Source organism: Pollicipes pollicipes, unplaced genomic scaffold (assembly GCF_011947565.3).
Source record: "Pollicipes pollicipes isolate AB1234 unplaced genomic scaffold, Ppol_2.1 Scaffold_7231;HRSCAF=8579_pilon_pilon_pilon, whole genome shotgun sequence".
In the NCBI taxonomy this organism is placed as follows: Eukaryota; Metazoa; Arthropoda; class Thecostraca; order Pollicipedomorpha; family Pollicipedidae; genus Pollicipes; species Pollicipes pollicipes.
In genome coordinates, this window is record NW_023597034.1 from 36268029 (window position 1) to 36412207 (window position 144179).

At 48.1% G+C, this 144179-nt stretch overlaps 4 protein-coding genes across 4 annotated transcripts in view; 2 read left to right on the plus strand and 2 right to left on the minus strand.

Annotated features, from left to right (window-relative positions):
- Positions 1-20286: 20286 nt before the first annotated feature.
- On the minus strand, positions 20287-31346 carry LOC119110065 (dynactin subunit 2-A). The gene is made up of 11 exons (XM_037233807.1): positions 31300-31346; positions 29473-29546; positions 28466-28537; positions 27800-27922; positions 27219-27339; positions 26670-26838; positions 26194-26398; positions 25422-25610; positions 22887-22989; positions 21337-21488; positions 20287-20334 (listed from the first exon to the last, which is right to left on the minus strand). The coding sequence occupies exons 2-11, from the start codon at positions 29506-29508 to the stop codon at positions 20287-20289; spliced, it is 1218 nt and encodes a 405-aa protein (XP_037089702.1). The 5' UTR covers positions 29509-29546; positions 31300-31346.
- Positions 31347-51312: 19966 nt separating this feature from the next.
- LOC119110217 (uncharacterized) lies at positions 51313-61535 on the minus strand. Its single transcript, XM_037233953.1, has 2 exons — positions 61380-61535; positions 51313-52465 (listed from the first exon to the last, which is right to left on the minus strand). The coding sequence occupies exons 1-2, from the start codon at positions 61516-61518 to the stop codon at positions 52155-52157; spliced, it is 450 nt and encodes a 149-aa protein (XP_037089848.1). The 5' UTR covers positions 61519-61535; the 3' UTR covers positions 51313-52154.
- A 12415-nt stretch (positions 61536-73950) lies between these two features.
- On the plus strand, positions 73951-109480 carry mnd (L-type amino acid transporter minidiscs). Its single transcript, XM_037232941.1, has 10 exons — positions 73951-74303; positions 92300-92518; positions 94410-94514; positions 96941-97061; positions 100871-100915; positions 101236-101359; positions 102511-102711; positions 104583-104732; positions 106981-107158; positions 107699-109480. Exons 1-10 carry the CDS (start codon positions 74051-74053, stop codon positions 107761-107763), a joined length of 1461 nt encoding a protein of 486 aa, XP_037088836.1. The 5' UTR covers positions 73951-74050; the 3' UTR covers positions 107764-109480.
- A 24678-nt stretch (positions 109481-134158) lies between these two features.
- Positions 134159-144179, plus strand: part of LOC119109443 (large neutral amino acids transporter small subunit 1) — a 17755-nt gene continuing 7734 nt past the window's right edge. The window contains exons 1-4 of the mRNA XM_037233062.1: positions 134159-134647; positions 135184-135309; positions 138718-138865; positions 143911-144034. Coding sequence (XP_037088957.1) covers positions 134206-134647; positions 135184-135309; positions 138718-138865; positions 143911-144034 — 840 coding nt within the window. The 5' untranslated portion in view covers positions 134159-134205. The remainder of the gene's footprint in view (positions 134648-135183; positions 135310-138717; positions 138866-143910; positions 144035-144179) is intronic.

Sequence of the window (144179 nt, forward strand, 5' to 3'; positions counted from 1 at the left end):
ATCACTATGGGCTGAACAATCCGCATCAAGTTCCAGGACGTTGACTTTATCGCGAACTACAATGGTTTGACTCGAATGGTTTGTGGCGCAAACCGCAGTTAGTTTAAAAGGTTTGGTGGAGACCAGTAGCCACTGACCATGTCCAAGATGATAACCTTTTGGATCATGGCTGCTGGAGTGTACCATTGGGGAGCACAATTTACGGATAAAAACCTCTTCTTTCCGAAACAGGGCGACCAGGCATGACATGAAAAAGCTCAAAAAGGAAAGACGCCCATTGCAAGAAATGCCAATGCCCAGTGCTCCAATGACTGACCTCGGCATTGATTTGACAGGACCCCACCCGATCTCGTCCAAAGGAAACGTGTACATATGTACGGTAGTAGACTTATCCTCTGGATGGCCGGAAGCTTATCCCATTCCCAACAAAAAGGCGGATACCATAGCTTAAATACTCTTGGATTAAATCATACCTCGTCATGGATGCCCTCGATTAATCCTGAGCGATCAGGGAACTGAACTTTGCAACGCAATTATCGATGCTGTCAACAAAGAGTTAGGAATAGCGAGGATGCGCACGAGTTGCTACCATGCTTAGGCACATGGAAAGACAGAAAGATTCCGTGATATCTTGAATGAGATGATCGCCAAAAAGATTAGTGAGGATCACACGATGTGGGAACAAATACCTCAACCATGTTTAGCCGCTTACAGGGTTAGCAAAAACGAAACAACCAAATACTCACCATGCTTTTTCATGTACGGTCGAGATCCAATTCTACCTGCAGATATCTTGATACAACCCCGTTACAAATACCCTGGCAACGAGTATGTTCCCCAAATGTTCGAAAACTCCATCACGCATTCAAGCATGTCACAGAAAATACTCAACAAACACGGGATCACAACAAAAGGTTAGTTGACAAAAGTGCTCAAGCATCCTCACTCTAAATTGGCGATCCGGTTTATTACTACGATCCTACGATCAAAACGGGGAATTCTTCGAAGTTTACCCTGCATTGGAAGCCTTAATTTCGCATTGTAGCAAAAATCGGAGAAGAAAACCATGTCATCAAAAACATGGCAGCCCATAAAACCAAGCTAGTCCATTCCGAAAATATCCGAATTAAGGGTATCGATGACGTTTGGAGTGGAAATTACTTCACCGCGAAACGTCCCATTGAAATTGGCATGAGTCCTGAATCAGAATCGCTTCGTGCCCAACCTCCCAGATTAGCAAAATAAGCTTTTCGCAATGATGGTCCTGTTAGTAGTCGCTCACGAACAGGACACCCTGTTGCAGACGTACCACCAGTGGATGACGATGGTGCTGTCGATTCAGTCGATATAGACCAGGAAGTGATCAATGACGGAGAACCACCCTATGAGGAACAGATTTCTGAACAGACGGCTACGCTGCTATCGGACAGAGTAGACAGTACTCCTGTACCCTCACGAGGCTACGCATTGCGATCGCAAATCCCCGCGCGACGACATGAGGATGGTTTCTGGACCCGGCTAGCTGTCACAAACGACGAGATATGAGCAGTCCTTTACCGGATGATGATCCACATGAGGACAAAAAGCCGCGAATTTATGCCGTTCAGTCGAAAGACGACCCAGACATTAGTCATGCTGGGACCAATGCTCCGGCACAAATTCTTAGCTGACGTAGACTGCAAAATGCTGTGTTAACCACCATATCTCTGATGATGATGTTCATCGCAATATCCTAAGAAAGTTCTGACTTTTGCAGGATGTTCTGGCAGCCAGCAGTCATCCTGATGCTATGCATCACTTCATCCTACCCCTAAACACTTACCTCAGGCAATCCCGTAATGCATTTATTCCAATGGGCAAAATTAACTCGAGCTACAACTCGTGGCCAATCACTCTTTCGAAAAACACCTCGTTCAAAAAAATAAAAATGATACATTCAGTAGAAAAGGCAGCGTAAAATCTTAAGGGCTCCGCAGACCACCTTTATCGACAACTGTGTAGCAAGGCCACACTGCAGGTAAATCAAACGACAGCACGCCTTGCAGATGTTATTCAAGGACTACCTGACGAAACTCTATCTATATGATGCTTTTTTCGGATCTTACAGAGACCATTTACCCGACGACCCCGTCGAGGATTGATAAACGGCATAGGAAACGCCATGTCCTACCCCTTTGGTACTGCCACCGAACAGGAGATAAATCATCTCCAAACTCAGGCCTCCGTCTCAGGTAAAGAAGACAAAATTCTGGCCCACTGTTTCAACGGAACCCTTGCTGTTCTAAATTCAACACAAATCGCTGTCAGAACGAACCGCAAACAGCTGAATGAAACAACGCATGCTTTACGGAAAATTGCGAAGACTCGCGATAACGTAATCTACCATCTGGATCAGGCAATGGACGTCATAACCACCGCCACGTATATCGAATACGTGTCAGATCTCATTCTTGGACTATCTCAAGTTTTGCGTAGGCTTCATTATCGACTCAACAGTTTGGATAATAAGCTGGCTCTTGCAAAAGTTGGAATTCTACATACTAGCTTGGTGAGAACAAAAAATTTCCAAACAATCCTGCGGGCAATCGAAAAAGAACTTCCCACCACTCTCGCTCTACCGTTTCCATGACAGGAGCTCAGTCAGTACGTCCGTTTTATTCGACCTAAAGTGGTGCAGAAATACTCGGTCTTTCATGTGCTTTTCTATACCCCGTTGCTACATATTACACATGCATTTTACGTTTACAGATTCTTTAATTATCGCGTCCCACACGATGTACATAATATCTCCCTGGAATATACCGTGGGAATGTCTTCATTCCTCATGTGTCTGAAAATCGTCAACAATACATAATTCCTGAGCACGGCGAGACCCAAACATATTTGCTTGCTAAATCGCTATTCTGTCAATTACATGAGCCTGTGTACTCCATGACATCTTCTGCGTCATGCCTGGTCGCCCTGTTTCGGAAAGAAGAGGTTTTTATCCATAAATTGTGCTCCCCAATGGTACACCCTAGCAGCCACGATCCAAAAGGTTATTATCTTGGATATGGTCAGTGGCTACTGGTCTCTACCAAACCTTTTAAACTAACTACGGTTTGCGCCACAAACCAATGAGTCAAACCCCTGTAAATTTCATTGCCGTGGTGGGTATGGTCTACCTTGTCCAGAAGGGTTGTGCGGCATGGAACGTTTTTGGTACTGCTTTTGAGGCATCTGTCTGTACTGGTTCGCTTGTTGCGGTTGCACTCCTTGGGGTGCTTTCGTTTGGTTTGCTCGCTCCATTTTAACGGCCAGCACATTGACTGTATCCGTAAGTTGCTCGATTGTTTTCTGTAAGGGGTCTGTGGCTAGTTTACCCAAATCGATTTCCATGGGCTCGCTCCTCTCTGTCCCGCATTTCTATTCGCCTGTAAAATTTGTCCTCCATGAGTGCAACATCTAAGACAGCGTTCAGAGTCGAAGGCTGTTGGCGAAGCAGTTTGTTGGCAATCCGTGTATCCACAAGTCCGTTCATGAACAATCTGGCCAAGGCTTTTTGTTTGTCCGGGGTGTTTACACCGTTCACGCACACTTCGGCAACTAGTTGGTTTAAGCGCTCATAAAAGGACCGCACAGGTTCGCTCGATTTTTGAGTGGTGTGGTTCAGTTCTTCTTCCAAAACGTCGTGTTCACGCAGGTTTGAATAAAAACGTTTGAACAAGTCTTTCATTTGGGACCGCGTGCAGTTGTGCTCTCGGTTGCGCCAAAAAAAATTTTGCCGTCCCGGTTACGAGGCGTCCTGCAGCGGTGAGCGTGATTTCGTCGTTACCGTTGCAATCCTGGTGGATGCGGTCTACACCGGCCATCCATTGGTGCAAATTTCCAGCATTTCAGCCGTCAAAATGTGCACAACCGGCAATGATGGAATTTATGTTCAAAAGGTCGTACAAACTTTCCAAGCCTTTTGACACATTGTGTGACAGTTCTGTCGAATGTAAAAGTTCCTCCGGTAAGGGGATTTCTTGAGGTGCATGCGCCATGGTCTTCGAGAGGATTGCGAAATGGAACAAACAGGATAGTCAGCGCCGAACCTTATTGATGGAGTAGCCTGATGTAACACCGGAGATCACCAGTCCTGGGCCTCGTGCTCGTAGATGGGAGAGATGGGAGACTGCACGTCGAGCTCGAGTTCTGCGTCTTCGAACTGCGTTGTTTCCTCGGTCGTGGGCTCAGGAGTTGCAGGGCTTGCCTCGTTGACAGAGGCCATTGCAGCGCTTGCCTGATCGGCAGAGGCGGAGATGCTGGCGGTCTTCCGCGTTTCGTAGGTAGCGAGGAGTCGGCGGCTGCGCTCGCTTCTCGTTTCGTGTACGGACGGGTACATTGTACGGTACGAGGACGGTCCCGCTCCCGTTTCGACGAGGATGGATGTTCCTCTTCCTATAGCAATTCTTCTGCGTTCTGCTGGAAATTTCTCCGTACTGTCTTCACCAAGTAACTAAACTTCAGGAGCTTGATAGTGTGGATGAAAAAGGGTAGGATTTTGGAGCTGTCGGAGATATGTCGTGTGGCGACGTTGGGCTTTTTGGTAATGCTTTTCAATCAGCTTATCAAGGTCTGCTGCGGAGGATTTGCCGAGGAGAAACCAGAACAGCGTTCGAAACAAGGAAGGCAGGAGCAACGGTGTTAGGCGTAACAGGAGGTAGTGATAAGGCCACAATGGCAAGTATGACAAATGCCACACAGTAGGCAAAACTCCAGCTTGCTGAGGTTGTGCCAAGCGCATAAATGTTTGCGTTCCTTCCGACGGCTTTCTAAATATGTGCAGAGGTAGGCACACAGCTTGTCCTAAATATCGGTCTGATCAGTTGCGAAGCTGTCTTACAATAGCTCCAGCAAGTACAGGTACCATAAGCCAGATAATCCAATTCTTTTCCAGTGATCCAGCGACTCGTATGACTCGCGTGAATTGGAACCTGAACTTCGATAGCCGTACCTTGTTGTGAGACGAGGGGACGATTCGGCGTTGAACACTCGCTGGTCCTTGATTCGGGTCGAAGGCACCAACGTAGCGCTTCATTCTTGTGACTTGCGTTCTTCTTTTCGCAATCGTCCATCAGGGAACCGGCGTGTAAAGGTAACCATATCAGGTCGTGGTCCTCTCGCGTAGTACAGCGTCGCGACCCTGGTCGTCGGGCCGCGTCTGCCTCTCTCTCACGCTAAGCAGTATGCGTCAGTTTATAAACCGCGGAGCCGCTGGGCGGCGCCGACGGGCGGCCTCCAAACAAAGGGGATGGGGCGTTCTTAAACCTTCGACGTCCTGCAATTCTAAGTACGCATGTGAGCTCCAATGAAGCAGCAGAGGTGCGCTATGCCATAGTCACTACATAAATCAACTACGGCTACGAATACCCACATCCGGCTTATGGAATAATTAGCACAAAAAAGGAGTAAACGAAGTAACGCATCACCCAAGCATGCCATCTTCGAAGGTGCTTTGTTTTCGTTAGCCAGCGTCCCGCTGACGCGTCACGCGTTACAATCACGCGTTACATGTGCCCTGAGAGATGAAGCCATCCCAGGAGCTGGGCCGGCACCACCACCACGACATCAGGCGAAGGCGACGCTGCCGTTAAGACTCGCCGCGCGCGAAACCGGCTCTCTAGCCATCTGCACAGCGGTTGTTACGCCATTCATGTGCTAGACACGCTCTGAATCCCGACCAACGTAAATACATGGTACGTCCGACTCCAAGAACATGATTTCCACTTGAAAGCAAACGGTGCATTATGTGCAAGCCCCTGCTCGGGGATTTTTTTCCAAGAGCTGGGAGAACTCCCCCGCTGAAGGGGTAGTTGGGCACGACTACTTATAATTGCAGACCAGTTCACTCTGAATGACTCTGTCATTCCACATGTGTTGAAGCTCATACCTTCTATGATGAACATTCTTCTCGAGGGCGACCGGCCACGCTGCTCCGTGGTGCCGCATGCCGCGGTCACCACCAGCCATTTCTCGCTGGGTACCGCCGCGGCCACCACCAGCCATGTCTCGCCGGGTACAGCCGCGTCCAGCACCTGCCATGGCTCGCTGGGTACAGCCGCGTCTAGCACCTGCCATGGCTCGCTGGGTACAGCCGCGTCTAGCACCTGCCATGGCTCGCTGGGTACAGCCGCGGCCACCACTTGCCATGGCTCGCTGGGTACAGCCGCGGCTACCACCAGCCATGTCTCGCTGAGTACAGCCGCGGCCAGCACCAGCCATGTCTCGCCGGGTACAGCCGCGTCCAGCACCTGCCATGGCTCGCTGGGTACAGCCGCGGCCACCACCTGCCATGGCTCGCTGGGTACAGCCACGGTCACCACCTGCCATGGCTCGCTGGGTACAGCCGCGGCCACCACCAGCCATGTCTCGCTGGGTATAGCCGCGCCCACCACCTGCCATGGCTAGCTGGGTATAGACGCGGCCATTACCAGCCATGGCCCGCTGGGTACAGCTGCGGCCACCACCAGCCATGGCTCGCTGGGTATAGCCGTGACCATTACCAGCCATGGCTTGCTGGGCATACCGGATTGAACAAGACTGTCACCAACCCCCAAAGGCCGGGCCCACCTGACATACGGACTCGTCCTGTCCCTCTAAAAAGTGGTCTGGCTCTGTTCGAGGCCGGATGTCGCCGGGCACCGCTGGTCGCCGTGCTCAGTTGGCGGTGCGAGCCTGCCGCGCGCCGACCGCCGCCGCCTGCCATGCTGCCCGAGCTGGAGGCCCTGCTGGGCCCCGCCGCCGCCGCCGTCGCCACCAGCGGCACGCCGGCCGCACCGTCCGAGGAGCAGGCCCGCTTCGCCTACGTCACGGCCGTCGAAAACGGGCTGCAGTTCACGGTCAACGGCACGACCATCGCGTACGGCGCGACCGTCCTGTTCGTTGTGGTGTGCATATGTCTTCTGGCCATCCCGCTATTCGACCTGCTGGCGCACGGCTTCGTCAACCTTGACTATCACTACGGCCCGGGTTACGGCTATGGCGATCACGCCTACGGACACGAAGGAGGACCGTATCACAGTTTTAAGAGGTGAGAGGCGACGGCGTGAGTGGAGCTCGAGTGTGACGAAGACTCCGTCGCAGTGTCCTAGAATTGTCGACTTTTGGTGTAACGCAACACCTTGTGAGGATAATTTTTCACTCATTTTCCCCATATCTTACGTGAATTTCTTATTCCTGCCTGATATTGTCTAGTCGTAAACGTCAAACACATATTTCCCCTTCAGAGGCTTTAAGATGTCATCCAAACCGAGCTTACTTGAAACCACCAAGCATACACAAGGCTCCATAGAACCTGGACACCTATGGCTATGTCCTGTCTCACCTACATCTGAATCGTGGTATGCACAGAGCAAGGGCGCCAGGCACCTTTAACCCCGATAGCTCAAGCGACTCCAGCAGCTTGCATGCATGAAGTTCCGTTTGTTTACAAAATGCATCACAATCGGCAGTAGTCTGCCAAATGCAAGGTTTTCACGCGTACCCATTCCTTTTTTTGTTTCACCACCACACCAACAAAGCGGGACCTGGTTCAAACACTAGCAAAGCTTGGTAGATAATTTTGCTCTACGTATTTCTTTCACTTGAAGAGACTTGACCGCTAAATTGCATCACTCCCGAAATACAGGAGTGAAAAACTCAAGAAATGTCCTCTAAATGAAATTCACGAGCTGAATACCACCGTTTGAGCACTCATTTCACAGATTTAAAGTGAAGTTAGCGGAGTACAAAATTTTGCCAGAAAGTATCAGTCCATACATCTTTTTAATTATTTTGGTTTTTCCTGGTATCACAAGAGTGTGATGCAACTTTAGTCTTCCTTCCTTTCCAATCGCTTTTAAAAGTACCTTCTGTTGCTTAAAATGTTGACCAATTTCTTTGCAAAATGCTAAAACTGCAAACTTGCTCGTATTTTATACATAGATTGGATGAATTCGCCAGCCGCCCAAGCATGTTTGATATGCACCGAATAGTGAACAATTCACAAGGAATGAAGGAGACAATCTGAAGCACGAGGCTTATTTTTACCGCCATTTTTGCCCTGTCAAGCCCTCAGTTAGCTGCTTTTCAGGTTCATGGCGGTGTTCGATAATTATGAATTTATGCCTTTCCAGTTTTGCTACCTTACCAGGCTACATCGTCCTGCCATGCATAGCTTCGGGACAGACCTAACACAGCTAATACAGAAGTGTTTGATGGCGAAATTCTGCCCTCTGGAGCTGTTTATCATGCACACCTCTTATTTTTTTCGCATTTAATCCCGTAGGTTGGTGAACATGATTGAGATTTGTATTTGGGGTGTGAGTGGGATGACCCTGTCTGCCAGCAAACCATGCGAAAGGTACCGACCTTTTGTTTGGGGGAGCAGAAAGAAGCATGCCTTTAAAAAGCCAGTAAGTCTCCCGCGCAGCAGGTAATTGCTTACCTTACCTGCTTTCGACTCATGACTTGTGACCTGAGTTTGCTATTTCCTGTTTTAGTCCATGGGGTGTTTGATACGACAAATTATGATGCTATAAGACATGTAATTGACTTCTTTTGTTCCATATTCATGATTATTTGCCCCAATTTTCTAAAAGTGGTCCTTCATGGCTGCTTTCACCAGATGTTGTCCATAGTTGCCACGGTTTGCTGACTGGCAAATGACTACTGCATATATACACTATATTTTTAACACAGGGATACTTTAGGCTACATAGCAGATATAGTATGAGGTAAACATCAGTATGTAGCAAGCAGTCAGACTGTCCCATTAGAAATGTAAAGCCAACATCTCAAACTTTCTCATTAAATATAGACATATAATGAACAGAACTGGATGCCTTTGCTGTATCTGAAAAGACAAGCAGCAAAAATGGTGTGGCAATCTAAAAGTTATGTCACTTTTGGAGAACAGAGATTGTTTTGTGGAGCATGCCCTTGACAGAGGTTAACCATGACAATCAGAATAAGTTGTTCAAAGACATTTTAAGTATTTTGAGTTAAGTGTTGTCAACTTTGTACGCTGTCAACAAGCTGACACAAATGAACTGAATGAAAAGGCAACTTAAAACCAGCCAAAAATGAGCTTTATCATGTTTTTGGTCACAAGTGCTGCTGTCAACAAATAGGTGAGGTGAGTTGAGATGATGTTCTAAGCTAGGTTTAGGTGGTTAATTACATGGCAAGTGTCAAAAGGAGTTGTGTAAGAATCAGTGCCTCACATCTGCTGCTGTGAGGCAAGGCAGGATGAGATGAGTTAAAGCCTCTTCAGGTTAGGCATAGTAAGGCTACTTTCGTGGAGATAAGCATTGGTGTTTTGTAAGAAACAGTGACATATCGTTTGCTTTCCCTGCGCCCATCTCAACAGAGGCCAGAGGCATGTCTATTGTGTTTGACTCGGTGATGGGCTTATGTGGAGGACTGCAAGGTTTTTTTGCTTGAATGCTTTATGCTTGTTGAAATTTCTGTTCTTGTTTTGTTGTTGAATTCCTTTGCTTTGTTTTGTGTTAAAAAATGCGGTGGAAGGGAAATGCAAAGTGCAGCATCAAATTATTGGTGTTGAATAGCTTTTGACGCTCATGACACTTTTATGAAAATACTATGCTTTAATTTATTCCGTTTCTTTTTCATGGCCTAAGATGTTAAAAAAGCAGTTTTGTTAGGTTCATGATATTATGTCCACGCCTACTTGAATTGTATGTCTTTGTTTGCTGAAGCATATCTCACTGGCCCATAAGTTCCATCTTTTGTGACTTGAATTTCTTCACTCTCGTACTGCCTTTATTCGATAACATTTTTCACCCCTACCCTAGTTCAAAGGCGATTCTAGCTCACTGCTCCGTTGCCTTTGTTTCCAAGCGTGGGCAATGTTTTCTTGCGTAGGATACACGGTCAGCAAGTTACTGCTCTCCTGTGTTCGCAATTGGAGTCGGGAAGACTCAGTCCAATGAGTTGCGAGTCGGAGTCGGAGCCCGAGTCTGCGGACCACAGTGCAGCTATCCGTGTTGAACGAACGTTGTCATCTCGCTCTCTCAATGGTGACGGGTTAGAACCTAGGTTAGAGAATCTAACGCACGGCCATCTGAAAGACCAAGCCCACCCCGATTTTCTTATCTTTGTTGTTGTCTATCCTAGGCAAGCCATCTGGTTTTGAATGGCTGTAAAGTGATAGACTATATGATTTCTGATCAGACTTCATCGCATACTAGCTCATGTCCCTGAGATATAACGCCGCCGGTAACGGCATGCACAATAGCCTGTGCTTCTGACCGCAGAAATTCCAGCTGCTTTTTATGTGCTGTATTGTTCTGAGGTAAAACTGGACTGTTTTGCCTTTGTGACAGTCAGTCACTCTTTTCAGTGCGAGGTGTACCAGTTCATGAGAAAGGTCTTGTTAGTTCATATGCTGCATGACAACGCTTGGTGTTCCACATGCTTCATAAAGAGATCAGCAAACCAGCGTATTTCTAAAAACAATGAGTACAAATAGTGGCTGCTGCTATCAAAGAGAACAATCTACCATGCGGCTCAGGGGAGTAAAAGATTCATGCAAGATGACCGGATCAAAATCCTGAGCTTGCCACTCATACAGAAACGTTCCGTCTTACGCAGAATACCATTTTGAGTGCGAATGCCGATTTATCGATAACGTGCTCTTGAGGTTTTTGATCAGTGTACCTAATCTAAATGTTTTACTTCTCTGAGTCGCCTTAAGTTTATAATATATTGACCTGGCGCTCTACCTGGCGCTATCAGTCACGCTTAAGAGAACTAGTTTAGTATAAGAGTCAGCGTTAGACTGACCGGGCCCACTGATTGCTCTTTTTTTAGTTTCCGGATCCGGCAAATAGAATACCAGAGGTGGAAATGAGTTCCAAAAATAAATTTTCGTGATTTAAGTCTTCCATGTCCGTGCAATCTACCATTTGGTGTCAATACAATGCACTAGTTTTAAATATCATCCAGCCACCAAAGCACCTTGAGCGAATCCAAATTCTGGCATGGTTCATTTCGTCACAGCAAAAATGTTTCGAGCGTAATCCTAATCAAACCATAGTATTACTACCCTGTTAGACATATATCAAATGCGGCGTATTTAAACGGACTGTTTCACATTTGCCATGAGGATCTGAAATGAGAGAGGCATTTTCAAGATCATTTCTTGCAGGTCTCGGTTTTTTTTTGTTTTTTTTCTACGCCTTTACCCAAGAACAGGTAACCAGGAGTGCCCCTCCCTCAATCCCAGCGACGCAGTAAACCGTACGTTAACACCAGAAAACATAAAATCAAGTCGCGGCACTCCCAGCTAGGAAGATGAAACAAACGTTAAAAAAAAAACAGGCGAAGAGGTGGGGCAGACCCGAAGGAATTGTGTTATGTGATAGGTAGGGAAAAATCATAGATGAAAAGGCTTAAAATAGTCATTTGCCAAAGTCAGCTAATGACAGCCCGCTACAACCGCCCAATAATCTACAACCACTCAATTCCCCGTGTTAGTAAGGACTATACAGTCACAAGTCGGAGGGGGCAATTACCTGGTCATTTTTGTGCTGGGTTTTGAGCTGGATGTCCAGGGAGTCCACCCAGCTAAGCAGAGCTTGTTGCTGGGAGAACTACCGGAGCCAGCGCCGTGAATTTGGGTATATGTGCATGACTTTATATCAGAAATTGATTATGAAACATGAAGGAGGTCAAATATGAAGTGCGTTGGATATGTACAGCACAAGGATGGCAATGTCTTCAAATATGTTGGTTACGTTAATATGTGTTCACGAAATGCTTGCGGATGATGTTCTTAACAATGGTTTTTGATACAGGGATATCGGCTATTGGAAAATATGAAACCATAATGTCGTTCCACAGCTTAGGGCCAAGGCGAGATGCTGTAAATAATATATAATTACGATAAGAGAAAAGTTGCTCTAAATGTTTTGCTCGCCTCATATCCATGTCATTGGATTCGTAGAGATTGTAAATTAAATCGAATGATGCAGGGAGCTGTGAAGCTAAAAATTTGTGCATCACAATAAACATTTGAGATTTAGCAATATCCGATAGTTTCAAAATTTTGTGTCGTTTAAAAATTGGCTCTGAGCCTTGTGGAGGATACACATTTTCTATAAGACGCACAGCCCTTTTTTGCAAAATTACCAACCGATCTAGTTGAGAAGCATAATTTATGCCCCAAACCCAGCAGCAGTAATTTAGATAAGGAAGAATCAAAGTGTTATAGAGTAAATGTGACGTTGTTTTATCAATGAAGTACCTAACCCTACTTATTATTCCAATAGTTCTACTTACTATGCTTGCAACAAAATTAGTGTGGCTTGTAAACTTAAGGGATTTGTCAATGATTACACCAAGGTATTTAATTTATTTTTTTCTCTTCAATAGATGAATTATTAATTTGCACATTTAGTCGGAAATGCGAAGAAAGGGTTGTGTAATGCTGCGTGAATGTTTTTGATACCTAAAGAAAGAGAAAATTAGCAGCAAACCAAGAAGTCATTAGAAGCAAAAGCGTATTGACATTGTTTTGAAGTTCGACAATACTTTTATTTTTGAAAGCAATCGCAATATCATCAGCATAAGACGGACAAATCATGTTACTGCTTAATCCAGGTAAGTCATTTATGTACATTAAAAAGAGGATTGGGCCGAGAATGGATCCTTGGGGTACCCCCATTGTTACGTTTTTGATTGTTGATAGATAATTCCTGATTTTTACACATTGAGTTCTGCCAGACAAATATGAAGAAACGATTTCATGAGATTTTCGTCGAATACCATATTTAGTAAGTTTGCGTAGAAGAAGGCTAATTTTTACAGTATCAAAGGCTTTTTTCAAATCTAAATACAAACCTAACACATATTCCCCGTTTTCAAAAGCCTTAGTGATAGTTTCGTGCAGAAGAAGAATTGGCATGTCAGTACTTTTGTTGTTCTGAAATCCGAACTGATTTTGGTGAATTAGCTGGTTTTGGTTTAGATGAAGGACGCGTCTATTATATATAAGGTTTTTTCGAGAATTTTGGACATAAACGGCAAAATACTGATAGGTCTGTAATTATTTACAAGTTGCGAGTCCCCACTTTTAAAAATGGGTTTAATCACGGCTTTTTTGAAAATGCCTGGAAATATCCCCGAGGACAAACAGCTGTTGAAAAGATGGAGAATTGCTTCGAGTATAACCTTATAAGATAACTTGAATATTTTTGAATTAATATTGTCGACTCCAGCTCCGACGTTGCTTAGCCCATCGATGAGAAGAATTAATTCCTGTTCATTAGTGGGGGGGGGGGGGGGGCAGATCCATTTCATTTTCTACATTTGTGATGAGCTGGAGGGGGTCGAAAGATGATTTAGGAATCCTGTCTTTTAACTGTTGTCCAATCTCACTGAAGAAGAGGTTAAATGATTCTGCAATATCCGGATCGTCTGTGATAATTTTATCATTAGTACCAATAATCCTGGTTGGGTCTGCATCCTTTTTTGTTTTGAATTGATGAGTGTGTAATGTTTTCCATGTTTCCTTGGAGTTCATAGAATGTTTACTGAAGTAATTACTGTAGTATTTCTTTTTAGCTAGCCTAAGAGATGTAGTCAGAATGTTACGGTAGCAAGTGTGTGTTGCATTATTTTGGGGACTGGGGTTCTTCAATTTCCGTTCAAATAACTTGCTTTTACCTGTAATTGACAGAAGAAATGCAGGTGACACCCATGGTTTGCGTGAGCTGGTCTTTCTAGAAATGTGCCTTGTGTGAGAAAACCTGGTGATCCCGGCATTGTAAATATACACAATTTGATTTGCGATTGCATCAGGTTCTGGCTCATTTTCAATATCAACAAGATGGTCAACAAGGAATTGTTTAAATTCTTCCAGCCCGCTGTAATCAAATGTAATGGGTGTTCGAACATCAGGGGAGTGTGGGTGTGAGGCATAGTTCATGGAAGAAAAAATAGGGAAATGATCAGACAAATCATGAAGGAGAGTGCCTGTATGCATTACTTTTAATAAGTCAGTGCAAACTATGTTATCTAGAAGAGTACATGATGGATAGCAAGATCGAGTAGTCCTGGATATTGTAGGAAAGAAGCCATTGGAACACGTGTTAGTGAAAAATGCTTGCACATTAGGATTGATTTCAAAATATAAATATCGGTTGCCCTTCGTCAGACATTAAACCCTCTCGCTTCTGAGGTAGGCGGAAACGAACTTGCTCTGACAATTTTGAATCGCCTAACTTGAGATAATCCAGATATTTTTGACGTCATAGGAACGTCACACAAATACGGCCTCCTCATGGCCAAGATGTGGCAAAGGTCAAGTCAACTATGAGCATTCACGTATGCTTTTCTGAAGTAAGCATGTGCGCATCGCGGCATCAGCAGGCACCAGGTGGCTTTTGCCAGCTCCATGCGTTCAATGCGAGCCTCGATCACGAACTACGTTTTCGACCCGTCATACAAAAATTTGAGCAATTCATCTCGTTATGACGTACACGAGACTTGAAATAGAATAATCTCGGAATATCGCCGCAACCGAGAGTGCAAATGCAAATAGAATGCATTCCATCATGGAAAAATATGTAATAACACGAAGGCCAAAACACGCGACAGCACCACGAGAAAGAGCAATATTACGCGCACATAACGATCGTATATTTTTCACACGATAAATTAACGAGCCACCTTGTGGCGAGTGGAGGTACTACATGTGAGTTCAGCGTTCACCACTGTAGCAATTTTGGAACAGCCAGTATGGAAGCTACCCTGGCGTCATGCAATTTCTGTGACCTGGGCCCCGTTCGATCCGTCGTCAGGACTGTCAACTGGAGTGCGTGACGTCATGCGTGCTGAGGGTGCGTTAGGGGTGTGGGCTGACGAGAAAGTTTTTTGACTTCACTTTCCCTTCTTCTTGACCTTTAAATCGGACTGCAGACTAACTCTGACTTACCGCCGGCACACTACGTACAAAGTAGTGTTTCGAAGTGTAGTCTCTGCTCCAGCATTACCATCATCTATTCCAACCGGATGTTGTGTGCTTTTTCCCATTTCAAATTCATTTTAATTTCTGCCCTCTTATTTCAAGTGTTCATTTATAGCGCCATTAGCATACTGGTAAACGCAAGCACACACCACAGTTATCACTGTCACTCACTCATGGCTACTCTTGGCATTTCAATTCCTTCCCCATCTATCTCACGTCGCATTTCCCGCAGAGTTAGAGACGAGTGCCCCCATCCCACCTAACGTACTCGCCAACGCAAGGCGAGGCAAGAGCTGTCAAAGCACACTCCTGGCTCAGTCGGAGTGATTTTTATTCCGGCAGTGTTTCTCTCCGTGCTAACGGGCTGAAAAAACCCTGGGATCATCGTCAGCCGACGCGTGACGTAACGGGCCACGTGACTTTCTGGTCACGTGACGTGACGTAGGGCGAATACTGGGCCGTGACTGGTGCTGACAAACGTGCTGACGACAGACCGAACGCGGCCTTTATCAAACGATGACATATCACGAATAACATTTGCTAGGCTTTTTCGTCATATCTGATGCTTACTTCAATATGTTCAAATGTGGAACATTGTATTAAGGCATCATTACAGTTTTTAAGTTCGCATGAAAGTCCTCAATCCGTTCCAGTTCATGGCAATCATATCTACCCACTTTTAACGTCAAATGTTAAACGTAGCAAATTCAGGGACATGCATTTTTTAAAACGACGCTTGCTCCTTCATTGGTTTCAACTAATTTGTGTTGGCGGAATGACAGTACCTGTAATGTAGTACGTGTGCCACTATGCATATATATATATATATATATATATATATATATATATATATATATAACCCATTACGTTCATGCAGAGCTCCATTTGCAAATGATGCCTGGCGTTCACGAACGGCATGGTGCTTCAGGTGATGTCAGTCTGGCGACATCAGCGTGGGTGTCGAAACCCGTGCTCACCCAGTGTTTTCAAACTTGTTTTCCCCCACGCATTCGGCGAGAAGGCATTGATGAAGCTTTGAACCATCTAACACATCATTCGGCGCCTTGAGCTTCCTATTGTGCACCCGATCACCCGGCTACGATCCTCATCGTTGGGGCTTTACAGCACATTCACCTGCCTATCACTCACCCAGACAGCAAAGGAAGGAAATCAGGCTCCGTACCTCTGAATTTCTGTACGTGCAGTTAAACCCATACGCAGTCGGTACCAATCCGGCCACGATCAAGGACGCTAACACAGGTGCACGCAAGGGTGAAAAAGTGCCTTTCTGTTCCCGACGAAATTTGGAACCGTCTAGATTGTCACCTGGAGCCAAATATTTCAGAAACCGTTGCAAAATAACTCTGAATGCGATGCACCACAAAAACAAGGACGGGTGAAATGCAGTGCGGCATGATCATGAAACATTTTCGTTTTGAGAGTTTCGTTTGCGCTGAAGTATCATTTGCTGGCCATCGATCACTAAATAATGGTTGAGACTAAACTGATAAAACTATCAGATAAAGGCATTCTTAACCTAATTAGCCTAGCGGCGTATGGTTTATTATTGGGTTGAGCGGTCGTTCTTCCTAACCAGGGATGCAGCCCTCTAGTTTTGCTCATCATTTTTCTGCATAATTTTTTATTTCACCTAATTTTTAGGTTCAGCCCGCCAAAACTAGTGTTGAGAAACTACACCCATGCTCCCAATATACACCCCTGTTCCCCTACACTCCTGCTGAAAGGCCAGCGGGTCAAGTCCGGGAACAGAACTGTTTAAGTGCATTTCGGGGGCAGGCTCAGACATTTTTTCTTCCCGCACCTCCCGCCGCCCCCAGCCCTAAGCATTTTGCAACACTGCATCCCTGTACCCCTGCATTTACCGATAACATGGCTCAACAAGCACCTAAAAACAATATCACTTGGTTTCTTGACGTCATCCTGCAACCAGCTAGGAGCGTTGACGACCTTCACCGTCTTCGCATGATCATAACCGATGCAGAGCTCGCACTTCCTAAATGATCCGAATGATTTAGAGCAAAACCCATGCAATATTGGTATTAATTGATACAAACTACATTGTTGAACACCTTTTGCACCTACAGCACTCCTGTCATACTTAACGTGAAATAGTATGAAAATCAAAAGCGTTTTATAGCACGCTTGTCCATCAATAAGCACGCTAAGTGTGAGGTGTATAGGGCGGTGTGTGAGGCCCATACCAGCGATATCCGGCCTCTTACCTCAAAGCCGCTGTCCTTCTCAGCAGCAGGAAGCCTCGGAGGAACCCTTGACATGTGTCGCTCCAAAGCCCTCCGTTTGCCTTTTGAAGCTACAGCTCAGGTTTCCACAAACAGAATCCTCCTAGATCAGTAAAGCTTTTAACACTATTACTAGGGACCTCCTCTATGGTAGATCCTCAGAAAAGCCACACAGCGCCTTGAAAATATCGCGATTAGCTACGCTCTTCTAGTCAGCCAAATTATCATGACATGAACACATCCAACAGCAGTCCACAAACCTGCACTGAGCCCAATTTAATACCGCGTGGCGAGCATTTGACCCCATCTGTCTCAAAGGTGCACGACGCTTTTAAGCGTCGCGTATTAAACTGATCCCGCTCGTCGCAAGATACTATGACCGGTCACGATTCTTGCGACTAGTAATAAACCCAGCTAATTGACGTTTTGTGCTGTGAATTACGTGCCGTGAATCTCGGCTCAAAAATATTTGAGAAACTGATCTGAGGGGTATTTGAAAAGCAGTGTGTCCCCACGGACCTTTGACGTCAACATTGGCATAGTGTAGTTTGTAGTATATTTCTGTCACCTGCTATAGGTATCCTGACCAAAGGTTCTATGCCTGACAGCGTCTTATTGCTCAGCCTGCTCCAACAGCGAAACTCCAACGTTTCGGCATGTGTTCCACACGTACTCACATGCTCATGTGCTCACACACGTGCATGTGTTAGCGGGTGCAGCCCAACGCCACGCTTTGGGTATCGTCTAGTTTGGATGGTCTGCTGTAATACGGCCTAGCCTGTTGTAATTTGTTGTCATTGTCGCAGTTTTGTCACCAATTGGCTCGCGTAAGTGTCCATTTTTGTCACCGATCAAATCCAGTACACCCGAAGTTTCTCACCCCTGCGTGACCGCCTGAATAGGGAACATAGGTAGGTATTCCACCATGCTCCCCGATACAGTGGCGGCAGTCAGTGCTGCGGCTTGTCCTCTCTATTTGCTTCCATTGTTTCTGACGCGTGTCACTTCAAACTTCATTGCAGGTTCATGTCACACCAAATCTGGTGATGCAACTGGCACCACATTGGCCCAAAGTGACAATGCGATACCCATATTTGGCACTGACGAGCCTGCGTGTCAATGCCACCATTCAATGCCGCCCTTTTGGATGTCATGTGAGCTTCTTTGTACAACACGAGACAATCCAAGATATGCGGGTGAGTCATTCAGCGCAAAACATCGTCAGTCGTTACTTATATATATATATATATATATATATATATATATATATATATATATATATATATATATATATATACGCACGCACGCACACACGCCATCCCCCCCCCCCACACACACTTACGCACACACTTACGCACCTATATGCATATATACTAGACGCGGGCATGCTCGACTGCCAGACGTGGGCTGGTATGGCCGGGTGTTGTTCAAGTTATTCTTCCACTTAGTACATTCGCCCGAATTGGTAAAATAATTGATCGTATTTGACAGCAAACTAATTCTACTTCAACGCATCTAACAGTGGTACGATAACACAGCAGACTGACTTGATTCCTAACTAAGCCATTCAGGTCAAATGACAGTACAAGGGCGAAACAAGGGTGCCTCCGGCGCCCTTGTTTGCACAGTAGTGGCGAATAGTGACATTGTCCGGCTAACAAGCTCCTCTTTACGTACATAGGCTGGTTACACAGCTGTTATGCGGAAACATCTGATCCCAGTCGGGCACGACCGGGTTCCATGGGAGTTTTAGAAACTAGACAAATCGCAGTTTTCTTGACAAGCAGAAGGCGATCAATCAGTGGTGTTACATAGTCACTTGATGCTGAATGCATTCCAATAAGTTGGAGTTCGCACTGACTGACGCAAGACAGGGAGGCACTGACCACCAAGGCAGGGAGCGTAAGCTGTTAGTGAGTCGGAACAACCTTCAATTGCGTGCAGGCAAGTGGCGTGCAGGCAAGTTTAAAAGGCACCATCTCCCATTCGCTGCATGCTGTCTGGTTGACGCGCGGGCTCGTGTGCTTTCAGATCTCTGGATTCTGCTTTGCCGGTACTGTACCAGATCGATCACGCCGGGTTGAAGTTCACGTAGCCGATTATGCATCACCAGGAACGCTGAAGCGCGACCGACACAGCTGCGTCCTTCACAGTGTCGCTGCGTTACCTTGGTGTTGCAGGGTACAGCTCGCTTAGTGACGCAGCGTTACCTTAGTGTCGCAGCGTACAGCTCGCTTAGCGACGCAGCGTTACCTTAGTGTCGCAGGGTACGGCTCGCTTAGTGCCGCAGCGTTACCTTAGTGTCGCAGCGTACAGCTCCACGTGCTAAGCGATCGCTTCCAACACTCGGTTTCCACCCTTTGAATGCGTGGGCGACAGCGATGACAGAGCGCCGGGCTAGACACACAGCCGCTTCAGACCAGTCTGGGTCATCACAGTGAGAACACTTCGTGAGCCCGTGGCGGCAGCAAAACATGACGTTCGCCAGCACTCCCTACGTCACGAGTGGCACCATGGGAACACCTCGCGGCAACACCAAGTGAGAGGACGAAGCCAGACACGCTGGCTCGTCTGTCTCGACGCCGCGCCGCTCGTCAAGAACCGGACATGTGATGTATTCCTGCATGGCCGCCTTCGATCCGCAGGTGTTATCGTTGAATATCCGTGGCACTGGTCTGAACGGGAGCTTGTAATGGTTTTCCGCCGCGGCCGCTTCCGATTTAAAGATGTCGCCCATGGTCGTTTGTTGCCTGTTACGACGATATGGAGTTGTTTTTTGTGTCGATGCTGGTTACTTATTTGTTGAACTCTGCTACCTATTGAACTATACGTCATAGTCGTTGTTTGTGCTTCGTTTTAAGTTGTTGCCAAACATATGAATACACAAAACGTGTCAGTACATTCCCATGGCGACATTTAATGTTGTGCTCAGGCGGGCGTTCTGAAGGAATGTCATAACTGACTTCCGCCGGTCGCGGGCCGGGCATCTTTTGAGCCATCCAGAGTATGAGAGCGTCACTTCACGTTACGTTACGTTCGCATGGTAACGTCCGCCTGTACGCCCAGCTCATATTCAGCCTACGGGGCGGGAGCGCTGCGAAGAAGTCGCCTACCACAGCTATACTTTTCTGCTCAGTGAGGGGGAGGGCTCAACCCAACTTGATGTCTCCTTCCTCCCCCCCCCCCCCGCAACCCGATTTTGAGAAGAAAGTTGGGCACATCCGGAGAGAGGCCAATTGGTTGGCGTATTGCGGGGGTGCGTTGTCATTATTCACATCCCAGCTCGACCCCCCCCCCCCCCCCCACCCACTGATTTTACGAACATACGCCCCTGTCGTCTATTGTGGGTCAATAATGACCGGCATAAAAGGCACAGCTACGAGTATCCGCCGCTGGCCTTGTTTTTCGAAACAATCGCATGGAATTTAGGAACGAAGTCTGCGACTGAGAAGATACAATACAGCCTTGCTGTCAGTTGCTGTTTTATTTGCTTCTAATACTCACCTTAATAAATATTCACTTGCCTTCTTAGCGACAACTAAAGCGTGCAGTTTCATGGACAAGCAGTTAAATAGGGGACACATCAAGACTGTACGCGTATCCAAAAAAAGCCCAAAACATCCGGTTACAAATGCAGCCCCAGGCTATCGTACCCCACACTCAAGAGTTACTCAGTTCTAGTGACTTCACAATGGTGGTTAAGTGTGGGGTGAATAATACCAGGAAGACTCGCCGCCACGCAAGAAGACCATCACACTCCAGGTTCGAGTTTCATAATTCAAACACAAACTGAAATGAATTGAAACAAGCCCTGGAGGCCACAGTACCAAACCGTGCAACAGACCACCGCTCTTCTCTCAAAAGTATTCCAGTCGCATCTGGGTATCACTTCTCAAGCCTCCAGCCCCACACGAGAGCTGCCCGCACAACTTTGGGACCAAACGCCGGCAACGACACCGAAGGCAGAGCACATAAGCGGCGCTGTAAATGCGGTGCAGTAGGCCCAGCCGGCCGGCGCCGGCGCCGGCCGTCGCGCTTCAGGCGGCGGCGGCGCTACTTCTTGACGGCGGCGAGGCGAGCGGCGAGCGAGTCGAGTCCCTGCTTGATGGTGTCCAGCGAGGCGGCGCAGTCGGCCTGCACCTGACCGAGGCGCGCCTCGCCCTGGCTCAGGCCCGCCTCGATCTTCTGCTGCGCCGACTCCAGCTGGGTCAGCGAGCGCGAGAAGTTGAGCGCTGCGGCGGACAGAGGCCGGTGCGCCGGTGAGCGGGGGCGCGCGTGGGCACGCCAGTCCGGTCACCGCCGACAGACGGAGACAACGCACGGCAGCCGGACGACACAGGCAGGGCGGAGCCGAGGCCAGGCTGCGGACCGCGCCGGGTGAAGGCCCTCGATGGTGAGAGTGCGTCAGCCACTATCAGCAATAAGGCACGCTAGCCATCAGCTTGAAACGTAACGTGTTACTTGAGCCCCGGCGCCTCACCCCGAGATAATATGGCAGTTGCGGCGATTGAAATTATGGAAGCAGTCAACACATTAATGGCTTCAAATGTGTGCGAGCCCTAGCATGGCTCAATAGGAAATGGAGAACAGGCTGAAATACAGAAATATGACCGCTATGCCCCCATTTAGAGCTCAAAGTCATCTACAGAGCACAGAACCGCCCAAACCGAAAAAAATAAGTCAAACTATTCTTATAAATAGTCGGCGACCAAACCTTAACGTACAGGCTCATCATGGCCGATTACTGAAACGTGATGTGCCTTGCTGTGTAATGCGTGCTAGCTTAAGATCGTTTACATGTATGAGTGATGCCTGACGCGTGATGCGCGATACCTGTTTACTTGAATGCGTTTGCAGGTGCACGCATTTTTTTCACGCATTCTAATTCTTAATGAGACATGCACTGCATCATAGTAATGGCTGGCAACAGCTCCACGTTTAATCTCAGGAATGTTGGTGGCCTGTAAAAGCCGTGGTTCGCCGTTAAAAAAAAGAAGAAAAATCGAGTACGATCATCGGCAGGCAATTTTGAATCGACTTCTGCTATTTGTTTCGATAAAGCCATGTTGCCGAAATATCAACGCATCAATATCTCAATCCTCCGGGTTTTTCTACGGGGAATAAGGCCATTATTACTGGCTTACCTAGAACAGAGAACAACAAACTTATGGGCCAAGCCATTCCGTTACACAAGAGTCCACAAAAGTATGCATTCAGCACGCTACGCAACAAATGACGGCTGGACGCAAGACTACCATCTTTTTACACTTACCGTGCCAAGAATGACACATATGCATACATTTCATAACCAAATGCAACACTGCATTGCCTACAGCTGCGCGCGTCACCCAATAACTGTTCTGGTCATCAGCTGCGCGCGTCACCTAATAACTGTCCTGGTCATCGGCTACGTGCGTCACCCGGTAGCTGCTCTGATCATCGGCTGCGCGCGTCACCCAGTAACTGCCCTGGTCATCAGCTGCGCGCGTCACCCGGTAGCTGCTCTGATCATCAGATGCGCGTCACCCAGTAACTGCCCTGGTCATCAGCTGCGCGCGTCACCCAGTAACTGCTCTGGTCATCAGCTGCACGCGTCACTTAGTAACTGCCCTGGCCATCCCGAGCCGCACCGTGATCATGCAGCGTCTGCAGAGAGTTGAGACGCTCCAGGATGGCCGGCAGCTCGCCCTGGACGCCGGCCGTCTTCTGCATCAGGTCGTGTAGCTCCGTGATCTGACGGCGAGCACGAGCTTAGGCGGATTGCAGTACCACACGATACCTGCTGAGACACGCGGTCCGTACCACATCACTACATAAGGAAAGGCTGGAGAAACCAGAGAGTCGGCTTCCGCATACTTTACCATGGGAAGCATTGGCACCACGCGGTCCCCACCACATGACTAATGCACAAGGAAATTTTGAAGAGTCCAGGAAGGGGGTCGACTTCCGCTTACTTTATCATGAGAAGCATTGGCACCACACGGCCGAAGTCACGGTAACATCACATCATCGCGCCGGACACTAGGGCTGGGCACTGGGGCTGTGCGCTGGAGCTGGAGCTGGACACTGGGGTTGGGAGCTAGGGCTAGTAGCTAGGGCTAGGCACTGGGGCTAGGCACTGGGGCTGGGAGTTAGGGTTAGGCGCTGGGGCTGGGCGCTGGGGCTGGGCGCTGGGGCTGGGCGCTGGGGCTGGGCGCTGGGGCTGGGAACTAGGGCTAGGCCCCGGGGCTGGGCACTGGGGCTGGGCGCTGGGGCTGGGAGCTGGGGCTAGGCGCTGGGGCTGGGCGCTGGGACTGTGCGCTGGAGCTGGGCACTGGGGCTGGGATCTACGGCTAGGCGCTGGGGCTAGGCGCTGGGGCTGGGCGCTGGGGCTGAGCACTGGGGCTGGGCACTGGGGCTAGGAGCTAGGACTGGGCGCTGGGACTGGGCGCTAGGGTTGGGCTGGCGCGTCATCGAGCATGGAACAAGTTCTCTGGGCAAAAACTGCGTCCCGTCAATACAGGAAACGCACACCATCCGTAGATCGCCGTGCAGTGCTCCTAAAAAATTGCCGCTGCCCCAAAAGCCATAACAGCTAGGAACACGTATTTGGTGTCAAAACACGCACAATTGGTGCCCCATACGCTGTTGAAAATTTGGGCGCGACTGCACGGTATACCGGAGATGTGTTCTCGAAAAACCTTGAGGGGGGCGTCACCCTTCTCCCCTTTCAGTCAACACAACTGTCAAAAACAGCCGCAGTGAGACTTACTGACAACTCACAAGCCATGCAGAGGACATGTCGGTAATGTGGACGGAACCGTCAAGAAACTCAAGTATCGGTATCTAGCACCCACGATCTGCGCGGTACGCATTCCAGCTATCTTGAGCTCAACAAGAGGCGGCAGATCCAAAAACGGAGAAACCTGTGTAATCACGGCGACTGTAATCACAACAAAGAGAACAGAACCTGTCCGTTCGACGCGACGTGAAGATATAGCTAACGATTCGATAGTTCAGACATGCTTCCTGGCAAATAAGCAGCCGTGCAAAAAAGGACTACGATGACGTTTATCACACGGAGGAGCAAAAGACTGACGAAACCTGATCTCTCACAAATCTGATGCAACAGGCCGTCAGATGTGACCGAAAAACGTCAACAACGGAATGACATTATCAGGCATCTGATGGCATCTTAAGACGACCGCAGCTTGAGAACTGGAGGGTCGTGCCCAGTTTAAGTGCCACTACACGGAAGCGGATCTATCTCCGCCATTCTTTGCGTCATTTCGCCGTATTACCTGTTTACCCCACTCTCACCACACTTGTTAGGGAACAGACTATGATCATAATAGGCCTGTGGTGAATGTCCGGAGCATGTGAGTCACTCCCAGGTGCTGACCACGCCAAGTGATGATATCGTATGCTGCTATTTCACTTCTATTTGGCGGTACCGAACGCCGCAGCACCACACCGCGTCCCGAGATCCTTTCTGTCTTTCCCTCACAAGGATGCAATGCTGCAAGGATACTTCTGAATAATTTCGAGTAGGTCTATATGCCAAGGGACATGCATCTGCATCGAATCGGACAGCCTCCTGAGCTAATTTTGCACATGAACATCACAAAGTCCTGCTAGATGGCAGGCAAACTGATTCATGATCGGTATTTTTCGGCTGCGCTAGATTTGCAAATATTTTTAACGCACTTCTTCGTCGCTATCTTTATCTTTCAGCCCAATCAAACAAAGGTATCACCGCGGTAACTTGTCCAGAGAAAAACGCACCCGCCTGGCACGCCCTGCAAGGCGGGTGATTCATGATACAGCCAGCTGGGAGCGGCCACTCAAGATCAAGATCATATCGTGTGAGCCTCACACTCCCCTGGCGCCCGGCTGAGAGCGTATCCACGTGGCACTGCACCGGCCTGATACAGCTGGGAACCAGGACATCTCCCTCTGACATCATGCCAATGCTCGGAAGCCTCGCCACCGGGTGAAGGGCAGCGCGGGGGGGGGGAGATAAAATTGTGCTGTTCTGTGCTGTTCATTTCCCTTTGAGCAACGGCCTGGTCACAGCACCTCACTCCGCAAGAACTGGATAGCCTTATCCTCCGTCTTCCTTCGCACCCCAGTACGGAGCCCATGTCACCGCCGGTCGCCGCCGTCACCACGACGCGGCGACTCACAGTGGACAGTTTGTCGGCGTCGACGCCGGCGGCGCGCTGCTCGGCCAGCTGGTTCATGCGCTGGTGGAGCGCCTGAAGGCGCGCCTCGGCCGCCTCCAGCGTGGCCGGGTCCAGCAGGGCCACCTTCGAGCTGAGAGTGGCCACGGCCGACAGCAGCGAGCGCTGCCGCGTCTCGGCCGACAGCCGGCTCTGCAACGACGGGTGGTGGGGTCCGGTACAGACGTACCCGCACGACCACACGGGGAGACTGAGGCGGCGGAGCAGACGGCGCGATCTAAGCACGCAGGAGTATGACACAGACACTGTGTTTTCACAATATTACTGCATACTTATAAGACCATCGTCACGCGTACAAAGCAAAGATCACAACAATAGAAAACTAGACGTCCAACAACGTCCCAAATATATAGCGGCTTAATATCATGTGTCTGCGCTGAAGAACCAATGTTGTGAACCTCAATACCTGTGCAGTCCCCAGAAATATTAACACATACAAACTAGCTAGGTCTGTGCTGATGAAGCGATCGGCATCATAATAAAATACCTGGAATTGCAACGTTTATTTAACTATTTCGTGACTTTTCCAGTTCTAAATCAATTCAATAATATCACGTTGAGATCAAAGAAAGCACCTTTACATCAGACTATGTATTTCAGAGGATATCTAGCATATCTATAGAGCGCATAGATATAGCATATCTATAGAGCATATACAGGTCATCTTCTACTGCCGATGGCCCGACCCAGCGTCCGCGGACCGCCCGCAACTGACCATTTTCTCTGGCGTGGCGCCCACGGCCCGCTCCATGCGCTCGAGCCGCTTCTCCAGCTCGCCGAGCGCCGACGCCTGCTGAGCGCGCACCTTCTCCGGGCGCACGTGCAGCTCGTAGGTGGCCCCCTCGCCGCCGGCCGGGGCGGCCGACTTGGCGGCTGGCGCGGCCCCGCTTGCTAGCTGGGACAGCTGCAGCTCCAGCTTACTGAGGGGGGGGAGCTAAGACTGATACGCCAGGCTGCAGCACGACACAGGTGGAGAGCATGATAGGCGATACGTGCATGAAAAGCAAGCATGAAACACGATTTCAGAGCTGCAATGAGCAGACCATCGCACTTATAATACGATACCATTATACGATCATACGGCAACAAATGCAAAACCGTTACAGCCACGAGGCCCATCACGATGAACACGACACGCACGCCGGCCCCCGCTCCCGGGAGCGCCCGACGGGAGCGTCTCGCTCTGCTGACCTGCGCAGCGCGCCCTGCGGGTCGCCCAGGGCGTTGAGCACCTGAGCGCCGAGGAGCTGCTCGAGGTTGACCTCGGCCAGGTGCCGGTGCAGCCGCTCCACCTCGGCGCCGATCTGGGCCGACGAGCGATCCGCCTCCGACGAGTCCGGCTGCAGGCCCGACTGCACGCCTTTGGGGCAGGGGAGGGGGAGGGAGGTCAACGGCGGCGGCGAAAGGCCAGGGCGACGCCGGACGGCGAGAGAGCGCGGCGCCGTGATGCACGTTTCCAGTAGTACCGGAGGCGCTGGACGATAACAGGCCACGCATATCAAGTACAGAAGTAAGCGGCGCATCACCTCACCGTTCCAATAAAACGTTGTCAACGATGGGCGGCAAGTTAACACGCACGCCTGATAGCAATTATCGCCGATGAAGTGCTGGGCGCATTTTCAGCGCTACTTCTGTACGTGTGTGACGTCTGCGCGGCAGCCACCAGTGCACACACGTGGTCGCACTATACTGCAGCAAACCGTACCGATCCTGGCAGCTGTCGAACCTACGCCCACTCACTAGCGATCTCCTCGTCCAGCTGCTGCACCTCCAGCTTCAGCCGCTGGTACTTCTGCACGACGGTCTCTGGCTCGCCCTCGCCGGCCAGCTCCCACTGGCCGGTGCGTGCCGCGTAGCCCGTCTGCCGCGCGTGCAGGGCACAGGCTCAGGCCGGCGGGCTCGGCAGCCCACATGCGCCACGGCGACATGACTCCGAAGGTGACTACGCTACACACGCATCAGCTCCAGGAGAATGACTGAGCCGCGCACGTAACAAAGTCAAGGTTCGCCTCTGAACAGCACTTGGCTTCAGAAAATATATACTGCCCTTGTCATTGGGCTTTTCGTCGAGCTGCCCCACGCCCTACATCCTGGCGGGAAGAGCGGCCACCGCGGGAAATGAAACCCACACCTCTGGTTTCAGACACGCAGCCTAACCACTTCTCTATCGGTACCCAACGAAATATATAATGGCAACGATATCTCATCACAGCTACCGGGATTACAATACGACCGAGCGTTCATACACGTGGGATCACCGTTGGAAAACAGCACCACCGGTTGGATAAAAATGACTGGCAAACGAGCCTGCCCGTGCTCACGTTCAGTCCTCTTCGGAGGCGATCTGAGAAGTCCGCCTTCTGGCCATCCAGGCTCTTGTCTTTGAACTTGTTGAAGGCCTCCGTGGCGGATACATGCAGCTTTTCCACGTTCTCGCTTTCGTCCTGTAAAAAATCGCATGACGTGTTAGTTTAATCCACTGCGGATGTACGCAGGCTTTTGTATCTCATTATATAAGTTACCCCCAAACGGTCATTCAACTTATCGCAGTCCCTCAGTCCCTGTCGACAAAATCAGCTTACATGAAGGACAAAACAATCCCCAAAGCTCCATCTGTCGACTTAACCCTAACTCCTGTCGGGCACTCAAACCAAAAGATAGCCCGGCGCCCAAATAAGCACGTATGAAGAAAAAACACTTCCTGGAGCATAATATGTCGACTTTCCCACCAGTTTTAGCGAACACTCGATCCAGAAAGCTCTCCAAGTACCGTGTTCACTGAAATCTTGCCGCAAGTCGTGTTAAGGATATGCGATAAAATGATGTCGTCACGCTTACACGAAACTCGCAGATGTATTTGACCACCACGAATCAGCTGAAATCACGAACAAATGTTCTGACCACGCTGAACATCAGCCACCCACAGGGCTGAGGAATGTGAACGGATAGCGCAAGACTAGCTGCCACAAACATCTTGTAGGACGTACGTCATAATCGGCATCCTGGTCGGCCTCCGGTCGCTCATCCGTCTCAAACGTATCTGGCTCGTCATCAGGAGCCTGCAGTGGTAGAATGCGACAGTGAGCGGCGTGGTGGCAAAGTCTTCGGATTAGCATCGCAATGTCCCGGGCTTCCCTATGTGGTTATAAGTGACTTGTGACACGCTGACAGCATGGGCCATCTCGGGCCTGCCGGGCCATTTTGGGCCCGGGGTTTGCCTCACAAGCGTTGAATTTATAAGGGCATTTTTGGCATTATTCCCGTGATGAGTCACCCCCTACACCGCCTGAAGCCACGGGGACCATTTCTGAATCCGACTAACATTGCACGGCGAGGTAAAAGTGGTATATTAAAGACACCTATGCATCACAAACCAAGATACGCCTTCGCATCGTCAAAACAAACCAAAAAGTCAGAACATGCCATCAAGAGCGGTGGGGCGTCATGACGTCTACTGAGTGTCAACACCTGATGGATGCTTTAGATGTCGAGATGCGTCACTGATTGATGCCGCATATATGCAACGTCATAGTCGAGACCATCCCCATAACTCAATGGGTTAGAGCGTCCCCACGCCCACTCCCCGCTCCATCCGTGGCAGGATGGGTGGATTTGAGTTACTTCGGTGCTCCTGATTTCCTCCTCACCGGATGGGTCCGCTGCCGCTGACAGCAGTCGCCCAAGGCCGCTTAAAGTCAGAGGGCGGGGCGGACCACACTGAGCATTGTGATACACTCAAATCTTGTCGAAAAGCTACGCTGTTCAGCTGGAATCTCACAATCGAACCATGGAATCATGTGGTCATGTGGAGTTACACAAGAAGCATTGCTTATAGTGAGCACTCATTGCAGAAATCCAACAAAAAGGTCAAACTGAGTTTATAACATACAAAAAAGCATTAATTTAAAGACTGGCAACAAATAAGACATCTCTTATCACTTCACTGTCCAATCAATTTCAGCTTTGTCAAGCACATGAGAACCAATGCACTTACCAGACCTGGAAGGTTTGCATACTTTGGGTCAGCCATTACGTAATTCCACAAGTGTCTGTCACTTGCACAACAGCCTGCAAAAAAGCAAGTTATTAGATCTAAGGAAGTGTTCCACATCTGCAAGGGTTTTGAGCTAACATAGCCATTTTGAAGGCAATTCAGTGCAGTGTACAACCCTGCCCTTCTTGAGACCTAAAACCCACTTGTTTCTGAGCTGCAAGCCCGCGAACGTGCGCGGCCTATTTCGTGCAGTCTATTTCACGGTCATTAAGGCATGAGCAACACCATAGCAGGGTCCTTCAAACCCTGCCACCCCATAGAGCGGGCGGCGTTTGAGGCCGAGAAACACATTGTCGTCCAGCCGTTCGGATCCGACGGCCGTCAGTGCTATTCCCAAATATCCTAGACATGGATTGGCTGTCAAACTACACTGAGCAAGCTGTTAAAGCTTTGATCACGAATCACGTTTTGTGCTACATAAGATAAGAAGTTGGATGTAGTTTATTCTCTTGCTAGTTATTACAGAAATAGGACTTAGAATCAAGCAATTCAAGAATAAACAAGAAACAGTAGGAATAGCCTTATCCCTCATATAAAAACAAAGAGAATAAAGATATAGATGTTTTCCTATTTTGAGAGCACGCTTTCATCAAAACAAACAGCGCAAGTAAATTCTGCTATTTGAATGCATCTTTATTCAATTTCCCCATAACATTGAGGAACATATTTAATTAATACAGAAATTGTGTTGTCTAGAGCAGTCTTTCCACTTAAAAGTGTACCAATAGTTGTAAGTGGTCTTATCTCCTCATATGTGATGCTTGCTTAACACCATCAAATGTGGAACATTCCCTTTAAGCCATATAGCATGCACTATTGCACCCCTGCATCCTTGGATATCAAAGTGGAAGGAAGGTTGGATGGGTTCCATGCATATCTTAGTTTGTGAGTCACATAGGACAGGCCTCAGGGGCCGGAAAAAAAATTAAAGGGGGTTAACCCATTTGCTTGAGGATGGCTCTTCCATTTCAGAGCAAAAAATTTACTGTAAAAATGTTGAGCAAAAAGGCAAAAAGTCACCAGATTTAATGGTTGAATTAGAAAAGCCACTGAAAAGACCTGAGCCTAAAATGCAACAGGAATTAATAAAGTCAACAAGGATAACACAAAATGGAATAGTCAGAGGATGAAAAGTCCAAAGAGGCAAAGTTAATGAAAAGTCCAAAGAGGCAAAGTTAGACAGTTTCCTGTTAAGTTGAGAGGGGCCTGGAGCCCCCCAGCACCTTTGAGAAGAAAGTGTGTTGAATCCTGGCAGAATTCCATTTCCGGGCGCTTTGAAGGCAGGTTGCCCTTTTTCCCGCCTATACCAACCCCTCTCACCTACACATTATATCACTAAATGAAAATTATGTTACATCACACTGAAGTATCTGCCACCCTGTACTACTAAAATGCATTTATCTTGCAACCTTTAAAGATCCAAAACATGGCAAACGTGACAGCATGGCACCCACCACCACTACCTCAAATAACATGCAATTAGAGTGTCAGTCCCAGTATGTAAGATGTATGATGTGTAAGATGTATTATTTAAGGTACATGCAAGAAATGTGCGATGGGTATCTACCCAAAAGTTGAGCCCCGTCCAGTTGATCACAGACAAGCAAATGGGCGCGGCACACCTCAACCACCCGTGGTCCACAATTAACGCACCTCACCATCAGGTCATGTGCAAAGAGTAAAAAAGCTTCAAGAAAGCGCTCTCTGTTGTACTCTGGACAAAAATAGCCAGATATAACTTTCAATTCTTAGAAATGCAGGACTTACCCTGCCCTCACACCCAAGAATGCAGCGTACAAGGTGCTGTATTTGGCGGAACTCAATACTTCATTTTCTGGCTTTGACCAAAGGTCCAAATGACGTCACTAGAATGATCACCTCTTAGCGTTTTTGGTTTCTACCTTTTTGGGGGGGGGGGCGAGCGTCCTAGGTTTAGCGCTAGGGGGGTAGTTTAGTCCTATAGCGTTTATGAGCGTATGAGCGTTTAGTCCTATAGGGGGGTAGGGGCGAGCGAACCCACGAACTTTATCCATCCTATTTCCGAAATTTATTTCTTCACAAATTTTATCTATTTTACTCTGCAGCCATAATTTAGCCATAGTATAGAAAAGAAAATCCTCTCATTTCCGTTTTTTAATATGAACTCAAAGTTTCTGCGTTGAGCCAACGACTTTCGCTATCTCAAAAGATACTGGTTGAACGGCATTGTAGTGCTTAACAACGAGTATATTGTAGGTACTAAAAATTTCGATCTGTGCCCATCCTCAAGGGGTCAGCTCTTGAGAATGGGCAAGAGACAGCAGATGGAGCTTGTGAAAGTTTCTTCATAGACGCCCCATAGCTTCCGAAAATTTGCTACACCGATCTTGCGCCCCGCTTTGGTTCCAAGACGTGTCATTTACAGAAGAGCCAGCCACTATCTGGCCACAACATCTGCCTGCCATAGTGTACAAGGCACATACCCTTAAATGGTACTGCTTCGAGGCCGCTCCATGAGGTTGCGGGAAGGCAACGATTTTAAGTGGCTGTTGGGCTTCTCTCGGAAGTGACAGCCACTACGGTTCAAGAAGATTTCATAGAATGGCGTGATGGCAATGCTCCAGGACTGCCTTAAGCTGATGGCCTCATTCTGCTTGTAATCGAACAGTATAGACAGGGTTGTATCTTGAGAGTGAGTGGGAGAGGGCGTGAGACCATGTCACTCTCCCTCTTTGGCCAATTATGAGGTTTTACACTCATGGTGAAAGAATACCAAATTATAATTACAAAACTATACAGCCTTTGTTTCCAAGAGGTACCAAACTTCATCGAGACTGCAAAGAGTCATCAACTTTCATGTTCAGGAGGCACCGAATTCAACACGCGCTCAGGTGGGAATTCAATTTGATCCTCGCGAAGATTTTTCCAGAAAGGTTTCCGAATGACGCGACGTAGCTGAGCCAAATTTTACATAGCTAAAGACACTTGAATAGCGGATCGCTCGGTATCAAAACTTAAGATGCACATCGTAAGTTTGCTGACCTACGACAGGTCAAAATCGTGCCATGTATTCGTGCCGGAGTGAGAAACGAAGCCATACATCTCTGAGATGCTTTCTTAGACAACACAACAATTGAACGAACAATTCCATTAACCTGGGACCAGGTAAGAAAGCCAGACCGAGGTCAAAACAAATCTGCTTTACAACTTTAGGACCTGCTTTATGCGGTAGTTTCTGGTGCTCATTTCGTGTTTATTGATAACAGGAACCGCATCATGCATCTTTCGTGAGCTTCTCAAATGTCAAAACAGGTAAGCGACCTGAAATGACCCAGGTCAACACTTTAATTTTAGAGGTATGCAGCATAGCGTTAACTTTTTCGTTTATTCAAATGCAAAACTCAAAGCAGTCTTGCATGATTTTGGTCACCACTTCCTTAGAAAGGTCAAACAAGGTCAATGACCTTAAATGAGCATGTAACTTTTTGCTTAGAGCATGTATCTAGGTTTTGGAAGGCTTTGGAGATCCACCTGAGTTTGACCTTATCTGAACTTATTTAACCCGAAAGTCGATATTTTGGAACCTCAAACGTTGACCTAAGTAAGTTGACGTACCGACCAGCACACCCTGTGGACTTGGTATCTTTTGAGCTCTTTTAGTTCCTGAGATCTCAGCGGTGTCAAATTGATCTCTCCCCCACCCGAGCGAAGGGTATCCAACTGGCCGCCTGTGCGCGTTTCAAGGGTCACTGCAATAGGTGTGCTCTGTCCGCTTGACAACATCTTGGATCGGCCCATTCGGCAAAGGAGTACTTGACCCATTATTTCCGACACCATAACCTTGATTTTCAATGCGCGCCTATCTCCAGAGTGCATCAAGCTTTCATTTGCATGTTCTGCCCCCCCCACGCAGAACGAAATCCTGGAACAGCTCGGGCCACCATGACGGGCCACCATACGGGTCATTTGAAGGAACCCGATATCTCAATTTTCTAAGGGTACCAAAATCAGGGGCACCAATCACCACCAATCAAAACACAACTTCTTTGCCTTCCACCCGAACGAAATCCTAAGTCTGGCCTCTCGGAGAAGAGATACCTAGTGGCTTCATTTCGGGCATCACGACTTGCATTTTGAAAAGGCACCCACTTCTAGGGAGGCAACACGACGGCCTCCAAACCCTTTTATTTCAAATGACCTCAAGCCGCAGAGGGCACAACAATTGCTCCATTTTCTTCACGAGAAACCGAGGGCCCCGATGTTGACTTGAGGACTGACCCAGAGGTCCCGGTCCCGAGGGTCCCGAGAACCCCTTTGAGTCCCAAGGGAACGGCTATCAAGGGTCCGATCGAAGGATCCGAAGAGCAGGCCCATGATGAAGGGTCCGAAGGGCCTCTTTGAGGAGGTACCCGTTATAAGCTATGCTGCCCTGTCCTGCCGTTAGGAGGTACCCTCTATATTTAGGAGACTGCATTTCTGGAAAAGGAGGCCTTTTCAAATATCAGATGGCCGCAGTTCCGAATAAGGATGTGCTGTTTTGCGAAAAAGAGGCCTCTTTTCTAGATCTGGAGGCCCCTTCATGAATCGGAGGTATCCTATTCTGAGTAAGAAGGCCCCTCTTTGCATCAGGAGAGAAGGTCCCCATCTTGCTGTTTTAAATGCCGACTCTAATGTACTTGGATATGATGCATGCAGCAGTTTGCTAAAGGAGTACATGCCCTCGCCCCCCCCCCCCCCCTCATTGAATACAACTGCGCTGTCTCTGGCGAGCATCAACATCTCTGCAATCCAACCGTCGGGACTGTGCACGCTGCTCCGACGCACATCTGCGGACCAGAGCACCGCCACGACTCAACCGTCGAAGACGCACTTCTCGCGGGCACATCTGCGGACCAGAGCACCGCCACGACTCAACCGTCGGAGACACACTTCTCGCGGGCACATCTGTGGACCAGAGCACCGCCACGGCTCAACCGCCGAAGACACACTTTTCGCGGGCACATCTGTGGACCAGAGCACCGCCACGGCTCAACCGTCGGAGACACGCTTCTCGTGGGCACATCTGCGGACCAGAACACCGCCACGGCTCAACCGTCGAAGACGCACTTCTCGCGGGCACATCTGCGGACCAGAGCACCGCCACGACTCAACCGTCGAAGACACACTTTTCGCGGGCACATCTGTGGACCAGAGCACCGCCACGGCTCAACCGTCGGAGACACGCTTCTCGTGGGCACATCTGCGGACCAGAACACCGCCACGGCTCAACCGTCGGAGACACACTTCTCGCGGGCACATCTGTGGACCAGAGCACCGCCACGGCTCAACCGCCGAAGACACACTTTTCGCGGGCACATCTGTGGACCAGAGCACCGCCACGGCTCAACCGTCGGAGACACGCTTCTCGTGGGCACATCTGCGGACCAGAACACCGCCACGGATCAACCGTCGAAGACGCACTTCTCGCGGGCACATCTGCGGACCAGAGCACCGCCACGACTCAACCGTCGAAGACACACTTTTCGCGGGCACATCTGTGGACCAGAGCACCGCCACGGCTCAACCGTCGGAGACACGCTTCTCGTGGGCACATCTGCGGACCAGAACACCGCCACGGATCAACCGTCGAAGACGCACTTCTCGCGGGCACATCTGCGGACCAGAGCACCGCCACGACTCAACCGTCGAAGACACACTTTTCGCGGGCACATCTGTGGACCAGAGCACCGCCACGGCTCAACCGTCGGAGACACGCTTCTCGTGGGCACATCTGCGGACCAGAACACCGCCACGGCTCAACCGTCGGAGACACACTTCTCGCGGGCACATCTGCGGACCAGAGCACCGCCACGACTCAGCCGTCGAAGACACACTTCTCGCGGGCACATCTGCGGACCAGAGCACCGCCACGGCTCAACCGTCGAAAACACGCTTCTCGCGGGCACATCTGCGGACCAGAACACCGCCACGGCTCAACCGTCGAAAACACGCTTCTCGTGGGCACATGCGCGGCCGAGCCGGGTTGACCAGAACACCACTGTAGCGTCACTGCGATACCACAGCCACTGGTAAAAACGAACGATGGTAAAGTGATGACAATCGGTAAACGAATTTAGATGTCAACATAGATAAATTTTACGACTACATCAATAAGAAGTCAATACAAGACTCAGCGTGAGAACTGAGCAGTCACATGTGAGCTTGACGCGTCAACACTCTTTCAAGCCGTGCGGTATACTCTAGGTCGACATGGTCATTAAGCTCAAGGCTTGAAATAACGTAGCGAATAAGGTACTAGCTCATGTTGGTGGTTCCATGCACAATTGTGCAGCACGAATGTTGTCTCTCCTTTGTACATTTGTGTGGCATAAGTGCTTCTGTCCTATACAAAATTGTGCAGCTCGAGTATTTTGGTGTCAAGGTCATACTATAAGAGTATCTCTATTCCGTGAGGTGAAAGATAATGCTGCACCGATATGGTATAGGAAGGGTAGACCCGCTCGATCCTGACGCCCCACTGTGACCCTGCACGAGACTTTGTAATCCGCGGGCGTGTATGTGCGAAGAGTAGCCCTTCACCAGGCACCATGCGAGTAGAGCTGCGGCTCTGTTGCACTGCCTGGTCGGGTGGCTCCTGCGTTGGCTGCTTGTTCGTCACCTGATCACTGCCCCCCCCCCCCCCCTCTCCCGTCTCGGTCGTGGTATTTCTAGAAGTCCTGGTGATAACTATATCCCGTTCTTTTTGCCGCATTCTTTAGTTGTCGTTTTTTGTACCTGGGATTATTGTTTTGACCGACTCTTTATTCGCTTCCTTGTGTTTTGTCAATATTTTCTGAAATACACCCATCGTGTTCCATCATGCAGACGCTTCCGTCGAAACGCTCCGACAGGGATGTAGGTGTCCCCGGAAAAAGAACTGAAGCACCTTTGGAAAAATGATCTTGGTAGATGTATTTCGATAGTCTGAAACCGAAAATAGTTAGTACCTATTTTTCGACACTTACAAGCCCAAAACCGGTTCTGGGAACTAGCACGAGTCATAAACCATCAGTTTGTCACAAAAGCGGCTAGCTGGCCAGCCGCCGAATCGAAGACCTGCAAGCCACAACGAGCCTTGCACTTTAATGAGAGGACAAGTGTGCCCATGAGCCATAAAAATAACTATGCATCAGATGTGCGACAGATCAAATGAAGGTAGCATCACTCCAAGAAGATATAAGGTATTTATCTACAATATGATAAAAACAGAAACAATGTATTAATCTACAATATGATAAAACAAATTATATGCGCGATACCCGCTCTTGAAAAAAAACATCTTGATGAACATAGGCTTTGCACTGGAGTCTTAGTACATGAACAATATGCAAATTTTGAGCACTAACAGCCATTCCCAGAAAACCACAACCTTGCCTCAATTTGCCAACTTTATCAGCTTGCATAATCGTAATGCACATTACAGATGGCCAAGTTGAACTTCTTAACTACAATTCAAATGTAAAGTTCCAGCTATAAGAGTGCACAATTCCGCGATTACAGCTGGAGATCCTCAATCTGTAGGTCTTTCGACGAATCATATGTCACCAGGGCTTGGGAAGCAATTTAAAAAAAGACAGTATGAATGCCCTCCATCCTTCCCGCATCCACGATTGCAGCTTTATGCCTGGATTCTGAGAGATATGTCGGATCCTACAGCGGTTTAACCAACCGATAAAAAAGAGGTTGGATGTTAGGAAGTGATAAATTTAGGCCTCATGGATCCGATGCAGACATCCTCTTCTGGTAGCTGTATATAGATGCATTTAAGATAACACAGATAATGGAGCCATTTGGTCCAGTGTTTACCTTAGCCGGACATTCCAATGCTGTGCCAAATGTGCAGCATTTGTACGAACTATCTGAAGCTGCTTTATTGACCTGTTAAATTGAAATACAGGTCCTGGCTGGAAATCGTCAGTGATTATGCATCGCCTGCCGAACTAAAGCGCACCGATTTCCGCTCTCATGTGGAAGAGCATCACATGGGTACACGTCGTTAACATTTACCAGCTGTCGTGCCATGTGCTGCAAGCTAGCTAATACACCGTTCCGGCTTCAAGAGATTACTGAAGTATTACAGCCATGAGCCATTCTTAAACAAATGGGCTATCCAGCAACTGCCGGCCAGAAAACTCGCTCGCCGTAACCGACGCTGCAGTGTGTAAACGAGTTCGCTTGGTTGTCGAATTCACACACATTCCAGCAATTATTATACTGTCATTTTGGTGCCTTTAACATTTCAAAGTACGTCATCATTGCTCACATTTTCTTTTTGTACCAAAGGTCCTTAGCAGGTTTCGTCTATTTACTTATTCAAATGTAGTTAGTCAGCGAATCAAGCAAACGAATTCAGAAAGGCGAGATCGAACCCAAGTCCATCTTGTCTACTTACTTGTTTGCCTTAAATTCGCGAATTTCTCTTGATCACAAAACTGTACGGCATCGAACAAAAGCCTAACGCAATCGATATTGCATTATACGGCGTTTACTGCTCAGGTATGTGAAAACTCACAAAACTGCTCATTTATTTAAGTATGTTTACCACCTTGTGAATAAAAATACAAAGCCAGTTATTCTTCACCTGTCGTGCAGCTGCACATGTGAGTTTGATCACATAACTGACGAGGACTTGGATTATTTCTTCAGTGAGGCATACTTTTGAATCAGGAAGATGTATTTACTCTGCGCCCCGACTCGACACACGCATCCTTGTCGGAAAGCGCAAAAGATCGCTAGAAATAAAAGAGTGAAGCCTCTTTGCGTGTATGCATGCTTTTACCAGCCATGCGCAGTCTTAGTGCACCCGATGCTCGAGTCAGTGTGACCGGATGAGCAGGGTGGCCATCCGTCTACCATACTATCAAACGTGGTAGGCGAGCACACCGTTCTGCCCGCCCTGAACTATTGCAGGATGCCCCTCGAAAGCCAGGGTAGCTCTAGTGTGCATAGTCAGCAGCAATGATGCGCCCGGGAGGTCCGATCGCAACCAACAACGCGATTGCGGAATGATCAAGAGGATATCCCTGACATAAAAGAATGAGGCGTGGTAGGGGGTGATCGTGCTAGAGGCCACTATATCATGGGTGAGAGCAATCCTTACAATGTCAGGCTCAGGGTTGTTTGAGTGTATGAGCACCCAGGCCTAAGTGTCTGAGACCTGACAGGCGGCAGACGGCTGGTGTCCGGGGTCTCGATTAAGGATGGGCCGGGGTCTCTGCACAAGACCAGGCCCCATTTCGACCAAGAGGAGGTCTCGCGTAGATCTTGCAACGACAGTTGTGTATGATGGTGAGGCAAATCACAGCAGGAGGCATCTGCCATGCCTGAGTTGAGGGCCGTACACTGAGCAGAAGGCACCTTTGATTTGGCTGAGGCCTGTGTCACGGTAGCTAGCCCTCGTTATGGCGGATGGCATCATAGTGCGGTGCGGTGGAAGGTCCTCTTCAACTTGAGAATAGGCCGCTTCATAGCTGGCTTAGACCCTATTGCGGCTATCGTGATTAAGGGAAGGTCCGTTGCACTTCAGCTGCGGCTGTATGCTTGGTAGCGGCAGTGGCATTACGCGATGGTCGAAACATGCGATTTGCTACAATAATGGTAATTATAACACACTCTAGGTTAGTTTGCGCAATTTCTGCGAGCTGAAAACAAGTTTTCATGCCTGAGGCATCTTTCTCACCATTCAAAACCGTCCAACCGTGGGATTTGCGACCTAATTTGGCGTTTAAACAAAAGGAGATAGACAACATAATTGCTGCAACTCACAAACATGTGAGGGTAATGAAAAACGCACATTATGCGCTTATGCATCTCCGCAGATGCAGATGCGCCGGTATGCGCTTTTTTAGATACCTCACTCCTTTGGGACGTCACTTAGGGTATATATCCCGTTGCATATCCCAAAGGATGCATTCATATAACTCTGAGAGCTGCAGGGTGTGACCTTAGTGTTAGGCATGAATTGGAAAGCTCACGCCTTCTTCGTACAAGGAAGACCTGTGGAGGCAACACAACTTTCCTTCCTCCTCTGCTGCATTCAAAAACAGGCGCGTCGTGCTACATTTATACAAGAAGCGTACCAGACAAATACAGTTATTGGGAACACCAAACGCTTGTATGCCAGCTCGAGCATGAAGAGTAGCGTAACGCTTAGCACGCAATAATGCAGGGTCAGGAATGCAGCTGTATTGGATGGCTTTATGGAACTCTATGTGTATTGGTACTGCACTGACACCAGAGACTCTGCCGCGTGCTCGTACGTGTTTCACTGTCCATTCCCCAGAAACTTGATATGTGCTTCAGAGCAGGAACAGATCATTTTGCATTTCAGAGAACATAACTGTAATGAGATGCACCCATTAATACTGTCGAACCCACCCTTCAACAAGCTTGTTGGGCCATCCTGCTCAATTTTACCTCGCTTTCCTACATTTCTTTAGGTTGTATCATCTATTCTTCATATGCCGAGCCCTTTGATGGCCCATTCTTTTTAATCTGATTAAGTATGCCTTTTTCCTCCGTGATGCCTTTCATGTCTGATAAGTATTGTACCCAACGTAGCCGGGCAAATACTCAAGTCAGTCGTGTAGCAGTGGGAACACTGGTGGGAAAGGAAAAACGTTCGGTGTCACCCAGTTCTTGAGGGCAAAATAACTGACTTCCTTTCAGTTATGGAGCTGCAATTGATCGATTATTGCTCGTTTGTTATATCTTGGGAAAGTACCCAGGTTCCAGTCACCAACCTGGCAACGACCTATAGCTCATGAGCCAGTGTCCATACTGCGGTGGGTTTTAACGAGGAGAGAGTCACGCTGGGACAGATAGTGGTCAGATATTTGGCGCACGAAGAACTGTGACGCAGACCACAGCAGGCGTCTGCCTGTACGTAATATCCCGGGGCCCAAAATATTCCTCGACCATCTTAGAAACAGAAATAGATAGTCCGGAAAAGCAAAGTAAAAATTAAAGGTCTATTTTCAACCCTAGAAGATCCTTTGACAACGTTTTAAAATAAGACCTCTGCCGAAGTGACTCTGCACTCAGAACTCGGGAATCCGATCTGGTGATCCAGTTCAGCGGTCTAGGCACCTATCTCCATGATTGCTATCAAATTTCCATCCTTGTGATGGGATTGACCGCAATCCTTCGTGCAAAGCATTCTACACTCCCCTTTAAACCGCGAAAAATCTCACGTTTTAATGAACAGGTTGATGCAGCTGCTGCCTTATCTTCATGACTTGTGACAGTAAAAAACAAGTCTTTGCCGCGTTGTATTCAGAAATAGCAGCCTTGCAAAGTGTTGCTTCTTTTGAAGACCCTGTCCACTCAACTTCAATCGAGCAATGCCATTGTAACAGGTAGCTTTTGCCCGAAATATTCTAACCTACCTTGTGACGTCAGGACAGTTTAACGGGCTTCCTCTTCTTTTGCCAGGTACTTCTCGGCCGTATCAGACGAGCCAATGAATAGTCCGTGCTTTCTGGGACTCAATCGTGCGCAGTTGCTGGGACTTTCTGGTTCAGTGTTCTGCTGACCGTTAAAGGCAATTCTGCTGACGGCTCGTGTTCGTGACTAGTTGATCTGGTATGGCGTCTAAAAAATGCTACGCTCAGAGCAGCCTCCCGCCTTTTAGTTCTTTCACCGTTGCATCTTCATGCTACAGGATAGCATACAGCCAAAACTGCTATCTAACAAGAAACGCTGCACCTGTAAGAAAGAAGTACGCCTCCGGTATCGTTCTGGGACAGCGTCGATGTGTTTGAGCTCCACAACAACGTGCGCGTGTACCTGCTCGGCGACGTGGAGACAGGGACATTTGCCGCCTTTCTTCTACATTTGGGGTCCGAACATCTTCCAATCCTCCAGCACTTGAGGAGAACTGCGTGGCCGTGCCAAGATCGATGCGCAGTCAAACCCGCTCATTGGCATTGCTGGTGACACGAGTGCACCCAAATATCGAAGATGTTTGGATGAGACTTAGAAGCCTCTCTCCCCTCTTACTCACAGGGGGTGCGCAATTTGAGTCCTGTTGCTTGCTTTATTTGAGTCCTGTTGTCCGAGATGCTTTATGTCTTTTTCTATGATCTAGCTCAGTCCTCGCCTGATGAGCGGACAATTGACAGGCGCCCTGAGGTCTTCTTTGACAAGTTGGTTACCCAGTAAGTCAGCATGCTGATGCCGCTGAGTCAACGACATTTTAACTTTCTGACAGGTTTTCAGTATTTTCGCTCGAATAGGCCGTGACCTATGGCCATTTGTAAAGGCCGTGTCAGTAAGGTGTATTGGAAGTCAACAATGCAAGCTACATGTTGTCAATTGAAGCATGCTACTTCTTTGAAATTTTAGAGTTAACCGATATTCACATCAGTGATGTTATTCCTCGTTGTATTTCAGTTATCAGGAAGAGGGTTCAGGTCATTTGAGGTAAAGATGGGTAAAAATGCTCAATTGGTCATTGATTGTTATTTGGGCGTTTTGTTGCGCTTTGCATTGTTGGCGGTTACATTGAGAGGATGTTTTACTATAATCCACAAAACCAACATCGTTTGGAAAAACGCAGTGCGCCCAGTTGTAGTGAATTCTTATGGTCGAGGTCACCCTGGGCCAGAGAAATACAAACAGGTAACTAACGTTACAAAAATAATGCTGGTTAAGGTAAGGCATTTGGCAATTGTTGATAAGACATAGGAGATTTAAAAAAATAGAAACAGGTCAGTACCGATAGACACACATTGCGCAGTGGCTGTTACAGACGTACCGTGCTGGTGGTTGTTCATTTTTCAACCTGCTCTGCTTATGGGTATTTGGGAGCAAGCGCCACTGATATTCCGAAGGTCGAGCAAGGTCATGACATTGAACTGTAAGTGTCTGCATTCAGCATCTGAGCTGCCCCGCTGCTGCCTGTGGCCGCAGTCGCAATATGTACTGAGCACAGCTTGAGTGTACTTGTTCAACCGTACCTTTCATTGCATTATCGGGTATATGCGTTATGGTTATTACTGCGATTTACTACAAGAATCTGTGACTTACTTCGTTTGACACACACAGCTCTTCCACGTGTTTTCAGACATGAATCATGTGCAGGGATTTGTCATAATGCGTAGAATGTTCTTCATTGCGTCGCCATAACTGACCGGCTATCGTATAGTAGATGAAGAAATACTTGGTCCCGAGTGGAAGCTTGACCTTGGTTTGGAAAAATCCATTGTTTAAAATCAAAATGATTCGCAACTGAAATAGTATCAACGAATACAAATTAGGTTCATTCGGGGATCATAACACAAACTGCCAAAAAATGCGCATCTCCAACGGGCTAGCTGGACCTAAGAGTCCACAAAATAACAAAAAAGTATGAATGTGAGCTCAGATTTCTTATCACTGTTTTGATCTTTCTCATGACCCAACCACTTTCAACGTGGTAGCTGGTGGTGCTGAAGCACCATGTCATGCACCCCACGGAGCATTGCGACAGTGTTGAGATTCCCGTGAACTAAGAGGCCACCCAGCCGCCCCAGATAAAACGAATTTCAAAAATGGAGAAACCAAGAAGCATACCAAGCAAGAGAAACCAAGCGCATAGACTTCGAACAATTCGCTGTGTTTGATTATGACGCTCTCTCAGTCTTAGTTAAAAAGCTGGTTGGGAGAAGTGATCCTGTTGGCCTCGTGGTCGGGCGAGGGCGTAAAAATGGCTGCGTTGGACGAGGGTTAAGTTCACATACAATATATTATTAGTTCGAGTCGAGCCTGTCTCGACTCCAACCGGTAATACCTTCAACCCTCCTGCTTACTTATATTCACAGCACGCTATCTGGGTTTCTGGCACCGAATTCAGCCAGGCACCTCATATCTTAAGCCATCTAACACGCCATTCTACTGCAGTTCATGAAGGTTTTACGAAGTTTTTCGAGAGGCACCAATAATATTGGTGTTCGGCATAGATTCCATGCACCGATAACTGCAGGGCGAAGCTTACTTTAAACAGCTCTTACCTGAACTCATGCACTACCCTCAGAAACCGCAGCACGTTCGTGAAACGTTTTCCGGTTACCCGTTCGTTGCCCGTGTCATCCGTTTCTAACGGATGTGAGGAAGTTTTGTATTACCTTGACACGCGCCTGGTTGGCCGGTGGATGACCTTCGCTCGGGAGGTGGGTCAATTTGACCCCCTCCTGAGTTCTAAGGAACTAACAGAGCTAAAGACAACAAAGTCACAGGGTATGTTAACTTGTGCAAGTTAAGTCCAAGTTAGGTCAAGTTGAGGTTCCTAGATCATGGCCTTCTGGTCAAACAGTCCGACAAGATCAAACTCCAGGTTGGTCACCTCCAAGTGCCACCAAAAACCAGATACCTGTTCTAAACAAAACGTCCATGCTCATTTCAGGTCTTGTTTAACCTTTGAAGGCCATGGCGACCAAAATCAAACGAGACTGCTTTGAGTTTTGCATCTGAATACACGAAAAAGATTACACTAGGCAGTAGGTTACTAGAAATAAAATGCTTAAGGCCTTTTTTGACCCTTCGAAGGTCATGGCGACCAAAATCCAACGAGATTGCTTTGAGTTTTACATTTGAATACACGGAAAAGATTGCACTAGGCAGTAGGTTACTAGAAACAAAATCTTCACCCGGGGGCATTTCAGGTCCGTGACCTTTAAGCAGTCCATGGAAGATGTGTAGAGTTGTTACCGTCATCAATAAATTGGAAATAAAGACCGGAAGCTACCCAATACAGCAGGCCCTAAATAAAAAAACAGGTTAATATTGACCTTGGTCTGGCTTTCATATCTGACTGTAAGTCAATGAAATTTGCTCATTCAATTATTGTGTTGCCTAAGAAAGTACTTCAGAGATGTATGGCTTCGTCTAACACTTCGTTGATGCACCAGATTGAACGCTTCCCTAGAAAATGACTTCGCGGAATCTATGGCCTCACTTCGACCTGCCAAAGGTCAGCGACCTTACAAGGTACATCTAAATTTTTGCTACCAAGCAATCTGATACCACTGTCTCTAGCTTCCTAAAATATCGCGTGGCTGCCTTGCGCCGTTCTGAAACCACTCTGGAAAAACCTTCGGGGTTTAATTTGATCCCCACTCGAGCGTGTGTTTACGTTGGCTGCAGGCATTCCGAGCATATTGCACTGTCATCACAACCAAGGAATCCATAGGATGACATTACATTTGGAGTTTTGCCATTCCAGCAGGGTATAACTGTTCCCACTTCAACCGCTGCTCTCAGACAACAGCGCAATACGCTGGCCGGTCCTCGCAGACATTGACTTTCATGAGCTTTACAGCTTATAAGTTTTTCATGAATACCATGTCCAACGGATGCTGAATCGAACGGCTGCAATGCTTAACGAACAGCCATAAAACGTGTACTACCATTTAAGGCAACAGCCGCTTGGCTGCTTCCCAAATTACGTTGCATTTGCCGGGCAGATTTTTGTCGGTCAACGATCGGAACAACCGTGGGGCTCATTGGTTTCCTCATAATATTAGCAACAATGCCCTTAAGCTCCCGATTTTTGACACCATATACTGGGAGATCTCGTGTTGACAATAACTGGCCTTCAACGTAGCAGGACGTAAAGGTTAAACCACGCTATTAAACAAGCAATGCTTGTAATACCAAAGTTTTTAATTTGAAAGTGCACTTACGGTCACGAGCAAGGTCTTTAATACTACCAGGTATTCATCCGCTGTTGTCACTACGGCACGTGCACGGCCTGTTGACATCATGATGTTGCAAGTCGGGAGCGGTTACATCGGAGACAAAGTCAATTCGACAACCAGAATGGGGACTTTCATCACCAAAATACGCTCCCTGATTACTACCTCAATCAGCAAGCTAAAACGGCCAGTTATCACCAGAAAGGCTAAGGCATCGCCAATGGTGCCAGTTAAGACTTGTCATTCTGAACTTAACTGAACAGACATGAGGGCTACACCGTCCGATTACAGGTTGAAGAGCAGTAAAAGAAGTGTTCCACATTTGCACGGATTTTGAATTGAGATAGCCATCTTGAAGATCATTTGGTACAATTCGCAGCAATGCTGTTCTTGAGACCTAAACCCCTGTAGCTTCGGAACTACACGCCCGCAAAAATGGGAATACTTTTTTCAAAGAGAGTCACCCTGGCATTCATGACGTTATGATAGCATCATTCAAATCCTGTCATTCCACAAGGCATGCGGTGATCAAGGCCAAGAAAAATATATGACGCCAAGTCGGTCATATCTGTCGTTCGTGAGCCCGATTTCCAGGTGGAACGGCGGCCAATTACTTCTTAACCAACGTTGTGCAATATATGATGACGCAATCGAACAATGACGCATCCCATGACATATTTACAAAAGATAGGGGTCATGCTGTCTAGAACATCTGTTTCCACGTAAAAGAATACCAAAAGTTATAAGTGAGCTGACTTCATCAAATATGATGCGTGCTTCAATGTTTTCTTCTGTAGAACATTTCCTTTAACAATCACCAAAACGAACAAAACGTAACCAAAAGCACAGCTTGCTGCTCTCCATAGTTCAATTGGTATCATCTCATGGTGACCCCAACCCAACCGTGGTGGTATGGGGGACGCGCTCGTAGGTGCAAAGCCGTGATACTCAAAATAGGTGGGTAGAGCTCAGTGGGAACACTTCACGTTTCTTTTTTTGTCAGGAGCCATCAATGGTGCTAAAGGAAAGATGCGACCCCGAGGGCTGTTAATGGGGTGAGGGCCTCGGCATCCACCCATGGCAGCAGCAATGTGCACTTATTATTTACCCCCGACTTAGATAATCCGCGACCGGTGACAGCAAGGGTAATGTACAAGGCGGAACGAAGTTCATTATAAAATCTGCAGCATTAAACTAGAAATAACCAGGTGTGCGATGCAAGCTAGATTTTTAGTGTGTACTTAGTATTGTGCAGCAGTTTTCTCAAGGCAGCATGGTGCAGGTGCCACAAGAGTGAATATGCTCAAAATTTGACTTAATGTTGTGCCCAGGCTTTTTGCAAGCAACTCTTAAGGAATTATATATTAAATGACACTGACGGCATGTGCTGACCCAAAACAAAGAAGTTAGCATATGCCATGGTGACCTGGAAAAAAGTTCTACAACGTCCAAGCTTCGGACGCACAATCTTTCTAATGCGAATCGTGCACGTTACCGATTGAGCTACTGACACAATCATACGTATTGCGAAAGTCGGAAACTTCACAGCGTACCGCGCACGAAAACTTTTACCCGGTACACTGTGAGAGTTTGGCTTCTGTAGACCAAAAATGGTCAATGGGAGGACTCAAGACAATTAAATAGTCTTTTGGTTGGTGCTGGGTTCATCGAAATTGACCAGGTAGACTTCGATTCACAGCTTTGTGAAGAACAGGCCTTTAAATCGTGAATCCTGTGGGCTAGTGATAAAATTACGCCGCGGAGGGGTTGTGCTTCTAACGCACTGCGGTAGGGTCTGGGAGGCAGCGACCGTTCCATGTCAGGGAGGTCAAATGGCGGGGAAGACCATTTCGAGCACCACGGATAACGCTATAAAATTGCCCCAAAGTTCTGCCACAGAACTGGAATTCCTTGATAAGAAAGTGAAGTCATGGCACACACAGCGAAACGGCTTTGCGTAAACCCTGATCTTGAATTAATTCAATCAAAATGGTTGGGAAGAAAATTATGAAAACAAAATAGAACAGGCCACCCAGGCACTTTTATGTCATGTGTGTAGCACACAATCACAATTAAATTTATTGGACCCCTGCTGAAACGGGTCCAGGCCATTTCAGGGCCCAGGAACGGGGAACATGGATAACCCCCTGCTCAGTACTGGGGCTCGTGACTGGCAGGGTCCTTTCATTGGCTCATTGTGCATAATTCCGTTGTCATTTATCGCATTTCCATTCAATGTCAGAGCCAGAGGAATCCGACCAACGTCAGTGACCCTCCGATATTCAGGGTTCGGTCCTGTTCCTCTTCAGGAAATGTGCCTCTAGTCGAGTCGGAGCTCCCATACCGACACAGGCTCCTCTGATGAGCACTCTGAACCTCTGACCGGTACACGGACACCTTGCTTCTGAGGCCCCGACCAGCGCAGGAGGCCAGCAACTTGATCGCGGAACCCGGCTTTGTCTCAGCTTCGTAAATGGGCCCCCACAGTCGGTGGTCACTGACGTACATGGAGGCCTCTATCGTTCCGCCGACTCCCGACAGGCGATATACTCTCTTGAACTTAGCTTATAGCTTCTTTACGGTGTCTGCGTTTCAAAGCATTCTCGAGTTGACGCTAGTTTGGCTAAAAACGCGACCGGTTTCGCTGACAAGTTGGATATCTTGGATTCTAATAGAAATTCTCTATTTCATACTATGTTTTGGTGATTTGTTGGAAATCTTTGATGTGAAATAGCCAACCTGGTCATAAATGTTCTTTCTTGACATTCCCTTCGTGCCTTTGGTTCCTAAGTTAACATTACGGTCAAACAATTATTCAACTTGTGGTGTAAACGTCCATATTGGCGACCATAAGATTGATACTGACATTCATTTCGATTGTTATCCACTTAAGATGGTTGTTGGAGTCTATTTCAGCCATTTTAAGCTCATTTTGGTGACCGGTTAAACTTTGCCCTGATTTGCAGTCATTCATAAACGTGGACTCACGAGAGAAGGGTCGATACGACTCCCCTGGTGCTTCCAAATTAATATAGGGCTTAGTGGGAAACACTAGTGGATTGGTCTTAATGAGACCTCGTAATTGGCTCTAGATTTTACGTTGTTAGGCTAAACGTCTCTGGCGTTTCCGAATGAATGAATGACGACATTATACCGGATCAACAAAAACCCTTTCCAGAAAATCGCACTTTTTCAGCTTTACACATACGAGACCATGCCTCAAGACGACGCGAACCCTAACCAGACGTATGTCTTGTTTGATTCTGACTACATGGGTGCATCTTTTTCTTTTTTTTGAGAAAGTTTTATGATATATGGCGTTGTTAAAGACAGTGTCCCACCTTTGTAGCATATTTCCAAACATAACTTCTCTTGTGAGACTTCAGGGCTGGTAACGTCTAATAATAGCACTGAGTGGTGTCACTGTAGCATCCTCACGACATACTCAGGGTATTAATTTGGATCATTTTGGAGTCCAAATTACACTGTCAACATTTTGTCATAGCACCACGATTCTTCCTTGCAGTTGCGACCACCATCGCCATGGCAACAACCGCGCGCACCCCTACTGGTGCGATTAACAGAACGATTATACCAGAACGATATAACGGAACGATTGTGATTGGCCCAGCAGGTAGTGCTTCCCAAGCTTAAGGCCTGATAGCAGAAAGCAGAACATCAACGTTCAGATTGGGGAGGGCCCGTAACTCAGTTAGATAGCAATCAACCGGGCTAAAAAAAACTATGTTTCATCAACACACCCGTTTTGTGGATCATGAGGCCGCCTTGATGAATCAAAGAGGCGATGCTCTAGATCAGAAGGCCCAATGTTGTGTTAGGGAGGCCATTCTGCTGGCTGGAGAGACCTCCTTGACAAACATGGAGGCCGCTGTTCTGGGCTAAGAGGCACCCCCGTATCCAGGAGGCGCCATTTCTGGGGTAGAAGGCCCCATTAATGCATTACATGACCGCGCCTTCGCATCAGAATCTCTTATTTTGTGATAGCGAGGTCCCTCGGGTAGCTTGGAGTCTCCTTTGGGAATTGGAAACATATTTTTCTGTCTCTACCCCTGTATGCATAGATGCATAGGGGGACCTTTTCTTGAATAGGAGGCTCTCTCTTAGGTTAGCGAGATACTTTGAACACGAGACACACTGAATAATTGGAAGGCGCCCACTCTGGATTGTTCATCTGGCTATATTTTTCTACTTGGATGTGATGCATGTAACAGTTTGATGATAAGGAACACGTGCCCTCAGTGGCCCTGCCCCTCAGATAGGGCACTGTGCAGGGGCCTTCCTTTGAGTAGGTTCCATTTCATTCAGGAAGTCCCCTGGAGAATCCCGCCCCCTCTCCATTCCCGACTCTAGATTCGTGGCGCCGCCTCTGACCGTTGCTGTTTCTTGCAGCGTCAAATTGCACGACCAACAACACATGTGTTTGATAAAGTCTTAGGCCTGGTCACGACTGAACAAGTATAAGCAAAAAACGTTTGAAAACATTTGAAGGCCAAGACAAGTCAGTATACAGTACGCTCCGGATCTATGGAGATACTACCATCAACATAATGTCAATATAAATAATTATAGAATCAGCCATGAGGAGCCCGCATGAATGCCGTCTTGAGATAAGATGACTGATCTTATTGAGTTCCCTCGTCAGATCCATCTAAGGTGAGCGCTTGCACGGTTAATCGTTTCGTTATATATTTGGCGGTAGTTTGTACAAATTCAAATAATTATATGCAGTGTTTCCTTACCTTGCTTACTCGGAACCACAGCATGCTGTCAAATGTTTTTTGTAACGTGCCCTGGACGATTGACACAGTTTGAAACGTAACTCTTCCTTCATACGACCGTCATTTGACAAATGACGTTGATGCACCAATACTTCCCGGCATTTTTTAAGATTGCCTGTTATCAGCATGAGTGCTCCCAGCTCATAATTTTTGCTTTCCCAACTATTCTCACCCGTTAAACTTGTTCTTCTAGGTTATTTGCTGCTAGGCGGTGTGGTGCGTATCAGCACGGCAAACCTGTAACTTATCCAATAAGCTCGTGCGGTCACGGACATCGAAATATTGCGATAAAATGACGACAGATGCATCATTAACTCTGCATTTATGTTGCATACTCGTCCGGGAAAGAACGATAGATATAGATAATAGAGAGACAAAGAAACAAAGAATTACCGAATTACCGAGATAAATTACAAGCCATTAAATGAGTATAGAAATAACGAAATACATTATCTTATGCATACATACAAAATTAATATGTAGGTATACGCTCATTTTTATTTATCTGATTGCCAATGTTGTATTCGTATTGTTTTACACTTTTGTATTGTATATTGTTTGCTATGTACACATGTATATATATATATATATATATATATATATATATATATATATATACCTAGATAGGTATATATGTATTGTATCATTATCTAATGTTATTTATTTCTTATTCTAATTACCTCATCCTTTGCACGATAGACGCAGCCAGCTGTCAAAGAGATGACGATTTCACCTGAGTAGCCCTTGAGATATCCGTGCGGGCACTGTGTGACCAGTAATGACGAGTGAAGCGTGGTTATTGATCCGCCTACATGCTGAACGCTCCAGAAGTTTTGCTAGTGCTGTAACTATGGAGCCGAGTCGCCAGCGAGCTGGATGAGATGAGTCACCTGAGCACATTCTTTGGTTGTTTGGCAGATACGGGGCCAGTGAACGCCACGCCATCACCCTTTTGGGGGAAGTTGGGACAATCCTGTTCTTCCTTTTTTACTTATATCTTTAGATGAAAAGCTGCCGCGATGAAATGTTGCACGACGAGTGCTCGCGATCGATCTGTTCGCTTGCAAGGTCCTTGCAAGCGCAACGGTACAAATGTGATTTAATCGTGTTTGATTTGTGAGAGTCGGCTGCGAAGGAAAAACTTTCGATATCGTCCCGGTGCGGCCGGGAGAGGCTGGCGGCTCGGGTTCTTTCTACATGTCTACAGGGAGGGGGTTGTACGCGCGACAGAGAGCACGGGCTTTGCCAGTCGCCACCAGCATCCGCGCAACTAATGGCAGCAGATATAGAGAAAAATATATTTGCAATGACACAGCCATCTTCGTTCACAACATCACAGTTTCGCGAACCCAAAGGTAGACACCAAAGCAACCTTAAGTTACCATAACCTATGTGTTGGATATTTATTGGTTGCTGACGCATGTCGTGCCCAGAGACTCTCACTAATGTCTTGCCTCCTTAGTTTTGCGTCTACCTAGAAAACTCCATCTTCAACGACTGCACAAAATGTTTTTTTAACACCCGTTGCCCAGGGATAAGGCTTCTTACTGGCGCCACTGCAAGGCTACGAGACATAGAACGATGTGATTTGGTCTTGATTTAAAGGTGGCTTCAACATTTCGGGTCACTTGGTGCCACCATCCTTGCGCGCATTCCTACGACAAAGGACAAAACCCTAGGTTGATAGTCTGGCTCAGTCCCACGCCTTCCCGCACACGTTCGTGGCGAGCACGTTGCCAACTGAGTCGCGCCGTTCCCCGAAGATTACACATCTAAATAATAGGCTAGATGTCATCGAACAGGATTACAGTAATTTGACAGCAGCAGGTGGAGAGTCGGTGACGTCTGGCCCGACTTCATCCTCAGCCGTTCACACCTTCGCAACATTCATTACCCGAGGGTGCACAGCAGCATCCTGCTCCCCGAGTCCGATCACAATCCCGAACACCACATCCGGACGGGCTCTGCTGTGCCGCGCCTACACTCTAGACGACCGCAGAAGCCTGCTCTCGGCGAGACGAGAGCAGCGGCTCATCCCGGCCCCAGATCGCCGAACAGATCGCGAACAGATCGCGAACAGATCGTGCCGCGGATACAGCGGGCCGCAGTCAGCGCGCGTGCGGCGACCAGGTCACGGCAGCAGCACCAGCACGTGCCGTTCGCTGCTGAGCGCCTGCAGGTCCATGTCGTCGCCCATGCCGAGCTCCAGGATCGATCCGTCGCTGCCCTGTTCGGGAATGAAGGTGCAGTCCTCGCCAGCGCAGCGCGCTTCGCCCGTGGGCGAGCACATGCAGACACCGCACTCGGTGGTCCAGCGGGTGCCCGGCTGGCAGCTGGGATGCGACTCCTCGCTGCCGCCGATACCGCGCAGCAGGGCCGCCAGCCGACCCACCCGTTCAGCCGGCGTCCCCTTCTGCTGTGCCGCAAACTCACGCGGCGCAGCTGTGGAGCAGACGGGGTGCGGTTAGCGCCGGGGGCAAAATTGGCGCCGGGGGAGCGCCGTTGGCACTGTGAGAGCACGACTTTGCACCGGGATGGTGAACAACTGGGAAAACTTGCTTATCTGTGTGCTGTTTGATTGTGAAGTGACATGATGCAGCATGACATGAAATATGAGTGACTTGGAGCGAAAGAGAAGCGGAACGCTTGCATTTCAACATCTCTCCCCACAATCACAGAACATGAATAATCTGTCATCCTCCTCAGGCCGTCAGCGAACTTGCGACACACGGCCTACCCAGCTGGCCGTCAGCTGAGCCGAGCCACGTGTCACTAGTCAGCAGAACTTCTGGGCTCTGCCTGGTTGCAGCTCAGGGCTTTAATACGGTCGAGGTATCACATATTCAAAGTTGTACCTGAACTGAACGTTTACACTTGTTATGACGTAATGGCTGAAATTTTCGTAGTGGTGCTGGCCACCGCAGATTTTTACTCGTGTGCGCTCTGAACATATCACTCTACAAAGGCAGCCACTCAGCAACACTGGTAGGGGAGAGATAGTCGAAATAACTCTGAATAACTGTCACTGGCGATGAATGCCATCAAACGTTGCGACGAGCGTTGACGGAAGGGCTGGGGCCCGGTGTACATTGTGGATCGCAGCGCAATTCCTGAGAAAACATATTTCAGGCTTGAGAAAGCCGCAGACAGTGTTATGGCTTTTGGTAATAGCACCGGTATTTCATATCACGAGCGTGCATCTCGTTTGGAGCCACGAGCTGACGGCGGCTCGACCCCACATCACCGCTGCCTACTCGTTCTCAGTATCACAGGAGAAAGGCCGCATCAGATATGATAAGCCTGGGAGGGCTTACGCCTGAAGATGCCTTACTGGTTTGCGGGTGCAGCCAAGCATCCTTCCTTGTGCTAGATTAATTGTTGCATGCTCCATTCATCAAGAGTGCCCCGCGGTACAAGTGACATCATACTTACAATCACACAAAGTTGATTGCACACGGAAACCTGTAATAAAAAATAGTAGACTGGGAGGGAAGTCGAAATCAAAATTCATATAAGGAGGACCGGGGCGTAAGACCTAAAAAAACAAAAACTGTTTCCGCGCTCAGCGGCCTTCAGTTGAGCATTTTTGGAGTCAAATTAGGCTAACCGTTGAATCCGTGCCTTCACGATAGGACCTGTCTCATTGATTCAAAACATCTCATCGTTGCCACTCCACGCGATCTCCAAAGAAATGAAAACACTTCAATAAGCAAAGTTCATAGCGCCGGAAGACCCGGATAGTGGACGTGCATATCACTTAAGTGAAAACATGGTGATACCACCGTGGGTCGAGGTTTTTCTGACAAAGCTGGTGTAAGCCGGATTTCGTCGCATGATCATTTGAGCCTCTTTCCACCTCCGACAAGGACTGCAAGCGGGTGCTTCAGAAAGAAGAGGCAGACAAGCATCATAGAGGAAGGTTGGAAACGTCTGAATGAAATGGGAATGGTTTAAGTCTCTGTAGCCTTTCAGCCCCGGCCTAAGAGAGGGATGGGGGGGGGGGAGGGGCTCAGATGCCCCTGAGGTTTGCCGTGAATAGCGTCAGAACGATTTTAAACATGGTGCTAACATTTTGGGTACCTGAAATTACAACCTTCTTTAGTATATCACGCGCAGTTAACGCCTATAGCTCTGATCAACGGTGGCAAAATGGCCGAGTGGTTAGCCCTGCGTGCGGGTCCGGGTTTGAATCCCGACGACATCATGGCTCCTAAGCGCTAGCGTTGCCAATGCAGTTGATGACACTCCATAAACGGCCCCGACGACGCACGTCGCGTTCCCCTAGGAGCACAGTAGAAATAACTGATCATCCATGGTCTTTTGATCCAGTTCTCCAGATCATGTCGGCAGCTTTTTGCTCAGAAGTAATGAATAACGTTTGTTTTGTGCAAACAAAATCCAACGAGGTTTTCTACGCTGCCTCTCTTAACTGTATTATTCAGCAGTGCCTTTTTGTAATTTTCGATGTTTTTATGTTTCTATATGTTGAGTTTCTATACGGGTCGTATCTGCCAACATTGTTTTACACATTGACGTAGAATGCATAGTTCCTGAGATAACAGGAGAGGCATATTGCTAATTTGACCCATATTACCTGATTTGTCTTGACGAAGGTAACATTCACCATTGCCCAGCTACATCGGTCTGATGCAGTCTGATGAGAGCTTTCCAATGCCATTTTCCTGCAATTCTTGCTCACTTATTTTTTTAGATTTTAAGATCGCATGAGGTCTCTAAGATCGCTATATATCTAGATTTCCAAGATCTCTAGCTCTCTATATTTCTAGATCCGTAAGATCTATTAGTCTCTGACGCTCTCACACTCTTAGGTCCCCTGTCCTCCTGGAGAAAAGGTGAATAAAATACCACAGGACGTGGGCACCAGGGAGCTAGCTGTGAGCTTCTTGTGTCGTAGATCTCATTATGCTTTCTCAGGTTTGAATAGTAATTTTTAATTTTTTTCAGATATGGATGTGATGCACAGAGATGGGCGGAGGCTGCGTTGTAGTTGACATGCAACCTGAGTTACTAGACGTTGATTATGCATCGATCTCCTCAATACATCTGTCAGCCTGTAGCATTAGCTATATTTTCAAGGATTGGTGCCAAGCACACGTCTGCGAACACCCTCTGGCTTCTTTTGAAAAAAGGCGAAGCTGTCTCTTAGACAGGAAAACACGATATTCTCCTTAACGTCATCTGGCCTCTTTCTTTAATCGTTAATCCGCCCGGGCTAGTCGGCACTCCCATTTATACAGGTGTGCCGCTCAGTGAATAATCCTGCCAGAGCTGGCACCGGCCACCTACACAACCACCGATGTGGCGCGGCGCAGCCCAATCTGGCAACCAAATGACAACTGGCAAAAACAAAAAGCGCTAACGTTCATCTTATGCCGCAGTGCGCACGACAGGATTTTTTGAAGCCAGAGCAGAATCCTCATTGGTTTGTGGCGCATTTTGACGGCATTCGTCACTTATCATTCCCAGCTTGTTTCAGCAGGGAACAATGGTCTTTATGCAGTATACAGCATGCTGTGGTGACAAACAGCAATTGTTTTTGGATATAGTTCGGCACAAACACCCACGGTCTCAAAGGCTTATAAACTGTCCCTCTGCCTCGTCTTGACCGGCCGCTGGTGCCTTCTCCGCATCGCACATGACTAAACTCGCGTTATACTCCTGGGGTAAAAATTCTTCTCGCAGGCAAGGCCTTAGAAACAAGATAAACCAGCCGGTCTGGAGAAATGGCACCTCAGTCGGTAATCTCATGGACCGGTTTCTGTTCATCATCTTTCAGCTGTCACTCCGCGATAAAAACAAAGTGGCCGGATTTGCCTAGCAACAGACCAGTAGGTCCCTGCTCTTATTGCTTTGCGATTGGTGATTCATCACGTGTGCATCTTGGGGGTGCTAAGGGAAATGAGACAAAAGTTGCCATACAATTTGGCTTCACTCTCTCCTCCTGCTAGCATATAAATGATCTCATATTATCCTTGATGCTTCCTTTTGATGTTACAGGCAGCCCAAGGCTTTTACCGGGGCGTTTTAAAATGCCCCAGGCTATTACATGGTGCCTGTCACTGTGATCGGGCTGATATACTGGAGCGTTACATTTCCAGCATCAGCTAACTCCCTGCAGTTCCTCTGAAGTGTAAAATGGGCGGTCATCAGGTTCTGCCATCTCGCGCGCGTGCACCTTTACGCGCAGTCTACCCACACTGCGCTGGAAAGTTCCATGCTGGTGGAATTAATGAATACAAACCAGAACAAATAAGCAAATGAAGGTGAAGCAACTAGATAGCATTTTGGCTGGGATTATTTAAACGCGCCTGCACTGCAGGCGCAAGTAGCGCTGCTACTTCCTGACGGACAGCGACGAATCAAAAGTTCCTGGAGCGGGACGTCGGGAGTTAGACCTTTCGTTCAAGCCCCGAAACGACAAATAACCTGGCCCAACGGTCTTGTCACGTTCCTCTTGTTACTGTAAAAGTTCTGCGAAGAACGGGCCATGCAGTGCAGTGCATCTGTCACTAGTTTGACGCTGTTCTTTTTGCACCGGATGGACCCTGAGCTATCTGATTCCTAGAGTCTTCACCGTCGCTTCATTCGTCACCGCATCGTCTGGAATAAGTGGCGGACCCCACGTCCGCTGCCTAAGTCTGTAACTGCGCACCTACGGGCTCTGGAGAGCCGCAAGGTGTCCTCTTGGACCGGAGCCCCAGAACAAGCTGTGCACGTTCTAGTACTGTGAAAAGTACTGGGGATTTGGAGATGAAAATACCGTGAATGTGTTGAAGTGCAACTGCTCAGCATCAAGCTAAGACAGGTAGTAAAGGGCTAGCCAGGGAATTAGCATGCTGTGAGTTTTGAGATCGCAACAGATACATTTCGCTTTGAGGCTGGCTTGGTGCCTGATGCCTGTAACGACTGTCGCCGCATGCAAAACATTGATGTGCCCGCTATTTCCGTTCGCTTTCCCCCTAAAAGAACATTTTTTCGGAGGGTAAATACGCTTCGGACATTGACAGTCACGCAGAAACTGGAAGGTGTTGAAGTCGTAACTGATAAAAACACTCATTCTAATACTTTGCGGATTCTTTCGTCATGTCTTAATAGTTTTAAGGAGTCAAAAATGGCCAGCTTTCTATCGGCATGATTTATTATGTAGATCAGTCGTGTACTGTTTGATTTCCATACTTATCTGACAGACCCGCAGGCACAGATAATAACTACTTCTTTAAAATCTGCGTAAGACAGGCATCTGCTGTAAGGTTTACCAGACACCTGCCCGAAACGTGCGACGACTCTGGAATGTGCCAGGGATGGTGTGGCGTCACAAAACCACAAAACTCCATACCGGCCGCCCGACCTCACGAATGGCAACCTTGAAGCCCAACAACAAGACGCGACTGAAGCAGGCGGGTAATCCGGCGGTCCTCCAGCACTGGCAGGCTGTGAGCCGACTCAACTTCTCGGTTCGCTCGCAAGCTTTGTTGTGCACCGGGGACTTCGAACGGTGGCCCTTCGCCACCAGACCAAAAGACAGACTACACGGTAGACACGGGAATCACGTCAGACGGTAGACGCGAGGCGGCAGACGCGACTGTTTGCCATGAACCAGGACTCAACGTCAGTTGTCTGCGGGCGGGTATGCGCGCGGATGGAGGTCGTCACCCCCCCAGTCCGGACGATGCGTGGCGAGGACAAGAAGCGAGTAGCCCGCCGATGAGAAGGAATATGACACCCGCCCCCGAGCAGATATTTTTCAGAAGTAAAATGGCGGCCTGTGTGAGGTCCTGGGCATCCACACGGCTGGCAGGCCAGTCGACTGATGGCTGAAAATAGCCTCTATCGCAGGGCGAAGGCAGTGCATTGTAGCGCGGCGGCGCATTCTCCCCTTGGCCCCTCTAGAACCGCTAACTATTGCAGTGAAATCTTCTGTTTTTGTAAGCATTTGTCAGAAGCTTCATGGACATGTCCATGTGTAACATGTTTTTAACAGTGTACACGTTTCAAGAACTGATCTGAAACGGTTCGTTAAGTGTAAGCCGAAACCGTCAGGTTAGTTTCTGCCGTGGTAACGCCACATCGAGGCAGCGCCGGCCGGCCGCTATAAGCTTTTTACGTCGATTCAGTTATAAGGATAGACAAATAGATCCTGATGCAGAGCATAAACATCCTGCTCCATCATGTGAATTGTGGGTTGTTGTGCAGCTGCAAACATGTACGGTCGATTTCGGTCGACGTTTGATGTGCATTGATGCGTATGTGCGCGGATTTTACGAATGCATTGCAATCTAGCAACACGAATTGTGTTTAGTAGGTCTCTGTATGTTGCAAGAAGTAGACTTGCTACCTAACGCTTTCTCATTCAATGTAATGTGATTTCATATATGTGCATATCATGTGTGCATTTGAAAACCAACTGTAACGGTTGAAAATACACTCATTCTTCGCCTTGACAACACGTTATGCAGGAAATATCGGCACATTTACAGCCCTTTCCAAAAGTCTTTTACGTTCTTCGAAAAAATATCGTAGTTTACAAAGGGCGTTGCATGGGACACTCTGTCTTTCATAACCTTATTTCAAATGCACTTGAAATGACAATTTTAAAAGCACAAATAGCGGTGCGAGGAGTATGCCAGGCACGTGCTATGTAGCAAGCATTGTTGAAAATTGACGGACATCGGCATCTTTCACAAAATCAATGTGGTCTGCGAGCCAGAGATGCAGGCCTCCTCTACCCACGCTCAGATACTGAAAACGCCGCTGACAAGGCACGGGCTGAGGTGGGCCACTCTGGAATTTGGAAAAGTGAGCGCGTGTTCAGGGGCCTGTCGTAAAGGCGTCCTGCTAGGCAGTTGAACACTGACTACAAATATACGAATTACAAATGTCCATATATCGGTGATGTAAGAAAGCATGTCTATACATGTTGTGTTTGCGCATATTCAGACCCTTTTCAAGTCAACAGTTGGAATGAAGCACCCTTTTATGTGCCATGCTCAAGGCAATCTTATGATTGAATATATATGAATTCCAAATGTCCACATATCTGTGATGTAAGAAAGCATATTTATGCTTGTTCTGTTTACGCATATTCAGACCCTTTTCAAGTCAACAGTTGAAATGAAGCACCCTTTTACGTGCCATGCTCAAGGCAATCTTGAGTAATGTACATGTACATTATGTATATGTACATTCAATCATGAACACTGAAAATTGTCATTCTAGAGCATTACTTCATAAAGTGTTTCAAGCGCATCATGCAAGAAATTCCAGTCTTCTGGGAAGTAGCAAACTTCCGGATACAATTACTCGTTATACATGGCAAATCAAGCAACGAAGAACACGTAGACAAGAGAGCAGCCTTATGCTACTTTTTTGCACCACATATGTATATCTATGTTATAAAGATGTGTTCATTTAAACCGGGACATTGACGAGCCTGCTTAAAGCACGTCCATTCGTCGACGCGTATGCGCTTCGAAGGCTGGTGGCATACCCTGATGAAAATGGGGCAATGGCTGATTGCTTTACAAACCATGTTCTTTGCGTGAGGTTTTCATACCCATTATAATGTGATAAGTACTGAAAATCGCATTAGCGCTAGGCGGATGACAGCGAGATGGTAGCACGCGCTGATGGTTATAACTCCTAAGTCAATCCTGCCGGTTGTATGATGATGGTTGTTAATCTGAAAGCGCATGTAAGGATCCACGACATTTCAGGCCATATAATCGCGTTATTATGGCAGCCACCACCACACACTGTTATGACGTCTAGTACCTGGCACACATATCACGTAATTCTTTCTTGCTCGTACGTATCCCAAGGCTTGAAAGTGCTGTTGCAGTCAACCAAGTCTTCAGATATCACGGCACCATAAAATTAATCTTTTAAGTCTGGAATAGATTCTTCTGAAATTATGACGAGGCGATGACGCGATGTAAAGACCCTCTCACGTTTGAATGAGTAAGAAACCTCAGGCAAAAAAAAAAACGCGCAGAGAAATTGGTCAAGAGAGTACAGCCTTAGATATAGGAAGACAATAGAGTGCCCGACCAAAAAGTTTAATGAGCGCCGAAATGCGACGCCCCCTAAGAACATATTTGTGCTTTGTTAACCATCGCGACTCAGGAGTAATTCTGACTCGCGTGAGACATCATTCTCTCAATTTAGTTTCTGATTGAGCTAGATCCACTGAACAAAAAAGTTCGCTGATGCCTCGATGTTAACTAGCCAGTAATATCCGGTTTAACCCGTTTTATAATCAACAGCGATCATCCAAAACAAGTCAGTTGAAACCTTTTTTCATGTAGGGTGCTAATTCGACCTCCGATGGTTTCCCATTTTCATTAGCTGTCATTTTCGGTGGGATCGCCGAGATTTGTGAATTTTCCTGTCCGAACTCGCTACAAATCCCTTCAAAAACCTGATTCCCGTTAAGGGCCAGTAACATGCGGGGTTTTCTGCTAGAAATTGAACAAAATGTTCTGGAATTTCCAGCAAAGAAATGTGCAAGGGACATAGCCACAACACGGTAGACGCATGCCGTGTCGTGCAGATTAATTGCTGTCGCTGAAAGCCAAGGTAAATATTTTACTTCGATTATATGTACTGTAATAAAAGGGCCATATCACAAACATCCATTACCCCCCTTTTGTGCAACACTTCGGATCGCCATGGGTATACGCCGGAAGATACGAGGACAATGCAGTAAAGATTAAACGTTGGTTTTGGCGCCAAAATCAAGTCATGTCGGATCGTATGATAGCTGTTGACCGATTCTCAGCAAACTGGATCTTCAGGTTCTGTTAGGCACGCCGATGAGATGCTTTTAAATCTAAATCCAGTTGGTTAATGTGGTTTTTCTAATGCCATGCCTCCGAGATTGGAAAAATATGAATCCTGGAAACGAGTATAAGTCCAGTCCCGAGATTCCGAAATAAAGATATCAGGGCTAACTACGGCATTTCTTACTTCTTCTCCTTCTTGAGAATGGGAAGCCGCGCAGTGTACAGTTAGTTGAGCTATCCACCCTATGACATTTCAGGGCAGAGCAAGTTCCGGGCGGGTGACGTTTCCAACCAGCCACTTATTCATCCCGCAGTGATTTCGAAAGTTTGTAGATTCCCTTTGGTTACTCGCCCACCTGTGGCATACTACAGGCACAGGGCACACAACCCATCCTGTTTCTCAGCCACTGCAGCGCAGTCTCCATCCTGTCACTCAGCCACTACAGTACAGTCCCCTGTCGGTCCCTCACACACCGCGGGGAGCTCCTCATAGACCACAGTCCCCATTCGGTACTTGGACCTCACATGTCACACAGCGCACAGGAGCCACTTACCCACTCTGTGCGGCTCCCAAATAGAGAAGGCCCCCATGTCGTCGGTGGACTCGGTGCCGGCCTGCATCCCACCCGCCGGTGCGCCTGCCAGCAGCGCCGGCAGCAGCAGCAGCAGCAGCGGCAGACGGAGGAGCGCCATCTCAGAGCGGTCGGGAGTCTGACTGTCGTCTGCCGTGCTCCCGGTCCCGCCGGGATATGACACCAGACCGGTCCCGTGACGTCACACCGAGCCGGGACGGGGGCGGCCGTGTCATCGGCTTACTGCTCACCGAGCGCCGGCTATTGGCTCAGGCCAGTTTGCGGGACGCCCGTGACGTGCATATTCACCCCTACCGTCGAAGACCGGACGTGTTTAACAGTCTTCCTATGGCTATAGCTGTTGTAACATTCCCTTGCGGCTTAGGATCATATCCAAGAACTCCCATGAGCCCAGCAATTTTAATACACCGAAGCAACCACATAAGTCACTCCACATGCCAGATGTCCGAAATTTTCCATGACCATACGGCTTTCCGGCCCCGAGGGGCAAGCAGGGAATGTTCAACACTGCCACACGATTAACACAGCTCACAGCACGTCCACGCCGCGTTGGCGAAAGCGGATGCGCACCACGTGCACAGCGGTTTGACGCCGTGGGTGGAGAGCATCCGTTTGCCGACCCGTCTTCCCCTCCCCGGCCCAGCGGCCGGTCGTGCCCCTGCCAGAAGCGGCAAGACCACAGGCTGGCCGGGAGCCGGCCACGCGCCGCAAGGTGACCGCTCGGCTTTTCTGCTGCAGGCTGACAGCTCCGCCCTGGCTTAGAGACCAGTGTTGCCAGTTTTCGATGTTCGGAAAAGGCCACCCGTCACGCAGCCCAATTTGAAGGAAGAGCGGAGCATCACGGCTGACCCTTACCGACTGAAAGCTTGCGACTGAAAACCTACGCACGCTTTCGAACAACAATCGCAGTAAGACCATAAGATGTTTTGAGGACGAATCTGATGCATAATCATGACTGAATCATTACAAGATACATTAGCACGCGCCCGAGTGGCCGGTTGGATATCCTTCGCTCGGGTGGGGGTCAATTTGACCCCACTGATAATCTCAGGAACTAAGACGGCTGGAGACACCAAACGCAGAGGGCGTATTGGTCAGTACGTGAGCTCACCTAGGTCAAAGGCTGATGTTCCTACGTCGGACCTTTGGGTCAAATAAGTTCAAACAAGGTCAAACCCCAAGTTGGTCTCCAGTGTCCCCAGAACCTAGATACCCGTTCTAAGCAAATGGCCACATGCTCATTTCAAGTCAATAACCTTGCTTGATTTTTCGAAGGTCACGGTGACCAGACTCTTACAAGGCTGCTTTCAGTTTTGCATTTGAATAAGCGAAAAAGATTATGCTAGGCAGCATGCCCCTAAAAGCGAAATGTTGACCTAGATTATTTTAGGCCAGTGACCTATTACTACCTTGAATAAGTCAATTAAAAACAGATGTCCAATGCGGTTCGTGTTATCACCCAATTCGAAATATATACCAGAAACTATCCCATACAACATTCCTCAGGGTAGTAAAACGAGCTATTTTTGGCCTTGGTCTGGCTTTCACACCTGACCCTAGGTCAATGGAACTTGGCATTCAATTGTTGCGTTGCCTAACAAGGTACCTCAGAGATGTATGGCTTCGTCTAACACTCCGCTGTTCCATTAGATTGGACGATTTCCTAGAAATTGACTTCGCTGAATCCATAGTATGATTTCCTTTACATCTACGCAAAATTTTCTACCACTATGCAACTTTTTACAGCCATGCGACATTCTCTACAGCTTTGCAAAGTTTGGTGTGGCTTCGCCGTGCCGTTCGGAAACCATTCCGAAAAAGCGCTCCGAGGTGGTTCAATTCGAGCGCGTGTTAATTCAAGCTGACCTTACCGAAACGCACGGCATCGCGCATCCTAAGTTAAAAGAGAAGCTTTACTTCCCAAGGGTGCCAAAACTTTTATTTAAGAAATACATCTCCCATGGCCCAGCAGGTCGAACCAGACAATCAGCCCCTGCTGGACACACAGTCGGCCTAAACACTCCTGTTTTCACCAAAAAGACAGGACACTTTTGTAAAGAGACTGATATGTAATGTCCATGCCGATGCGATGGAGTCCGGCGACCTGGCTATGATGCCAGTGGACATTGCCCCCTCGCTTTGTGAAAAGCCGGATGCAGTACCGCACCTTGTCGGCCAGGTCACCGGAGAGCGCGGACCTCCAACGGCACCTCATCTAGCCGTGTGGGGTCTGTGGTTCAGGCGAATCGGCGAATCGGCCTTTTGAAAACGTTGAGCCTTGGCTGTTTTAGGGATAATCCGTTTCGAGCACGACAATTTCTCCGAGTAGTGGTGGTGCGTCAGAGCGCACCATATTCGAGAATTATCCAGGTCTTTCGGTCAGCCGCATAAGGTGATTGTTTTCGATGTCCTCACACATCACACATCCACTTAAGGAGGCACCCAGGAGACCCAGACTGAGTGCAGCAGCAGTGTCAGGAGAATTAAACGAAACCTAACTTTTGTCGCCAGCGCACATTTTCTCATGTATTTCTATTTTCACGCATTTTTTCTGAACTTTGTTTTCAGTTATTAACAAGATATATCGAGTGCTAGAAACCGCATCAGGTAAGCCAACTTCCTGGCTGGGCACCAAACTACGCTTTCATCATCAACACCATGACAATTTATTAGGTTAGTTAATTTCTTGCTATGATACGCAGATGCATTCTAAGTTATCCATTTCCATTTCCAGTTGTAATGCCTGGCTCCTGAAGCCATAAATAGATGCTTCTCGACAATAAATCAATCATTTCCGGGATGGGGATTACGTGCCTTTGATCGGCGCCTGAAAACGCCAGCAGTCTTATCTCTTGGGACCATCATGCATTGTTGATCTCAATAACTGCCGACAAACAAGCCACGTAACAAAATTTGCTACGGGATGGGGAGAGGAATTATTTTTATTTGGAAACAAAAAATAATAATGATAACATTGTCTGCAATTCTAAAGTGAAGGAGGCTTAAATGACATGTGGGCATCAAAAAAACAGCACCATCAGTCTTTCAGGTGCTTTACCACTGGAAACAGTCTGAACTGGTCAGACATTCAGATTCATGCCATGGTATGGAAAAATCGGACATGGCATTATTAAGCCGATTTCAAAATGCAGTTAGCTAACTGATGCACTTTTTGGAGTCCCACCACTACAAGCTCTATCCTGAAAATGTCCCACTTTCAGAATAACGGGAGATCTCGCTAAGCAACGATCTCAAACGATTACTCAGATTTATAACGCTTTGAGTAATGTTGCTGGTCACTCGTGATTACGGGCGCATGGTCTCATGATGTTCATGATCACTCGTGACCATTCACACTCCCTCGAAACGTCGGATATTCCCATGATTGTTTGATATTGTCACTTAAACTCCACCGGGGATGTGATCGCAATATGTTTTGCACGTTTATCCCTGCCATGTTACGCAGAAGCAGAATAACTGTCAGAAGCCTCTGGAACATTTAATGCGCGCGTTTTAGCACAAAAAACTATCCCAGCTTCTCTGGCTTGTTCGAAGGGGCTTTTAAGAGCATTGCATGGCATATCTTCTGCCAGCTGAGGGAAGGGCAGAATTGGCCATCTCGTTTGGCACGCGCTCAGGTGGCCGATTGATTGCGATGCGCTCAGGCGGTGGATCAATTGACCCCTGACCCACCTGGGATCTCAAAAACAAAACACAACAAAACAAAAAGCTAGATGTGCCAAATTCATAGGGCAAGCAGGTCTGTATCTACGTTCCCTTGTATAACATATTGAGATCCCTAGGTCATTTCCTCTAGGCCAAACAGGATCAAACATGGTCAAACTCAAGATCGGTGTCCGAAACGCCCTAAGACCTTTTTATGCACCCACCTTTTGCCACGATATCTCTTTTCAGCACATGTTCACTGGTCTTCATTTCAGACCAGTGATCTTTTTTGACCTTCACAGGGCCACGGTGATCCAAAACCTGGCAGACTGCTGTTGTTTTTAATTTAAATAGGCGTCCAGGACTACGCTGGAGGGTATGTTACTAAGGACAAAACGCTGGATGAGGTCATTTTAGGCCAATGCCATCCTCTGACCTTTAAGAAGCTCAACTAAGGTGTCTGCTGACGTCCTCATGGTGACAAAATTCAAGATGGGCGTAAAAACTACTCTACAAGCAAGTTCTCAAGCAAAAATGGCTGGTTTTGATCTGTCTGACCTTCATATCTGCGCTAAGGCCACCTGAATCGGTTGTAATCCTGACTCCAATTGTCTTGCGATCTAAGAAGCCATCTCAAAGACGTACGAGTTCGTCTAACACTCCTTTATTGCATCAGACGATTCCTTTAAACAAATCTTTCGCTGAGAGCCATGGCCTGCTTTTTACCTATCATAGGTCAGTGAGCTTACAAGGTAATGCAAATCATTGTCTACAGCCACGCAAAGTTCGGCACCGCGGTGCCACGCCGTTTGGAAGTCAACTGGACAAACTGGGCGGGGGGGGGGGGGGGGCAAATCGATCCCCACCTGACTTCATGTTAAACGAGGAACGCATTGGCCATTTCAAACTGCACTTCCCACGTCGTATGGGCGATACATTACGAGTTTTTGGAGCGCAATTCATATTTGCATGTCACGACGCCTGTCCGCATTGCATGCGGGATCCGGGTCAGGCGCGACATAGCAGCTGAGTGGTGGTCGGCAACCGCCGGGTCAGCCGACCACGGGCGGTAAAATAACATTTTCACATTTACGGAACTCTGACGCATCAATATTTACTCAAAGCGCGACAAAACACATACCGGTATATCGCAAATGGAGCAATGAAAGCGTTCGTGTTTTACAATATTTTTATGTTAACCTGAATATTCCGGTCATCGGAAAAAGACGTTTGATCTGGGCTATTTAATTATTGTAACATGGCACAAGCGAGCTGTTGCTGATGCTGAGCTGGGAGGAAAAGAAACTTGGAGGACCGGCTGCTGCTGTGAACGGCCAAACTGCTTTATTGAAAGTCGGTTACCTTTCGATCGACAACTAGTGATGTGGAAACATCAGGAGCATAAGGTCTTCCTTTTCCACGTCGTGGGAACCAAACTGGTACTATTCAAGCACTGAATTTCAAACATTAGAGAATATTACTAACGCGCTTTTTATGCAGGTGCGGATTTGTGCCTCTGCATTTTAACCCGAGTCTTTTACTAATTTATTGTCGCATGAGACATATTATTGTAGCATGAGACATATCCTTTGCCGTCCCCTATTTTGGTTTTTACTCCGCTGCATCTGACAATTATTTCACTCAATACCTCCTCATGTCGGTTGCGGAAGATAGCAGTGTAACTGAGAATATGCCAGCCTTAGCAGTGATAATCGGGATTATTTTACTTGAAGGCTACTGATCAACACGCGATGCCTAGGAAACATAACAAATTCATGACGTTACATAAATTAATGCTTTGTTAGAAGTTGAAGTAAAAATTAGCTTATGCATTGTAAGAAGAAAAAATTAGCAATTTTGTTAATCCTTACCTCTAAAAGCCCGCCAAGGGCCACCCCTTTGCCAATAACATCCACTAAAAGCCTCGTGAGGCTTAAATGCTTTCTTTACGGGCAACAGGCTCAGAAGTGACAGCTCTAGTGCAGACCAAAGGGCACTTTGGACCATATGCCCGGCTGCTGCTGAGCGCAGGCTGAGCCGAGAGATCTGTCCATCTAACCTTTCCGGCAGGAGGAGATCGGGTACCGCTCACAACGGTCATGGCAACGCTGGTTTTGATCTCTCGGTCATGTTTGTTCGACGGTTACCAGGTGTATTAAGTACCACGCAGCATCTTTGGGCGTGGGCTCCAAGCAGCCTATGACGAATTCACTCGTGTCCCCACAAACGCCGCCGAAAAAGCCTGTTTGCTCATCGACCCCACAGCTCATGCTCAGATATCTTGGGCTGAGCTGACTGCGACCTCCAGCCCCAACGTCACGCCACAGGCTACGTCTGGACTGACTTGAAGTGATTCCCAGTACTCGTCTTCCACCTCCAGCACAAGCACGGAAGCGCCGGTCGTGGGCGCGCTCACCCTCCCCACATCATTCCGTGCCACGGCGCTCGGCTGAGTCGCTGGCGCTGGCCTGGACCGACGCCAGTCCACAGTGCGACTGCGGAGAAATGCCCGGCTGAGAACCGGTCAGCGAAGATGCGCCGTTTCTCCACCACACCGCGGGACGACGCCCGCACGACCAGCAGAGCGCCGATGCACGCCGTGAGATGTGATGGTCAGAGACGGATGTGTAGGGACGGGAATTGTACCGGCTGCACGATGCGCGGTGTGAAATACCTCTACTTTCGTCAGCTGCTCTCATTGCACCTTATTATGCCTTTCCCGTACCTGCCCAGCACTGATCTTTTAAGCCCCGGCCCAACCGCGACCGCTGCAAGGCTCCCATCCGCGGCTCCTCCGGACTTTCGCGGCGCGCAGGTGTCGTTTGCATTATTCTCATTCGTTATTGCATGACACCCGGCACATGCTAGGTCGGAAACTAGGTCCGTTGATTCATTGGGCCGAAATGCTATCAAATCGCGTAAATGACAAAACGTCACTTTGAGTTTGATGATGCAGCCCGAATGCGCTGTTTGCAATGTCACACAATTTTGAGATCCCTGGTCGAATTACGAATCGTATCAGTCCTTCCGTCCGCTAGTGAGTTTGTTCGCCTGCTGTTGTTTGCTGTGTGCTCTGTCAGTCTCAACGGATTGCAAATGCAATCTAAACCAACGCAAAATTCAGTCTCTCATGACGGTTGTCTTTGTTTTTATTACAAGCGTGCATTGTCTTTACAGCTGAGCAAAGGAGATCTGGCCAGTATACCAGTGTACGGAAAGGTGATGAAAGGAAGTCATAACCTAGCCGATAAGTCTGGCACTCTTGATTACCTTTCTAAATTATTTGGTGTTCTAGCCTTGTGGCGTAACACGCGTGACCTGGCTTGGAAAGGTACGACCCACCCTTACGCATGTGCAGGCATCAACTTAAACCATATAAAGGTAAATGTCGCCTGTGATAAGGTTGCAAAACGTTTGAGTTGACGAGCACTTGTAAACGCATTGAAATTAAGTGTTAAGAATAGCTGTCAGGGCACGGCCAGACTTATCTAGAACTCGCAATGAAAACAATGTATTTTCAACATTATAGTGCTTACGATTTCCAGGCTTGTGTCCAGGATTGTGCTCGACTCACGTTGTTTGAGCCAGCTCTAAAGTGGCTGACAGGTTTTGATATCTGATTCAACTCATGACTCATAGCTGCTACGTTATTTTTTATACTTAGGTCAGTTCAGACTCATCGCTTGCGCTGAATCATTTGGACCATGACTCACATGGCTTGTCATATCAAAGATCCGATTCAGTTCTGGCTCGTTGCCTTACCACTCCTGCATGTTTGATTAAAGACGACCGCTAATTCCGCATTGACGAGATCTTGACGCATCGTTCGGGATTCCGGGCTCTCGACTTAGCAGTGTTTTGGCGAAAATTCTCACAAAAAGTTCGCACAAAACCGCTCATGTTTTCATAGATATCTATACGTTAAAACGTTTCGAGACCATGTCTCATCGTCGGAGAAATAAAGATGACACCAGTAATAAGTTTTGCCTGTTTTGAGTGTAAAAGCTGTGCGCCGCCATCTTAAGGGCACCTTTTAGTGTAGAGCAGAAAATTTTTGCTATCGTTACTTGTATACGTATAAAATGCACCGATAATGAAAATACTACAAAGACACGTAGCCGCATTTACTTTTACAGTAGCTACCGCCCACCACCTAATAACGCAAGAATTGTACAAAGATATGTTCGTATAGGGTTGGCCGGAATTCGTCGATCGACACCCTTTCCCAAATTTGAGGGCGTCTTTTGTCATTGCACATCTTAAGAATGTCAGTTTTGTTTCTCAGTTGCTGCCGCGTTAATATCCTGTTCTATTCATGTCGCATATGCTCCGGTACTCTGTCGCGTAAGTCCGTTGTCAGGCGACGTGAGAGTGTCGTGGTTGCGCTAATGTAGGAAATGGAATGAAAGCAAAAAAGGAACTAAGTTTGTAGCCTTCAAGATAACATTTCAATTGATACACTACATCGGTACATTTGAGCTTGTTGGGTTTGTCCGGGCTATTTATTATAAGAAAGTGTGAGATTTTTCTGTTGCGATAGTGAATGGCAATGTCTTCTCTGCGGTCGTCCTTGCCTTGTGTAATAGTAAGTTGCCAACCCGTAATATCGAACGACGTATCAAGAAGCTTGCCAATGCGGAATCGTCGATCGTTTTTCATAAAACATGCACGACGGAATATATTCTGCGAAGATAAACCTACACGCACACACACACACACACACACACACACACACACACACACACACACACACACACACACACACACACACACACACACACACACACACACACACACACACACACACACATATATATATATATATATACCACTCGATATATATATATATATATATATATATATATATATATATATATATTTGATATCCATATATATATATATATGGATGTCAAAAAATGTATCAGTATGAAAAATAAGAACAGGTGGCCAAGTGTTTGAACCTACGAAATAGACTGCAGCAAGCATTACCTTTCCGGTAACCTGTAGCCAACTAGCACGCTCAAGTCTCAGCTCCAAGCCAGCACATTCTGCCTGGCGCCTGCGACCCAGACCCCTTGGTTATAAGCATGCAATGAGAATTAGACTACACTAAACCTGACAGTTGGCTGTCTGCACCTGCTAAGTGCCAGCCAAGTGCAAGAACACGTAGGCAGTCACACTTCCGCAAGCCAATTCTAGCCATGCAGTTGGTGATGGCATGTCGAGACTTCAACATCGGATTGCAGTTCTTACACTGGTGGTTAGCTAGCATAAATTGCAAACCTGTCATGAACCTGCTTACGCAATGAGTATTGCGAATTACAATTGCAATTCTCACAACAAGCGCAGCAAAAATAGACATCACTCGATCGCCGTCTTCCGGTTAGCAAGGAACTGAACTGAACTAGAGCTAGGCTAACGTACGCGCCGGCTTGCTCTTCCGCCAGGATACCTTAAACTCATCTCATCAGGCTACTCAATGATGACTCAACCCGCGTCCGGTTGGCCGGTTGAATACCCTTCGCTCGAGTGGGGGTCAATTTGACCCTCTGCTATCCCAAAAACTGAGATAGCTACAGACACCAAACTCACATGGTGGACTGGTGTGTACGCAAACCCACTTGTGTAAAAATATGAGTTTCTTAGGTCATGATTTCGGGGTAAAATGTGGTCAAACATGATCAAACTCTAGATTGGTGTCGCAAGTGCCCCAGACCCTCCTCATGCAACCGCCTCGAGGCTAGATATCTCTTCTGGGCAAAAGGTCAATAAGGTCAGTGACCTTTTTGACTTTATAAAGTTAGCGTGACCTAATATATATATGACGTTGCTCCTATTTTGCCATTCACATAAACGTCAGGGATTACGCTAGGCAGTATGTTCCTAAAAACAAAATGTCGACCTGAAGTGTTTCAGGTCACTGACCTACTCTGACTCTTAAAACGTCCATGGAGCATGTCTGTTGCGTTCCCTGTCATACGTGATACAAAAAGCGCACCAGAATCTGCTTCCTTAAGCCAAGACCTCGAGTAAAGTGACAGGTTAGTTTTACAACGTTCTGACCTTCATACCTGACACTAGATCAATGGGATTGGCTGCAACTATAAATTTAATTGGTTTATTGTCTAAGACACTACCTCAAATGCGTATGGCTTTTTATAAAGTTCCCTTATTGCATCACATTGAATGATTCCTTAGAAAACCCTTTTGCTGACATTCGTGGCCCGACTGACCTGCCACAGGTCAGCGGCCATACAAGGTACATTTATTTTTTCCATAAAAAGATACTCTGTCTTATTCGCTGCTGGCATGCGAAGTTAAGCGCGGCAACACAGCGCAGTTCAAAAATCATTTTGGAAAAACCTTCGGGAGTCAATTTTGCCCTTACCCCCACCCGAGTGCGTGTACAGAGTCAAAACACGGGGCGACGAGGAATGGGGAAACGATAAGGACTAATGCGGGCCCAGTGAAGAAAACAAAATGATGGAACTCCCATTCATCGAACGGGTCCCCCACGCATCCCAAGCATTCAATGCTACGTGCCCTCCAACGTGTCGGCGGCCTATGCGTGCTCCCACAGCAGACGAAGCCAATTTGGCGCTAAAGAAAGGGTCGTGAAGAGTACACAGTTACAATGCAGGTTGCTTATCAAAATATAGATAAACTTATTTTGTGAAAAGGTGTATTTGCATTAAATACAGTTACATCAGGTAATCACGTACCCATTTAAAAACTGAAAATAGTTATTGATGTAATTTGCTGGAGTTCACATTACACAACACATAATTGACACATGAGACGGGACGATCTTGCCACCACCGCTGCTTTTTTTTCATATAGCATCAGCAAAAGCACGTTGACATCCTGTTCAAGAAGTAAATGGGGACGGGAGGACGGTGAAGCGGTCATGTATAGATTAGTTCATTATTCGAGCAAATGACAAGTAAAAAATGACCAGCCCTGAGACTTGATAGGCAGCAGATCATCTTCCACTGATTTTAGCATAAGATATAAGAAGTTAAGGTGTCTTTACCATGCAATACCCCCAGGTTTCTGGCTGGAATTCGGCAACATTTAGAGTAGGATAAACAATTATGTGATTGCTGCTTAGAGACCACAAAAACAAAGTTTCGGCTGATTTTGCAAAACAACTTTACAAGTAGTGCTGCGTGCCATTCATTTTAACACTCTTAAATGGCCCGTTTACTTGTCAAGGCGTGCTGTGTGTTATCACAGTACCATCTTTAGTTGAACCACATGACTCACTGACACGACATTGTAGAAATGATAGGCTCACGATTCAGCTCGCCGAATTCACGGATTATGTGGTTCGGCACGTGGCTCAATGCGGCATATTTCCAAGCCAGCGGAATCAACTCGCCACTCGCCTCAAAGAGATTGACTCATGAATCAATTGACGACTCAGCTCGATTCGAACACAAGTCTGCTTAAGCTTGATGTTGTTGGACACTACGATTGTAACGACGCACATACACAGAAAATTGCAGCATCACACATCTAATGCAAGGTTACAAAGTTACAACGCTTATCTTCCTAACTAATTTGAATCTCTATGACTCCGGATATCAGAAGGTTTTCAAGATCTGGCGCCCTCCCGACCCCATCTCCCTCCCAGCGGGAGGGATACGTTTTGATCGCCTGCGCCCACCTGTTCAGTTCACTTGTAAGAGATCCCAGTCCCTTGGAAGCGGCGGCGGGGGGGGGGGGGGGGGCACACACCAAAAGAACATGAGACGAAGATGAAAGCACTCATGCACGCGAAACTCCCCAGCCACTGGGCGCCGGGGATTTGCCGAGCCTGGACTACCGCAGATGCGCGTCTGCACGATTACAGACGACAGTTGAACAGTCAGCATACGACGTACGCGAGAACAATTACAGAAGAACGACGCTTATCAACACTCTAAGTCTGCAAACACCCAGAATATAAAACCTATACAGCAGAAGCTGTACAGGCTGTATACGGGACGTACACCAGAAGCTTATAAAGCTGTAAAGAAGCGGCTTTCGAATCGTCGGGGTTTCACTTATGGCGATTGTTCATAATGTTCTTCCCCTAAGGCGTCAGCAATCTGCCCCAGACTTCATCGGATCAGGGCGAGAGCTCCCCGCTTTGGCGTGATTGCGGTAGGGCGATGGTCGACCGAGTCCGAAGCCACCACCTACTTCATCGGGCTTAATTGAGGTTAGGGCTGCCGTCCGGGATCGCTCATTCCACAGTTATGGGATCAAGGGGAAAGGCGAGGGGCTAGACGGCGGTGGTCGCGGGTTGTCACTGCCGCCGTCTTAACTCGCAGGCTTCGGGGTGCGGGCAGGTGGTCAGGCGGGATTCCCACCGGGCCGGCCGTGACGCCGGCTCATCTCCAGCCGTCACATTACGCTTGCAGTGAGGCGGTGCGTCGTAAAGATTTTAGATAACGCGGTGGCAATGAAGATGACGGGTTGAATGCCCCTGACCGACAATGGATATTGGGCAGGTGCGCCGAGACCTATGCAGTATTCAACTGGCAACATGGAAGTTTTGCCACGAGCTGAAACATCGGGGTCCGCGTATTTACCACCTCGAGATCAAAGCACACCCTCACATCATGATTTCTGGAGCTTATTTTGGAACCCGCCATATGAAGTCGTTTTTCAGCGTCCGACGAAATTCCAACTTTTATGGCAGCCATGAATACATCATTGCCAGACCGTAGCGTCCGCCTGGTGCTTGCTTTCCAACCTTGCGGTGTGTGCAACTGTTCATAGATGTCGTCTTAGTCCCCCACGCATGCCGGCGTGCGGCACGCGTCGTTTATTTCAAGCGTGGCGGGATGGGATGCTATCACCTCCCGGTCGCCGTTCGGTGAACACGTGGTCAGCCGCTGTTCGCTCTCCCGACCACCCGACCCGCCCGGCCCGACCCGACCTGACCTGACCTGACCCGACCTGACCTGACCGACACCATGGGTCGCCTCGACTCGGAAACACCCGCCGAAACGTCACCCATGATGGGCGACAACGGCGGGATCAAGATGAAGAAGGAGCTCGGCGTGATGAACGGCGTCGCCATCATCGTCGGCATCATCATCGGCTCGGGCATCTTCGTGTCGCCCAAGGGCGTGCTGGTGTACTCGGGCTCGATCGGGCTGTCGCTGATCATCTGGGCCCTGTGTGGCCTGCTCTCCATGGTCGGCGCCCTCTGCTACGCCGAACTCGGTGAGTGGCGACGCGCCGGACGCACGGGCGCCGTGCAGCCGACGGGTGCAGCGGACGGGGAGGTGGCACATCAGGCGCCGCGTCCGTCTCGATAGAGGCAGGGTCAACACGCGGCCTCGGTGGGAGGCCCGCCCGTAGGCCGGCCAGCGCCAGAAACAGCTGCTCCGACGGCGGTGGCGGGCTGATCTTGGCTTACATCGTGCTCCGGCCGGTCATGAATCTCTGCTGGCCGCCGGCAGTTATTTGTGGTTTCGGCACCTCGGCAGTCATAACAGCATCATTCTTCTGTCTGTGGTACTACGGAGCAGAACAAACTACGAAACATGCCTATTTATTACTGTGATACCCGCCCGCAGTGCTGAAACAAGGTGTGACATAAAATCGGTTTATAAGCTACTGTCGTGGAATGTCGCGTTTTGCTGCAACTCTTTTGGCGAGCTTCTCTCCATACGTATAAATTATTCGGCACCATACTGCATTTATTACTACGTAACGAACGTTCAAGGTAACCTTTCCAGCATTGCCTCATGCGGGGTGACCCAGGTTTACATTTTTGGAGCGAGCCTCTATGAGAACAGTGTCATTGCGCCCAACAGAACCCTGCCACCGAAAGACAAAACGACACCCATTAATTTTGGTAGAATACAAAAATTAATGAATGCTTTTGGGCTCTCGTGACTATGAGCACAGCCTGAATGTCAAGGTTTGTCAGGACAGCCAATTTTCATTTGCTTGTATGGCTTAGCCAGTACTTTCTGGTGTAATGAAGAACGGGTATTGTCAAAATACGAAAAGAAGCCCCATGCACAATGCCGAAAAACCAAGATCTAAACGCCTTGCTCAGTTATGTATGGTATTTTGGTCGCAAATGTATGGTATTTTAAATACCAAAATGTATGGTACGGTAAAATACCAATCGTATGGTATTTTGGTCGCAAAAATGGATAAATGCTTACAAGTTATAAGGCATTTTTTCATAACTAGCCATCTAGAACGATGCAATTTAAACCTCCTGTGGACTTTGCATACTATTTCTGTTTAACACCACAGGTTTTTAAGCAGAGAGGCATGCCAACGGTAAGAGCGCTGCTTATTGTCCCAGGAGGTAGTCGTATCTCATGTTTTTGAAGCATGCGGGAGTTTCGCAGATGCAGGGCAGTCCACAAACTACATTACGCCCGGAGAAAGGAGGGGGATGGGATGAGATGGAGGATAGGGTGCAACTGAAGCGTAGCAAGGAAGGGAGGGTAGATTTTCGACAGCACAACTTTGCGCTTAGGTGTGGTTGCAAACTATGCTAAAATCTCAAGTCGCTAGCCTCCTGTCGTGACACATCCGTTAGATGTTTCGCATATCTAGTTCAGTTAGAGGTCAAAGGGACATTTCTTTTTCGGGACGTTGCATAACACAGATCAACTAGGGAGGAGCTCCGCCCAGCGTAAAAAGGCGTGACGTAAGTTTTGGACGCCTCATGTACACGGGTTTCTTGGAACAATATCTTAATTGTTACAAACAAAACTGTCACGCCGTGCGGTTGGTATGTGTCCAGTACCGCGTCCAGTGATCAGTAGAATGCTTTAAAACCCTCATGGTGCTGTTCATAAAGCTGTCACTTCCGCGGAGGATATTTGTCATAAACAACAGCGCTGCCTCAGTATAAATCGCACTGTACTGTGACCACTCGACGTAGGCCACATGGGGGAAGTCAGCTGGCGCGCATTTGCGACACCTTCACATTCTCAGGGGTGTCCTTCACCTTCACGCCGGAGATCCAGTGCGTGTTCGCCGAAGCATGAGCTCTTACTCGAAACCCCACTTCCACGATCCATATCGACGTAGCATGCCGCTGGTTGAATGCAAACATGACCGAAGCAAGTAGTGGGAAACCAACCCACTCATTTGTTTTTGGTGAGCTTTGGTTATACCGATGCAGTCCTAGATCGTCTCCGCCCGGCGGCTCGCCCGTGCACCCTAATTCTCGTGTGATGTTCTGAACAGTGGTCAGTTCTCAACGCCTTCCATAGCTCTACTCTTCGCTTCGCCTGGAAATAAGCATGGCAATCTCTCTTTCTCGTGATCTGACCACCGCAGCACGCGCCCGGGGCGTATTGCCCGCACAACTGAGAACGACAACCACGAGGCTGACGTCCCTTTGGCGGGGCGTGACCGGCAGTCTGCGTGCCCATCTCGCTGCTCGGCGCCCGTTAACTCGCGATCCAGCTCGCCATGCCTTGCGGTAATGTGGCAACCACCAGACCCTCGCGTGGTACTGAATGTGATACTGACCGTCGCACGCACCGAGGCCTTCGGACTACACGTGACTTGACTAACCGAGGCTTTCGGACTACACGTGATTTGACTACACGCCGTTTAGGCGTGACCTTGAGGATCAATGCTCAGTCCGTCAGCCAGCTGGACCCGTCTGCGGAAATTCTGTCGTGCCCCTGCATGACTACTATGTTCATTCATGCTGAATTGTCTAGGGGAAGGGGCGATGAGCAGCATTTTGGCATATTGAATAGATGTTGTTTCGGCCATGAGCCCGCGGGCAGGTAGTTACCACAAGTTTGTTCACAACAAATCTGTGGTAATTTTATTCCCGATTTGTCCATTCTACGCACCTAGCCTAATGAGCCCCTCCGGTGTAAATAATGTATACTGACTGTGTTTTTGCCTCGTGCGGGGTGAAGTGTTCATCACACATTTCTTCATGCGGAATACATATGGTGTAGTCCTGTTCGTAGCCTACGGTCCATGAACACTGAACCGCGTTCGATGGATCTGTGCGTTGGATGTACGGCCCGCGAATCATGGGAATAAGCCATGGTGCGACTTAAGTGTAATGACGCAGCCAAACCAAAACAACATTCTTGCTTCCGACAGCGGTGCTAAGGGCGGCAAGCTATGTGATGTTGCTTTGCATCTAAAATATGTTCTGGAAAAAAGATTGTTGATCTTTTTTGTGGTTTCACTAGCTTGTTCCAAAAAAATCCCTCAGGTCATTATGGTAATTATCTATTTGTTACATGTGCAGATGATGTATGAACTGCGCCTGGATCTCCGTCTCAGAACGAGCGGTTCGGAGGAGCGATACACGTGCTACCTACAATTGTTAAGGATATCCTGTTAACAACAACGTGTTTACCCCCATCTTCCAGTGAACTCCTTCACAGTCTCTGTGCAAGTTCGAAATGCTTTTATCAATAAGCTCAGTGACCGCACTGCAAACACAACTCCTGCAGGCCTTTTGCGCAAACGTGCTGCGTAGTAAGTGTGCATATTTTGACGATTTTTTGCTGAGTCTAGGAGTTAAAAATGTGCAGATATACTACATGTCAAAAGTTGTTATGTAGAGAAAACATTGTGCCGAAGGATCAGGAAACTGAAAGTTTATGTCAGGTTACGGTAAGTATTACCAACATTTTTTGAATGACATCCCCAGGTCTCCGTCTTTGGAGGGTATGTGCGATGTGCAGTATGCTTTCGTGACATAGATGTGGTGAAATAAAGGTCATGAATGTGATGAGCAATACCACATGTCACAGTTGCTCTATGTAACACGAAAACTCGGCAGCGGTGCACGCAGGTACTCAAAGATTCGAGAGCTTAAATGATCTTTTCATGTTTAACTTCAAAAGTTACTTTGCGTGACATTCATCTCATATTTACCAAACATGGCAATCATTCGTCAGGTCGCTATCACACAAGGTAAACAAAAAATATACATTCAAAACATCCCATTCTGTCCGTTCTGGAACCGTGTGTAATACATTAACTCGTATTTAAATCGAACTTAACTAAGATATATGTACATTACAACCCAAATAGTGTTTTTTAGCTAAATAAATCGTTGATTGAGTTGTGGACCCTCAGGATCATGGCCGTTCCACACGATGGGCTTCCAGTACACATGGAGAGTAGCGATGAAAATCGATAAAGGTTTTGATTCGCATCTCTGACTATGAATTATGAACTTGAGCAACCGCTAAGAAACGGGTGATCGATGCATCGTTGTCAAACACATATCCCTTTAAATGGTTATGTGCATAGCGAGGGACGTCTCAAAAAGTACGGGGGCGAAAACTAATGTTTGGAGTCGATTCCCTGCATGTGTCGCCTGGTATATAGGGGAGTCTGCTACCTTTTTGTGCTTCTCACGTGTTGTTAGATCAGACGAGTGTGATTTGATCAGTGATACTTTTTTCTCAAAATTCTTCTGAACAGCTCGGAACTTCTATTTGAAATAGCCGCTCCTGCAGGGTAAATCGCATTCTTCTCCTTGCTCACCATTATGAAAAAACTGTATTTCATTTGCGTTGCTCTTCAATCCACAAGCCAGGTCAATTTATTTCCAACAACTTTTTCGACGACTGTCTGCTGTGATGTTTTCAACATTCTAAACTGTCAAAATGTTTGTGCGCTTAAGGCTTCAAAAGCTTGAAGGGTTATTTAGTCAAAAAGCTGACAAAATTTAAAGACAAAGCACGAAAATTTTATCCCCGAATTCGAGGAAGCGTTCTACGACGGCTTCGATTCCTGCCTCATGGCGTTTACCACAGTCACTCTTTTCCTCACTTCGGCTTTGGGAATGGGAGTATCACATGATCCACAGTGACGCACTGGTTCAGACTTCGTCCAATGCGCTTCTCCGTAACAGACATTTGCCGCCCGCTGGGCCAATCACGAACATTCTCAAAGTCGCATCCGGCGGTTTCCATGGAAGAGACGTGATGCGGTTACAAAGCGTCGTCAGCGTAATTTGAACTCGAAAGTAATTGAGCGTGATGTCCTTTTATTGTCTTCACGGTGCTGCAGTGCCTATCCAATGCTATTATTGGACTTTACAGGCCCTGAGATTTCACTGGAGTGTGTTTTTGAAATGTTCCCTAAAGGTGAGACACTTCCCTCAAGCCGATTGGCAACATGGACCCTTTATAAGCCAGTCTCTCGCGCTGGCCCCAGACGGGCTGCCGCGCCGGAATTCGATGCAGCGCGACTTGGGAAATAGACGCTGCTCCAGTGGGGTGATCTTGGTGGCGTGATCTTGATGACCGTCAAGTGGTAATCTGGACCTGGATCTGGGTTGAAGGTTACAAAGCACGGGTCGTCTGAATCTCTTGCTGTGTGTGTCCCAGTTTATCCGAACATTCCACACTGCAGTGCCGTGCACAGTGCATCGATCCCTGGTTGAAAATACCGTGGAGTTGCGGCTTCACTTCCTCACGGCTGATCTCCAGATTCTAGGGAAATGAAATGCATATTCTGGATAGTCATAGCCTGGCGAATTGTTAACTGCTATTCGCATGGGGAGGAAGAGAGACGAGGGGAGTCACTCATATAAGATTTTCACCATCGGGCATGTGTGCAAAATTGATTCAAAGCCCTTACGTCAAAACTTGAAGTACAGGTTATCCTAGGCCAGGCTAGAAAAATAGCACATACAATAGCATAATGGCATAACACCGACTGACAGCATATCATTTGTTATTATGTTTCCGAATCAGTTCAGTTTTCACACACGCTTCTTCAGGGCTGTAGCTGGCTATTGGGTTCTGATATGAGCACTATGTCATGTAGCCAATTAAAAACGCACCAGGCCTGGTGACATTAAAATGACTTCATAGTTAAATCCCCATCGTGGTCATTGTGGCTTTACGGCGCACTCAGCTGCTGGGGCTATGTGGTATCGTCTGCCCCTCAGCCTGGCGGGAATGGCGGGCACCCCGGGAATACAATCCCGCACCACTGGTTTCCCAGACGCACTGCTTAACAGCAAGGCTCCGGTTTCCGCTACCGGTATCGGCTTAACAACAGCATACTGGTGCTCCTCGTAAACCAACCCGTTTTACTGTAACTGTTTCATGATGCTGAGACTTACAACTGGCTATGATTTACAGCTTTAATAACCGGCACAAAACAGCTCATGCCAGGTGATCTTGAGCTCCAGTGTGCCCACACGTCGCGTCGCGTTCGGTCGGGGCGTCAGAGGTCAGTTTGATGTACACGTCACCTAAAGCCACGCTGTTGCAGTGGACAATGTAGTGCTGTGCACTGTGGATTTCCCAGAATGGGGGCGTGCTGAACTGCTTACATAAGTTGACCATAACACGTGTCATAGTGGGGTCGGGGCTTTATTGCCCTTTTCACCTCGCGCGACCTTGAAGTTGCTCACGCCTTCGACGCATGTATATCTATCATACAAGTATTCGGTCCCATTTCAGTAGTAGTGAGGTGCATACAAGCCGCCTGAGGACAATACCGTCAATGTATTTCAAAATGACCTATTCTTAAGTTCAATGTGGGTTCTTAATGGACAAAAAAGCGCATCCAGGATATAGCTGGCGTCCTTACCCACCCTACCAAGCCAGTTTGGTTTCATGCGGTCATATTATTGCGACTGTGATGAAGAAGTTATGCGATTCAAAAGACATTTCACAATATCTGCCTTGCCTGTTACGTTAACACTTCTCTCCAGACGAATCGTGTGCTTGTCATGGGATTGTAAAATTCCAGTAAGTCTTCGTTGTTTGGGCCAAACCGATCGGCTGATTGGTTCCGGGTGGCTTTGGGAGAGAACGGGGACCGCTAAACATCGGCGGCAAATGGAAGATGGCAAACACGCCAGCAAATGTTGGGCTAACGCTGATGATCTCTGAAGCCGATGATCTCTGGAATTCCAAACGTGGCTTCACAGCCGTCAGCTCAGGCGCATATTATGTAACTCAAAGAAGCGGTGATCAGGGATCCAGAACCACGCATGAAAGCTTTCAGTACAATCAGTGCCACCCTACGGCCTGGCGCACATTCAACTGGTCCTTATGACGAAAGTTTCCTCTGAGAACTCCGAAACGGGTCGGACAGCGCAGGAGACTGTCTCTCCTTGGCCAAATCTTGATGACTCCGCAAGGGATCAGTGTAAGCTTTAAGCCTGGCTTGGGCAGATCAGTTTGTAATCCGAGCGTTTGACAGACACGTCCCCGTTACAACCTCGTACGGGCTGGTGAAGAGGAGGACAGCATCACACCATTGGGCTCTGCCCAAGAGTTAATGAAAAGAGCCGTTCAGATTTGAACCACGTGGCAAAATCGCGGGCAGGCTACGCCTTGACGAAACCCCTACATGCAAATAACTTTCTTTTTGGCGACACATCGAGCCGCCATCAACGGTCGCGAAGTAAGAGGTCATAAAAGCGTGACGTCGTGGGCCGAGCGAGCCACTTCGGATTTTCCATTGTTCATGTAAAACAATGCAAATGTATTACAGTGCCTGGGTCACCTGCTGCCGCCAATCAGGTCGGGCAAGCCGCCAAAGCCCGAGGAAGCCACGCAGTGCATGGCCTGTTTATTTCCCCCGGTGATGGCGGCTCGTCGGCGGCTGGGCGGCGGGAGTGGGGCGGGGGGGGGGGGGGGGGGCGCTGGGCTCGCGCGGGAGATTGCACGCAATGCCTGTGCAGTGCTGGTGCAAAGGATGCATGGATTACGAAAGTACAAGGGAAGAGCCTGTTCCTGGCGGCGGCATTATTTAAATGGGGTCGGCAGAATGTGACTTGTGCATGGTACAATGGATTCTTTGGTGCGATGGCTTTGTGTATACCACTGCGGTAGTGTCGTTGTCATACATTATTGCGTCAGCAGCTGCACGGACATGCGTGTGTTATTGGGGCTTTACGACACATTCAGCTGCTGAGGCTCTATGGCGTCTTCTGCCTCTCACCCTGACAGGAAGAGCGGGCACCGCGGGGAATCGAACACCGTTCCTCTGGTTTCCCAGACGCGCAGCGGTTAACGTGGACGCGCTAACCACTACACTACCGGCACCCCTGTACGGGCATCGTGGATGCGACTAAGGCAAATACAGACATCGCTTCATGTCTGGTAGATGATTACTTTTAGTACCGATGCTACTGAGTTAACAGCCGACTTGATTTATTCCAGTTGCAATGCATGTAACATGAAACTGTATCGTACAGAAATGAAATGCGCTCACTGTACGTGATGCCGGAGATAACATACAGTTTACATCGAGAACATCATTTTCGAAGTTGTTTTGCTGACCACCGCCTTTCAAAATGGGAAAGTTCGGCCTCATTCTCCAAGGGGACCATGGTCGTGGGCGGTGCGAAACGAATCTGATATACTCCAGTGCCTCCCAGCTGTGCGCTAAACTGGTTCGCATGCCGCCATTTCAAATGCGTAGGTATGCCTGTACAGAACACCCCCAGATGAGGCCAGGTAGCGGCGGCGCGAGCTATCTGGTGGGCCTGGACGTCGGTGCCCGCGGGCAGCAATTATCGTGTGATGGATGGGCGGCATGCGGGCGAGGACAGCGTTCGACGCAGAAAAACACAACGGCTCCGCATCGCATGATAACATCCGGCTCAGGCCCTGTCGGCAGTCGGGACGCGCGGCTCCGATGATGCGCCGCATTCTTTTGTCAGTCTGAGTGAGGAAATATCTGCATGAACCTATTTATTATATAATTTTTGCGGTTGGTCGTATAAGCTGATGGCAATTAGCGCGTTTTGACCGAGAGCATAAAACAAGATGTAGGAATCAACTCTTTAATATGCACAACTCGGAGGCAATCAAACCATCGGCATACATATTGAAGTAGCTAGATTACATGACCAGGCCTAAGACAACCAGTTATTCGCCTTCGCCGCGCTGCTACCTATAAATGGTAACAAATCCTGCGGATAATCCAGCTTGTTTTGGTATGCCGCATTCGATGCAAATATCACTTGTTTCGTGCGAGAGAGCATGATCATCTCTTGACGTCTGGGGATTGACGTGATTCCTCCCAGCAGCATTTCTAAGGCAAAGGAAAACACGCGTAATAATAGGTAATGCCGTGAGACACACCTTTCACATGTCTTGAACGGATTTTTCGATTTCGGGTCATGTTGTGCCCCGAGTGCTACGTTGTTTAAGAAGGCATGCCACCAATTTTACGCAAATATATCATTTATACAATTATTTCTACCTCCGGGAGATAGCTCATGATATATTGATGATCCATAGGCAGCAGATTCATTTGGCAGGTAAGTGAACTTTTTAAGGTCATTAGAGTTCAGTTACCTGCGGTGACTGTACCTGATTTTTCATTAATCGTTAGTCACTTCGTTTCACTTAATCCGAATTAGGAACACAATGACGTGCCTTTTTCTTGGAATGGCGCCTTTCTTTGTTGCAAAAAAGCTACCCTGAAGATGTCAAAGCGGACCGAGTTAAATTTCTGAGAAGTCAGGCTATCCACTGGATGTTTCCCTTTGCTGTGCGGTTGTGTAAATAGCTCACTTATCTCGGATATTCGTGTCCGTATCTTTCGGTCTTCTGCTTATTTATTTGAGAAAAATGCAACGCCCGAAAGCTGCTTAATCCCGCCTCTGAGTCATATCTGTCATATATCAGTTCACACAAACACATGGTGCGGGTTGAATGTCACATTCGTGTGAGCCAACGGCACGCGGTTCCACCGCAAAAATGTCAACAAAAAGTCTGCAAACTGGTTGATACTGCGATCGCTCGCATCCGTGCTTCTAGTGGACGCCAACCGGTGTTTACGTAAGTTCTTCAGTTCATTTGCGAGGAACATTATTGACATAGATAAGACAGTACCAATAGTCTTATTCCTCGGGGAAAAACAAAACAGGAGAATGATGAAATAGGTTGGTTTTCAATCCAAACCAATTTGTTTCTCCATTCTTCTGGTTTTCTCCGAGGAATAAGGATATTACTGCTGTGTTATCCAATCGGTGTTTCTGAAAGGGAACATAGTGTTTTTGTCTGAATTGAAGACCATGAGTCTGAATCAAGTTTCGAGTTCATCATGGTGTTTATGGCTCGTGAGCCTGAGTGTGAGTCCGTGAAGTTGAAAGATGTTTGAAGAAAGCGTCTGAGTCCGTAAACATGATACAGATCAGAGCACAACACCACCCAATTTTGAGGGGTTATGTTAGCTCGATCGATATCATACGCTTTCCATGAAGTTGACCTAGGATAATCTTGCGCGTACTCTCTGCATGTGCGACGGTAATATTGCTATCAAGCAAGGCATGCGTATACCAGCTCGGACGTTTTTGAATGCCTGACGTGGCGTAACATTACCTTACATAGCAGCTTCTTGACATGAATACATCCCAAATACTTTGATCGTTAATATAACCATTCTACAACTCGCACTAGAGTCCATGGTTTCCAAACCACTGCAAATTATCTGTAAATTTAAAATAAGTTATGTGTTGCTACCGCACACAAACGGCATGCACACATTACACCCAGTAACATAGCATGTGTGATCACGTGTGGCTCCTGAATACAAGAGCTCGAGTGAAAATAACACGCGTGTCCTTTTTGAATTTGGCGTGAAAGGAGCTTAAGTCCGAATTTGCTCCGGGAAGATTATGAGCATTAATACGGCTTATGGCACGAAACCGTGCCGGCTTCAGAACTGCTTGAGTACATTTGGCACACGCAGAGCTGTACATAGGAAGCTGAACGTCACCCTTTTCTACATGGTCGCCGCGCAAGGCTTTGAGAATGAGGTCATCGGTCAGCAAACTGATATGATAGGCACGTGAAACCAGGAGGGCAGCTAAAACAATATGAAATCCAAGAGCCTCAGGCCAATTAACCAAGCCTTGGACTGTTCGGGCTACCTTCGAAAAGGGGATGCACCAAAGAGAAATGTTCTAGCGAAGGAAGGATACTATGTCTTGAGAACTGTTGCAGTAGCCCGACGCTGGGATGCTCACTATCCGGTAAATCTAACATAAATGATTGGTGGAAATCTGCGTCACCCTGGCAATTGCGTAATTACACATTTCGTATAATTTCCTTATGCGTATTGTTCATCCATATTCCAGGAATATTCAGAGCCATACCACAAACTTTTTACGTGAAGCTTCATTGCCTGTCGACTACTATTTGCCTGGTGGGATGTGTTTAATCTCCCTGCCTCGGTCATTATCCCCATCTGACACGCGGGAGGCAACAGACCCTACATCTGGCGTCGCCTCTTGATTCCGGGTGTAACCATGTATCTGCGCCTGGCTCGTGTCACCCTCCCCCCCCCCCCCACTCCCTCCGGGAGGGCGGGATGGCCACGTGGCCGACCGCTGGACCGTGTCGGCCGCCCGCCTGTCTGAGGCCCCGTCTGCAGACGGCGCGAGCTCTGGATCGGACCGCTCCCCCGCCCTCCCTAGGGCGCCCCGCCACGCGTGCCGATGCTACTGTGCTGAACAGAAGCGCTATGTTACAGGCGTTGTGACAACGGGCCGCAGGGTGGGAGATCAGTGTGTGTGTGGGGGGGGGGGGGGGGCAAGGGTTCAGGATGTCCGGATATTGATTAGGGTTTGCGTGCGCCGCAGTGAAGTCAGCTCTGAACAACTGCGCATAACCCAAAATCACGTGATGTATTTGTGTAGCATGAAACAGTTACGTAAAACCTAAATCATGCATTTGCATAATCATAAATTTCAGTTTACATTTGCCTCTAGGGCCACTTACATGCAAACCGCTGTGTAGATGATTATCTTACCGCTATATACTTACTGCCCTATGTGCTTAGCATATTAGGAAAGGAAGGCGCTTGACACACAAGCACTCCTCCTTTTCAAACATTTGTGCAAAAAATTGCCCAGCATATTTATCGTACTGTAGATATTGCGCTCAAGGGCACAGCCTGGATTTTCTTCGTGGCGGGGTGTGGTGGGGGGGGGGGGGGGGGGCAGAGTTGGCGAAGCTTGGTGAGAACGCATCACGACGATTTTTAACTCTCTGTCGTAAGTCTTTATAGTGTAAAATATGAATACAGGCCTAAGGGAGGGAGGGAAGAGGGGAGGGGGCAGCTCATTTGCTGTATCCCTGACTGCGCCTACGATTGGTACAGTTTAGATGCATTTAGTGTCAACTAATGAAACGATTTCATTCAGTCCCCCCAGCATTCGCTTTTAAAGTTTAGCACACACCACGCGCACCACGGGCATTATGGAATCCGGATTATTCCTCTACGTTTCCAGGGTCTTTCATAAATCGTTTATCATGCGCATGAAATTGGTCATGGCGCATGTCTCATAACTGTCTCCATCCAGCGTTTTAACATTGCTGTAAAAAGATCAAATCATGTCATTGAAGTCCTGTTTCCTCATTTCTGATCCGTCCGTTTGCTTCGCTATTTCGCTGCTTCGACCAAGCGTACCGCTCATCTAAAAGTTTATGTCCCCACATTGTAAATATTGATTTTCAGCGTCGATGATTACTGAGATTATCATGGCTTTCCTCAAAGTCTTCCTGCGTTTCTCTACAAACTTTTCCGAAATTGTCGTCACTGGAAATGTCTAACGCAGTTTATTACAAAGATGGTCCAGCGTCAGGATGAAGGGCTCAGGGTCAGGACAATTTAACATTTCTTAACCTGGTCTGGAAGCTTGAAGTGAGGCTTTTCGGGCGCGTGAAAGAGCCCGCGCGGTAACAGAGCTTGCATGCCTTAATCGCTGTTGCTGCTGAGGTAACCATGGCAACCGGTGGCTTGCTTTAACTCAGAGTGACAGCTGAACTTTGAATTTAGACCGGAAGGCAAGGATCAACAAATGGTATATGGCCTTGCACGTGGTGCGCCACATGTGGCGTGAAGATGGCGCGGCCGAGCAGCTAGAGATGACGATCCGCGGCGCAGGGTGGCAGCGAACTTTTTGAAAAGGACGATGTAAAGATTTCGACAGAGGACGATAGCTGAGAAGTTAAAAAGCGGGGGTTAAAGGCAGAAAAGGAAGTTGGATTGACCAGGAGCGTAGCATAAACAGAGCAAAAGCACTGAGTACTAGAAAGTTACAATCAAGTGCCAACTTTAGCACTTGATCTTCATACTAGCTGTTTTGACAGAGATAACCAATGGTTCCGTTCGATCTACAAGGACAACACTTATTCTCCATCCAAAAAGGTGTTGAAACCAGAGAATTTGACGATTTTGAGGCAAATGAGACACCGGCACTACGAGCCGGGTCCCTTAATACGACCTTCGACCAGGCCTTCAGGTTCTTTGGGCCCCTCAGGAACTAAAGGGATAGGACACATGCCCCTGTGTCCCACCCCTTCCTGCGCCACTGCCCAGACAGCCCAACGCCGTCAGACAGACATAGCAACGCCAGCAATCAGCCGGGAAACGATCAATGTCGAGTTTTTCTAAATTGATGTGGAATATAATCTGCCACTTGAACCAGGCAATCTGAGGCGAAATTGATACATACGCAAAACACAGCTCGCGGTGACTAATATCCATCCAATAAAGGTGTGAATGTCATAGTACCTTGGTCGCAATCGCCCAACACGTTCCTCACTACAAATTGTCCGTTTTCATCTGTGAAAAATGTCACGCTCATTCGCCGGCTTGTCAAGAACTGGGTGGGGTTCGAATCTTCTAACGCGTCAAATGCGCAGCTTCGTTGTATACCACTCAACCATAGAACAATTTTAGGCTCCGTCTTTGGTCAACAGACCGAGGCACAGACTCTTAGTACCATAAACCTTGCATGCCCACGTATCGTTTCTGATGGTGTTTACGCGATATTACTTGTATAGGGTTCCAACATAAACCCATCAGCATATAGGAATCAATAACCAAGCCCTCATTCAATGGGAAATGAGACAAATTGGTCGAAATGATGGAGAATAGTCCTTAATATCTGAGACGGTAGACGAAGTTAGAAAAGCGCAGAAGTATGAGTGTTGGCAACATAAAGTACTTTCTATAAAGCGCTGTAGGCCATTTTGCGGATGCACAAGAATTGAGATAAAAATGTTAAAGAAAGACCGAGGTTTCAGCCTTCACAGCATAAAATATGATTTGCAAAGTACTGTAAGAGTGATGCAGTAGGCCTTGTTTGCGGATGGACAGTGCTTCGAACAAGACAATGCCTGTAAGTTTAATGCCATCTAATATCTTACCTGACTTTGGAAATAATTCCCAACGATGGTGTATGAATAATTGCTCGATTCAGCCCACAGGCAGAGTCCATACTAATGTTCCTAAGCGTTTATTTGTACGGGAGCATGTTTTGAAAGTCACAGCTAAGAGAAAGTAAGTAAAAGAACTCTTCCACGTCGTCAATCGATATTTCTTAAGACATTTATTGCAAAAATGCACCTCGACGCTCGGCACATTTTGAAAATGTACTTTTGGAAACACTTCTGATACGCAGAGTGGCGCGATCCATGCGGCAATGCTCAAATTGTGTGCAATTGTGTCATAGTAAGAAAGGGTGGTGGAGTGATCGCGACAGTACTGTTATGTGTCTTGCCACGTGCCTTGCGAATCTTTTGTCGTCCAAAAACCATCTTCTGTAGAAGCGTGCAAATAGGTAAAAGCCATACGCCCATTCTGGCCGGGGCTATACGGCCACAAACTATAGCGCTATCAATCTACACCGGGATTACGGGCACCTTAAACCCACATGTGATCGCGGCTGCAGGTAGAAAAAACACGGGTGCTGTTGGGCCAACTGTGTCATGCGCCATATGCCCAGATTCGAATGAGGACAGTCATCGGCTTCGGCAACTCGAAACGCTGTCATGGCATTTTCTAACCAGCCTCTGAGACGTTCACTACATTTTGCTGTGCACACCTAATGTCCCCAGATTAACTTACTCTTTACATATCATACGATGCGTGAGATAATTAGCGAACATATTGATTGTGGTCGACAGTGAATGGCCACTTGTACACAAGAACGCGTTTGTGAGTCAGCGCGACTGCATGTATGGTCTCAGTTGAGTCATTTCGGTCCCGCGTTGCCACGACCCCAGAATGCTCAGTCACACGCCCGCATCATTACATTCGCCGTGCGTAGGACCTCCGGCAGAAGCACTCGACTCAACAGCTGGTTCACAGTGGCAGAAGGCCGGCCGACGGGCGGGAGTTTTTGCACAGAGGGAATACGCGAATTTCCGGGAGTTAATGCTTTTGGCAATAGTGATGTATTTCGAAACACCGTCTCATAGGTGAGACGGTAGTAGTGGCCTTATTCCTCGGAGAAAAACCAAGATAATGGATATATAAATGGGTTGATATTCCGGCAACATGCGTTTATCGAAACAATAAGTAAAGTTAATTCAGAATTGTCTGCCGATGATCCTACTCGATTTTTTTGATTCTTTTTTAACAGCAAACCAGTTTTTACAGGACACCAACATTCAGTGAATTGAAAAAAAGCATTTGCCAGCCATTACCACGATCCAGTGCACATCTAAGAATTAGAATACGCGAAAATATGTGTACATGCAGACGAACTCAAGCAAACAGGCATTACGCACCACGCTCAATTTCAACTATGCTCGTTTTAGAGATCAAAGTCGTCTACAGAGTGTAGGACCGCCCAGACAGAAAAATAAGTGAATGTACTCTTATAAAACGTCAGCAACAAAATCTTAATGTACAGGGTTCATCATGGCCAATAAAGCGGACGTGATATGTGCCTTTATGCATGATGCGTGCTTGCTTAAAATCTTTACATGTGCAAGTGGTGCCTGACGCGTTATGTGCGATGCCTGTTCAATTGAAATCTCTTGCATGTAGAATTGACGCGCGTTGTGTGATGCCTATTTACTTCAGCTTGATTGCATGTTGAAATGAAGCATGATGCGTGATGCCTGTTTACTTGAATTCGTTTGCATTTACACGTATTTTTGCGTATTCTAATTCTTAGACATGCACTGTATCGTGGTAATGGCAATCGCTCTTTGTCTAATGCCCTTAATGTTGGTGTTCGGTAAAAGCTGCGGCGTGCTGTTCCACAAAAAAAACCTGAAAAATCGAGTAGAATCATCGGTAGGCAATTACAAAGTCACTTCTGCTATTGTTTCGAGAAAGGGATGTTGCCGAGATAGCAACCCATCTACACCTTCATTCTCCTGGTTTTTCTCCGAGGAATAAAGCTATTACTACTGTCTTATGTCTGTGAACAATGTTCCTCGCAAACGCACTGATCAACTTACGAAACACCGTCACCATGAATTGGGCACTACACCTGCATCATTTTGATGTCTTCCTCTCACGTGTTGACCTCTTCCTCTGACGCGTCGCGCAGAACAGGATCACATTTTACCGGGATGTTCTGCACTACCACCCAACCAGGTCCTTATGCCTTTTAAAACAGCAAAACCCAAAAATACTCACCACAAACCTTGAAAAGCATTATACCGTGGGCGACTTGTTTTAAATAAGAAAACTAGAGCTCACTTTTGCACGATGGAGCCGTTTTTGCCAGCCAGTTGGCCGCCATTGACACAGCATGCGATACGCGAGACAACTGCCACACGTGTGTGCTGAGCCCGACGGCGTGTTGGCATCTGCACATAGGCACCTAAAGGTGTGTCAGGACGATTGTATGCCGGTGTCTCAGTCGAAATAAGCCGTCAGCGCTTTATCATAAATATTTGGTCAAAATACATAAAACGATACACCATTGCACTCACCACTGAACGAGACACATGTCTGTTTAGATTAAGAGTTGCTAAGAGACGAAGTCTGGTGCATGTGAACATTCAAAGCTGAAAAAGGTAGATTTTCTGGAATAATTGACTTTTGAACTGGCATGAAGGTATATCTTCGTTACCTAATAACATAAAAGTTATTACCAATCGCGAGATCCCGTTGATACCAATTCACTTCTTCTTTCTGCCGGTTACAGCAGAGGGGTCGTGTTGACCCCCTATCAGTCCGCTTTTTCGAAAACAACGAATAAGGAAGAGGGTTAATCATCGTGGATATAGTTTACATCCGTGCCATTTTCGTGCCTTTCTGCCTTGTACACTTTGTTCCCGCGGCAGGGAAGAAACGAGAGCCGTTTTATCGCCGGCAAATAGGGTCCCGCTCGACGCATCGGTCATAAAGTATCGAATAGGGCTTCCGCATTCTACGTCCCCGCGAAAGCGCAGTGCGTCTGCGCCTTCCACTTCAGCTCGTTGTTCCTTCATGTTGGCAGTCAGCTGATCGTCGCTCTGCCATCACCACTCATTCAAGCATGACCATTAGTTAGTTGACCATAAAGGCGTTCGCCGATTTGACATTCAGCTTCTAGCTTATAGCCATGTTGGCACCGCTATTTACTCAAACGTGACCATCAAGCAGTTTATCACCTAGCCGTTTGACGATTTTAGCATTCCAGCGCTTTTACATGTCGTCATTTTGCAGTTCGTCATTTAATCGTTCGTTATTTGGACATGTAGACGTTTTGGTATGTCGCCATTTCGCAGTTCGCCATTGAGAAGTTCGCCAGCTTGACCTGTCGTCATTCTTTCGTGCCTCCATTTTGCAGTGCGCCATTCAGCCGAATCAACTTTTTAGCACGTCGACCTTTTTACATTTCGCCGATATGGAAGTTGACATTTAGCGGTCAATATAAGAGCATTCGGCAAACTGTGAGTCGACTCCTTGTCCGGACAGCGTTAAGATCTGCTCCATCTCACCCAACAACCTCTCTCCCTCCCTCCCCTCCCTCCCTCTGTATCTCTCTCTCTCTCTCTCTCTCTCTCTCTCTCTCTCTCTCTCTCTCTCTCTCTCTCTCTCTCTCTCTCTCTCTCTCTCTCTCTCTCTCTCTCTCTCTCTCTCTCTCTCTCTCTCTCTCTCTCTCTCTCCCTCTCTCTCTCCCTCTCTCTCTCTCTCTCTCTCTCTCTCTCTCTCTCTCTCCCTCTCTCTCTCTCCCTCTCTCTCTCTCTCTCTCTCTCTCTCTCTCCCCTCTCTCTCTCTCTCTCCCTGTCTCTCTTCCTGTCTCTCTCCCTGTCTCTCTCCCTCTCTCTCTCTCTCGCTCTCTCTCTCTCTCTCTCTCTCCCTCTCTCTCTCTCCCTCTCTCTCTCTCTCTCCCCCTCTCTCTCTCTCATCCCTTACCTTTCCTTTCTTCCTTTCTTGTTATATCGCCAACTCCCTCACTTCTTCGTCAAACCCTGTCTGCCCCCATCGTCTTCCATGATATGTGGCTTTATCTGACCACCGGCTGCCAACAGGCACAATGATCCCTCGTTCGGGCGGCGACTTCGCCTACATCCACGAGTCTTTCGGCCCGCTGCCGGCCTTCCTCTTCATCTGGGTGGCGCTGCTCATCATCATGCCGACCGGCAACGCCATTCAGGCGCTGACGTTCGCCTACTACATCCTGCAGCCCATATACACCACCTGCCACCCGCCAGATGATCTGGTACGCCTGGTGGCCGCCATGGTGATATGTGAGTATTGCAGGGGCAAATCCCGTGGTGCTGTGTGAGAACTGCACTAGCAGCCTCTGCTTTATAAGTGCCTTGATAGTGGCCGCTATCGTCATGTTTGTATCCTGTTCTGGAAAGTATGGTCCTCTTTGAGTAGTTAACCGTCCACAAGGGATATATATGGGCGTTGTGCCGTAAGCCATGTCGCCTTGTGAATGCTGGACTGATAAACCCCGTGGTTGCTGTCGTTACTAGATTGGTAAGCGCCCTAATTGATGCGAGTTTTATACGGGCAATCTGACAGCACAGCGAATGCAACATTGCATAGCTGGTGCCGTGATCGCATGTTAAAGGTGACCTGGTGAAAAGCATGAATGGACGCGAACGATAGATTTCGCTATCATTATATGCACGAATGCTGAACGATTGGTCACTACGTCTAAAGCGAGCGTCGGCAACCCGCGGCAGTCAATGCCCGATAACGGTCAACGGCCGCCAGCAATCCACGCTCGGTGGCAGCGGACGCGGGGCCGGCGGGAGCACGGTTCGGCGCCGATCGCCGCCGCGGCGTGGCGTCGTCACGCGTACAAACAAGCTCGTTGAGACCGCGATCACGGCTCGCCTTCGCACGGCCGGCCGGCCAAACGGCGCTGATGGCCGCCGCGTCACTTCTTGTTGAGATCGAGCTGTGATGAATTGCCGCGAATTCGGCCGCCGCCGGCTGCACGCTGCCCTTGCACGGAGCTGGTCAGGCTGCCCTTGCACGGTGCTGGCCGGCTGCCCGCGACCGGCGCCCACTGCAAGGACCGCGTCTGGGAGGCGCCGGGCGCGCCGCCGGGGGCCACCGCCCGGCCAATCGGTGGCCGCTGGGTACTCGGTGCGTGCGCACGGAACGGGTCGAATTTCCAGGGGGGGGGGGGGGGGGCAGGGCATGGCGAGCGTGTCAGAGCGTATGACGGTTCGAAATGTTTTAGAATGTTCACGGAAGGGGGTTACCTTCTTGCATGTATACTATGGAACGCAGTTCTGTAACATTCATGGATGCCTATGCAGAATTATTTATGGTGATGGTGCAACGTGGAAATGTCATTGCTCAGTGCGTGTGCGAAGTGGTCTCGCTGACATGACATGTTGAAGACGAAACTCCCGATTCACTTGTCATAACACGCGTGATGGAGCATGCAGCGTGGAGACTGTTCTGACCATTCTGTGCGCAATGCTTGACCTTAATCGTTGCACACTGTTTTCATTGGGCTGTTGCAAACATTTAACACACGCCCGGGGCGCGGAAAAGGCAAAATCAGACGCCTGGATTTTGTGAAGGCCTACATGCCAAGGAAACTGATCTATTTTTGTTTTCCTTGAAATGCCAGCATCCCAGCGTGTTGTTTTTAAAACAGTCATGATATCTGCCCACAGCATGGAAGCTATTAGCCAATATTATTACAGGCGACAAAGAAAATAGTGTTTGTCCTGATGTCGCATACTTGAGTCTTGACTTGCTCATTACATGCTTTCTTAACCACACCGGTTCTGGCTGAGCGCATTGCACTTACTTTCAAACGGATGATATCTTAGAGCAAATACCCGAGCAAAATTGCAGGTTATTTGGCTTGTTTTTTTTCTACTTTACAGAGGCAGCATTTGTTGCTTTGATTTAGAAACAAGTAGCTTTCTACACAAACAATTTTCTTGAAGCCCTAAGTCACTTGATTGTTTTTCATTTCTAGACATAACAGCTTCTGAAATGGTTTGAAAAGCATGCACATGGCCCAAGCTCATTAGAGCACTCGTGCTTTGCAGAGGCCTTTAATGTGCGTGTTAAACAAATAGCAAAAACAGCTCTGCCCAGCATCTCTGGAACAGGCAGTTTGCGCAATATGTACAGTGATGTCTGTTCTGTGTTCGCCAGGTTTCCTCACATTCATTAACTGCTACAACGTCAAGTGGGCATCTATGGTTCAAGAAATATTCACTGGTGCCAAAATCATCGCTCTCATTATCATCATAGCGGCCGGTAAGTTCTCAAGGGCTCAGGGACCCCCCTCTTAGCTTATTAAATCAATGCATGCTGTTGGACGTTCCGGTCCACTCGGCAGCGAAAAAGAGTCACAGGAAAACACTTTGTTATATCGTGTATTCATTAGATATACGACAGGGTGTTGCAAAAACGGATGAATGAAGGCACCCATATATGGTAGCATACCATGCACGTTAATTATTGGCAGGAGAATATCATGGTGTGAGATGAGCTTCACCTCTCTATGAGGCTTCCGAAACTACCTCTTTACCTTGTCTAGATTTCATTGATGGTACTAACCACAATCAGAAATGACAACACTTTTACATAAACAGCTCCAAAACGACAATGGTGGTCTCAGGGATGATCACTTTTGAGATTGGCACAATGTATTGTTTCTTATTTCATCCAACGCTGATCAGATTATGATGATTGGTAACCTGGCTTGTAATACCGGAGACAAATATTTCAACACACTGTTCACTTAGTTTTGCAGTAAAGGATGTAGAAATGCTAACTAAGAGGGTAAATTTGATTGTTATTCGATGTCTTGCGTTTGTGCCTGTGCGCACATGCTACCAGTTAGCTAAATGGAATATCAGACGCCCAATGGTCATGTAAGCTGACTTTGTTTTGTGGCCACCTGTTAATTATGTTATTTGCGAATAAGATTGCTTTGTGGAGCATACCCACTATTGCCCTCGACGGAGGCTAACCATGGCAGTCAGAATAAATTGTTCAAAGTGATTTGAGGTGTTCTGTTGTGTGTATTGTGAACAATCTGACACAAATAAATTAAACCAAAACGCTACTTAAAGCCAGCCAAAAATACGCTTTATCAAGTTTTTATCAAAGCTGCTGCTGCCAAGAAATAGGCGAGGTGAGTTGAAATGATGTTCAACATATGGGCTATTCTAAGCTCGGTTAAGCTGGTTAATTGCATGACAAGTGGCAGTAGGAATTTTGTAATAGTCAGTGACTCACAAATGCTGCTGTGATACAAATAGGTTAGCCGGGATAAGATGAAGTGAGACTTCTTCAGGTTAGGCTTAGTACGATGGATTTTATTGAAAAAGCATTAGTATCTTGCTAGAAACAATGGTATCCTAGTTGTATTTCCTGACCACATCTGAAGAGAAGCCAGAGTTACGTCTGTTGTGTTTGACTTGGTGATGTGTTAATGTGCTGTTGTCCTAGGCTTTTTTGTTTGAATGTTTTACGCTTGTTGTATTTTTTGTTGTTGTGTTGTTGAATTCCTTTGCTTTGTTTTGTGGTAAAAAATCCTATGGAAGTTAGGTGCAAAGTACCGCATCAAAACATTGGTGTTACATAGTTTTTGATGCTGATCACAATGTTATGAAATAACTATTCTTTAATGTCTTCTGTTTACTTAAATGATCTATAATGTTAAAAACCAAAAGTTTTGTCATGTTTATGATATTACATCCATGCCAACTTGGAACGTTGTCTTTGTTTGCTGAGACATCTTTCGCTGACGCATAAGTTCCAGCTTATTTGGATCGAATTTTTCACTCCCGTACGGTTTTTTTGCAAGATAGTTTTTCACTCCTACCCTAGTTCAAAAGCGATTCTAGTTCACTGTGAGACAATCTTGAGTGGTGCGTTCACCTTAAGTAGCCTGCTATTCGTCTTAGATGTCGCCCAACAAACCGGTCTTTTACACGCCTCTGCATGTTTTGGAAACTTCCCTATTGACAGGCTACGTATAAAAATCCAAACACACCCCACACCCTAGACAGCTTAAAATGCAATTGCAAAAGAACACGCAAGAGGAGGAGAGAAAATGCGAGGAGACATTAATATGATTTTTTCTGATGAAGATACAGTGAAAAGGACTGCACTTAAGATAGACATAACGTATGTGCCGAAGAGGTTTGACGTAGTCAAACATGACAGGCATTTATGGCGTGCACAGCTTTACATAGCCGTACGCAGACGTCATTAGATATGCCTAGGCGTCTTATTTCGTACTCGCCTGCAGCACAGTCTACCGTTTCCGACCGTAATTGCATGATTGTATCCAGCGCATCAGACTGCTGAGCGTATAAGTAGGTGCTTGACCCAGAACTGACTCGTTAATGCTAAAACTGCCCACGGATCCGGGATGCATTAGCAGTAATGTATTACCAGTGTTATTACCTACTTATGACTGGCAATAATTCGGCTGCAAAACATTGGATTTTGAAAGTGCAAGTTTCATCACCATCCGAGTTCTTCAACTAATCCCTCCCAGGCCATCATCTGCAAATATAACATTTGGTAAGGAATGCAGAAACTGTAACCAGACGGATATCTACGGGATCTAATACAGCGCCAAAGGAAGAAGGTGCATGTTCACCACGGCCGCTATCATGGCCGTGGACAGCTCGCTGTTGTATCACTTATGTCTGTTCCGATTGCAGGGGCGTACGTTCTGGGCACGGGCGATTTCAGCAAATACCAGCAACCGTTCGAGGGCACCCGGCTGGACCCGGGCAGGATCGCGCTCGCTCTGTACTCGGGCATGTTCTCCTACGCTGGCTGGTGAGAGCACAGAGGCATGGCGCCCCATACTGCCGCCAGGGACGAAGCCGAAGGGACGGCCGACGCGACCTTGGCCCCCTTCTGAGTCAAGAGTTTTGCAGTTGGTATTGGCTGACTTCGCAGGGAGTTCAAGCTCGCAGGATTCGGAGAAAATATGATGCTCCCTTCAGGAAAACTGCGGCTACTTACCTGAACTACCCCAGGGTGTTTGGCGTTCGCGCAGCCTGGGAGGGTGTTGAGGGGCTGTGGAAGAGCATGGCGGTTGACGGCTGACTGTGGTAATGCGCTTCAGTGTCAGTGGGCTAGAGTTTCAAATATTTCATTGTCTAGCAAGGCGTGCAGCGGTGACAGCAGAATCATGCAGAATGAAATAGAGGGGAATCCACTTCTCAAACGTATCCCTCCATTCAGATTCTGGGGAGTGTGTAGGATGATTACCACATTTTCCCTACGCTATCAGAATGGTCCCTTACGTCATCAGAACGGTTCTTTCGTTACCAGAATGGCTTCTTCAAATGCTCGGATGGCTCATGTCCAATATGAAAAGAAATGAAGCCGACGCCAGGACATCATCCCAGAAGCAATGAAATAGTGCCCATTAAAAGTGCCCGTTAGTGCCCGTTAAGCAGGCTGTAGGAAATTTAAGCCACTTATTGCTTTTTCCGCACTTATCTTTGATGCCTCTCAATAGCAGGGGTGAAAAGGACTTGAAATCGTTGCAAAATATATCCACATGCGATAAACCACAAAAACAAGGACAAAGTAAATGCAAAGCGGTATAACCATCAAACACTTTCGTTTTGGGGGTTCACTTGCACTTAAGTGTCATTTTTCGGCCATCAAACACAGAATGGTGGTTAAAACTAGACCAATAAAACTAACTGATAAAGGCATACTTTAAAATAACCAGCCTAAAGTGTAGTGTAGTGTGTAGTTTCCTGTTCGGCTGCGGGTTGGGGGGGATTGTGCCTTTTAACCAGGGCTGCAGTTTCCTATTAATACTTATAATTTGTGTCCCTTATTTTTCAATTTTCATAGCTATTAGGGAATACGCCTCCAAAACTAATTCTGAGAAATTACAATCCTGGCCCCAACAGGGAAGAGAAAGTGCGTCAAATCTGGGGAGAAAATTGTTCGAAATGCATTTCGGAAAGGCTAAGCTATTTCTGTTCCTGCACCCACCCCCTTGCCTCCCTTACTCCTACGTATTTTGCAAAACTGCATCCCTGCATTTATCGATCACATGGTTCTACAAGCACCTGAAACAATATCACTCTTGGTTTTGTGACGTCATCGTACAATCAGCTGGAAGCGTTGGCGACCTTCACTATCTTCACATAATCATTGCTGGTGCAGCATTCGCGTTTCTCAACCCGATTCCAATTATTTGAAGAAAACCCCGTGAACGATTAGCATCAACAGGTCCAAGCAACACTTCTTGAAAACTTCTAGCACTTTCATTCAGCTTTAAATGCGATATGGCGGCAACTACAAGCGTTTTATCTCACGTCTGTCCGCTGGTCAGTACGTGAAGTCTGAGGTGCAAGGGGGATGTGAGAGGCCTACACCAGCGATGCTCAGCCTGTTACCTCAAAGCAACTGTTCCTCTCAGCAGCAGGAAGCCCCGTATAAATTCTTAACATGTGTCGCTCCAAAGACCTCCGTTTGTCTCTGAAGCTCCATCTAGGGTATCTACAAACAACAGTCCTCCTGGACCGACAAGGCTTTCTAACGCTATTACCTTAAAAATGGGCGATTAGCTGCGTTCTTCTGGCCAGCCTCCTTCTCATGACGTGGACGTAACCAACAACACTGAACCCAGCCTTGCACTGAACCCAACGCAATACCGCGTGGTGAACAATCGGGCCATCTGTCTCACATAGCATGGCGCTTTAAAACGTTGCGTAGCAAGCTGATAACGTTCGTCGTAAGATGCTGTCGCCAGACACAATTCTTACGACTAATAGTAAGGCTAGTTATTTGGTATTTTATACTGTTTAGTATGTGAAGTGAATCTTGGCTGACAAATTTGTGAAAAGCACTGATCTGATTGGCATTGGAAAAGCAAGTGTCATCACTGATCTGTGACGTCAGCACTGATGCAGCATAGCTTGTTGTATGCTTCTGCCACCTGCCAAAAACTATCGTGATTAAAGCTACTATGTTTGGCAGCTTCTTATGGTTCAACCTGCTCATACAGAGAAACGCCAACGTTTCGACTTGTACTCTACACATGCTTACTCTGCAAGCGTTAGCGAGTACAATCCAATGCTAAGCCTAGGGTGTCGTCTGGCTGGTATGATCTCTTGTAATTTGGCTGGTCTGTCGAAATTTGTTTTCATTTTCGCAGTTTTGTCACCAGCTGGTTCGCAAAAGTGTCAGCTTCTGTCACTAATCTTATGCGCGGTAAAGCAGAAGCTGCTTCACCGCTGCTCAACAGCCAGGATGGGCTGCTGTTTAGACTTGGCCGGATGGGTCGTGGAGTGTCGCCGGCGCTGTGTGCACGGAGTTCACATAGTTGCGTTATTACGTCAGTGTGTGCACCATGCCATTTTGACGGTCACAAACATGATTCAGAAGCTTACACCAATCTTTTGACGACCACAACAATGTGATATTCTTGATACCAACGTAATGGCGCGGACCACAGCAATCCAGGATTCTACGGCAGTTGGTTACACCCTCTTAAACTTCCTCTGAGCTTCATGCATGAATGCTAGTCATCTTCAGCAGATATGTCAAATGGCCGCTGACGTTATTGCCTGTGGTCGGTGGCTGATCTGCGTAATGCTTGAAACATCGCAATATGTCGACTTCGTTGCGAGCCTGCATGCAATGTCCGGGTAAGCAGACCCGGCTCGCAGGACACAGTCATCAATCCTTCTCCCGTTCTGTGCCTGCGGTCCGGACAAAAGCCTCGGCTGATTGCTTGGTGAGCGATCCCAGCGCGATGCAACGTCTGGCAGTGTCCAGTCCACGTGCCTGCCATGCTTGAGGCCAGCCACGGATCCACCCGACATGCCAGGGTAAACACGGCAGACATTAACCTACATCAGCAGGCGACCAGTCGAGGCTCGATGGCCACTGGGCCGTGGAACCCACCCACAGCTCCACCCACAGCTCACGGCACACATGTCCTTACTTTGGACGAGTTGAGCAGAGGGTTAGTGTCTACTTCGTAGGCTTAATGAACCCCGCTATGCATGACCAGTAATTGTGCCTGCTAACTTTTTGTAAAATCAGATGATCTAGGTGTGTTTCACTCGGTGTTGCTGTTGAAAAACCTCAGTCCACAGTTGAACTTCGTCACTGACCGACGGTATTTTTGAAAGAAGCGCAAACTAATTTTTAGCCGCTGTTCAGTTTATGGTGGTATTCAGATGATGTGTGCACGTCCTGGTCCATGTTATCGCAATCTGATCTGGTTTGGAGACGTCTCTCCTGAACTGTTTCACTTCAGATCATTTTCCCCAGAATATCCTGAATTGCACAGTGAGAATTTAGGGTCTACCGCATGAAGGATTTGTGTCGCCACCTTGGACGTACTGTGCGACATGCGTCGTCACGAATTAATTATGCCTTGGTGTAACTGAACCACGTGCAACGTGCTTATGCCAGCAACTTGCTTATGCACGTTGGTGACATAGAACGATTGTGTGACATATGGAGCGTACTTTTTCAATTCAATGACCTGTTATGTTAACCTATTTCATGATTATTTGTGGGCCCCTTTTGGTTGTAAAATTGCAATTGTGCAGGCATGACGACACGCAGGTATAAATTTTACTTGGCTCTTTATCCCTTTGCAGGAACTACCTAAACTTCGTCGTGGAAGAGCTCCAGGATCCGTTTAGGTAACTATACGTGACTCTTTAGAATATAGGCTGAGTGCTCACACATGTAGAATGCAGCCTGGTGATAAAATGCCAATGTATCAACGATTCCGAGCCTGCATGCATCAGCGCACTCTTCTTTCAAGGCATCCATAATTCAGCTGGAAACCGGGCCGGCTCGTCTTCATCATCAGCTGACTGGTTATTCCGGTGGGCGAGCGTTGAGCCTCTCGTTGCCTTCCAATAAGCAATGTGTGCGGGTGCAATCCTTAGCAGCTAGTCCCGACTAGACCCGTGTTGTGTGCGTTGCCCCAACCCTGCCACCTGGCGTCGGGTTTCAGAAACCTGCCGCGCGCCATCTACATTTCGCTGCCGCTGGTTACCATCGTGTACCTGCTGGCCAACGTGGCGTACTTCGCTGTGCTCTCCCCACACGAGGTGCTGGCCTCGAACGCCGTGGCCGTGGTGAGTCCAGCTTGGGCGCAGGCTCCGCCGCTACCGCAGCGCCGTGAGGAGGGGGGAAGGGAGGGAGGGCGCCACCAGCACAGTCCTGTTCGCGGGAAGACAGCGTGTGTGCGAAGTTGGCGGGTGAGGGGGCGTACAGGGTCAGTTACCTGGTAGTTACACGCGTTGAAAATATGCGGATTGATGTCGAAGTAGCCTCGGAATATGCGGTGTACGTCGAATCTCAACCGTTTTGGCTGCGGTTACTGGTAGCTCAGCGCAGCATCTGGTTAGAGGCAGCTTAGCTTTTATAATGTTTGTCTCATCTGAGATTGAGTAGAAAACGCAGTTGCATCAAGACGCATCACCTGATGGAATCGACACACAACGCTACGGTTCCCAAAGCACGAACGTCCCGTGCTCCACCGCATCTTGATACGGCGCTTGGTTATTCCCTTGGTACACCCAAGGCCACTGCCTTCAGAGGCATGGCTCCCCTTCAGCCTTTATCAGCCACCTTTCCCTGAAGACGGCTTCAATCCCTTCGCTCCATTTTGACTCCCAATTAATCGCCACGCCCACGCCAAATAGACCACCAGTGGCCCCTTCCCCTGGGCGGTGGCTATTCTCCGGCCGCCAGAGCCGGGTGACGCGCCGCGCTCCACCTTGTCGCGGTGGGGCGCGGCCCTCGCTGAGGCAACTGCCGGAGCTGCATGTGAGCTGGGAGGTGTCCCGAGCCACCTGTGACCCGGTTGGAAACTGGGGTAGCCTCTGGGATGCTGAGAGGCGTCCCGGGGAACCGTGACCCGGCTGAAAACTAAGGTAGCCTCTGAGTGCTGGTCGTCATGATTACTGCACGCTGCATAGTGATGAGGCGGAACAGTTGAGTTGCCTGACGGAAATAAACTTTCGTGAAATTAGGGTAAAATGCGAAGCAAGCCGAAACCGACAATGAATGAAGCAATGCATTATGCAATGCAAGCAAAGCATTAAAGGATGGAGTTAATGAATCAGACAGACTTCCATTTAGATGAAATAAGTCAACTGTTCACCTACCTTTGCTACACCTTTGTAGAGATAATTGTTTACTTTTTTTAGATTTTGCCACTTCTTTCTGATTTCAGGTCGCCGGTGCCATGTTAGACGAACTGTGACATTGTGCTGCTTTTTAGACGTTCGGAAACCGTATGCTTGGAGCAGCAAGCTGGCTGATGCCGTTCTTCGTGGCGTGCTCCACCTTCGGTGGCCTCAACGGCGGCATCTTCGCATCGTCTCGGCTGTTCTTCGTTGGAGCTCGCGAAGGCTGCCTGCCGCACGCGCTAGCCATGATCAACGTCAAACGTCTGACGCCAGTGCCATCTCTCGTCTTCTTGGTAACTTGTAGTTTGTGGACAGGCTGCATGGCGCAAGGTACACTGCTGACCAGGGGTTCAATTCAATAACTGATCGACTGGTTACGGAGTTGTTCCAGATTTGATAGGCCTTAAACTGAATGTTGCATGGCTTCGTGATCCATTGGCTGTGATGCTGGCGCGGCCCTTTGGCTGAAATGTGATGCACCGATGAGCAACGATACGACTCTAGAATTCGTGGCATAGTTCACATCAGCTAACTGAGAGCGAGTTTTACTTCTGTTTCGCGTGTGGTGTTCATTTAAACCGATGCCTTTTGAATTGTTACAATATGAACTTCGCAATTTTCTAAAAAAAAATCAGGAGAAACAGCAACGGCAACATTCTCCTTCGCCGTTTCAACCGCGCTACGTGTGCATGGAAAAGGTTTTCGAAGACATTCGTAGATACACGTAGGACCACTGCGTGCCACGGGAAGGGTCGGGTCATGATAGACGCGAGAGCCTGACGTGTTATCAACTGGATAATGCCAAAATAACTACAATGATGCAGTCAAACGCAGTCGGTAACCAATACCAGGAGATTTGACCAAGAGGCTGACCATCTTACCGTTCGTGCTAATGTAACCGGCAGAGGTCCATTAATTTAAACTTTGCGCCTAATTCACGAAAAGAACTACTTAAAAAATAGGCCAGTCATGAGCTGGGTCAGGATTGACAATTTCAAGTGAAGCGATCGATGAATTTGCAACGATTTACGTTCCGGACAATTATTACCGAAGCATTGAAAAAGCACACAAGTAGTACTTCTTTTATATTGGTGTTAATAAACAATCCCTCGCGCCAGGGCAACTGCAGTGGCCAAATATTTCTTGGCTTAGCTCACAGCGTCTTGAATATTCGAGACCGATTTCAAAGGAGGCTTTGGTGGCTGTCCGGTCAGATGCTGACGCACCTATTATTTTAAAACTTCCCTCATCTCCAGCTGTTTGGAAACATGACAGTTATCCTGAAATTTTCTCATAGCGAACTGATGCACGACTTCCGCGTATGCCAGTGATCGTCTGCTAATATCGGCACACTTGTAAGCAAATACAAATGTTAAATTCATCTTCGTTGGAGATTGTTCATTTCAGATCGCTGCGACGCTTAGGTTATCCAAATATGTATCCGTGTTCACGTTCACATCGTTCTTTGTTCACGTTGTCCACGTTTTTCACGCTGATCACGTTCTTTACATTTTCCCAACCATTATTTTTGGGCCGTTCCATTTCCATATTAATCAAAAAAGGGACATGCAATCGTGGTAATGCTGCAATGTTGCAGGGAATCCCCGTCCAATGAAACAGTTAGTATACTACTACCTAACGATTTAAAACGCACAGATTTGTAGAACTGCGCTTCATGGTGTTGAAATATGTAATTGTGAGAACATCAAGTCACTACCAAAGGAGGAAATTACTTTCGAAAGTCAAGTCTTCCCTTGCTATACTACGTGTTTTCGAAGCTGTATGCGTTTATGATTCTAAAGCGGGTAAAGGTTGACCTTCAATATACCAGGAGAGACTATTTAACTGATGTTATAAATCAAACATTGGCTAGATTTTTCATGTCGGTAATATCAAACGTTGATTCCATCGATTAACCGGTACAAAGGTCAGTGACCGTCAGCCAAGGCAACGGTCGACTCAAAATGTTGGATACCAGGAGCTCAGGATCTTTCTGGCTTGTGTCAAGTATTCTAGGCTGTCCTTCAGCTTCCATGACAAAAATCGGAACATCGGAACCCAAACCCATACTCGTGATCCCATTACTGCTATCGGGCCTCGTGACGGTGTACCTGTGCCAACTCAGGTCATAAACCTAACAACGCGCGTCAACGTGTGCCTCCAGTGCTTCATAACGCTGTGCATGCTGGCGACATCGGACGTGTACGCCCTCATCAACTACATCAGCTTTGTGGAGAGCCTGTTCATCATGCTGTCGACGGCCGGCCTTCTCTACCTGCGCTGGAAAATGCCTGATGCGCCAAGGCCAATCAAGGTCAGACTGTCTGCGGATGGGTTGCCTCCTGGGATGAGACTTAGCGATCCACCGTCGCATTTGTCCTGCACCTATGACACACGTCAGTCATAAGGTGCCGATATAGAAACGCACTGCAGTGCCTTGTGCTATTCACGGAGGAAAGCAGTTCATTGGGCATGCGGGTGTGTGCAAATTGAAACGTGAGGACTGTTGATTGCATGTAAAATACAGTTGTTTGCTGGCGATTGCCAGGTATGATTGATGACGAATGGTATTGAGCGCGTCGGCCACTTGGTCATTTTGCAAGTTTCGGGTAATTGGAATACTATGGACACTAAGCGATGCTCATTTTACAGCTCATCAAACTTCAACTATGTTGATACCAACTTGTATCTATCGTTACGTTGCCTCGTTATGTCGTTATATCGTTAATATGCATAGCGGCCAGGCTTTTGTGCTTGTAACGAGATGGCATTGCTATAACGGGCCGGGGCCTTAGTCCTCGGGGATCTGCTCGATTACAATACATATAATCGTGCGTTCGGAACGGATAAAATCTTATTAGCCATCACACAAAGCCAGTGTGATGACAAAATGCACGGCACATGTAGCTTGCCGCATGTGGCAAAACCAAAACATATATTGGGATTACGGGATTTCCCAATTATTAAAACATATTTGGAAAACGAAAAATGTCATACTAAGGATAAACGAAGACCATAAAGTAGAAATTCCAACCTTTGTCTCAGTGTAATCATAGAAGACACATAGCATATACTAGAAGCGCATCACTATACTTCTGATTACAATCCACAATGCTATCGAACACAGTTGCCGAAAAATATGAAGCTCAAATAAAGCGGTGTTCCGTAGGCATATATCGCATTTCTTGTATTTATGTGAATATTAAGTAGACTTCTTTCCTTTTTTATTGAAGCATCTGACGGTGGGTTCTTTGAAAATGTACCGTTCAAATGGTAAATATGAGTTTTTGAGTGTGAGATCCAGGAAAGTGGTGTTTCGGTCCGTAAGCGTCCGTCAATTCGCATCAATAGCATTATTCATCACTGAACCATCGCCGTATTTATTGATAGGTGGAAATCCCAAGCGGCTTTTGTAGTCTCAGGGAAGAGCGATAAGCAAGAGCACGGCGACATTTAGCGTAGCTGATAATGAGCTCACTGTGTGCGTTTTACAAAGCAATTTGGTTCGTAGCCATGCTAGGTCGCTGACCCTTGATGTAGCTTCCGAGGGCTTTCAAAACCATGTTTGCCAAACTTCGGCTCTTAGCGCTCTTCGGCAGTAAATGGTACTTTTAGACATATCACCTTTCAGTGCTAGTTTGTTTACGGGCAAACAAGTCACTTTAATCCTTAAATACCAAAAAAGGTTTTAAAGGTTCATTTTGATGGGTGGTTGACATTTACTAGGTCACCTGAAATCAGCGATTTATGATGAACGCCTTTGACCTTGCCTTGGTCTTTCGTCATGGCTGGGCTCATTTCGATTCAGAACACGTTCGCATGTTTAAGATTGAAACGTGGCGTTCTTTTAAAAAATAAGCTAATTTTGGAATTAAAGCTCTCAAGCGCATGGGTAAGCGTGTCCGGGAAGGTCAAAGGCTGATCTGAAGAGGCCATAGTGGATATCGCCGGATTCTATGGATAAAGGCTATCGCTTAGTATCTGTTTCACGACTCTGTCTTCAGTTGAAGCCAGATGGATACATCTTCTATCACCCTTCATCTACAACTCGAGTAAAGATAGGATAGCTGACGGGCATCGCCAGGGAAGACCTGACCGTCTGTGCTCATTCAATTGCATTGCTCTTGTCCATCATCACCGCTTATCAGACGCATGACAGATGAGAGAGACGCAAACCATACACAACAGCAGACAACACTTTATTTTCTTAGGTCATTTCGTAAGGGTAAATGACGCCGGTTTTCAGGAGCGACAGATGTTTATGCTCATGCGGTCACGTTTCCGTTGGTGTTTATGCTTGATAGGGCTGGCGCGCGTCGTCTGGTACGGAACCGCCCAAATGCTGTGTCCCCATGTGAGGTTGTCGAGTGAGCCCGTCTGTCGGGTGACCTCCGTGCTCATACCGGCTGCCACCCCTCCCAGGCGTAATCAGATCTCTCGCCCGCCCCCGTCCCGCCCGACCGCGCGGGCGTGTCGCCGGGTCGAGTGTGCTTGGCCACCGCTGGCCGGCGCCGGAGGAGCCTCCCACTGGCGATCACATTCCCACCGCCGGCTGTCCGCAGGTTAACATCGTACTGCCGATCCTGTTTCTGCTGGTGTGCGTGTTCCTGGTGACGTTCCCCATCTACATGACGCCGGTGGAGGTGGGCGTGGCGTGCGGCATCATCCTCTCGGGAGTGCCCGTCTACCTCGTGTGCGTTCTCTGGCGGCGCAACGTGTCCTGCTTCGACGCCCTCATGCGTGAGTGGAGCGGACGCGTGGCAGATGCGGGACAGATATCGGGCGTGGGACATAGGTGGACCGGATGCGGACAGACGTGGGCTGGGCGTGGGACAAACGTGCGCCGGGCGCGAGGCAGGCGGGGACGCGGGGTCATTTGGACCGAAATCGGCTTACGGTGCCGTAATATATACTTAAATCTATATGTGCTTGTTTTGTCATCAGGTGAATTGTGCGGTTTGTTCACGACGAAAAGTCCCGCTTAATGGAATACACTCGTTCATTGACTTAAGGCAATGTCAGCGCATCGCACTTGTGCCGTAGATAATCATGCCATCCGAAGCCAGCAGTGATGAACAGCTATGCAACCTTCACATGCTGATTTCGCATCCGAAACTTGCAATATGTGGAAAGAAAACTACTTGGAATATTACTTAGCAACTGACCAGGTCATGGCTCAAGTATAAATGTTTCATATTCGGAAAGCAGAGCAACAGCGGCAGGATCCCGTAGGTTATGCCCCATACAACAGAGTTTCATTTCACATGCTTCTCCTTTCAGAATCCGTGAACAACGCAATCCAGAAACTGTCAAACGGCGTGATTGACACCTCGAAAATGGACTGACGTCGGAAAACAGCTGTAGCTTGCGTTGTCTCAGGCTACGTCTTACAATAAGAAAATGACGTCATGTGCAACCAGCGGAGTGTGCCAGAGCTGCGCGCTGTGAACGTAACTAACGAGCTCACCAGACTGGGCTGGCAGAGCGCTGAGCGGCGAGCCATCAATTTTGCTGGCCGACAACCAGAAACAATGTCGTGGTGAACACATCGGGGGCAGAGTGAGTCAGTATGGCACGTGTCTAGTGGTCGTAATGTGAGCTGCGAAACTGATGAAGCTGTGTGATCCTTGTTGGGGAAAAGTCATGACAGGTTTGTCGTGACCAACATGACATATGCTGTCGTTAGGTGTTGGTGTTGGGTGTTGGGTGTTGCGTGCGTTGGGTGTTGGTGCGTGCGTCAGCGCTGAGTGCACTGAATGGTGAATGAGATTTGATATAACAGAGCGCGCAGACGAAGTGTATTTTCGATTCAGTCAAAAGTGGTAGCAAATATTCTTATATATTTGCGTGACACCTTCGGTCCAGTTGTTTTCACACACTTTGAAAGCCTTCGGTTTGTACGAAATGCCGACGTCGCGGGCTAAAAATTGAGATGGGCGCTGCATATTTCCAAATATGGCTTTGAACAGCCATAAAAGCACAGAGATGTTTAGTTTTTTGAAGGTTTGTGTTTCTTCCGGCATGACTGTGGTGCAATTTCAGAGTATGCACCATATTTTCTCTGCTGACAGTAACAATGTTTGATTTGAAAACAGCCATCAGCCATGATGCATCATTCGTACCTTCAAGACATTCCCATTTGATGTATGCACTTCGTCCTTTAAGATCCTGCAGCCTGGTTGTTACCACCAGGGGCGGGGAAACATGCTCTCAATTTTTTCCTAAAGCGAATGCCATCCCAATTTTCGGCGCAATGCACCTTTAATCGTTAGCCCATTACCGTAAAATATCAGGCATGGCTGTCCACTGTATTTCAATTTCACGATTACCGATCATCATTTGCCTCCCCAATTTCAGAGGCGTGGCTGCACCCATGTCCTGTAAAGCGTCTTTGGTATCATTCTCGCATAGACCATATCTTAGACAAAAAAGGCATTGAATAGGATAGATGGCGTTATTCATGTACCACCTTCATTGCATATTCAACTCCATTGTATATTTTTCATGGGATCGCAACTTCGTTAGAGGAGCTAGGTAACGTTTTAACGCGGGTACTCTGGTGCTTGGTCACAAACGCACTGCACTCATATTCTAGATCAAACAGAATAAGTTCTTTGGCGATGATGGGACATTTTAGGCCAAAATATCCCACTGTCAGACTAAACCATCCGCAGGTATATCCAAGTCCTCAGGTTGCATGCGGCCTAATGTCGTCTTTATCTGCTTTATCACCAAAGGGACAAAAACGAGGCGTGCGATTTTTTCTCACCATAACAACACGTGAATGGGATGTATAAGCAATTTTGCTTTTAGCACGCGCAACATAAGTTTGAGATCGAGGCATGGACACATAGTGGAGGCGTACCGGCGAACGCTGGTCGATGCGCAATTACCCTTCGCACAACGATCTTGGCACACAACGCAGGAACTGAGTTCTGTGACTCATTGACAGGCAGGATCACCCAGCGGCCTTACATGTGTGTCCTAACGATCAGTAATGAAGAGAATATGTCTCCATTTGTTTTGCAGCTTATGATTTCCGAAATATATTGTACCCTTTCACGGCGGCGGTCTTCTTTGAGAGATGACGGGCTATTGCATTATTGTGCTTGAAACCAGGAGTAATATTTTGTAACGCCGATAAGATTTTCGGGAAAGCATTACAGTCATATCACCTATGGAAAGCTCAGCATACAAAGAAAGCACTTTACGGAGACGTTTTTCTACGCTCTTTGGTGGAAGGTCATTGTATATCCTTTAGGTGTCTGATGTTTCTGATTTAGATACAGTGTGTAAAATCGATGAGGCTTTTGGGAGGGCATCACAGTCATGTAATCTATGGGGAGCTCATCATACAAAGAAACCTATTTACGGGGTCGTTTTTCTACGCTCTTTGGTGAAAGGTCATTGTATACCCTTTAAGTGTCTGATGTTTCTTAGTTAGATACAGTGTGTATTGGTGGAAGTGCTTGTGGACATTTTCCACAAATGTGAAGAGACAGCGTGTGTATGGTGCAGTGTTCTTTCATGATCGCAGCGTGTGTGCAGCAGCCGTGGCACTGCATTCATTCAGCGACGCGGTAACATAATACAGTAAGCATTGATAGAACGGACAAACATTGTGTATATCATGAACTTCTCAGCAAAATGTCTTCGGGATCGCAAGAATTTCGGAAGTCTGAAACCATCAGAAAGAAATGACGCTGGGGTTAGTTGAAATGGCAAGTCGAACATGGAAAAGCATGACCTCTGGGGAGAATACAAATCGACAACCCTGGTGCATGCACACAGGACAAATCTGCTCCAGTAGAGCAGTTGAGTAAATGTCACTGGTAATTATCGTCATTGTATATTTCGCGATGCAGGTAGACCTGGGGTGGTATTTATATATCGCGTGACAGTACAGTAGGCAACCATTAAGCGGTTAAAACAAAGAAGGAGCCGCAATTTGAACAAAACTGTCTTGTGAGAAGGTGGCTGTGATGAAACATAATATTCATCCGCACATTGTTTCCGGCATCGGCGCCTCTAAGTAGCTGAGGATCGCGATTCACTAGCCAGGTTCAGGTACAGCATGGTGTTCTATGAGGTGGTCCAGGCCATAAAACGACTTTTGGGTCCTTCCACCGACAAATATCGAACCCGTCTCATCACGACAGATGGCGAGAGCTCTACGTTTTTGTCTCCACCGTCTGCCGAGTGGTAAGGAAACGGATGGGCTGGTGCCCACACCAGCCTCACACGGGGGCTCTGTGCACAGGGATTCGATGCGCCGAATTCGTGTTAAGCCAGACACTTAGCAAAATGACACTAGGTCCTCGTGACCCAAAAGTGGAGGCGGATCACAAGGTCCAGAACCCGGGGGTTTTCACAAGGTTGTGGGCTAGACTCGGCGAGCTTTTGCCACTTAGAAATGCCAACAAAAAATGTGCATTTTTACTAGCACTTGAGTTCTAAAAATCATGTTACATGGAGACACACACAATATAATTAAATGGTATTCATAGCTTGATTTTTCTTACAAGGGCCATGGGGACATAATCCATGGCAGACATGGTACACCTAAAACCAAGGTGCATAGTATGCACAATATCATGCGAACATCTGACATCTAACTGAACATAGGAGTCAAATTCACAATGAAATGACGAGAAGTGTCATATCGCCTAAAGCGACTGATGCCATTAGAACGAAACCGGTCTTAACACGCGCGCGGGTGGCCGGTTGAATACCGTTTGCCGTCGGGTGAGGGTCGATTTGAACCCCCTGAGATCTCAAGAACCAAGACAGCTAGAGACACCACAATCGCAGAGTGTTTTGGCCGGTGCGTCAAATCACTTATGTCAAAGTGTGAAATAACTAGGTCATGACCCTCGGGTCAAATAAGGTCAAACAATGTTAAACTTCGGGTTGGTCTTCAGAGTGCCCCCAGAACCTAGAAACCTGTTCTAAGCTAGATGTTGCATGATTGTTCAACGTCAGTGACCTTGTTTAACCTTTCAAAGGTCATAGCGACCAAATTCATACCAGACTGCTTTGAGCTTTACGTTTGAAAAAAGCACAAAGATTGCGCTAGGCAGTATGTTCCTAAAAACAAAACGTTGATCTGGGTCATTTTAGGTCAGTGACCTATTCTGATCTTTAAAAGTGCATGGAATGTGAATAATGCGGTTTCTGTTATCAATACGTTCTAAATGAGCAGCTACCGCATCCAGCAAGCCTTAGAGTAATAAAGCATGTCGGTGTTGACCCTGGCCTGACTTTCGTACCTGACCCAAGGTCAATGGAAATTGTCCATTCAATGGTTGTGTTGCTCAATAAATTATCTCAGATATGTATAGCTTCGTGTAACACTTCGCTGTTGCACCCAATTGAATGATTCCCTTGGAATTGATTTCGTTGGATCCATGGACTGACTTTGACTTGCCGTAGGTCAGCGACTTTAAAATTACATCTAAATATTATGTACCAAACGATACGTTATTCGACTGTCTACAGCTATGCACACTTTGGCGAGGCTACATCGCGCCGTTCGGAAACCATAACATTGAAACCTTGGGGGCTCAAATGAACACCCACCCGAGCGCGCGTTAAAAGAAAGGCAGAGTCAAACTCGGGGTGAGCGAGATCTTCGTTCTGATAACCACTGACGCTTTGAAGGTTTGCGCCGCCCGTTGGCGGTACGATCGGTGGTTGCAGAGACATCAGCCCGTCCAAGCATGACTGGCCGCGTCTAGCCCCCACTGGCGGGCCGGCCCAGATCCGGCCGCTGACGCCACTAGATGTTCGCTTAGGTGACGTTAAGTCGTGCTTGGTAGCCGATTTTGCAACAGAACGTGTTCAATTTTGGCTTAGTTAATAACTCCCCACGCTTCTACTAGAATCTGGTTACACAGAGTAAACAGTAGCCTTGTGCTATGAAGTCCCTGGCCATGTTGATCGAGAACCAACCGGTAGCCTTTCTCACAAATGCAGTTTTTTTGTACATTTGTATTGTAGTTTGTAAAGTTGTATGTGTAGTTGGAAAAATGTGTTTCTCAAAGCAGAAACCTATAAATAACAACTACAAATTACAAACCAACAAAACCACACACAAAAATTGACAAATCTCTCGGGAATGTCTATAACCATACCTTGGCATGTTTCATAAAGGCCAGCTGCTTTTCTAGCCCCGGTGCATTTGTAAGATTGAAAGTGCAAATTACAACTACAAATCAACGATGGCCTACCCCGTTGTAGAATAGGTGATCGTAAGCTTAAGGCAATGCCAGTAGCGAAAATGGATTGCGGACGCAAAGCTCGCAGAGGAAGGAGGCTTGCAAGAATCCCCCCGGGCAAAATAAACAAGTACTCAGAGGAAGTGGAAGGACAAACAAGCTCGCAGAACACAACGCTCAGAGGAAGCAACCCAGCGATGGTGGTGATGGATTTATTGATCTCTAACGCCGCGCATGGCCCGTGCAGCCAAGCGTGCTGCAAACTTATTCCTTTGCGCTATTATCCATCACTGTAAGTGACCTTGGTAGCCGCACCGATCCGATCGAAATCCTGCGTCGTCCTGTGCTCGCGCGTTGATGGGCTGCGGGGGGGGGAGGTAAGGGTACCAAGGTGATCATTTTCTGTGAGTAGGTCTACTGGCATCTAAGTCACTGTCAGGATGAAATGGCTGTACTAATAGATTATGAAATGTCTCAATTTTAGGTGTAGTTTCTCCTCATGCAAGCGAAAGCAGGTATACTCGTCCTATCAAACTGCGGACATGCGACGACACCCACCTTAACGCCGAACAGGGACAGCTATCGCCGGTTGTGAACGATGCATGAATCCCATGTATGCGAGTAGAATATAGGTGTCTATCATGGTAACAGACCACTAGTATTATACTGGTTCACTGAATCACTGCTTCGCTGGTTGCCATAACAGTGCCAATATTATGTGTTTACTTCTGCTTAAAACTGTAGGACGCACGATGAATACAATGACAAATGCACTTGAGTGCTGGTATTGGGGAACCTAATGTTCCGTTCCTTGACACTTTCAATACATTTATCTTGTTTCTGTTTACAAACCGCGGTATTTATGATGATCCATGGCATCATTTGTTTTTTTTCTGCGCTCGTCCGACGTGGGCAGTGTCAGCTGGCGGGTGAAACAGAGGGGGGGGGGGGCATCATTGAATTTCCTATTGGTGGAATCCCGTGTGACTCAGCACAGGGCAATGACGTCACTGGTGCCCTGTGTCATTGGTCCCCGCCGCTGCTGTCTCCATTACCGTGGCGTAGCGGAAGCGTAGGGTAGATGCAGCATTCAAAGTGATTGGAGGCAAGGCAATTAATAGTCCTTCAAACTTTGATTAGAAGTATCAAGCAGAGTCGTACTGGCTCGGTTTGTGCTTCTTTACTGCAAGCGGGGGCGTTACCTTTTCTAAGTGATTAGGGATAAGCCCAGGACCCAGGTGAAATACATATTTTGTGATATGGTGAGCCATTTTCCGCACTCCCAAACAAATTATTCAGCGACATTACGCCCTTGTGAGGAACTGTGAACCTAACCCCGCCCTAAATAATTTTTACCGGCTCTTAGGCCACTTGATTTTTAAGCACAGTAGTGTTTTCAAGTTGGTGGCACGGAATAGTTATTTATTTTAGTAGAACGGTCATCAACCGCAGGTCATGTCTGAAGAAGATCCCTGTGAAATTTATATTTTCCGGAGATTTCGTACAATTGGGGTCAAAACATTTGTGAAGGGGAGGGGCAACCAAATAAGGTAGACGGGTGTCAAACGAGGGCCCTCACAAACTCACGAAAGGAAAAAACCGACTCCTGCCTACAATATTTTAGTCTTCAAACCCTGCTGTCGCTGATGTTTGATTGTTTTGGAGGAGCACAGTCAAGGGGCGCTCCATTCTGCCCACGTCTTCATCTTTACCACAGCGCTCTTAAAACATTAAAATTGGTATGATGCGTTATCGCCGAGGTATGCTCCCACCCTCTTAAGAAATCTCAATTGCACACCTGCTGTTGGTACGAACTAATGTCAAGTGGGCGCGGAGGCTAGCTAAGCACAGATGAAAAAGAGCCACTTTGTCCTATCATGGGGCTACAGCGCCTGACAAGGGATCCTGTGTCGGCAAGGGAATCCAAGTCGGCAGCGGTGCCCGTTTGCTAGGAAAGGACGCCGACGGGACCTGGAATGTCAGCGGGCCTCCTGCATTGTTTGGACCCCCGACAATAAAGGGAGATGGGAAATCGGGCAATAATAGGGCCCGCATTGATTGACACAATGGGATGGTTATGTATCAGACAGTGGGCCCAATAACCAAGAAACGACCTTGTTTCGCTTTGCCCGGGGACCCGATTTTGTTAAAAGTGATCCTTGTGTCATTTAGTAGACCCCTGTACCTGCAAGAAATTATCATGCGTCACTGAAAGCCCTTACGCCGAGTCGCACTAACTGCTCCCGTCAGAGGACGGCCGGCGCCATAAAGGAGATCAGCGTTCCCTCAGAGGGCCTCCGAACCGATCACGAGGCCCGGCGCCCGTGTCACCAGAATGTCGCACCATAGGTACTCTGTGGCTCCCAGCGTTTTACTGACGGCGCCGCCAGAACCAAACAAGTATGTGTTGTCATTGTCCATTCCATGGCCCCCTCATGAACACGCCTGTCGCAATAAGTGGATAAAAACAGAAACGAAAGAAAAAGAAACTTTGGGGCCCGCTCAAAACTTAGGAGCTTTCACCAGGGGCCTTACATAAAGCTCTGTGTCACTCATGCTCCACCAGGATGCTGGGTGCGACCCTGGGTACGTGCACATGGGTCACGCAGAAACCGGCGCTGGAAGGAGCGGGGACAGCGAAAACGGCGAGCCCGACTGCCTGGGCCTGACTGCATGCATTGTCACCAACATCCCGCTACGTATGAGCGATGTAATTTAGGTTAGGTTCACTGAATTTACACCGAACTTTCGTTTGATAACGCAACACATTTTTAGGGACGGAAGGAAGAAAGGGTGGCCTTTCCTAGCAAAACTGGCATGCAATGCATCTGGGACCAACGGAAACGCAAATATCCAGACCGTAATGTGCATCGCGCGAGGCTGCGCGCTGCTCTCGCGGTGTCAAGACCCCGGTGACGTCACGTCAACGTTGGGCGTATGGGGTGCTAAAAAGCCGGTCAGGCGCACTTCTTATACGTCCTTGGCAAGGCCGGTGATCGGTGGCGACAAATTACACACGGCGCAGAGTTTTACAACTACAATTCTACAACCCGCGCTAGTTTTATGAAACAGTTGTAAGTTGTAGTTTGCAAATTCTAAATTACAACTTACAAACACAAACTACTTGTAACAACTCTTTGTGAGAAAGGCTACTGGAATGTGAAACAGTTAAGCTGTCTGGCGTTAACAATATAGGTAGAAAAGGTCAAAGTTGTACGTAAGCCGAACGTTGTGCGTGCATGTGATAAAATATTTATTGCTGCACGCCATAGCGTCAATTTATAGTCATCACGAGGATGCCATCATGCAAAGAAATGCAGCGAATAATAGGCGGTAAGCCAATGTAAACGAAATTATTTCCCCTCTCAGATTAACTATATTTTTCTGCCGTGCTGCTACAGTGAAAACAACGCAGCAGAAATATTGTAATAGATATATAAAACATTACTTTAAACGACTAACATAACGTAAGTTTCAAAATGGTCAGCCTTGCTGACTGGACTTCAACTCCACGCACAGAGCACGGAGCAGAACACGGCACAGAGCGTCGTCACACTGCTACATGGAGTCAATTGGACGACAGAAGGTTGTCGTTGAAAAGACTGGACCTTCCAGTGGTATCTGTCCAGCTCTTTACGGGTCGAAACCGGAAACACTGACATCGGCACCCAACGAAACAACTTATAGTGAGGAGACACTGAGTGCAGGGCCACTGAAAACAGGCTGAGGGCGTACAGTAGCATGCGCGATCGCCCCATCCCAATACACTGTGTGTGTTTTTATGCCGGCCAATATCAGCCAGGGCTCGTCTAAAATGCCGCATTTCTGGTGGACGACCAGGCGCATTATGACATGCATTAACACTCGCCCTGATCGCACGTTCGCAATATTTGTCACACAATCGTCTTCGTGGGACCTGGCTTGAGCCACGTTATGTAGATAATGCATTTCAAGAACTAGTCCCTCGCCCGTTGTAATGAACACTGATACCTGCTGGTAAGTTTGTTATGCTCGGAACGGGTCAACGAAACCTTTCGGTTGCGCCAGCTGTGTTTCGGGCGGCCCGTAGCTAGCCGCAGTGTATTAAGTGTTGGCCGCAAGAGACTGAAGGGCTGTTCGAGCAATGTCCGTGATGCTTTGCGCCCCAGGTATGAAATGTTCTATCTTTACAGTCAGCATGTGTCATCGTAGCCTTTTGGATCAGCCGCCCGTGTTTCGTGTAGCCTTCAGCATAGTTCCGTGCATGATGTATCGGCTGTTAGGCTGCGGTAGCTTGAATGATTGAATATTTGGACATTTTTTAACGGTAGCGTTCGCAAAGATTCAAAGCGATCTCTGTATCACGTGTTTTGGTTTCTAAAATGCCACTTGTCGCCTGACCTTGTTGACTGGTGACCCTGAGCACGGCTTGAGATATCGAGTTCTGACAATATGAACGGCGTTCGCTCAATAATTGGTTTAACTTTTACCCTGACATATTTCAGATAAGTTCTTGTGAGCGTAGCAAGTCTAAACTCACAACAGTTTCATTTTCTCTAGTTGCCGAGACCTTACATCAGTCGTTTAGCCCGGTGGTATGCGCTCGAGCGCATGCACCATGGTGAAAACGCATATCCGTTTTATCCTCAGACTGAAAACACAAACCCGTTTTATACCCGGGATGAGGACACACACCCGTGGTTTGCCAAAACCACTGTCACTTCTCTCCCCCATCTGATGATGATTTATAGGGTCTAAGGCAACCTGGATCTTCTAAATCTCTGTCCGGTTCCGACCCGTAAGCAGCTGGACAAGTACCATTGGAAGGTCCAGTCCCTTGAACGGTAACCTTCTGTCATCCAACTGACTCCACGTGGCAGTTTGACGACGCTCTGTGCTGCGTTCGCCATCGACAGAACCTGGTCGCCCTCTGCGCTGACGTATGGGCGCGAGCATTCATAACGCGATTTCAACAACTACCTAACAAGCTTATCAAAATGGGGAAACAACCGTCATTCTGCCTCGCCCCGTGCTGCGACGAGGGATGTAGGTCTGGTGGAGAACGACTGCCGAGACGACAACGCGGTCGGCACCTCGCGACGATTGCGAGCAGCTGTGCGGTCTCGCCGCAGCTGGGGCGCGCCTAACGAGCCGCGAGGACGCCCGGCTGGCCTCGGCTCCGGCGCTAACTCGCCGTCGGACGACGAGACGGCAGTCTGCGGTCGCGGCCTGCAGACTGGATGCTCAGTTAGTCCACGTGCCAGTCGTTTGTGATGACAATCAGGTGGTGGAATTCAGGGCACATCTCACTCGCGTTGTGGTTGCATGGTTCGTTGGGCTCATTTTTTGTCAGATTCAGACAACCAAGCACCTTGTGAGTTGTTTCGCAAGTGTGCCGTTTCAGGGAGAATACGACAGTGGTCGATGCATACAAATCGCATCATTCTCCAACGCTCCGACAGGTGGAGAGGTGGGGGGGGGGGGGGGGGAATTCCACGATAAATCGGCACTCTAATACCCTCATCACCATCATCGATAAACCCTCACCACTCGGATTTTTATTAACTTGTTTGACAGGGGCTTCTATCAGCGCAGAAGTCGCCTGCGATATTTTCAAATCTCTCAGTTGCGCCGTTTCGCAGTAATAGCCTTCGGCAATTTCCAGTTGGGTGGTTGCAAGTCTACCTTCGTTGGCGATTTTTCCACTTGCCTAAAAGATAATCCAGCAAACCTGTACGTTGAGGTGATAAAAAACTGTCATAAATATTTGTATGTGTTTCTTGAAATATTCATTACAAATTAAGAAATGATCAGAGCATTATGAACTTTTGCAAGACATGAACAACAACCTTCCTTCATGATATTGATCCTGTTCTCATTTACATGTCGAAGAGCATGAGATGGTTTGTTCCCCAGATCCCTTACTAAAGAATGCTGGTTGTCCTCTTTGGAAAGACATATTTCCCCTACCGACGAGTCATGCCTAACGCACAAAAACTGGGCGCCCAGTGCACCGTCGCAGCCGGCTGCCTGTTCCCCCACCCCGTCAAGCGCACAGCCGGGGCCGGAGTAATTGGAGCAGGGGGAGGTGAGTGCGTACTGTGAGGATGGTGTTGTTCCTTGTTCATGTGGGGTGACTCAGAACACGTCCGACATGTAAGGCGGCATGTGCGGCTGGAGCGCAAGGTTTTGATAGCAGTGTCTGGCGACAATGAAACGCTCAAACAACCCCAGTTGTACTGATCCATTCGGGAAGCACAAAACGAAAGCACTGCGAGGTTCAAAGGTAGCATACCACCTTGTGTGTACTTTCGCTTATTGTTAGGCCTGACCCGTCAAAATTGATCGGTCATGCCACTCTTCTCGAAATTTTTCTGAATAGGCCAGCATTTCGATTTAAAGTAGCCACTTTTACAGGACAAATCTCATTGGACGCCCTGCGCACCTCTATGAAAGTAATGCATTTGATTTGCCTTGCTTTTTCCAGTGGGTGCGCTCTGTTATGTTTGCAACACAAAAATTTGTCGAAATGCTCGCGTGGTAAATGCTACGAAAGCTCGAAACATTCTGTGTAAAGAACATATGTGCAAGCATGAGGCTATTATCCCGCGAACACCACGTCCTGATGGCTGGCAGCGGCACTCATGAGGTTTGCGTGTGCTGTTATCACTGGAACGTGAAGCTGATGGTTGGATTTCTCGGCCTGCGAGATGTCGTTTAAAAGACCCACCAAGTCACGCCGCGTGTGATGTTCAAAGGGAATCCTGCGTGACGCAGGAGTGTGAAAATTGTCTGCGTTTAGGATGGTGTGCGATCGTTTTTGATTGACGCAATCAATGCGCAAGCAGAGGACATTTTGGATTCGGTCAATGAAATCTTATTTAACCATTTGGTGCGCACCGATCACTGTATTTTAACTGAGCTTGTTCCGCCAATGGATGAGTTTTTGGCCAAATTCTGAGAGGCCATAGTTGCACTGACCAGACATCACTTACGACCCAGCGCCACGGTAAATTTTTCCATGACCTGAAAACACAACTCCATGAAAACAAAGCTTTGATCATTTTAGGCTTCAGAAAACTACACTTCCATCGTTCAAGACGAAGTTCAGAAGTTTAACTGGGATGCACCGCCATGCACGCTCCATCCTTTCGTGGTATACTGACCAGAACCTTGACAGACTACGCACAAAAGCTATTGTGCGTTGCCAGACAATGAAATATAACACTGTTGCGGTCCATACATCTCTACAGGATTCTCTACCGAAAGTGAAAAGCCTCGTTTCAAGCATGAAAAAGGGCATCGCTTTTTAGATGGATTATCTGTGTAGTACGAGAACATCTTCAAGTCCTTGATCATTTGTTTTCATGAGGAGGACTCGGGGGTGAAGTACAAGTGGTATTACGTTTATATATGCCATGGGAAGAGCATTTGGGACGGGGCTGAGGGCCTTGGAAAGGGTTGCTGTTGGTGCCAGCATGTGGCGCCTCCATTCCGATCATATTGCCTCTGCTGAGAACCTATGCCTGTTCCTGCAGGGCAAGGCTAATGTGCTGACGGTTTGTGCTTTCGTACCGAAATGAGAAGTCTATAGGACATAAAATGGACTTAGCATCAAATTGGCCACTGCCAAGTAGGTCAAAAGGACTGTGATGTGATTGTCCGGCGTCTGCCCTCGCCCTCGCTGTCTCTTGAGCTCTACATCTGACTGGGTGCCGGGGGGCGTCACGTGACCGCGGGTCTCCCGATTCGCCGGGGGCCAAGGGTCGACCGCTGATGCGGCGGCAGGGAGCCGACCCTCGCATGCGCCAGTCGGTTTTTGGACAAGTCCGGGCGGATACACGCTACGTCCTCTTACAGAGACACCAAACACCCGCCCGGGTGGCCGGCTAGATGCCCTTCGCTCGGGTGGGGGTGGGGGGGGGGGGGGTCGATTTGACCCCCTGAGATCTCGGGAACTAAGCAAGCTAGTTTACAGGGTGTCTTAACCTGGGCGTGAAATCACTTAGATCAAAGCTTGGACTTCATAGGTCATGATCTTCAGGTCAAATAAAGTCAAACAAGGTCAAATTCCAGGCTGGTTTCCCAAGTGCCCCCAGAACCTAGGCAACTGTTTCTAAGCAAAAGGTCATAAGCCCATTTGAGGTCAGTGACCTTGTTTGACCTTTTTGAAGGTCATGTGTGACCAAAATCATACAAGACTGCTCTGAGTTTTGCATTTGAATAAGCGACAAAGATTAGGCTAGGCAGTATGTTCCTAAAACAAAATGTCGACCCAGGTCATGTTAGTTCGTGTTGGTCACGATCGACTTGATGCTTTGGCTGACTATATCCATATGCATCCTCGGCGTAGAAAACTTATAACTTTAGAGCGATCGAATATGAATGTTTCCGTAGTCATTGTATACAGACGCTACACGCAGTCGGCTTAATTTTTTTTTTCGAGTTTCGATTTGGCTCTTGCATGCGAGGCATCTCGTCCAACAAGCCGGTTTTCATAAAAAAATGATTAATGTTTTTTGTGGCTGCAACATCCGACACGGTAACCGCCTGACCGTCTCTAGCCTGACTGAGCCAGTATCCATTGCAATATTGCACCGACTGCACCTCCCAGATAAGGAATTAACTGCCATGTCCACGCTGTGGATGAGCTCATTATTAGCCAGAATCTTCATTCCATTATTTTGGTAACTCAACTAGCGAAAACATGCTAGGACGCCAAACACTGAGCAGATACAGCAGGCCTTTGTTACGGATTCTTCACCGTATGGCTGATTCATTGTTGGCTGTAGAGTCAAGAATTAAGGACCGCCAACTTTTGGAAACGGTGTTGTGCATCATTCAATGAGAGTCTAAACGCTGTTCCCGGGAGCCCTTAAGCATACGATCCACGGTTGACTTAGGCTTCTTGGCTCGTTGCTTAAAGGGAATGTTTCACGGTTGAGAATATTGAGCCAAGCATCAATATCATGAAACAAGCTGACTTATTACTATTGATATCCTTGTTAATGGAAATGCCGCTTTAGAGAGCACAATTCTCTCTTGAGTGAATATGTTCCTCAACGTTTCATGGTTTGATTACGTCACCGTACCTTGCACAGCAATGATTGGCCAGCAATGAGGGCCAATGGACCGCCGTTATATCTGGAGATCGTGCTCGCGAACGCCAGATATGAACGGCTCGACGATTATATTTTTTTGGCCTTTATCACCGCATAGATTATGGAATGACAGGATTTGAATGACGTCATCATGACGTCGTGAATGCCGTGGAGACACTGAAACACTCTCTCCGACGTACCCTTCCCCATCCCCATCCCGGGTGTTTAGCTGAGAAACTAGAGAGACTCAGGCCTTAGAAAGGTCTTCAAGAAGGCTATTTCAACTCAAACCCAGACAAATGTGGAACACCCCTTTTAGGACGGGGCTATGTTGGATTGGGAGGGGGCTATATATGTATGATTGTCATGCAGCCCACCGTCATGGGGACCAAAAGGTATACACAAATTTAGCGAAGACAAAGTCCAATGTCAGATAAATTTAAATGAGCTCGATCTTAAACCCTGTGATCGTCCAACGGATGCATGTCAGGTGACCTAGTATGCAATGAAAAACGAAGTTGCGTAAGCCTTCTGGGCGCAGGAGAATATTCGGCCACAGAACGCGTCACAATATCGTGTTTTGGGTCGGTCTGAGATTGCGAACATGGCTTAGCACCCACATGACATAAAGAAATTAACTTGGGTCGCTTATTATATTTGGAAGATGCTGCCTGAAATCGTCATTGACGGGCCAGCAAGGAAATGTGTACTGTAAGGATGTCATTTATGCTGATAACAAGTGCAACGGCGGTAGCGTAGCCAGGCGTTTCCCTGCCGGAAGGTGGTGAGAGCCTAACCGGGGCCGAAGTCTTCGGTACTTTTTGGCCGTCTAAGATGCCATAAGTCTTCTACATCATACAGACTTGCCCTCAAGGTATGAACAGAGAAGCATAAAACGATCCCCGTAGCCGAAAACAGAACCCTTACAGAGACGCCGTCTAGCTTCCTCGCCACCTCCTGATCTAGTCATGTCCTGGCGTGGCTCTGCGATTCAGCCGTGCTGCTGTGCGTATCGACTTCTTACTGACAAGCTCTGACACCATCTCTTCTCCTTTCCTTCAGCTCTTGGGCGGGCCTCGGACGATCCGAATGCCACCCGGCCACCACTGACACTTTTCCGCAGTCCTCCACCCAATCTCTTCCAAAACGGTGTCCAGGTCCTTCAGAGACGCGGCAGAGGCGTGCTGTGTGTCTGCTCTTGGCGGCAAGTCTCACCGCGCGACTACCGCAGGCTTGGCGCCCGCCTGCTTCGTCGAGCCGAGAAAGCTAGACAGCGTCTCTGTAAGGGTTCTGTTGTCGGATACGAGGATCGTTTTATGCTTCTCTTTGCATACATCAAGGACCCGTCTGTATGCTGTAGAAGACTTATGGCATCTTAAACGGCCAAAAAGTACCGAAGACTTCGGCCCCGGTTAGGCTCTCACCACCTTCCTTCTCACCACCTTCCCCTGGCTACGCCACCGCTGTTGAGCTTGTTATCAGTATAAAGGACATCCTTACAGTACACAACTCCTTGTTGGCCCGTCAATGACGATTGCAGGCAGTATCTTCCAAATATAGTGAGCGACCCAAGTTAATCTCTTTATGTCATGTGGGTACTAAGCCATGTTCGCAATCTCAGACCGACCCAAAACACGATATTGTGATGTGTTCTGCCGCCAAATATTCTCCTACGCCCAGAAGGCTTCTGCAACTCCGTCTTTCACTGCATACTAGGGCACCTGACCTGTATCCGTTGGACTATCACAGGGTTTAAAATCAAGCTCATTTAAATTTATATGACATTGAACTTTTCTTCGCTAAATTTGTGTATACCTTTTCGGCCCTATGACGGTGGGCTGCCTGCCAACCATACATATATAGCCCTCCCAATCCAACATAGCCCCGTCCTAAAAGGGGTGTTCCACATTTGTGTGGGGTTTGAGTTGAAATAGCCATCTTGAAGAACTTTCTAAAGCCGAAGCTCCTCTACTTTCTGAGCTAAATACCCGCAAAAATGGGGAAAAGTGTATCGGAGAGAGTATTTCAGGGTCTCCGCGGCATTTATGACATCATGATAACGTCATTCAAATCCTGTCATTCCATAATGCATGCGGTGATAAGGGCCAAAATAATATAATCGTCGAGGCGTTCATATCTGGCGTTCGCGAGCACGATTTCCAGATATAACGGCCGTCCATTGGCCCTCAATCAATGCCATACAAAGTATGGTGACGTAATTAAACCATGAAATTTTGAAGAGCATATTTACTCAAGAGAGAATTGTGCTCTCTAAAGCGGCATTTCCATTAACAAGGATATCAATAGTAATAAGTCAGCTTGCTTCATGATATTGATGCTTGACTCAATATTCTCAACCGTGGAACATTCCCTTTAAGCAACGAGCTAAGAAGCCTAAGTCGGCCGTGGATCGTATACATAAGGGCTCCCGGGAACAGCGTTTAGACTTTCATTGAATGATGCGCAACACCGTTTCAAAAAGCTGTCAGTCCTTAATTCTTGACCCTACAGCCAATAATGAATCAGCCACACGGTGAAGAATCCGTAACAAAGGCCTGCTGTATTTGCTCAGTGTTTGGTGTCCTAGCATGTTTTCGCAGGATTCTGGCCAATAATGAGCTCATCCACAGCGTGGACATGGCAGTTAATTTTTTATCTGGAGGTGCAGTCAGTGCAATATTGCAACGCATACTGGCTCAGTCAGGCTAGAGGCGGTCAGGCGGTAACTGTGCCGGATGTTGCAGTCATAAAAAACAGCAACCAATGTTTTTTTGCATGAAAACCGGCTTGTTGGACGAGAGGCCTCGCATGCAAGAGTCAATTCGAAACTCGAAAAAATGAAGCCGACTGCGTGTAGCGTCTGTTAACAATGACTACGGAAAGATTCATAATCAATCGCTCTAAATTTATAAGCTTTCTACGCCGGGGATGCATGTGGATTTAGTCAGTCAAGGAAGCAAGTCGATCTTGACCATTCCTGGAGATTCATTGACCATTCCAGCAACGATCGCGTCCCGGGTGATCAACTGACGCCTTACCGAATTTGAAACCAAACGAAATGAACAATTGCGCTGTCCTGCTCATATGACACGCTATACTTTTGAGCAGGGCCTTTTACCTCAAGGCGTTGGATGATGTTTAACTGGTGATATAGAATGAATTTAAATATACGTGATTTGTTCTAGAATTTTAAGAAGAACTACATGTGCCGTATGTACAGCTGTATGTCGAATCACAACTTGAGACTGAATCGCGGTGTATAGTTTACAGTAAATTTCCGCCAGTTAATGTACGCATCGCAAATAAACTTCTACCTTTCCAAATCTCGTAGTCCCGCTTTTTTATCCTAATCCTAATTGCACGCGAAGACACGTGCAGGTTACGAAATGAGCTGACTCGTGTCGTCCGGGCTTGGATACACGACATGATTGCGATTCGTCTGCACCATGTACATTCCTCGCGTACATCCCTCGCTTCCCCTCCTGTAACCAGAACTTGTTCGAGTATATAATGTACCATTATCAAATCCACACACCAAGCACACGGGGCTGATATACATGCACGCACTACGGTTCCCCTCCGCGACAGTCCTAATCGCCTGGCCCTAATCCCCTTCCATGCGATCCGCCCGGCGCGGGGCCTCGACCAGCGACCCCAGTGAACATGCACATCCCATCCAGCTCATGGTAACCCGATCCTATCTGGTAAAGCTACTCTAAACCGACAAATTCACGGCAGCGTGTTTACACCTAGGTTGCGACCCACTTATGTAACAGCGGGAGAGGGAGGGGAGAGGTAAGGCGACATGATCCAGTTGCGATGCCAGCGGAGGGCAGACTGCAGCTTTTCGATTGTTCGTGTCCGCTCTTCCACTTACGAGGTGTTGGCTTCGGTCGTGGAGTACAGAGTGCCAGTCGTGCCCCTGCCCGCTGAGAGCACCCGAGTCCCACTGGTCTTGGAGTGAAAGTGTCGATCTTACTTCCCTGGTCTTGCTCCACAGGCTCTTCACAGGTTCTGGCTACGGGCTTCGCTCGTTCCCGTTCGTGTGCACGTTTAGTTCTGTCATTCCAGCTCTATGTCTTGGTCAAGGATGAAACCGGGCATCATAAAGCTTATATTTTTGGATGCTCTAGGGGTCACCTGACCTGAGTTTCTCCCTCTGAACGGATCGCTCTCCACTGGCTGACCCGAGTTTGTTTTTTTTTCTCTGGTCCGCGTCGTCCACCTTGGTCGGCCTCTGGCAGCCCTTTACCTCTACGCGGGGTAAATTGTGAGCGACGTGTTGACGATGCTCTGCTTTGATGTGGCGCTGATAGCTTTGCTCGGAAATTCCCGTTGGCAAATGACTACTTTGGACAGTCTATTCGTGTCTTTTAACGTGAGATATGGCTTCAAACGGCCGAGTGCTGCGCTTCCACCCAGATGTCTCGCCTCTTAACGTTCTTGTTTAGGTCATTTTCTTACAGGAAATGACGTAAACAAAATAATGCCATGTTCCCGGGACTTTTGAGCGTGATATGTAGTTTTTAACGGTCATCTGGTGCTGTTCTGCACAGACGATCTCCCCTCAACGATCTTGGTTTTGACTTTTTTCTCGGCACGACTGTTCTCGGCACGGGGTATTACTTCACAGGATCCCGAACTGCCCTCCCGGACCGACCTGTGCGTACAGACACCTCGCCTGGTCTGCTGACCCGTCGTTGGCTGTTGACTGACAGGCAGCGTCCCAGTCGCTTTGTGGAGTAGGATTTGTGAGGACAGGGGGATATAAAAGATGCTAGGAAAGTGATAGATACGCACGCGCAGTATAAGTCAAAGTGTAAGCCACCTTACAGGAACAGTTAGGGGCTTGAGGAACAGTTTTGGAATATGAATTATATTTGGTTGTACCACAAAAGGGTGTCGAGGAAAGGAACCAACCCATCCCTTGCGGTGTGTTTTATAATGGAAGAAATGCTGGGGTGGTACTGTTGGATTTTTGCAAAGAAAGCTAGGAGTAAGTTCAACCATTGGGTCCAAATGCTGAAAATTATATTGATGTAATGCATGTGCAACATTAATCTTAGACCATATTCACATAGAACAGATGGTTCAAACCGGATGCTGATTGTGCAGATACTTCATATAAATTATTTCCAGGCCTTTTCCCGAGTAGAGTAAGTACAGTACCGACAGATTAGTCCACGGGAATATTGCCAATAATGTATATATATATATATATATATATATATATATATATATATATATATATATATATATATAACATATGCAATTTAACATATAAATGTATATATATATGTGTATAAATATATGTATAAATATACATTTTATATATAATAAAACAAATAGTATACATATTTGTCACATCCATGGTGAAGGCGACACTACCTGGGGAAATCTTTGTCGGAGGCATGTCTTGCTACTGCACGGCCGTAAAAACTGGGCTCGAACATGAAGCCGGATGTGGGAGGACTGAACGTGCTAGTCGTGTCATCACTCTGGCGCAATACTCATGCCATGAACAGCGGGTCGCCCAGTGGTCCTAAAGCCCATTGCACCATTGTCAGACTCTGCGACTGTCCCGGTTACAACAATGGGGCCGTTAGGATCACGAAACAAGGAGGGAGGGGGAGGGGAGATTCGGGCAACGTAACGTTACTCTAGGGTGCGGTGGCGTATCACGCTGAAATAGTTAAAAACACGTTTTAAAGCGCAACTAGGGGATGAGGGCGTCGTTCGGCGTAACCAGTGCAGAGCAGAAGAAGAATATTGCAAATAGCCAGAAATACGTGACGGAATTTATGGACGGTCGCTTTCAGATGTCGCGCACATGTCAACTTTCAAAGACCACTATCATGTATGTAATGTTGTTTCTATCCTCGGTTTAGTTCAGTTGGTTACATAACTGTTTTGAAAGGCCAATGATCCTCTCAAGGCAGTAAGCTTTTACTTGCCTGAGGGCTTATGTTTCTGGGCCTTTGGATGACTTATCTCGTGCCCATTCAAACATTGTTTTGAATAAAAGTGCAGAGGCGGTTTTTTGGAGCAGTTACTTGATCAACAAGGTCTCGCCCAGATGCAGTCCCAATAATCACAACCCAGCAGCACCCTTTCCGTGAAAGCGATCTGGCGCTATCTGGATCAAACTGGAAACGTATGTACTAACAAACATGCCATCAGGCCAACGTAAATCTGGCTTGGTAGTCCATGCAACACCGCAACAACGACCCCTGCCCTGTTTGGAGTGTAATCGAAGCTGGTATCATAGGCCTATGAAACGCGTGACAGTGTTCATCTAACTGGAAGATCACCGCCCTCAATGGCATCCGGCATAGACACTTCCTTGAAGTGATATGACGCCTCGATCGCTGTCTCAGCATGTCTGTGTGCCTGTTTTGAAGCGGAAACGACACCAAAGCTGTCGACGTGAGCGTGCGAATAATTTGTATCTAAAAGTTCGTGGCAGTTGTTTAACTGAGAGCTGTTATGTCGACTACTAAATCTTAGATGTATCTAGAGGCACTGCTTAGACGACGTTCTCGAGCAAGTATTGGTTCTTTGAACAAAATCCCACGTTTCGAAACTTTGCTTATGGTGACGACCCTCATGGCCCTTTCGCAACGACTTGAAGCACGAACTTAGCACGAATCGACCTCAAGCATGACTTGAAGCGTCGAGTTTAGACAAGAAAGCTAGTGTTTGCTTGGTGACGTCGTTTAACCAAAGCCTCCGGGCTCATTGAACATCGTTCAGTTTCAGCGTAAGAAGTCCAAATTATAAAAACTTGCAAAGAACAGGAGTTAGAGAGCTTTTTCGCTTACACCATGTCCGTTCTGTCATGCTAGCTACGCTCTAATGATCACAGTAAAATCATTTAGTGCTTGCAGGAGACAAGCTGTAAGACATGCTATAGAGAAGATGATGCAAAATATGCCTGGAAAAAGGAAATGCGGTATAGGGCTTAGCACAAACAATACAGGATTTAGACTTCTCGTTTTTCGGCAGGAAGAGTCAGAATTCTTATGTTGAGAACATTAAGCCATTAAATACCAACAGGTGCTGTTAATACGCGCCCGGGTGGCTGGCTGGATACTCTTCGCGCTCGGGTGGGGGTCCATTTGACGCCCCCCCCCCTTCCTCCCTGAGATCTCGGGAGCTAAGAGAGCTAAAGACTCTGAATTTACAGGCTGTTAACCTTTTCGTGAACTCGCTTAGGTTAAATTTTCAGGTTCATAGGTGATGACCTTTGACCTTTGGGCCAAATGAGTTCAAACAAGTTCAAATTCCAAGTTGGTCTTTGAAGTGCCCCCAAAACCTAGATAACCGTTTCTAAGCAAAGAGTCACATGCTCATTTAAGGTCCGTGACCTTGTTTGACCTTTTGAATGTCATAGTGACCAAATTTAAGCAACACTGCCCTGAGTTTTGCATTTGAATAAGCGACAAACATTACGCTAGGCAGTATGTTCCGAAAAACAATATATTGACATGCATCATTTTAGGTCAAAGACCTGTTCTCACCTCCAAGAAGTCCATGGAAGACATATAATGCGGCTCTTGCTATCAATAAGTTCGAAATGAGCACCAGAAACTACCCCATACAGCAAGCCTTAGAGCATAAAAACAGGTTGGTTTCGGTCTTGGTCTGACCTTCATACCTGACCTCAGGTCAATTCAATTTGCTTATTCAACTGTTGGGTTGCCTAAGAAAGTATCTCAGAGATCATGGCTTCGTCTAACACTTCGTTGTTGCATCAGATTGAACCATTCCCTAGAAATTGACTTCGCTGAAGCCATGGCCTGACTGTGACCTCTCATAGGTCAGCGACCCTACAAGGTACATTTAGATGGTTGATGCCAAACGATTCACTATTAAATTGTTGACAGCTGGGCAAAATTTGACGCGGCTTCGCCGTTCCGCTCGGAAACCATTCTGAAAAACCCTCGGGGGAGGAGGGCAATTTGACCCTCTACCCGAGCACGTGTTAAGGCACTCGCGTCGCAAGTTAGCCACTTCAGATACTTTTCTCCACGAGTATAGTTTAACCCTCGCCCTGATTATCCGTCTTCCCTATCGCAGACTGATGAGGTGTCGGTGGCGTTCGGCGTTTTCAAACCATAAGACAGATAAAACGTGGCGGAAAACACAAGCGGACTGGTCCCAGCGAGATCTCGCCATTGGTGCTAGTTTTGTGTTTATAGGTAAATAATCGATCTCAGTACGCTATATCAAGGATCATATCGTCCACAAAATCGCAGGCTTTAGCTTAACAACATTATACATGCTAGACCAAGCCTCATGACGACACAAAACCTAAACAGTCGTGTCCCTTGTACAATTCTTACTACGACAGTGTATGTTTTTATGCATATTATATTTGAGCACACATTTATGATACATGGCTCCGTTAATGTAAAATGTCTGCCCGCCGTGCGCATTCGGCCGTATCGCCGGTTCCGCCCGCGGTCCGCGCCTGCCGTAGATCACCGTGGAGTGCTCCGCAAAAGCCACCGCTGCTCCGAAACCAAAGGACCCACGAACACGTTTCTGATGTCAGAGCACTTGCAACAGATTTCCTTTATGCTGCTGAAAATGTTGCTGCACTCCATACCGCAAAGCTATTCTGGAAAACAAAAACAAATGTGGGGTCGCATTAACCGCTGTCAGGGGGCCGGTTAAGAAATCCAGATTTGTCTACATATCCGTTACTTTTCCAATCACATAGTTTAAAGCGATCATTCGATATTTGAAGATATTGAGGAAAGCATGAGATATGATGGAAGCTAACCCTTGTAACTATTGGCATGTTTGTAGGTGGAACAAGCTACTTTAATTTAGACAAACCACTGCTTAGTAAGTTTGCTTCTCAGCACGCTATCGTTTGATTATGTTAGGTAACATCTATATAGCGTCAAAGTCGCTGCAAGATTGGTCGTGTCCGAATGTTCACTGCAGCAGGTGGCGGAATCATTTGCGGCACTTCAAGCAAGCTGTCCACCGCAAGCTGGCGTAGCTGTCAGTACATGCAAGTTTATACCGTTAGCATAAGCATGCCATGTATATGCCATGACAATATGCCATTAGCGAAATGTGCATGCACTTGTGCTTTTCCTTTTCTCATGATATCTTTGTATATTTTTCCGAGACGTCATGTTTTAACTAGCTTTTGCCTTCTGGGCTACGGCGCGGTTCTTAAAGCATTAGACGATCAGCCTCACATGTGTCGTAACTAGTAGATCTGCCCAAATGCCTGTGCATCGTAGCATAAAACACTGCTCGTCGTGGATAAACACAATCAGCAACTCAGCACTGGTCGTTAACTAAGCGCTTTGCGTCAATGCACCGATTCGTGCTGACACACTCAATACATGAATATTCCTTTGACCATTTCATTTTGACCTTGAACACAATATGGCCATTAAGGTGAGGAAATGCTGCGGCGTTTCGATGATGAAATGCATGTATAAGTGATTTCAAATAGGCGGCACCAATTAGGCTGCACAAGTTCAAGTGCGTCTGGCTAAGAAACAATAAAATTTCAATCTGGGCTATCTGTGTTCAAACCCCATACAAATATGGATCAGTCCCTTTGGCCATTGTCTCCTAGTAAACTGAGAGTCGGTCATGGTCAGCATGAGAATTTACGGTTCATAGTGTATAATCGGTGCATCGACAGAGGGCGCTCAGTTCACAACCAGTGCTAAGTTGCTGGTTGTATTTATCCATGACGAGCTGTGCTTTATGCTACATAGCACAAGCACTTAGGGCGCTCTACTAGTTACGACATACGTGAGGCTGGTAGTCTAATGGTTGAGAACAGCGCCGAAACCGAGAATGCAAATGCGAGTAAAAGCCTGCGTCCGGCTGGGGATCTGCGACAACCGCGCCCGGCCGGGGGAGGGGGGGGGGGAAGCTGACTTTCCTCCCCTTGGGAACTCTAACTTCCAGATGTCGTATGGGAAAAAAGGATGCCGTCTTGAAGGTTTCGTCAAATCATGAAGAATGCACACAGAATATTTGATCGTTGGTCAAATGTGAGGTCACCATAGGTCACAAAAGGTTAAAAAACGGTGGTCCTGACATGAAGTTAAAACACGGATATTAAGGGTACAAGTGTTAAGACCATGTGGAGTAGATTCCGATCATTTCTGTTTCCCCACAAGGATCAGGTCAGACCAGATCACCGTTCAAAATTGTCCTATCAGTAGCCTACAGCCTAAGAAGGCCGTACAGTCACCGCGCTTGACGTACTTTCTGTTTTTTTTTCACAATGTCCTGCTCTCTAAGTGCAGCTGTGGGAACATTTATCTTAAACACATAAACATCATCTTATTTCGACACAGAGGTCAGCTGGCGTCAGCTGAGGTCAAATTTATAAGCCATCCAACTGACAAATTTAGAATACTAACGCAGTCCAAGCAGCCAGTGTTTTCAGAAATGTGTGTTGAATATCGCTAGGTACTCAAGATTGCATGGCTGTTGTATACATTTTGCAAAGTCCCTCCGGCGCTTGGTGATGTATTTGTAACAAACTGAGGACAGGCGCGTTGATACATGAAGTCATGCGTCATGAGCTTCACAAACACGGCACAGAGGTGGTTGTATGCGTCGCACTCGTTCATCTACCCTCTCTGACAACAGAGATCATTGACCTTGTATGACCTCATACGATCTCGCGTGACATCAGTGACCTCACTTTCCTTGTGCAACCTATTGTCAGAACATTTTGCAGTGGAGTATTCATATTCTGCGCCCAAAATTACTCAATAAAATTGCTTATTTTGAACGCAGCTTGTGTTTTGCACAAGGCACCCAAAGAGATGGGTCATGACCTGGAGCAAGGTCATGCGATCTATGGCCAATAACGGTTGTTAATGTGGGTAAAGACACTCTTCCCCACATCAAAATATCAAAAATGCGCAAAATTGAGTGCAAATTTTCATCAACTTTGAAAAATAGCAAACATGAATCTGACCTCAAGCCATTGACCTCGCCAGTTTCGAAAAATCTCGAATAGCCAAACGTCAGCTTCTATCATAATATATTAGTAAAGCGCGCTCGGGTAAAAACGAATAACCTACAACAAACCTAAGCGTGGTCAAAGTATTTTAGAGATTGACGGGTTTGATCTGATCTAGATCATTGACCTCGGCAGATCGAAGCTTCAAATTTCCACCAAGGATGCCACATGAATCAATTAACAGGCACTAACAATTTGGTGTGGCTGTGAGCATTCCCTTTTTAGCTGTATTCGAAAAACCGTCGGAGGAAAGTGAACTTCCCCGGGTCGTGCGCGGGTTAGGAAGCTTGGGCTGTAATGTGGCATGCGCCATGCGTCATGGGCTAACGAACACCGTGTGTACTGTAAAGGCTAATGATCTAAAGTGGATATAAATACCCTTTGAGGCCTTGAGTCCCAAAATTATGCATAAGATCGCGCACAGCATACCGGGCTCGGTTTGCCATGGTAAACATGCCCTATATATACTTGCGTGGTCGTTCTAGTCACAAGTACTAGAACTCTGTTGCACCCATTGCATGCTGTTCATCGACCGCAAATGAATACCATCAGGATAACCGCAACAATACGGAAGAAATAAACAAGCAACGGATACCTGAGACGGTGGAACGAAGCATGATCAAAGGGTTCGGAACACGCTTAGAGAACCTTGAGGTGGCCCTGCGTCTATGGCTTTCCTGATGTTGTCATCGAGCTGGTTTTTCCGTGGAAGTCAATACCAACGTACAGAGGCCGGGCCCCGACCCCGGCGGCCGCAACAGACGAGGTGCCAAGGAGACACCAGGCGGGCGTCTGGGAATGGGCGTAACGCGAGTTGTGTGACACATCTGGCGGCCTGCACGCACTGCCGACCGTGTGACGAACTCCAGCGGTCAGCACCAGTGGGACAACCGAGCCATGCAACGTCTGCCGGGGAAGTAGACGGGGCACGCAGTTTAAAAATGGCCGCCGCCGGTCGCGGTGGCGCGCCGCCAGCCGACCCCGGAAGCGACCGTGACGTCACAGCCAGCTGGTTCCGATGGCACGGGGCAGGGGCGGCGCCGCATGACGAAAATCCGACGCCGCCGGCGTCACGTCGAAGGCGCGTTCAGCTGTCGGTGGTGACGTCACTGCGTCGGCTGGATCGAAGCCGACGGGACAGCCTCCGACAGCGCGTCCCGGTCAGGAGCGGTCGGCCGGAGTCGTTATCGCGCTTCTGGGGCTCCATGGGCGCGCTGCACTGGCCCAGGACGCCACTGCAGGCCCGTCTGCCCATGCGGCTACCAACTCCCCCGTCGGGCAGGGCGCGCGGCGGGTGCGTGTGGGCGTGGTCCGTGTGTCGAGTGCCGTACACTGGGGTAGGTCGCGACGTCGTGTGCGCCTCCGCCGCCAGCCGGCGCTGCGGCCGCGCCGGCGGCGACGGCGCTCGGCCACTGCCGCCACGTGAGCGGTCTGGGTCGGAGTGAAGCCGCGCGCAGCACCGGCGCCACCATGGCCGGCACGGAGGGCGGCGACGGGGTCGCTGCGCCCGCCAAGCAGAAGATCACGCTGCTGAACGGCGTAACGCTCATCGTGGGTTGCATCATCGGCTCCGGCATCTTCGTGTCGCCGACGGGCGTGCTGGCCAACGCCGGCTCGGTGGGGGTGGCACTGGTCCTGTGGACGCTCTGCGGGCTCATCTCGACGCTGGGCGCGCTCTGCTATGCCGAGCTGGGCTGCTGCATCCCGCGCTCCGGCGGCGACTACGCCTACATCCTGGAGATCTTCGGGCCGCTGCCGGCCTTCCTGCGCCTGTGGGTCGGCATGGTGGTGATCCGGCCCAGCCTGGCGGCCATCGTCGCGCTGACGTTCGCCGAGTACGCCGTGAAGCCGTTTTACCCGAACTGCGACGTGCCTTCGTCCACGGCCAAGCTGCTGGCGGCCGTCTGCATCAGTGAGTGCGCGCTTGGCCGGCGGCGAACGCCGACCGCTCTGGCGGCCGGCAAGGGCAGCAGCCGCGCCGGCAGTTGTTGCTGTTTTTGTGGCTTTGATGCTTGCTCCTACTGACAGCTCAACATGGAAGCTATGTGACGTTAGGGCTGTTGACTGCGAGCTGGCGGTGTACCGTACCCCTGAATTTGTATGTTGATCGAATGTTATATAAAATGCAAAATGCGTTGACGAGGCTAGTATTGCAATCATATGAAATACGTTGTAACAGATGAAGTTCGGTAAACCACGATTTAGTTCATTATGCCGGAGATTAACCCCGTAGGGATGCAGGTTCATTTTCATATCATCGTGATTTCCATGGAGTTTTATATCAATGCAGGTAGATACAAACACATTTTGAGCATAGTCAAATTACATTATGCCTTTGCTCGGAGACTCGCCGTTTTCTTAGTATTTTCGGAACGCTCAAGATTTCCAGCATAGACTTTATCCTTTACGTGTTTTAGCCATAACCTAACCCTGCTATCACCGTTGCAGCCATGCTGACGTTCGTCAACTGTGCCAGCGTGCGCTGGACCACACGCATCCAGGACCTGTTCACTGTGGCCAAGCTGGCGGCGCTGGTGGCAATCATCGCCGTCGGTCTGGCTTACATCGGCATGGGTGAGAAGTCAGTGGTGCCCACGGAAGCAGCGGCGCAGCTGCCCCGCGGCAGGTCCAGGAAACGGGGAAGTCCGGGTGGGGAAAGCCTCTGATGTTATAGACGCCATGGGACACCACTGACGTCGCCGGGAGGAAAATGCTCTGGGGAGGGGGGGGGGGGGGGAGTGGAAGGGCATTTGACAGCGCAGAAACAGGACGTCGTGTTCTCCCCCCACATCATTTCCTCCCCTCCCCCTCCTCATAACTCGTAGGCCCGGTCACACCCGGTCATCTCGTGCCTGCGCTCCATAAAATTGCGTCTTTCCGAGAAGCGGACCATAGTTGGGCAGGCTACAGGGCAGACACAGGCGCATCCAAACAAAGCAAGCCGCTCACACCCGCATCAGCTAGGGCCGAGACGTCTGCCTCGCCGCGCCATTGCGTGTCACCGGAGCAGCACAGTACTCATCACCAAGTGTTGCCATGGTGAAATCTGGACGTGATGCGGACCGTAAATTATGTCAAGAGCGCATTGCCTCGTGCTGTGTATACACCAAGCGGCAGAACCCAGGCCAGTGGTGCCGCCCAGGCCCACTAGCCCTTTCTGAGGCGAGTATTTTCGGCCCATCATGCTGCGGATTGCGGTTTGTTTAAGCACTGTGATATGTAGCCAGGGAAAGGTGGTATTTGTGGAACACATGGCTGACGTTATGCGAGACGTAATGAGCAGTATACGCCATCATCACATAACTTCAAATGTGCCGGCCGGGAGGCCCTAAATGTGTAACCATAACGACGACGTTGCTTGAAAAGCTCGTAGTTTTAACACCAAACAGATACAGATATCGTGTAAGTTAAATATGTGGATAGTCGATATTTTGTCGCAATGTTGTAACCTGAGCCCTCAAGCTTAATGAGTTATACGTTTTCTGGTAAGTTTTCCTGGAAAACCGTTTTCTCTGAAATCGTCACTCACTGCGAAAGTCCCAGCCCAAGTGCAAACTGCCTGGTATGAACGTGAGCCAGATCGCCAACAACAAAGCCCACGCAATCGGGCACATACTGAGCCAAATGCTAGTCACATTGGCAAGAATGACAACATATAAAACGCAGGTGGAGTCTACGAAACAAGGGAGCAGTGCTCTCCCGTCAGCACTCACCGCTAAAAGTCTACCGCAATTTTCTACAGAGCGGAACCATGGACTAATAGCTTCCGACCATCACGGGACCACTGCACCACCGCAGCACCCGTACAATAGAAGAGAGGCGCCATTCGCCTGTATTGTTGCGACGGGGGAAGGGGGGGGGGGGCAGCTTGGGAAGCTTAAAGTCGCTCAATGGAAACGCCCCTGAAACCAACCTTGAAAGCGCGGCGCCACCGATAGACACACTCGACAGCAACGCTCCTCGCGGTTTCATCAGAGTGTGCCGAGTCAAACGCATCGGCCTCGCGCCGGCCGGTCTCCCGTCTCAAAGCGGCAACCGGTCTCCCGTCCCGGGGTGGCAGTCGGTCTCCTGTCCCGGTGTGGCAGCCGGTCTCCTGTCCCAGTGCGGCAGCCGGTCTCCCGTTCCGGTGCGGCAGCCGGTCTCCTGTCCCAGTGCGGCAGCCGGTCTTCCGTTCCGGTGCGGCAGCCGGTCTCCCGTTCCGGTGCGGCAGCCGGTCTCCCGTTCCGGTGCGGCAGCCGGTCTCCTGTCCCAGTGCGGCAGCCGGTTTCCTGTCCCAGTACGGCAGCTGGTCTTTCGTCCCGGTGCGGCAGCCGGTCTCCCGTCCCGGTGCGGCAGCCGGTCTTCTGTCCCAGTGCGGCAGCTGGTCTTCCGTCCCGGCGCGGCAGCCGGTTTCCCGTCCCGGTGCGGCAGGCGGTTTCCTGTCCCAGTACGGCAGCTGGTCTCCCGTCCCGGTGCGGCAGCCGGTCTTCTGTCCCAGTACGGCAGCTGGTCTTTCGTCCCGGTGCGGCTGCGTCTGTCCACCCACCGTCCGCCGACCCTGCGCCGCCGCCCGCCGCCTGATGCGTGTGCGTGACTTGCCGCGGGGTGCGCCATAGGTGGTCGTCGAGCGGAGCTAGAAACGATCGTTGGAGGCGTTCGCTCCTGCTGGGGGCGTATCGATCATGCCGTGTGACGTGACTGGGGTCAGTCGGCCCGGCAGTGGGCTTCTGCTCTCCTGCACGTCGTTGGGTACGCCGTGCCGTGCGTTAACCCAGTCTTTTTTGCAACGGGGAGTAAAGCCGGACAGCTGTTGTTGAAACAGCCAGCCACGCTGTAGTGCAGTCAACAGCCGCTTTGTCAGCACGTTGAAGCGTTGCAGAGCAACTTCGTCGAATCATGCAGGCAGCGCTCGAGGTCATTTGTCTTCACCGCCCCTCAATATTGACCGAGTAGAAGGCCTAAAATAGCGTTTGCGGCACGGTGGAGCTGAACGTTGGCAGTTTGGTGACGCTGAAAGTGTGCGGGATCCCTCAGCCGTGACCGGTGTCCGCCCGTCACTATGCAGCGCTACCGGCTGTGATACAAAACTCCAGCGAAATGAGCGTTACGTAGCCTTCGAATGAATACGCATGAGGTGTGGCCGCCCGGAGTTCGTTTGCAGACCGCTGCATATTTGGCGGGCCTCGGCGCCACACCCGCCTGCTGACTGGCGGCGACACGGATGAACTCTCCGCTCAAACAGGCGTCGATGCATGTTTGAAGAGCCTGCGACAGTGATGACTCAGATTTAGCATTCGTTGGCTTAATTTTATCACATAGCTTTCATTCGGCTGTGGTTCCAGCACAAAACGGTTGAGAGAGGAAACAGGCCGCTCCATGAGTAAGCAAAAGCCATTTGGGCGTGATGTCTTCCGTATTACTCAATATGAGTATAACTTGATGGTGCTTCCGAGCCGTTAGAATTGACCCGTTGCGCTCGGGGACTACGAATGTAAGGCGTACTCTCTTCGGACGGCATGGTGTCCTGGTGGGAAGGAGGAGGGGGTGCTGGGACACTTTGTGTCGTGCAGTGTTTCATAGAGCTCACTAGGGTGCATGAATTATACCAAGATTTTTCAAGTTTTTGTGAAGCCCATGCTGTGGACGACAGAACAGAATATGGCAATGGAAAGGTAAATGGACCAGCACACACGGGAAAATATGCATACTAAGAGATCACGATCCTCATTAAAATCATGTCACCTGTCACATATCATGATATGTTCATTTATCAGATATTTCATCAATGACAAAACGATTTATTATGCTCCAATAATATTTTTGAGTGCGCAGAATCCGTTTAGATTGTCTAATATACCCGTGTATCAAGTGGCACAAGTGTCTGCCAGTCTATGGCGCGAAGGGTTTGCGTAACTTCCGTCAGCCCGCGCCATATAAGGTTTGCAAGATGCCGTGTGTCGGTCCACTCCGATCCGTTCCGCTGACCCGGCTGACCCCCTCCAGGTCACACGAGCTACCTGCAGCCGTCGACGGCGTTCAAGGGTCAGGTGTCGGTCGGGGGCACGGCGCTGGCGCTCTACTCGGGCCTGTTCGCTTATGCCGGCTGGAACTTCCTCAACTTCGTCACCGAGGAGCTCCGCGATCCTTACAGGTGACATGCAGGCCACGTACAGGTGGCATACAGGTGGCAAACAGGTGACATATAGGTGACCTACAGGTGATAGCCGGTGCCAACCAACAAAACACATTGCCAAAATGAGGGTCAAATTGGGGCCGATCAGTTGTGAGATATTTGAGTTTAGGGGCCGTCAAATCTTTCCAAGCATGGTTGTTGTCCTCCCGTGAAAATCCGCCCAGGCGTTCGGTTTGAAACAAAGCATGCGTTTTCAACGGCAGACCTGGTCTTAAGGGATTTTTAATGCTTGGGTGTACTGCACGCACGCCAATAACTGCACATTTAGATATGTGTTTAGCCGTCCAGTGCCTTGCGGCATGCGTGCGTTTTCTCATCAGTCGTTGGAATCTATCGATGATGCCGCCAGAATCACCCCCGTGCCCGTTTGGAATGCGGGCAATGCGCTATTTGTCTGCTCCTGATTGCATCGATCGTGATAGTCAGCGGCGAATATGGAATACCAAGTATTCAATGCGTTTCTTATTAGGTAAATGCTCCACCTCGCATGTTTGCACTGGCATCTTAGTCGTCTTGTTACGAACTTGAAATGCCTGAAAACGACGACCACCCTATTTCGTCGATGGCACGCTACACCTAACAGCCGAGTTGGACGCGGCTGAGCCGTAGGGTGGTGGGGCTTCCCTGCGTGCACTGCAACCGCGGGGCGGCAGGTGAGGGAGACGGGGTGAACGACCTCCGCCCGCCCGCGTTGGCCCGGCCGGATTTGGGGCTGTTCGCGGTGCGAGGTAAGCGTGCCGTTGTGGTGGCGCACCAGGAGTCCCCGGCTACGCACAACTGTGGCGGAGGCATGACGTATGAACCGTCGTGCATATCGTGGGGTACCCGGTGATGCCGACGCCTTCTGGTGCGTGGTTCGACCCTCACGTGGGCACTGAAAGGTTATGATGGTTCACCAACGCGGTTGAAATTCCGCGGAAAGGGCTTTGGGTCCGGGTCAGGACTATTTATCAGTCTGCTCCACCGCGCAACGCCCCCGTCCTCCCTCTGGGCGGCACCCGCCCACTGAACCCTGTCCAGTGTCCACCCACCAGGCGCCGCCCCGCTCCCGCCCCGTCCGTCCGCCGTTCCGCCCACCATTTCCGCCCGCTTGACATCCCGTCGCCGCCGCCCCGCCCGCGCCTGACGAGAGGCGGCCGGTCGTATTGAGCTGCAGACCGCCGGCAACAGGCTGATGGTGGTGATCAAGGCGGGCCGGCGCGCCGGCCGCGAGCTGGCGGGTGGAGCGCGAGACTGAGATCAAAGCGGCTCGGCGGCCCTCCGCCGTATAAGTAAACGAGTGTGCCTGGGATGTGTGGAGAGTGGGTACAGGACACGTCATGCATGGCGTGAGAGCGAGAGAAAAAAATCGATGGTATCCAGAACACTGCCGCGGTTTTCTGTGTTATCTCTATCTGCACGAGAACTTGGTTTTTCACCAATGATTTTAAAACCGCAGCAACATTTTGGTTTCTCCGCCAATGTATCGTAACAGCAAGCCGACAAGGCCCTGCTACACAGCTTCTGAAGCACGGGTGGCGCTTATTTCCACGGCTTTCAGGCACGCAGGTGTTGAACTGCCATGCTGCAAAGAGTTAAGGGCGTATCCAAGACTGACATGTGCCACGGACCATCCATTTATCTCGGAACTGCTCTGTGTGGGTGGTTATACCAGTGAGACACGTACCGGAGACAGGAGGATCTTGTGTTGCTTAATAAGTTGGAACAACCTAGGCATTGGCTTATTTGCATCGCAGAACTTCCGGTGCCAGGCACGTGCAACGCTAAACACACACTTTGCAGTTGGGGAACATTGACAGTGGCCTGCTGTGCGCGAAACAAATATAAGTTGCTATTGACCATTCCGTTTCGCATATACCCATTGGATAAGTGTCGGCTAGCGCCGAGGATCGAGCCAAGCTGATATACACTGGAATATCCTCCCATGTTTACAGTCGCGTTCCAGCCCATGTGGCAGCAGACATTCAGTGGATGGAATGTGAGCTTCAGCCACCGGAACGCGCATGCCACGCCTGAACTACAACGAGACGGCTAGCAGCTTGTACTTGACATTGAGGCTGTCAGCTCAGCGAATGGATGTCAACCACCGACAATGCCGTCTCTCGGTGGTACGGTGTTTGGTCGGCTCCGTTCCACGACGACTGGCAGACGTAGGCGGCTCGTGGTTTATTCGAGGTTTATCAGCGCGTGGATTGGATTTATACACAGGTTGTTGGGGTTTAGTCTTCCCGACGCTGATTTCCCGTGGTGGGCTGTGTCGCGGCTCTTGCATTGCACACGCACCAAATCCGGTACTGCCTTGAATAAAGAGACTGAATGTCTACGACGCGACATCTTTTGCTTTGCGAGCGCCCTTCGCTTTTTAGTAATAACTCATGTAAACTAATTTACAACAACAGAGGCATAAGGCTAGGCGTTCCCCAACAACTGACCCCAAGCAGACCTGCCCTGATGTGCGAAGTCACGTGGATGTCATGCGCAAAACGCTTCGATAATTGTGAATCATATGGTACGGAATACACGCACAGCACAAGTTTACGCTAATGCGGCGCGTTTGCCGTGGCTCTGGCGGCTGATTTCCCTCAAGATTAGATGCCGCTGTCATAAAAATTCGTAGGGCTACCGACCGGAAACTAATGGCATTCTGACCTTTGCTCTAAGGCGCTCGTTGCCAAAAGCCTCAGAGAACCTAAATCTTCGATAAAAAATTCATGCGTAAGAGCTGTTATTCACCCCTAACTCAATCGGTTAGAGTGCCTGCCTCCCACCCCACCGGTGACGGGGTAGATGGGTTCGAATTGCTTCGGCGCTCGTTATTCGCCCGTGGCAGAGATGGACTGAACTCGGTGGTCTCAGCCGCTCAAGGTCAGATGGGGTCAGAGGACGGGGTTGACCATGCCGAACAGTGCTGTACGTTAAGGTTGCACCACAACATTCTGATGCGGAACTGGATTTTCACAATCGGATGGAGGGGCCAGGGTTCACGGAACAAGCACTACTTAGCGCAGACACTGTTCCAGAAATGTACCCATTCAAACTCTTAAGACTGAATTTACATTAAGGAGGTACTGCCGTGGATACCGGGTGTACCCCAAACACAGAGCGCTGTTTCCATTTTCGACGTTTGGCCCTGTTTTGGGTTAGGATGATATTTTACTGTGTTTAAATAGCCTAATTGCACGTATATTTAGCTTTGCACACCAACCAAGTGAAAGGACCGTTCCAAGCAGCCTAGCAGTCTCGGCGCAATCTGACTTCACGTGCTATTCCCCCATTCTCGAGTGGCAATACAAACTTCATGTTTTTCAACAATGACATTATTCATACATGCTTTTGGGGCAGGCATGGAAGCGCACGCCCGTTCCGAACGTCCGTGGTGAAGAAGGGAAAGGACCTTGCATTCTGTGAATGGCCGTTCCTTGTACGAAGAAGGCGTCAATTTTCATAGTTGCACTTTGTACTGGAATGCATTGTCCGCAGCCACCAGAGGCATGTGAACGCGATTTTAAGTACGACGGGTTATTTAACATAAGTGACGTTCCAAACGTATAACACAGCTTGGCACCACTGACGTTACTTTAAACGTAATTCCTATAAACTCGTCTTTCTCATTTCCTTTATATATATATATATATATATATATATATATATATATATATATATATATATATAGTTGTATATATGCATATGCAACATCACAGAATAAGTTCGTATATTGCAAACGCAGTTACGCGACATTCCCCCACAAAATGCCGGCCGCGAAACTAAATGAACGCCAACATTGCATGCACGCCACGGCTGAGCGTGATTGGGTCCGTCCTCGATTAAGGCGACGATTTCGCGACGTGATTGTTTTTTTAAGTTATCGAGATGTATTTTTAATTTGCAGCGCAGTTGTTGTCCATCTTGTCGCGTTTGCGTATTAAATAACGAATCCAGATTTCACGGTTAGACATTGTTGCAAGAGGAAGAATACTGTGGATGTTTTTAAGTTATCGAGATGTGTTTTTGATTCGCAGTACAGTTGTTGTCTATCTTGTCGCGTTTGCGTATTAAACGACGAATCCAAATTTCACAGTTAGACAGTGTTGCAAGAGGAAAAATACTTTGGATGCACTGGACTCTTTTTCCGCGCACGACACAGTGCAAACTTACCTTGATTGTGCAAAATTATCCATTTTGTGCAAATCGCCGTCTGCATCATTTGGCCATCACACAGGCCACTGTCGCCATCAAACCTATAGCCGCGGCTGCCAGATGGCTGAGCTCAAAAGGTGGCTTTGTCGAGTGCACGCCGCAAACATCCCATGCAGGACCGATGTTTGCAGCAAAAGCAAACTTTATGGGAAAGCAAACTTAATAGCAAGAAATACCCTGGTAGGCTCAATGATATCACCCAAGTCTTTCCCCGGTGCCCATAACCATGTTTGTGGTCAGTACGACTGATGTAACAAAAAGTCCCATGATGTGTTTTCATGTCATCAATTTCTCGTGGCGTGACTGCAATGTTTGTCCTCCGCCGGACTTCTAGCGGTACACCGGATGTTTTCCAGCCATCGTTTGCGCATGTAGACGGGTGATATGACTGGCAATACACATGCGACGTGCTAGACCCCTGGAAAAACAAAAGCAATTCGTAACTGTTTATCAGTTCATCCCAACTCTCTGTAACCCCTGAGGGTCGTACAGAACGAGCACTGTATGTACGCCCTGAGAGGTGTCAGTGGAACAAGACAGCACTATTGGGTGAGACGTCTGCTGTTTAACGTCGACCATATGCCACCTAATTTACGATCGCACTGTGAGTGGATGTCTCTTGCTGGATGTCTTCTCGGCTCTTTGTGTGTGGGCAGTCAGTATCTGCAGATGGCATGCTCACATCAAATCACGCGAACTCTATGTGTGAACTGGTCAGGACAGGCGTGCTCGTTACACCGCGGCTGGACGTGCCCGGACAGACCCTACACCACACCGCTAACGACTCCTCCCCGGCGTCTCGGCAGGAACTTGCCGCGGGCCATCGGCATCGCCATGCCCATTGTCACGCTGGTCTACGTGGCTGCCAACGTCGCCTACTTCTCGGTCGTGTCGCCGGCCGAGATGCTGGCCTCGCCGGCCGTCGCCGTGGTGAGTGCGGCACGTGCGCAGCCGGGCGCCGCTGCCGGCCGGCGCGGACCGGCGCCGACGACGGCGATTGATCGGCGCCGCATGGCGGCCGGCACCCCCCGGCGAGCGCGACGCCAGCGCCAGCGCCGGCCTGGCCGGCGCGCCG

Coding starts and splice junctions, on each gene's coding strand:
- LOC119110065 (XM_037233807.1), bottom strand. CDS start 29,508: ATGGCTGACCCAAAGTATGCAAACCTTCCAGGTCTG. Junction 26,839..27,218: donor GCTGGACGAGGAGATCGCTA/GTGAGTGGGCGT, acceptor CCTGCCCCAAAG/GCGTGCAGTCGGGCCTGCAG. Junction 21,489..22,886: donor GCAGACGCTGCATGATCACG/GTGCGGCTCGGG, acceptor TGTCCGCCGCAG/CGCTCAACTTCTCGCGCTCG.
- LOC119110217 (XM_037233953.1), bottom strand. CDS start 61,518: ATGGCGCTCCTCCGTCTGCCGCTGCTGCTGCTGCTGCTGCCGGCGCTG. Junction 52,466..61,379: donor TTGGGAGCCGCACAGAGTGG/GTAAGTGGCTCC, acceptor TCTGCTCCACAG/CTGCGCCGCGTGAGTTTGCG.
- mnd (XM_037232941.1), top strand. CDS start 74,051: ATGGGTCGCCTCGACTCGGAAACACCCGCCGAAACGTCACCCATGATG. Junction 100,916..101,235: donor GAGCTCCAGGATCCGTTTAG/GTAACTATACGT, acceptor GTCGGGTTTCAG/AAACCTGCCGCGCGCCATCT. Junction 101,360..102,510: donor CCTCGAACGCCGTGGCCGTG/GTGAGTCCAGCT, acceptor GCTGCTTTTTAG/ACGTTCGGAAACCGTATGCT.